At 44.0% G+C, this 142,622-nt stretch overlaps 10 protein-coding genes and 2 pseudogenes across 13 annotated transcripts; 4 read left to right on the forward strand and 8 right to left on the reverse strand.

The window, feature by feature from the left end:
* The first annotated feature begins 6,866 nt into the window (after nt 1-6,866).
* Nucleotides 6,867-8,655, forward strand: LOC133921201 (transcription factor MYB93-like). The gene is made up of 3 exons (XM_062365988.1): nt 6,867-7,084; nt 7,169-7,298; nt 7,548-8,655. Exons 1-3 carry the CDS (start codon nt 6,952-6,954, stop codon nt 8,263-8,265), a joined length of 981 nt encoding a protein of 326 aa, XP_062221972.1. The 5' UTR covers nt 6,867-6,951; the 3' UTR covers nt 8,266-8,655.
* A 19,703-nt stretch (nt 8,656-28,358) lies between these two features.
* Nucleotides 28,359-31,402, reverse strand: LOC133921202 (large ribosomal subunit protein uL29c-like). Its single transcript, XM_062365989.1, has 2 exons — nt 30,985-31,402; nt 28,359-28,774 (listed from the first exon to the last, which is right to left on the reverse strand). The coding sequence occupies exons 1-2, from the start codon at nt 31,330-31,332 to the stop codon at nt 28,631-28,633; spliced, it is 492 nt and encodes a 163-aa protein (XP_062221973.1). The 5' UTR covers nt 31,333-31,402; the 3' UTR covers nt 28,359-28,630.
* A 10,635-nt stretch (nt 31,403-42,037) lies between these two features.
* Nucleotides 42,038-47,339, forward strand: LOC133921203 (DIS3-like exonuclease 2). The gene is made up of 6 exons (XM_062365990.1): nt 42,038-42,771; nt 42,860-42,913; nt 43,001-43,066; nt 44,078-46,291; nt 46,383-46,454; nt 46,538-47,339. The coding sequence occupies exons 1-6, from the start codon at nt 42,376-42,378 to the stop codon at nt 46,937-46,939; spliced, it is 3,204 nt and encodes a 1,067-aa protein (XP_062221974.1). The 5' UTR covers nt 42,038-42,375; the 3' UTR covers nt 46,940-47,339.
* A 739-nt stretch (nt 47,340-48,078) lies between these two features.
* LOC133921205 (uncharacterized) lies at nt 48,079-51,661 on the reverse strand. Of its 2 annotated transcripts, XR_009910235.1 has the most exons (9): nt 51,234-51,661; nt 49,980-50,488; nt 49,822-49,894; nt 49,430-49,510; nt 49,289-49,352; nt 48,896-48,983; nt 48,698-48,782; nt 48,465-48,606; nt 48,079-48,366 (listed from the first exon to the last, which is right to left on the reverse strand). XR_009910235.1 is itself a non-coding variant. In XM_062365991.1 (8 exons), exons 1-8 carry the CDS (start codon nt 51,336-51,338, stop codon nt 48,283-48,285), a joined length of 1,089 nt encoding a protein of 362 aa, XP_062221975.1. In that variant the 5' UTR covers nt 51,339-51,658; the 3' UTR covers nt 48,079-48,282. The 2 variants fall into 2 exon arrangements, 1 of the variants encoding a protein (XP_062221975.1); XM_062365991.1 differs by lacking the exon at nt 48,465-48,606 and having other exon boundaries at nt 51,234-51,658.
* Nucleotides 51,662-62,933: 11,272 nt separating this feature from the next.
* On the reverse strand, nt 62,934-65,420 carry LOC133920360 (protein LNK1-like). The gene is made up of 6 exons (XM_062364978.1): nt 65,192-65,420; nt 64,641-64,898; nt 64,339-64,513; nt 63,469-64,113; nt 63,236-63,348; nt 62,934-63,147 (listed from the first exon to the last, which is right to left on the reverse strand). Exons 1-6 carry the CDS (start codon nt 65,332-65,334, stop codon nt 62,967-62,969), a joined length of 1,515 nt encoding a protein of 504 aa, XP_062220962.1. The 5' UTR covers nt 65,335-65,420; the 3' UTR covers nt 62,934-62,966.
* Nucleotides 65,421-69,885: 4,465 nt separating this feature from the next.
* On the forward strand, nt 69,886-72,315 carry LOC133921206 (annexin Gh1-like; annotated as a pseudogene).
* A 588-nt stretch (nt 72,316-72,903) lies between these two features.
* On the reverse strand, nt 72,904-74,091 carry LOC133920361 (uncharacterized). Its single transcript, XM_062364979.1, has one exon. It carries the CDS (start codon nt 73,842-73,844, stop codon nt 73,305-73,307), a length of 540 nt encoding a protein of 179 aa, XP_062220963.1. The 5' UTR covers nt 73,845-74,091; the 3' UTR covers nt 72,904-73,304.
* A 9,980-nt stretch (nt 74,092-84,071) lies between these two features.
* On the forward strand, nt 84,072-88,049 carry LOC133920362 (TPR repeat-containing thioredoxin TTL4-like). 2 transcript variants are annotated; one of them, XM_062364981.1, is made up of 6 exons: nt 84,072-85,002; nt 86,301-86,496; nt 86,613-86,785; nt 86,895-87,228; nt 87,356-87,511; nt 87,925-88,049. In XM_062364981.1, the coding sequence occupies exons 1-5, from the start codon at nt 84,134-84,136 to the stop codon at nt 87,503-87,505; spliced, it is 1,722 nt and encodes a 573-aa protein (XP_062220965.1). In that variant the 5' UTR covers nt 84,072-84,133; the 3' UTR covers nt 87,506-87,511; nt 87,925-88,049. The 2 variants fall into 2 exon arrangements, with proteins under 2 accessions (XP_062220965.1, XP_062220964.1); XM_062364980.1 differs by lacking the exon at nt 87,925-88,049 and having other exon boundaries at nt 87,356-87,896.
* Nucleotides 88,050-90,585: 2,536 nt separating this feature from the next.
* Nucleotides 90,586-92,209, reverse strand: LOC133921207 (uncharacterized). The gene has a single exon (XM_062365992.1). It carries the CDS (start codon nt 91,834-91,836, stop codon nt 90,889-90,891), a length of 948 nt encoding a protein of 315 aa, XP_062221976.1. The 5' UTR covers nt 91,837-92,209; the 3' UTR covers nt 90,586-90,888.
* A 5,202-nt stretch (nt 92,210-97,411) lies between these two features.
* On the reverse strand, nt 97,412-98,865 carry LOC133920793 (PLAT domain-containing protein 1-like; annotated as a pseudogene).
* Nucleotides 98,866-99,263: 398 nt separating this feature from the next.
* LOC133921208 (uncharacterized) lies at nt 99,264-101,782 on the reverse strand. Its single transcript, XM_062365994.1, has 3 exons — nt 101,381-101,782; nt 99,864-100,023; nt 99,264-99,707 (listed from the first exon to the last, which is right to left on the reverse strand). Exons 1-3 carry the CDS (start codon nt 101,733-101,735, stop codon nt 99,491-99,493), a joined length of 732 nt encoding a protein of 243 aa, XP_062221978.1. The 5' UTR covers nt 101,736-101,782; the 3' UTR covers nt 99,264-99,490.
* Nucleotides 101,783-127,476: 25,694 nt separating this feature from the next.
* Nucleotides 127,477-130,262, reverse strand: LOC133920363 (probable trehalose-phosphate phosphatase 4). Of its 2 annotated transcripts, none has more exons than XM_062364984.1 (10): nt 129,871-130,262; nt 129,623-129,763; nt 129,443-129,514; nt 129,268-129,345; nt 129,122-129,175; nt 128,883-128,984; nt 128,611-128,758; nt 128,356-128,426; nt 128,157-128,249; nt 127,477-128,064 (listed from the first exon to the last, which is right to left on the reverse strand). In XM_062364984.1, the coding sequence occupies exons 1-10, from the start codon at nt 130,117-130,119 to the stop codon at nt 127,990-127,992; spliced, it is 1,083 nt and encodes a 360-aa protein (XP_062220968.1). In that variant the 5' UTR covers nt 130,120-130,262; the 3' UTR covers nt 127,477-127,989. The 2 variants fall into 2 exon arrangements, with proteins under 2 accessions (XP_062220968.1, XP_062220967.1); XM_062364983.1 differs by having other exon boundaries at nt 129,623-129,766.
* Nucleotides 130,263-142,622: the final 12,360 nt, after the last annotated feature.

Consider the following 142,622-nt stretch of genomic DNA (forward strand, 5'->3'; position numbering starts at 1 on the left):
TTAATTTACGTATTGATCATTAGACGTTTCAAATGGTCGTAAGATTAAGAGCTGTTCATATAAATACTTCAGATGACGATGTTGTGCTTCGTCGAAGTATAACCATAAGCGAAGTTCAAAATGATGCAGTAAATAAAAGAATTATCCTTTTCCCTAAAAAAAGAATTGTTTTGAGCAACAGAATAAACCAACAGTTGATCTGTTCCTGCATTTCACTAACCTGATTGCATCAACAGACCGTACTAAGACATATGGTTTACTGAAATAATATTCTATGGCACAGTTAGAAACCCATGTCCATAAGGAAACATCCTTATGGACAATCACTGAAGATTGGTGACATAAGATTACCATCAAGTGGACACAGGTAAATATTTTTCTACATTTGTTACCATCAAGTTGGACTTAACAATCACTGAAGATTGGTGACATAAGATTACCATCAAGTGGACACAGTTAAATATTTTTCTACATTTGTTAACAGTTTCTTGCATGGGGGTAGCAGTTTCAATCATCAAAAAGGAAGGCTGCTGCCTCTAAAGAGGAGGAGGAAAAAAGGTATCAGAAGCTGAATTTAATTTCAGAGAGAAAGAGCAGCTTTGCCCTATTGCTTAACTTGTTGTCAATGGCAAGTGACGCAACTGTACAGTGAGCAAAGGAGATGACAAGTCGCACATGACATCAGTTGAGGAAAAGTAAGGACCAAGAATCCTCCATCTCATTGTGTTTGTCCCCTTGTGATGTTCCATCTGGCTCTGTTGTGATGCCTGCCCTGCATCTTCTTCATACTCATGTAGGACTACATGCTGTGCAAACAATTGTGGATTTTTTTCTTTTCAATTATATGTCTCCAAGCTTGCAAATAATTTGAATTATTTCTACTTATTACTAGTAAATTAGCGCCCCTTCATAATGCAGGTCACTTGATCAAAATACTTGGCAAGTCTGATGTGTAAATAGTCAGTAATCAGATGGAAAAAAGTTATGCAGAATTCATCCCTGAGATAAGCAGAAATAGGCGACACAAGGCTCAAAGCTTTAATAAAGGAAGGTAGGTACATATGTCTCTAACTATCAATAACCAAGGCATTTCGATACCTATTTGGGTGCACACGCACGCAGGCACTCATTGTGGTTTGACCTCAAAATGAGCATGGTTTCAGGCTTCAAGAGTGTCGAGGTGGGCAAAGCTCGTCGTCAGCAAAAGGATGTTCCGGATGGAAGCTAATAAAATGCTTCGAGGTTGTTGTTGGTCGCTGCCTGCACCAACTCCCCCTACATATGTCAAAGAGGGTGTCATCACTTGCTTGTTCCAGTTTGCATGGTGAAAAACTGCCCTTTCTACCGCCATGAAACAGGTGTGCGTTGGAAGCCTCGTGTCTACACATCAGTTACCCATTTGTGGCTTGTACACAGCTATAGTATTGATGTTTCTGAGTCTGATATACATGCTAGAAGTTAGCACTACGATGGTGCCTTGTGGTATCTTGAAGTTTGGATTTCCATTTCTGAATTTGGCTATGACATTGTCTGAAACTCTAAACTTCAGGTCCTGAAATTTGGCTATGACATGATCTGAAACTCTGAACTTCCACTTTCGAAGTCTGACAATGCCTTGATCTGAAACTCTGAACTTTCATTTTTGATTTTGGCGATGCCATGATCTGCAACTCTGAACTTCCATTTCTGAATTTTGGCGATGCCATGATCTGCAACTCTGAACTTCCATTTCTGAATTTTGGCGATGCCATGATCTGAAACTCTGAACAATAGATACTCTCAGTCTGTATCCACTGAATTCAGTATTTCTCAGAATCAGGTCCCGACTCTCATCTAACTGCTTCTAGCCTAGATCCTAGCTAGTTCGATTGCAGCAGAGTCCTACAATTTCAGTACATGCATGAAAACTCCTCAGAGTGTCGGCTTTGGTTTTCCTAGTTTTTTTAGCACTTCATTGTTGAATTCATCTACCGATAGCAGTCGATCCAGCGTCAGCGAAGATCTCATCAGATCACGGATTAAACATGCGCCCTATAAGAGAACGAGTTGGTGAGAATTAGAGTCTATCTTTTCTGTGATGGACCATGCATGACTCATGCAAGATTTAAGAATCTTTAGCGTATATATGAGCTTACATAGCTGCTATCATTTTGGTTAATCCTGGCTGCCCTAATGCTTCTCGAAAACCTTGGCTGCACTAATGCTAATGGCTGTTCCGCTGCGTGCTGCAAAAATATTCAGAATAGGTACTTGTCTTCTGTAGCATCTCTAGTAATTAGATTAATTAACCCTTCAAAATTTTTAGAAATTGCTAGGTATATACATTTGCCAACTTATTAAGCTCCTTTAAACGAGAATACTTGTACCAGTATTTTGAATATTTATTGGGTATTGACAAGATCTCTATTATGTATCTAGGGATGGCAACAGGGCTAATCCCCGTGGGGAATGCTTCCCCATCCCCGTCCCCATTTAGCTATCGGGGGGAAGATTTCTCCCATCCCCATCCCCGCGGGGAATTTGCGGGGATCAGGTCCCCAACGGGAATATAAAATTGAATGATATTTGATTATTTTTATATATTAATAATATGTATGTTGTATAAATAAGTAATTTATTGATGTATATGAGGGTAATTAATATAAGATTGATTAAATATTATAGGTTAGACAAAAAAGAATAAGAGTAATTTATTATTTACTCTACGTAATGTAATATTTGTACATTTATATAATAAGAAAAATATGTATATATGTGATATCGAGGATATAGCGGGGAGCGGGGACGGGGAGCGTCTTCCCGTCCCCGTCCCCATATGAGTTCGCGGGGGATAAAATCTCCCCATTCCCGTCCCCTAATAGAGGAATTCCCCACGGGGAATCGGGGATCGGGTCCCTATTAACATCCCTATATGTATCGGATTGGTTGTCGTCACATCAGTTCCAACTCAGAAACGTCAAGTAGAAGCATGAATGCATGGATGAGTAGATCGAAGCACGGAGTACGGACAGACGACTGGCATACGCATGTACGTAGGTGACTGACTTACGATGACATGCAAAGTGCGAACACGTACGTACGAATAAAATAGAGATTAACAACCATCTCATTGAAGAACTGAAAAGTAAAATTATTCATCAGACGACTAGATGGCCTTTGACAACGACAGATTGAAAAAGGTGTCAAGGATCAAACAACCTCGACTGGGATTCGCTGCATTTAAAAATCAGTTAACCCACACAAAGAAAATCGTCAGAATCGAGCCCCGCTCTACATGTCTCTCTAGAAAACAAATCAAACCTAGCAGATCATACCACAAAATATTAATCCTATGGAAAGTTTCTGAAGCCTGGAAACTGGTAATTCCCCGCTCGATCGCCAGGCAAAAATTTCACACATTCATTTTTTTTAACAATAACATACATACCGTAAATCAGAGCTATTGTTTCAGCGAAATTCTACGGCAGTTTACGAGGAGCTAGCTGAGCTGAAAGCTGATATGATAGAGAACGGCGCTGTCACGAGCTCGAAGGACGACCCTGAAAGCAACGTGGAAACGCTAATCAAGTAATCAACCCGTAGCGAGCAGCTGTTTATGGGCCATGGGGAGCAGGCAGGATGAGGAAGGTGGAGAGAGGTGTCGACCGCGGAGACGACGACGAGCGCGCTTTTCCACTCCCATGCTAACGTCGCTCACGTTGCGTGCATGGGGAGGCATCGTCCCGGACCCCACGTCGCCGATCACGTGGAATTCATCCCCTCAAGCCTGCGTGCAAACCATAGACAGAAGAGGGGAGAAAAAAATAATCTCCATGTCGTTGGAAGCTAGGCCTAGGGGTGACGATGGCGGCAGGGATTTCAATTTCATTTTTAGAATTTTTTTGGTTGAAATTTTTCATAGGTTAAAAGACCAAAATTTGCAAAGATTTCATCAAAATTTTGGTCATTTTTTGTTCTATGCTACGTGAGTCTCATGTATCAGCGAAAGAAAATTCTAAAATTAGATATTTCGCTTCCTCCAATTTTTTCAAAATTCGTGAAATTTCAACGAAATTTTAATCCTGCTTGTGGCCTGAGGAGCAGGAGACATCACACTAGATGATTGTCAGCAGTACTGCCAAAGGCACTTTTTTTTTTGGCTAAAGATATAGGTGCTGTCTTCAAATCCCAGTTGCGGAGTATTCTGCTCACCCTCCGTGCAGTTGTTATAGGTTAGAACGACGAGAGAGAATCTATGGCAAGATCTGGGGTTCACCGTTCACCTCGTGTTGGATGGATAGAGAATGCAGTTCAGCGACCCGTCTAGTCAATCATATTCATTTCAGCGAGTGGATATAATTAAGTTACCATGCGGCAGACTATCTTTCAACCAACTCCGCAGTTGATACAAGTTTCGTAGCTGCTACTTGTCGAAACCTTTTGGTTGTAATTGAGCTTGTCCGACTGATTTCTACCTCCTTAATGCAATGACTCGAAGCAGTTCTCAAAAAAACACTTGCAGAAGCTAGATCATACGTCTACTTCCTTAAGACGCCGCCTCATGCACGTTGTGAATTGGAAGATATAAGTTGCAGAAATAGGGAAATTAACACACCAAGCAAAAGCAATCTGATGTTTGTTTCTTCACTAACCTTCTTCACTCATGGGCAGAAGCTGATCGAGCCATGCGTATTTTGCATTTTCCCTTTTCTCTGAGCTCTGTTCCATTCCCATTAGAACCAAGAAATGCAGCAATCAGAAAACAGTACCTGACTAATCTATGAAGCATTTACTTTTTTCTTGTCTGTGTGTGAGGGGGGGGGGGGGGGGCAGGGCATGAACAAGACTTTGAAGTGAAATTTCTGCACACGCAATTCCCGCTGTTAACTCTGTTACTCTGTCATTGGTATACTCCCCAATATTTTTCTCAGAGGCTCTTGGTTCAGATACAATGTACATATAGGCAGGCTACTCAATGCAGGTCCCATTACTTGAGAAAAGAACATATGTTTTGTACGGCGATATCCTAGGAATCTATATGTTGGGATGCAAATGGTATATTTCCTGTGATAGTATAACTTTGGTGTGCTACCAAGTACCAAAGCTGTTTCAAGTACAATCTGTACGAATTTTCGAAGCAGATATAGCAACTCCCAAAGAATTTTGGTGTGCTACTTGAGTAACTATAGCAAAACAAAAACTACCTAAGAGCAACTTTAAGAAAATATCCAAATCACACTATCTATATCTCTATATAGGGAGTCATTCAAAATTTTCTATTTCTATATCTCTTTGTACTTTAACAACCATCTATATTTTACCATCCATATTTTAATGTTAACCTTAACCAGCATTTTGACCAGTTCAAAATCGATAGAGGGGAGGAGACCACGCTGTTGACTGGCCTACTAGCGGTGAACGATGGTGCTCCTGTGGTTGAGACCTATGCCAGGAGCTTTAGTGTGCGATGGTGAGTCCCACAAAGGGTTTCTTGGTCGGCGGAGATGTCTGGAGCCAAGCTAGCCGCTACCATAGTGGCGGTGGCGCTTGGCTCACAGCAGCGGTCGGGGCTAGAGGTCGAGGAAGGGAGAACGGTTGCGTGCGTCGACACCAACGAGGTGGGGCAAGGACCTTCGGAGCTGAAGCTAGGTTGGATCTACCCTGGCCTAGCCTGGAGTAGCTTAGCCACGGTGGCCATCCTCAATGGTGACTATTGGCGGAGAGGAGATGGGCTCGACGATGCTTTTACAGATGAAGGAGGACCCTCACAATGGAGCTCTAGACAGTGGGGAGGCCTGCAAATTGGTGACGATAGCAAGGAGCTAATGCTCGGCTGGCACAGAGAGGAGTAAAGGAGGTGCGGTCAGCGAGGATAGACGGCGGCGTACGATGTCTCGTGCGTAGTAGGCGACCACTGTTGTGGTTAGAGGATGCCATGGGGGAGAGAGGGACATCAAGTTTGGCGTGAGGGAGGAGCCGAATGGCAAGGCCGGCAAAATAGCGTGCGCGTTGGCTAGTCTGTTGGAGACGGAAAATCTATGATTTTGACGTTTCGGTCGGATGGAGGGTGTGATGGCTAGTTTCTTGGAGTTGCTCTAATACTTGTATAATCTAATATTCCCATTTAAGTATATGCACTAAGAATTGCTAAAATTGCACCGTAATTATTTTTTATTTGGAACAGCGTAGCACTTCCCAGTAATCTTTGTGCTCATCTTATCTGGAATAACACCCCCAACAAGTACTAATGAGAAACTGTTTGAGGCGTTTTTATAGTTCCCTATGTAACCGGAACCATTGTAATATTTAACTTCCCTATTCCTACTTAAATGAAAGAGCAGCGCTCCTCATTGTTTTGAAAAAAACACCCCCAGCAAGTATGTCTGCCAAGACAGAGATCTCAAGGCATGCTGTAACTGAACTGTGTCAATATTAGAAGCAATGACCAAATGAATTTTTGGAAGTGCAAAAAAAATCCAATATTACAAGAGAAGAATCACAAAGAAAAAGGAACACAAGATATAACAAAACTAATAAGGCTAAAAGGTGAGAAGAGCTTGACTGCCCAAAGGAAACACAAGAGATTTCTACGAGGCTGTGTAGCTGCTTGCCCACAAAACTAGTACATGCTAACAGCCTTGTAAGGACCTCCAGGACAAGTCGACAACAAGCCAACAAGCATCAAGGGCCCTTATTTTCGTGTGGACACAAAGACCCCTGCCCTTCTACGATGGACATGTGTACGTTGGCATACCCAAATGATCAAAGGGTAGACTAGTCATTTCCACTCAATTAATTAAATTATGTCGAGCCTGGGCTCAGGAAACGGGGATTTCCGGGGCTTTATATAGAGGAAGTTGTGTTCTGGTGACTACCCATCTCAGGAACCGAAGCTTCAAGGGCCAAGGGAAGCAGGTTGTCTCCCTCCTTCCCACCTGTATCACCCTACCTCAGGTCCCATCTCACCTATCAATGGGGAGGTCTCCTTGCTGTGATGAGAATGGCCTCAAGAAGGGCCCTTGGACCACTGAAGAAGACCAGAAGCTCATGGAATACATCGAGAAGCACGGCCATGGAAGCTGGAGAGCGCTGCCTAAGCTTGCCGGTATGCGACACAAACCTCCCTTTCTCTCGGCACAAAAGAGGCAGCTTTCATGTGAAATGTAGCTCATCTGATTTCTTCTTGCAGGGCTGAACAGGTGTGGCAAGAGCTGCAGGCTCAGATGGACTAACTACCTGAGGCCAGATATCAAGAGAGGAAAGTTCACCCATGAGGAAGAACAGACCATCCTCCAGCTCCACTCCGTCCTTGGCAACAAGTACTGCACACCACCAGCTCTTTTTTTTAACGACTGCACCGGCTAACATCTCTTGCATATGCCTGGCATCAACTAGCCTAGTCTAGTCTACCTTCTAAGATCTCTTGCATATGCCTGGCATCAACTACTCTACCTAGTAAAATCTCTTGCATATGCCTAGCATCAACTAGTCTATGCCAGTCTAATCTTCAACAACTCATATTTGTCACGTAGTGCTCTTGCTAATCTACGCAAACTTGATCGAACCAGGTGGTCAGCCATTGCGAAGCATCTCCCCGGGCGGACTGACAACGAGATCAAGAACTTTTGGAACACCCACCTGAAGAAGAAGCTAATCCAGATGGGTTTCGACCCGATGACGCACCGGCCAAGAACAGACTTCTTTGCTGCCCTGCCTCAACTCATTGCGCTCGCCAACCTCCGCCAGCTTGTAGAGCAGCGGCCATGGGACGACCACGCCGCCAGGCTGCAAGCTGAGGCGGTCCAGGCTGCAAAGCTTCGGTACCTGCAGAGCCTGCTTCAGTCTGCAGCGTCCATTGCCAACAGTCCCAGCTCCAGCAGCATCAACGCCGTCCCCAGTGACTTGGAGCAAATTGGCCTCCTGAGCCCTCCTCAGATGTCTTCGTGGTCTCCGTTGCCTTCTTCAAGTCTCCTGGAAAGTATTAGTGGCCAAGACATAGTAGCTGGACAAGTGCCTGACATTCAAATGCCTAGCTCTTTCTTCGACCAGCCCATCAGCAACGACGCCAACCAGAGCTCGGGTTACACTGCAAAGGGTATCGGTGAAGGGGAGAATGGAACCCCTAAGACGATGCTGCTGTCAGAAAACTCCCTTCCGCCGCTCACTGACTTCCCCATTTCCAACCTCGGCGACGATTGCAGCACCTCAAGCTGTGACGGCAGCAACACTCAGTTCACAAATTGGATTGAGTTATTTGATGAACAGTTCTTGAGCATCTTTCCATGAATTCTGATCTGGAGTGTATGCGTGTTACTCTCTGGTTTGCTTTTTCAGTTTTAGTTTTCTTCCCTTTTTCTGGTTTTTGTGCCATATTTTGGGGAAGCAAATTTTATATAATCCTGTACAAAAAGATTCTCGTAAGATCCTATCCATCCTGTGATCAAGACTAGGTTAAAGAGAAGAGAGATGAAATATATATGTGTTATCATAGAGGAGAGAGTCTTTCATAGAACATAATTCTATAGAATTTGCTTCCATATTCTGATGTGAGTTTCATTTTAGAGCTACAGTTTCTGCATGCATTGGTAAGTCATAGAATGCAAATGCATGCTCCTATGCTTGTACAGTATACACCAAACACTTATAAATAGACGACTTCTCCTATATAAATTTTCCAGGCTTGGATTCTCCATGCCTTTTTTAGTGTTGCAATGTCCTAATTGTGCTCTCGAACCCGCTCAAGTGCTTGGTAAATCCTAAACAATATATTATGTCAAATTGTGTCTTATGAGTGGTAGGCATGAGGATAGTATATAATTGCAGGTGGCATGGTGATCATTTTCAGAATGTTCAACGCATATTAGTTGAAGATGTGTGCACCTACATATTTTAAAAAGTCAGAATAAACGGAATTTAAATAATATTAAACTCAGCAATCATATTCTAGAACAGACTAAAAAATCATTAAGATTTTGCCTGTAATTACCAGCAAACAACAGACTAGCAGATCATTGTTATATATATATATATTTGGAGGGGTTTTCTGCATATGTACCTTGTATGTTGGGGGAATCGTCATTAAGGACCCTTTACGCCCTTGGCTCCGGAAGCCGGGACTGAATACGGTCAGGCTCTGGCCCCCTCCGAAGCCGAAGGCTTCGAGGCAGTCCCGGAGGTCGTGCCTCCGGAGACCCTGAGCCTTCCAAGCCTTCGAAAGATCAATCAAGGGGGCTCGCAGGCCGCCCCCACGTGTAGTGAGGTGAACAACATTTAATGCTGGTGCAGTGGTGGCCGCCTGGCACAATGGCGTAGGTGGTGGGTGCCTGACACACTGGTACAGTGTGATGCCGAAATAGATGACTCATCGCTAGGACAACCGCCTTGCTAGTCATATGGATAATTACCGGGCTAGCCTGCTCTCTGGTTGTACAGTATAAGACATATACCTTTGACTACCTTCTATGGGCACATTTGTATTTTCATCCTCTGAATATCAGTATAAATATAGACCCTTGGTCATCGAGCCAAAGGGAAAAAAAAGATTATCCAGACAACTTTGGTGTCTCCTTATTTTTCGCCTCTCCTTCAAGCTTGAGCCATTCGTGTGACTTGGCTCTCGCTGCACTTTGTTTGCGGAAGACAAATTGTTTCACCAACAGTGGCGCCGTCCGTGGGGAGAGAATAAGTGTAAAAACACTAGGAGAGGTAGGATGCCATCAAAGAAGAAGATTGCCGGGGTGACAGCCCAGGCGGCCAATTCCTTGGCCACGCCCGTGCGGAGGTTCATGCGACCATCGCACCCAAACTCACACTTCGCCGACATCAGCCCTCCACAGGCCAAAACAAGAACCTCGGGGCCAGCGGCGGTCCGAACGCGACCCTGGTCCTGGTTGACACCAGGGACCCCGCCGATCCAGAGGCCCTGCGATGGCAACAAAGTGCTAACCTCAGGGCATCCTGAGGGGCTACGGCTGAGGCCACGACCACACAAGTAGCCGCACCTGACTAGTAGGCACACATAGCGGCTCTCCTAGACCAACTGGAGGAGCTGCAGGCGGCCCTGCGGGTAGCCCAACCACCTATTCGTCTGGCCATTGTGGCACCCATAGCAGCCAACGCTGCGCCGGCCTAGGCTCCGGGTGCCAATGAAGGCCTTGTCGTCATGATGCATCATCACCAAACGTTGTGCATGGTCGACCAGCAGGCGGCAAGGCTTCCAACCTGTTGATGTGAGGCATTGCTTGTCTACTCCGACTCTCCCCTTCTGGTGGACCTGCAAGCCGTACCCTTCCCAGACAGGTTTTGGACCCCCAAGCTACCTAAATCCAAGGGTGATTCGGACCCAGAGGAGTTCACTCGCGCATACGCCCTCGCCATTGAGGCCAATGGAGGCGAGCACACCACCATGGCTAAGTGTTTTCCTCTCACTCTGGAGGACGTAGCCCTCTGGTGGTTCTGGGTGCTTGATCCTGGGTCAATCTATACCTGGGCCCAACTCAAAGACTCCTACTACAACAACTTCTAGGATACCTTCGTCGAGCCGGTGACCTCGGGGTGCCTATACGCGATCAAGCAATAGCCCGACTAGACCCTCAGGCAATACTTCCAGAGGTTCGCCCAAATCAAGGCCCATGTAAAGGGCCTTTCAGAATCGTTAGTCATCGATACCGCAATCCAAGGCCTAGCCTCTGGACTTCTCTTCGATCGGCTATATCGACTCCCGGTGCACTCAGTGAGCACCCTCATGTGCAAATTCGAGGAATACGCAGGAGCGGAGGAAGAGCAGCTCCGTCAGGAGGTTGCGCTTCTTATCACAACCCCCAATACCGAGCACGAAGAGTTAGCCTCGTAGGCAGGCTCCTCACATGCCTCATTGCCTTCATCGGCAAAAAGGGGCTTCGAGGAAGCTGAAGGATCCGGGGTGCAAGGGCCTCAGCAACGACAACAACGTGGCGTTCACAATGTCGCTTAAACCCAAGGGGCTCCGAACCCGTTTCATCCCAGGTGGCGCGGTCGGGGACGCTTTGGAGCCTTCCCAGAGCAGCAACATGAACCGGACCAATAGCCAAATGAGGTATACTGGTGGACTATACACGAGGTAGTTCCCACCACACCGAAGATTGCTGGACCCTCATCATCTTTCGAGAAGAATACCTTGAGAGACAGGCAGCACACGCGGCGCGGGACAGGGTTGGCAACGAGCAGCGCTGGGGTCATAGGCTAGTAGTAGGCCACCAGATTGACCATCCGACCTTGCAAAACCATTCCCCGTTGGCTCTACCTTCACCACCGCTGCTACACATGGTGCAACACATCAACGAGGGGGTCATGCTAGACATGTAGTCCTCACCACAACGAGAGGAGGACCTTCCGGTGGCTCCTCAAAGCGGCAATGATGAGACTATGCTGGGGGGGGGGGGTCAACCATGTCAGGGCCACCAGCATCCACCGCCAAATCTTTGTATGGGCTGAAGCCCTCATGACTTTCACCCATAATGATGCTATGAGGGTAAACTTCCCACATACCGACACATTGGTCATCACTACTAACATCGCCAAGGTTGAAGTCCAGAGGGTGCTGGTCGATGGGGGAAGCTCCACGGATATCCTCTTCGCACATGCCTTCGATCAGCTTCGCATTCCATGGAGCCGACTCTCCCCAGCCTGAAGGCCTCTCTAAGGATTCAACGGGGCTTCCCTCGATGCTCTGGGTCGAATAGAATTACCATTCGCCTTCGGCGAAGGCCCCACCATGCAGACCAAGATGACCACCTTCGACATCGTAGACACGCCTTACACCTACAATGTCATCCTAGGCCGGGGTACCCCTAACCAATTCGGAGCAGTCCCCCATCACAACTACCTCTGCGTGAAGATGTTGTAGCCCAAGGGTTGATCACCATCCATGCCGATCAACACCTAGCTAGGCACATCGAATACGGGCACCCAACCCCACTCGACAGCCGCCATGTGCACAACGTGGCCCAAGGCCCCATCGAAGACCTCCCTCCGACATGCCCTGAGCACCGGGCCCTTCTAAAGCCCTGACCGGAGGGGGATGTCAAGCACGTTCCGTTGAGTATGAGGAACCTTGATCGTATGTTCCAAATCGGGGCAAACCTCGCTCTAAAGCAAGGAGCCCACCGGGTAGCCTTTCTAAAGGACAACTCCGATGTATTCACGTGGTCCTTGCATGACCTTCCTGCATCATTGAGCATACCCTCCGGGTCGACCCGCAGGCTAGGTCAGTACAACAGGGGCTCCGTAAGCTGTCAACCGAGCAAGCGAAGGTCGCAAAGGAGGAGGTCTAGAAGTTGCTGAAGGTCGGCGTCATCTAGGAGGTCATCCACTCAGAGTGGCTCTCAAATCCTATCCTGGTCAAGAAGCCTAATGGAAAATGGCGCATGTCCATCGACTTCACAGTGCTCAATAAAGCCTACCCTCAAGACCCATCCCTGCTCCCTCGCATAGACTAGCTGGTGGACTCCACCACCGGCTGTGAGTTACCGAGCTTCCTAGATGCACACTCTGGGTACCACCAGGTGTGAATGGCCACTAAAGATGAGGGTAAGACCAGCTTTAGCACCCCATTGGGGTGTATTGTTACGTTCGGATGCCTTTCAATCTCTAGAATACTGGAGTCACCTTCTCCCGCCTAGTACAATAATTGGGTCACAATATGGAGGCCTACGTTGATGATATAGTCATGAAGAGCAAGTTTGAAGCAGACCACATTGCGTACCTTCAAGAAACCTTTAATAGCCTCCGGGCCACCGGTGTACGACTCAATATGGAGAAATGCGTCTTCAACGCCAAATCTAGAAGGTTGCTGAGGTACCTCATTTCCATGCGCGGCATCAAAAAATAACCCCAGCAAAATCCATGCCATTATTGATATGGCACCCCCACCAATCTGAAGGACGTCCAACACCTAATCGGTCGCCTGGTGTCCCTCAGCCATTTCTTTACCAAATCCGTCGAGCACAACCTTCCATTTTTTAAAACATTGAGGGACTCTGTACCATTCACATGGACGGCAGAGTGCCATGAGCCCTTCAAGGCCCTCAAAGCTCACATCTATAACCTCCAGATGCTCACCATACCCCTTGCGGACGAGGGGCTCCTCTTGTACGTATCCACCTCTACCTTAGCTGTGAGCGGCGTACTTATACGAGAGGAGAAGATGGAAGGTCACTCTATTCAAAGGGCGGTTTACTACATTTTAGAGGCCCTAGCCAATGCTAAAACATGTTACGCATAGCTTGAAAAAGTGGCATATGTCCTCCTGATGGCCTCCCGCAAGCTCCGGCACTACTTCCTCACCCATAACATCATTGTACCAAGTTCATACCCCCTAGGTGACATGTTTCAAAATTGGGAGGCAATGAGACACATAGTAAAATGGGCTATAGAATTGGCACCCTTCGCGGTGAGGTTCATGGTTAGCACAGCCATTAAGTCACAAATCCTAGCAGACTTCATCACCGAGTGGACTTCCGTAGCCAGAGGACCCCCGAAGGCCCTTCCAGAAGACATATGGACAATATATGCTAACAGAGCCTATGGATCCAATGGCACATGGGCCGGAGGCGTCCTCATCTCCCCCATAGGTCAGTAGGCGGCATTCGCAGCTCGCTTGGAGTTCAAGGCCACCAACAACATCATCGAGTATGAGTCCGTCCTCCTCGGGCTCAACAAGGCTCGGGCCTTAGGGGCCGCTCGGGTCATTATCAAAAATAGATTCACAGGTTGTTGCCGAGCGTGTTGATAAAAGCTTCTAAGTCCGGTATCCTGAGTTGGTAAGGTACCTCGACGCCATCCACAAGACCGAAGGATTCTTTCAGGGCATTTTAGTGCAAATTATACCCCACACTAACAACCATCAGGCAGACGCTTTGGCAAAGGCTAAAACCAGAGGCGAGGTCCTCCCTGCGGGGGCCCTCTTCGAAGTCCTCAACAAGACAGCAGCAGGTGGCTCCTACGAAGCCACTGTCATCGTCCTACCCATTGGGCCTCTAGACAGGAGGGCATCCCTCTTGTCTTTCCTAAAAGGAACCAAAGAACCTGATGACCCGGTTGAACTCTAACGTATCCAATAGTGTGCTAGGGGCTACATCTTGGTAGATGGAGCCCTTTACAAAGTCGAAGTTTGCAACCCCTCCTCTGATGTGTCAAAAAGGAGCAGGGGGCCGACCTCCTAAGAGATATTCATGAAGGGCTATGTGGCAACCACCTCGCACCCCATGCCCTTGTAGGCAAAGAACTCTGCAAAGGGATGTATTGACCCACTATCATGGCTGACGTAGAGGAACTCATTCATACCTGCCAAGGGTGCTAGTGGATGGGACACCAGAGCCACCATCCTCCAACCCTGCTACAACCAATCACTCCCGTCTGGCCCTTGACGTGCTGGGGGATGGACTTAATTGGGTCATGCCCTTGCGTCAAAGGAAACTTTCGGTATGTAGTGTGGCCTTGGATTACTTCTCCAAATGGATTGAGGCAAAATCCCTTACAACAATCACATCCAAGAATGTTCAGAAGTTATTATAGAAAACTTCATATGCCGCTTTGGCGTCCCAAGACACCTCACTATCGACAATGGGACACAGTTTGATTCTAGCCTGTTTCGAGAATTCTGCGTTGACCTCAGCATTGAGATGTGCTTCGCTGCGGTTTGTCACCCGCAGTCCAACAAGGCGGTCGAGCGCGCCAACAACAACATCCTCGTTGGACTAAACTGATGCCTCGTTGGCCTTGTTAAAGGCCTATGGGTCGAAAAGCTTCCAAAGGTTGTCACATCCCAAATTTTGTAATCACATCATTAAGAATAATTTAGCATCTTGTTTAAATGTTAAGCATTATGGTTTGCTTATTATCTCATTTGGTGGTTTGATAATTGCTTTGCATTTGAAAAACAACCGATGTGAGGATTTTCGTTAGTTTAAGTCTCACTTAGAAGTTATAATCTTTGTGCTTGTTTTATAATAGTTACGCGGCTGAAATTAGCTTCTCTCTAGCTCGTGGAACCCACCTTGGGCTGGCTCCACCCCTCCTCTCTTCTCCCACTCAGCTACCACCACAGCAGTCCCTCTCCCTCACTCTCTCACCCTCCCACGCCCTCACTCCCCCTCCAAATCGAACAGCAACAAGGCTGCTACTCTCTCTCCTCTCCTTCTCTCATTCCCCACCCAAAATCCCACTCAAAGAGCAAGAAGTAAGGTATGCATGTCACTCCATGATGTTCCCCACCTCTCTAGCTCTCCACCCATCTAATCCTTGCTCACATGCATGAAGATTTGGAGGAGTTCAATCAATTTTTGTCACCCCTCTTTTTCTGAATTTTCAGTAGCATGGTCTCCTCTTCTCCAACCTTTTCCCCTTGATTCTTCCCCAAATCAATGGACACAAGCCTTGGCAAAGATCTTGGGTAAGTTCCCTAGGATCTCGTAGCAACAATGCACATTTAAGGATGAATGAATTCGAGTTTTGGAGCTGCAAATTGAAGAATGGTGATGCATGTTGTTCTTGATGAAATGGAGCATTTGTGAGATGTTTGGATGAATTGAGATAGAGAATCGAGTTTGTAGAGTGAGTAAATGAGGCCTACAACCAATGTTTTAGTGCCAATACATATTTATAGGGGTTAGGATTCAACATGCAAATCAAAACGACCTAAGTTATTAGCAAAACTTTGTATTCTGGAAGATATCGGAAGTTCTAATTATCATATCATAAGTTCCGGTTTTAACTCGAGTTAACCCAACCAAAAAGCCTCGTCTAAGCCAGAGTTTTTGACCCGATGAGAAGTTCCAACCTTGGGATTGGAACTTCCAACTGAATAGAGTTGCAACTTGAGAGCCCAATTTTTTAGAGTGCTGGATGTTGCAGCCAACACCGAAAGTTCTAACCTTAGTACCAGAACTTTTGATTAAACCTTTTTCTAGCCAAGAACACCATTTTCGTAAAGTATCGAATGTTCTGACCTGATTGGAAGTTCCGACCCTAGTACCGGAACTTCCGATTAAACATTTTTCTAATCGAGCACTCATAATATCAAAGGCTTGGAAGGTCCGATGGACCGGAAGTTCCGACTTCCAGACCGGAAGTTCTGATCTAAGTCGAAAGTTCTAACATTAAGTCGGAAGTTTCGATGTTACCCAGATTGCAAAACTTCTTTGTTCGTTCGTGTGTCATTGTATTCTTAACTTTTTGTATTGCATCCTCATTCATTGTGCATCTTGTAGCATACATCTTAACACCTCATTCATGCTCATCACATTGCATGCGTTCTTCTTTAGTGAACGAAGGACCAGAGGGTAATGTGGGCATGATCGAGGGCGATCCAGATTTCGTTGTTATGGATTATGATCAAGTTGAGCACTAAGGCAAGCATCTAAGCATTTTTATCTTATTATTTTGGACCATATATTGTGTCAAGTGATAAATTATACTTTATGTATGTTACATTGCCAATAAGTCGTACGTCAGTTTTGGGAGTAAATCCTATTTTTTGTATTGCTTTTCCTTGGTATTGTTATCCCTTGATCTTTTGTAACCTTAGGTATAGCTCTAATGGTCTAACATAAAATGAACACGTTATGCTTAGCAAGGCTTAAGTCATCGGTAGAAGTTGAGCTGTAGTTTAGCCATCGTTCGCGATCTTAGGGCTTACTTCTATTGCACAATGATGATGATGGGATGTGTGACTCAGCGAGGATGAGACGAGATTCGAGCGGGCGATAGGGATGGCTCGAGAAGGGAGTTTCCGATGCTTTAAGCTCGCTTGAGTTGATTAAGCACCGTCCGTTGTTGCCGTTGTTTTTAACACTTTCCATACTGACCACATGTCGATATAATGGTAGATAAGTCGAATACCTTTTGCAGCTGTGACCTTTTGGCTTATGGGCCTATGGTGTTGTGGGCATAATAGGCTTGCAGAGATAACGTCGTAAAGGTGGTGTGGGCATAATAGGCTTGTAGAGATATCTAGTTTGCTCAGAGAGTAGTTCTAGTTACCTCCACATTTTTAGGCATAACTGGGATGCTCTGGAAGTAGCTCTAGTGGACCTCCGCACCTATAGATGCATGTTCAAACAGTCGGGGCTCAATTGGGAAAGGTTGTCACGAGTACCCTCTTGTGTGCACTTTAGCAGGTGACGCAATCTGAATGGATCTCGTGCCGTGTGGGTAAAGAGGTACCCCATGCAGGGTGTAAGATCAATTCAAATTACCGTGCTCTCAGTCATGAGCAAGCTATTGTCCATCCGCATCAATCGTAAAGATTCGATATTGGGATGTTATTGTGGTATGATGGTTAGTGAATGGAGATGTTGATGATGAGTTGCCACGATTCAAGTACAACTATGTTATGTTGATGATCTCGTGGTACAAGGATGTTAAGTTAGGTGTAGGTGCTTACACTTGAGTCCAAATCGCTTTCGCATGGTAAATGCCATTTAACCCTTTGTGGCCGAGTCCTTGCTACTTTACCCAAAAATACATTCTCCTTAGAGTCGGGCTATTTATAAGTGCCCACTATGGATTAAGTCTTGCGAGTATCTTCATACTCACGTGCTTATTTTGCTTTCCAGGTGAGAAAGAACTTGTATTTGGCTACTTTACACCCGCCAATGTTGGCAACGGGCAAGAGTAGTACCTAATACTCATATGTGGATATTTTGGGGTGGCACCTTAGGGCAATCGGTGCTACCTATCTTTTGTAGTTGTGTACTTTCCATTGCGTTATTACTCTACATATGTTCGAATCATGTATTTTGTAGTAAAGCTTGAATTACCTAAAGACTTGTAACTTATTTTTAATTACTCGCTCTTTATTATATCTCGTTATAATATGCTTGTTGTAAAGGTGTGTGTTCCGATCCTGGAAGAAACCACATAGCGGGACTATCGTGGTGATATTCCAGTTAGTCATGAGAGTCATGATTCCACAAATAATCGACTTAGTGACTAATTGGAATATTATCTAGACGGTTCCTTACAGCGTGACATCAGAGCTCGGTTTAATAAAGTAGCCTAAAAATGCTTAGGATGGGTTAATAAAATATGTCAACCTTATTAAGACTAAGACTCAAAGATAAACTTAAGTTATTAATAGTTGGTTCTGTTTTATTCCTCATCTTATCTTAGAGCTAATCGTATCCTCTTCTTGTTGTTAACTAGCCTAAAATTGATCTCTAACTCATCTCTTTCTTAGTGGGTTCAGGATGGCCGCTATGACATTGGTGATGGCTACTCGCGCCAAGGGTGTGAAAGGTTTTCTCGCACTCCTCCATGAAATGCTTTGGCGCGCTAATTTCACATAGGTCCCGGAGTATGCCTGAGGAGTTGGACCCGCTTTGGTGGACTTTTTGGTGACCGTGGACATTCGGGTGCAGATCATTGAAGGCAGGGCCAATCCCCATTACTTTGAAGCAGTTGGGACTTATGAAGAAATGGCAGTCCAGGCGGTGGCGTACAAGGCAATGGCGACCCTGCGTGGTGAACTGCCAGTCCTGCATGGATGGCCGTTCATCTACTTTCCAAGTCGGGGCAACAACACCTACGTGTTTGAAGATGTCCCGGATGTGGCCCCTCTTAATCGCATGGTGGAGTTGGTTCTCTCCTTGGACCACTCTTACCGTTGTATGGACGCCGAGCTTTGGGAAACACGAAGGCGCTACAATCAGCTGTAGCCCACAATGGAGTACCAAGTGCGTTGTGATTTGGTGAACCGCAAGGTGTTGTATCGACATGGCCATATGACACCGTATGGCATGGCACCCTCGACTCATCGTTTTTCGACGGTGACCGGCACACGGGTACCTCATCCCCGTGGCCGCGGTGCGAGAGCATCTAATGCTTTGCAAGTGCCGCAGTTCTACAATGAGGGCTACACTAGGGAAATGCTGTTAGACGAGTCGTTGCACCTCACGCACCCCGATGCCATTGACGATACAGGTTCTACGCAAGCTCATCTCTTAGATAAATTTCCGGAGGACTTTGTTCGGGATCCGTATCGTGGATAGTTTTAAGTCGGTGGAAGTAAGAAAGATGTAATAGGGCGTAGCTTCTTTCGCAAACTCTTGGACGATTAAGTTTAGCCATATTATGCCCTGTGTATGAGACTTGTATGTGTACCTTAATGTTGTATGTGTATTATGACTATTTATGTGTTATTTTTTTTATGTCAAATGGTTTGTATACAATCTATGTGATTTTCTAGAGAAATTGAGCCCTTTTTTTTTCAAATTTTGTTTGAATTTTTTTGTTTATCATTGATAGAATTATGATAAATTTGATAATCCTATTTATCGCTAACCTCTGATAAATTTTTGTTACCAACAAATTTTTCATTGAGTGTGACTACTTTACCGCTCATAAGGATTGCAACCTACTCTTAGCAAGGTAAATTGTAAGTATGTAAATGCGAAAACATAAATAAGGTAAAGAGACAAACTCGGCATAAGCGATTTTTATCCCGTGGTATCAGTGGCACGCAAGCCATCCCTAGTCCACGTTGGAGCTCCACAAAGGATATGCTCCTAGTCGCCAAGTCTCTTTCGGTCACGGCTCTTGAGCTACCAAGTCACCAAGACAAGACCCCAAGCACAATAAGCTACTAAGGTGAGGTCTTATCACTAACCTCTCTTTCGATCACTTGTACGCCGTCTTCACTTCGGAGCTTTAGTCACAAAGACAAGGGCCTCTGTGTCTCTGCATAATCTTCTTACCGTCACTCCACATCAAGTCAGATGGTCAATAAGTTACCGACGAGTCACTAAGACTTTAAGGTGCCGATATACCTCCCGGTTCTAGGCTTTCCACTCTGGTGGACAGTGGTGTCTTAGGTCATGTTTCTGGTGATACTGCTCTTCATTATACGGGTTGCAAGCTTGACAAATAGCTACAACTCCCTTATCCTTTTAGTAATTCTGTGTTTTAGAGCCCCTTTGATCTTGTTCACTCTAATGTAGGGGGACGTGCTCCCTTCATATTGAAATGGGGTCACTCTTATTATGTGATTTTTATCGATGATTATTTGAGATTTACTTGGCTTTACATTTGGTCAGTTTATTTTCATTTATCAACAGTTTACCACTATGATTCATACTCAATTTTACTCTCCCGTTCAACCTTTTCATGCTGACTTTGCTGGTGAGTACATTTGAGATGCGCACCATCACTATCTCACTGACCGGGGTATTCTTTCTCAGTTCTCCTGCCCTGGTGCCTATGCTCAGAATGGTGTTGCTGAGCACAAGCATCACCACATTCTTGACACTGCTCGTGCTCTTCTGATCTCTTCTGACCTTTCGCCTCACTTCTAGGCTGAGGCTGTCTCTATGGCTATCTTTCTTATTAATAGAAATCATCCTCTGTTCTTCAGGGATCTACTCCTTATGAGCTCTTGTTGATAGCAAAAAATGACATGGCCAAATTTTTTGTACATGCTGGATAGTCTGGTGTTTAAGGTCGCGTCATCGCTGGACTATTCGGCATGTGGAATGATGGACTTCTGCAAAATGTTTTGCTCTTTGGAAAAAAATAGTCCGACGGTGCATCTGGTGAAATGCTGGATCATCCGGTGAGTATAAGGGTGATTTATTGCAAAGAATTTTGTTCTTTGGAAAAAATTTGTCCAGTGATGGTTCCAGTGCAAAGGTGAATTTTACATAAAGTTTTGCTCTCTGAAAAAATTTATTCAGTGAGGTGTCTAATGAACGCCGGACTATCCGATGTGCATAGATATGATTTGTTTCAGAGAGTATCGAGGTTTGGGAATTGGTCCGGCAGAAGCCTCCGGCAAGTTCATAGTCTACATCGGGTTATGTAGCGCACATTAGGAAATTGTTTAGGGTTCCAGCCGAATTGAACTCGCCGGATGGTCCGATGTTCACATTTTTATTCTCACTGGACCATCCGGAATTTGAGTCCGAGTCAACTTGAAATTTTAGATCTGTACAGATTCTTTTCATGTTTTCGGCCAAACAGGGCGTGTGTAGGCTAGGGTTAGAGTCGTATTCCACAAGGGTCAAGTCCAAAGCTGCCCCTATAAATAGTTGAGGGGGTGGAGACCGACTGCAACACATCACATCAGTCAATTGCAAAATTGCATCTACTCTCATTTTTCTGTTCTTTCCTACACATTAGGGTAGTTTATGGTTGTTTCCTCGCTACTACTTCAAATTCCCGTGATTTGGGTGGCAATTCTTTGTTGATTTGCTTGTAAATCGTCTGGGCGGCAGCTCTCATAGTTGCCAGTTGAAATTCTTTGCTTATTTGCTCATAAACAAGTTATGTGTTCGCTACAAAAAGCGATAGTTATCAAGGGCGTATTTGTGTGTTGCACGGGATTACTAAATTCCACGCCAACATTGCCTCTATGCCACACCACCTGGCTACAACCATCTTCAGTGCTTTGGATGTGTCTGTTGTGTTCTTCTTCCACCTAGTGAATGCACTAAGCTGTCTGGTTAGTTAGTTGAGTGTGTTTCTGTTGGGTACACTACGAAGCACAAGGGTTGTCGTTGTTATGACCCTGTTGCTGGTCGGATGAGGATATCTCTGGATGTCACCTTTGACGAATCCTGTTCTTACTACCCTCGCACTTCCACCAGTACTCCATCCACTTCAGCAGAGTCTCTCTCTTTCCTGATCCTTCCTAATTTATATTTTCCACTGTCATTATGCTCCACACCGCTACCACTATCCCCAACTCCTTTGCCACCACTGCCATCATCTCCATGCTCACCACCTTCCACTCCACCTTCAGTTGGTTCACCACCTCCTTTGATGGTTCCTCCTTCTCATGATATCACTCACTTCTACACCTGTTGTTCACAACATCCTCCACCACATGACTCCTCTCTGTCCCTTCTCAGACCTGCTTTAGAGTCTCCACCTCGGTATAATCTACGTGATCGTCGTACTGTTCGGCCACCTAAGCGATATAGCTTCACAGCTATTTCTCTTGTCGAGCCCGTGACCTACCGAGAGGCCATTGTTCACTAGGAGTGGCAACATGCTATGGCTAAGGAGATTGCTGCTTTGGAACGCACTGGCACTTGGGATCTTGTTCCTTTGCTATCTCATGTCACTCCCATCACTTGCAAGTGAGTCTATATAAGGTCAAGACTCGCTCTGATGCCTCTCTTGAGCACTACAAGGCTCGTCTTGTGGCTCATGATTTTCAGCAGGAACACGGTCATGACTATGATGAGACTTTTGCTCCAGTTGCTCACATGACCATTGTTCAGACTCTTTTGGCTATTGCCTCTGTTCGCCAATGGTCCATCTCTCAACTAGATGTCAAGAATGTTTTTTTCAATGGCGAGCTGCATGATGTGGTCTACATGTAGCCACCTGCAGGATACCCTGTTCCTAATGGCATGGTCTGTCATATGTGTCGCTCTCTATATGGTCTCAAATAGGCTCTTTGGGCTTGGTTTGAGCGCTTCTCTTATGTTGTTACTAATGCTGGCTTTCAGCCTAGTGACCATGGCTCAGCTCTCTTTATTCACACTTATCCTCATGGTCGCACGCTTCTTCTTCTCTATGTTGATAACATGATCATCACAGGTGATGACTCTCAGTTCATTGACTTTGTGAAGAAGCGTCTCAGTGACAAAATCTTGATGTCTGACTTGGGCCCCATTCACTACTTCGTTGGGATCAAGGTCTCTTCCACGCCTAACAATACCTACCTCTCTCGGGAGAAGTACATTTAGGACCTTCTTGCTCGTGTTGCTCTCACCGATCACCGCATAGCTGAGACACCTATGGAGCTTGGTGTTCACTTGCGGCTCACTAACAGTGAGCCTCTTGAAGACCCACTCAATATCACCACCTAGTCGGGAGTCTTGTCTATCTTGGGATCACTCTGTCCACATCCTCGGTCAGTTTGTTTCTACTCCCACTGAGCTACACTACACCCACCTTCTCCATGTTCTACGCTACCTTCATGGCACCGCTTCTTGTCGTCTTTTCTTTCCTCGCTCCAACTCACTCTAGCTTCAGGCGTACTCTGATGCAACCTGGGCTAGTGATCACTCAAATTGCCATCCATTCTCTACCTATTGTGTTTCCTTGGATCCTCTTTGGGTGTCTAGAAAAGCAAAAAGCAAACAGCTATTTCTTGTTCGAGTGCTAAGGCTGAGTTGCAGGCCATGGCGGCGTTGACAGCTGAGGTCACCTGTCTACGATGGCTCCTTGAGGAGTTTGGTGTGGTGGTTACTGCACCAACTCCTCTCTCTCCTCTAACAACACTGGTGCGATCAGTATTGCTCGGGATCCCGTGAACTTACCAAACACATCGGCGATGATATATGAGATCGCAGGTGCAGGTTGAGGTTGTCTCTCTTCGCTACGTGCGTTCAGAGCTTTAGTTAGCCAATTTCTTCATGAAGGCACATACGAGAGCACAACAAAGCTATTTCCTTTCCAAACTCTGTGTTATAGATCCACCATGAGTTTGAGGAGGGAGGGTTAGATATATGTATGTGTAGCTTGATTTTTCCCTCTAATTGGGGGGTTTTCTACATATATACCTTGTCAATTCTAGTCCTTTTGGGCATGGAATAGAGTTGGGTTGCTTAATTCCAATAGAGTGAAGTTTATGTGCTATGCCACAACATATAGAATAGAAAGCTGTGTGGCCTTCTTTTCCGAAGAAAAGCTTGCGTTCTATCCAAGTTGTGAATGTTTTCTTGAAGAAATGCTATGAGGTGATCCACAATAAAAGAAACGTTTATATGCTACTATAAGAAAGAAACTTGTCTTCTCAGGCAGTTACAGGAGTTGACTGATCTGTTTTATCAAAAGCGTGACAGAAAGCAAGTTGCATTAATAGGAAGAATAGATCCAAACAGCTAAAATATATGCTGCTGTCACTGATAATATTTAATTATAGTAATCATGCATCAATCATGAGCTTTTCTGAAGCACTACTAGTGTTTTTCCTTAGTCAGTTGTAACTATGTCCTTGTCTTGTAGCTTGAAACTTTTTACATATTAGCTTTCTTTTCAAATGCTATGCTTTCTTGTGAGCAGGTAAGAGTTTATGCCTTTTCCTCAAGACATTGATGGCTAGCATTAATAAACTCAATTTAAATCTCTAACAATAACAGCACAGCTTTATGTGACACCGACAAGTACCAATTTATAGGCTTTTTTCCAATAAAAAACCAAAGCTTAAGCTTTTCTTACACGAAGTTGTGAAAAGAATGTGGTCCAATCTTGGTATAGTTGAATGAATACATTTGGAACAAGAAAACAAATCAAGGCGCTAACTAATTTACGATGCTATATAGGTTGGACACTGTATGAAGCTTCCTATGTCACTAAAGAAAAAAAAAACATGGAGGTACAAGATCATATTACAGAGTAGTTGAAACTGGGAAAGAAAAATGCACAAAAGACAAACCCATCCTAGTCAGTCCGTAGTACTATGCTTCAATATTTCAAACAGCCCTGCTGTTAGTATTCCTACGATCTTCATGTTTGATATAATATCTCACCTATGTTGAATTTAGTCACAAAATAATGAAAATGGATTTTGTGCCCCTAGGGTCAGATGCACCCTCACACCATTGGAGATGCATCGGGATACGTGATATGCCATGTTTTTGTTCAAAAATAAATTTCAAATGCTGTAGCCTTCATCCCAGTGCATACTGACGGTACGGTGCAATGTGCTCCTAGAGGGTTCCTTCGCTTTTTCTCAGGATCATGATTTAAATAGAGATGATTTATGTATAACAGTAACCTCCTACCCTGATGTGAATTCTCAACAGGTGCTAACATAATTTAGATATAAAATGATTATGGAATGTGAAAGTAGTATTGTAGTAGTAATCTGATTCTGATCATGTGCCATACGAACATTTTCCTACTTAACCTTTAATTAGGAATTTGAAATTTGCTAACTGTGAATCTGGAATCAATGTAAAGAAATATATAACAGGAGATGGGTAAAACCCTAATGCCAACCAGAGGGTTGCATGGCTCTAGCAACTTGCACTGGATATTGGTTTTGACACCAGGGCCAAATTTCTATCAGAGAAGAAACTGAACAGTGAACAAAGCTTTTGCTTTGCATCAGTCAGGAGGTATTGGAGTTGTTTTGTGCTATTGATCTGACATTCAACCACCTCTAAACCTGTCTTTTTAGTACTACCATATTACTAAAACTAGTTCGATATAAATATGTCCAAAGTTTTGATGTTACCTATGAAAATCTGTGTAGCATAAGACAGAGAAGACATTGACAAGCTTTCTGCATATGTCTATCCTTAATTATAGCTGGTTTGTACAGAACAAACTTTTTTTTCTGCATGAATAATCAAACTATGTATGTGGTGATCATACAAGGACAAATTAATTAGACCCTTCATTTCTCATATACCCAAGCAATGCATTACTAGCACATCGCTACTGAAATATGATGACGTGGAACTTTTCTCAAAAGACTTGAATGGATGTTACCTTCAGTTATCAGCATCTCAAATAATCAAGGTCCTAACACTCCAACCACAGGACTAGTACTGGGTAGGCACCCACTGGAAAATAGGAAAAGGCATGTGCCTACTCATAAAACTGGCGATAGATCCAGCCTGGTAGCTCTATCCAGCAACAACTGCCTCGCACTCTGGAGTCTAGAGAGGCCTATATGAGCATCTCCAATAATAAAAAAAATAGCTGCTATCTCTTATTTTTTAGCACATTTTTCAAAAGATCTTATTCTTAATTTTTCATACTTTATCATGCTTAGAACTATCACTTATTTTCCCTACTTCAAGAACTAGCTCTATAAGATTTCTCTCTATGTCAACAAGATTCTTCTTTACGTTAATTTTATCTTCACCCCACTCACTTCTCTCCTCTTTGCATGCAACAATAATAAGACCTAACTACTATCTACAACCACTAGAGCTACCCTAAATGTCTGCTCTCAGAGCAAGTCCCCAAGTGAAATCAAGGGAACTCTGCTAAACAGCACTTTTCAGTTTTTAATTTATCGAATGAAATTCATGAAAGTGATTCACCAAAATGAACTAGATGCTACAAGCTAAAAAAATTAGATTCGCTTAATTTATTTTCCATATAGAATCATTTTCTCCATAAAGTTTACCTAGAGAATCACTTTCAACCATATAATCATTTTTCTCAGAGAATTACTCACCTCAAAGAAATTAGATCAAAGAGAGCTCTACCAAACGACGCCTGAATCCAGCATACTTTAGGGTGATTATAACAGGACACATAGGTGCACAAGGAGGCACAAGAACATAAATCTAAGGGTGTGTTTGGTTGTCCGCATGAGGTTTTGTAGAGCTGCATCGTATATCCTGGATGAGTGGAAGCAGGCTGAGGGGATCCGTATTCTGGAAAAGAAGTATGTTTGGTTGGTTGGATAAGCGGATGCAGGTAGATTTTGAGTTTGTGTTTGGTAGGTTGAATCTCAGACTGCATGTGGGGATTCGTTGTCACTGACGAGTGGGCCCCGCGTCGGCCAGGCTGCATCCCGCCAGCCAGGACGGCACCTACGGTCGATTCGGCCTGCTCCCGGCATGCAGCACGCGCGCGTATTCGCTGCACCCGCGGCTGCAGCGCGCTCCGTCGCTGCACCCATCCAAACGCGCTGCTCCCTCGTCGTATACTGCTGTGGCTGCACGCGCGGCTGCATGCACGCACGGCTGCGCCCATCCGAACACGCTCTAAGTGGCCAGGGCGGCGCAGGGAGACACAAGAACACCATTTTCAAATGTTCGATAAGATACTGAAATTTGGTGGATAAGGTACTGCAATTCCAACAAAATTGTTGTATTAAGTTAGTTACCATGTTTAATGCTTCAGATTCAATTATACTCTTCATTTGGGTTAACAATTTTCCCTAGCATCAGGAAAAGAGTCCAAATAAGGTGCGCAATCTGGACAGTGTCTGGATATGATCATGTTTACAAAGGTGCTTCGGCAGCTTCTTAACTAGTAAGAGCATCCTCTCGCAAAAACTTGTTATCAGTGAACGAATTAAGCAATTTGGATGTTTAAGCAGACTGAATAGCAAACAAAATACCTCCTTAAAAGGTTAAGATACCAATTTAGAGAAAACTATACATGGTATTTTCTCTCCTTTCTTTTATTAACATCCTTTTCTTATTTTGATGGTGTTAGGTAAGCATCAACACAATTATTTCTTTATGTTTTGTTGTCACTTCTTTGGCAATAGGAATGCTTATGAATCACTGCTATAATTCATCTCTATTACTGGTCAACAACATTTGATGGTAAAGGCGAACTTCTCACTTCCTACGTTGCTCATTCGCAATCTCTAAGCAAAAATAAAAAATAACCAACATATGTTGTCATATTTACTAAAATAGATAATATGTTCCCGTATTTACAAATTTAGCATGTGTATTCGGTACCTCGTTTGCCAAAAATGTGTTTTTAGCACCTGAGGTGCCGAAACATGTTTGAATTTTTTTATTCAAATTGAATTAAAAAGAGAATATCACATAAAATGATAAAAATGCATACAAATAGAGCATCTATGAACTCACTTTTTCACTAAATAACCTAGGGTTGAAAATATTTTTATAAATTAGTACATCACATGAGAAGAATATTAATAAAAATTTTTTAGATTTTTGATAATTTATTTGAGACATTAAAATTGCTAGAATTTATAAAAGTAAGCTTATTTGAAAATTTTAATTAAATATTGGCTCATGATTTTTGATGAAACCAATTAAAAACGGGTTGCTAGTGAGCTATAGTTTGCACACAAAAACATTTAGAATTTTTTAACTATTTTTTACTTTCAAATAAAATCGAGAGTTAAATAAAAAAAACTTAAATATGTGTGTACAACTGTTTGCTAGCTTCTTCTAGCACGCGAGAGCGCACAAGAACGGAAGAGTTATATTCGGCAGGTGAAGAGCCAAATATTGTATTGTATTCGGCAGGTGAGATACTAAATACGGTGCACAATACCGTATTCGGTACCTCTACACGTTTTTATGAGCAAAGTGCCGAAAACTCATACTAAATTTGTAAATACAATAACATGCTGTTTATTTTAGTAAATAAGGTCACATATGTTGGCTATTTTTAGATTTTGTCCCAATCTCTAGTGTCTGAAGCTTCACTGATCGTACTGTACCACTAATGGTCTTATGGCCAGTCTCACCAACTGATGTTCTAGGATGTTGGAGGTTGGCAAGAGTATTATTGTAGTCCAGCAATATGTTACATAACAATGGTATAAACTACTGATAAAATACATAATTTATCTTGGCAACTACTTTTTCTACCTACTAAAATCGAGGTAAGAAAGCCCTCAGATGACATTGATTTGATTATGACAAGAAAGTGCGTATGTTCGGGCGCAAATAGCTGCCCATTCTCGATTACTGGATAGCATACACTTCTAAAGTGCAGTGTCATATGACAAGCATAGATTTTAAGGAAACTGAAATTTACAAAAGAGATTAACAACTGAACTTCAGGTTTAGATAGAAATACTTAATAAAATGTTAATCTGGATATAAAACAAAATGAAATAAGGGTTGAAACTACAGGCAGAAAGAAACCTTCCTGCAACACTCGCATGAAACGACTTCTGCAGATTGCCATCTTTTGCTGCTTTCTACTCCTCCTTGTTCTCCCTTAGAGATGGTGGTGGTCTAACCACAATGCTCTGCTTCCATTTCCTATCAAGCTTCCGGGACAGTCTCTTGTTGATTCCTTGTTCAATTTCCCGCTCTCTTTTCACAGTCAGCATTCGAGCAATCTGATGTAAAGATGACAATATCAGTAAACAAACAATTCTGAAGATATGTTCCCGTTGGAAAAAAGAATAGTAAGGAAGTGCAAAAACAATATTAAGTTGATAAATTCCTTTCTGAAAATGCTAACTCCACTGATCAGGCCACATTAGAGGAACAAAGGTTTGGATTAATCTGCAACATACTGTTTGTTCTAGTTCTAGTAGTGTCTAGTGCAGTGATGAAGATTTGAAGCAGGTGATAAGCATGATTCCTATTCATCTTATTGTGGGTTCTTTTCTTATATAATGGAATAAACAGCGTCCCAGTCTCTGCATCTAGAGATGCACACAGCCAAACAAGTTCTTATTCTAAGCTCTTAAGCACAACATTGTTTTCTCTTCTTCTTTTTTTTGAAAAATAAGCAGGAGAATTGTTCTTTCATTTAAGCAGGGGAAGCATGCCAAGGTTTACATGCATGTGTTACACAAGAAAGATAAAAACTGCCTCAGGGTAAACATCGGTAAACAGACCCCCGCACACCATCCTTCGCAACCCAATTTCCGCCTTGATGTAGCTGAAGACCTGCTCTGGTTGTTGCATCTTGCCTTCGAAAACTCTTCTGTTGCGCTCTTTCCATAAATTTCAAACGTGTATATCAGAATTGCTGCAGCATTGCACTTTTGATCAGCCATGAGGTGAAGCAAGGCCTCAAGCCACCATTGTGCAATTGAGTGATCATCTGTCGGTATTGGGATCACATTGCCCGACCAGTTGCTGAGAATATTGTTTCTATGCCATGCAAGTATTTCTCGTATACAGTGAACTATGTTCATCATGTTCTGGCTTGCAAAATTCTTAATCTGCATTTGGCTGTTCTCAGAAACAAAGTTCTGGCCCATTTTCAATGCAGATTGTAGTGTCATTTGCGAAAGCTATATGACTATATATGTGTTTTACATTCACTGAAATCCAAATAAAGGTGCATAAATGTAAGCCTATAGAGATTAACCTCTGATATGTGAAATATGTCCGTGAAATCAACTTATTAAAAAAAAGAGAGCAAATTTCGCTTTGAACCATGTATTAGTACTCTTGTGCACTTTGAACTATCTTGAATAACAAGTGCCACTTTGAACCATACAGTTTGCACAAATCTTTCAACTTACACCATGTCTAAGCAATGGGCCTTTGACCATGTTCGCGTGGCTAGAAGATCCATCTATCTCAGCACCACGTGTTTAACTGGAAAGGCATCCTACGTGTCTAGGGCATTGTTGCATACTCGTTCCTCCTGCCTCATGGTGTTCGCTCATTGCCGTCGCTAGAAGATAGGGAACAGAATGCGGCGAACAGATTAAGGTAACGGAGAGTGCCAAGAGATTGCCGGAAGAGGATCGCACTAGGATCATCCGAACTTGTCTAGATTGGATCCCACTACTCATGAGGTAATAGATCACTTAAAATTGGTTGTTTCAGTGTTCTCATGTTGAACCTGAGATCTCTATTCTTCTTGGTCAATTTGGTTTGACAAGGTTGTGATTTTTAGGGAAGGAGATTTCAATTTCATGGTACGTGAGAATGCAGGTGCATGATTGGGGGTAATGTAATATTGTAGTTGATGCGATGAAATAAGAGTTTAGTTCAGGTGAAAGAAGAACACATAGGATGGCTTTCCAATGAATACGTGGCGTTGAGATGGATGGATCTGCTAGCCATGTGAACATGGTCAAAGGACCATTGCTTAGACATGGTGCAAGTTGAAAGATTTGTTTAAATTGTATGGTTCAAAGTGCCACTTGTTATTCAACGTGGTTCAAAGTGCACCAAGTGCACTAATACATGGTCCAAAATGAAATTTGCTCTAAAAAAAGGTGTTTTGCAGTTGTCAAACCATCAGTATAAACCACTGGTAAAAACGAGTACAATTTCAACTTATGATTCAAATTCGACGAACAAATCGGCAAGTAACTGCAAGTCCGCTCTATCTACTTGATATCAGAGCCACTGTTCCGGTCACCAATCAATTTATTTTTAGCTCTTTAGCAGTGAAGCACATATTAGAATTCGATGAAAACTACTGCGAAGTGAGCATATCGGACCATATCACCATACGACTCTCCAAGTACCCATGGTTTGGCAAAACAAAAGTTCATAAATTAACACATTCCACAAAAATATGCTACTTTACCAAATGAACTCGACAACATCATAACCAAGGGAGTAAGAGGTATACCCTCTTGCGCATGCGGCAGAACTCGCTGTTCTTGAACTCCTGGCGCGCGGAGCGCTTGAGGCGGAGCAGGAAGAGCTCCCCCTTGAGGTCCACGACCTCCTCCTCCAGCTGCTCCGTCGTCATGCCCCGGATCTCCTCCAGATCCTGCTCCCTCTTCGCCATCGGCGCCACCGCGGCCGCGGGGCCCCTTCCCGCCGGCTGCGGCGCCGCCGCCAGTCCAGGGAAGAAACGTGTCGCCGGCGTGCCACCTGTGCGGGGCCCGAGGAAGGCCGTGCGAGGCGCGGAGGTCGCGACGCCGCGTGGAATGGAGGCGAGGGGTGACGCCGCGGCGAGAGACATCGTCGCCATAGTTCTTCCGCTGCGCTCGCGCTGTGGCAGTTTGGGCTCGAGGTCGAGGATAAGGGGATGATGGGGAGGTTTATCCGGTTGTCTTGGTGGGCTTGTCGGCTCGAAGCTTAAAGCATAATCCTCGGATCATAGTTACGTGTTGATAGCGAAAAATGATATAGTTAAATTTTGGGGTATTTGTAAATATCTCTCTGATTTTTTATTTTTTTAAAGAATGTCACTCGAATGACAGTTTTAATTGTATTTTTACAATTTTTTAGTGGTAAGCTTACAATAACACCAGGAGTAATAGTTTCTTTGTAATTATTCTTTAAATTTTTTTACATGCTAAATATTTTGGTGTTTAAAGTTATATCATTGGTTAACTATCCGGTGTGTGAAATGATGGAATTCTATACAAAAGTTTGCTCTCTAGAAAAATTGCTCCAGTAATATCTTTGGTGAAACACTCGATTATTCGGTGAGTATAGCTCAAATCTTATAAAAAGTTTTGCTCTCTAGCAATATTAGTCTGGCAAGTTATTCGACGATCGTTGGATTATCCAGCATGTTCAAAGGAAATTCTTGCAGAGAAATTGCTCTCTGGAAAAATCTGTCCAGCGAAGTATAAGATGATCGTCGGATCACCCAGCGCGTTCAAAGGAAATTCGTGCAGAGAAGGTGCTCTCAGGAAAAATTGTTCCGATGGAAGCCTCTGGTGAGTTCATTTATTGCGTCAGATCATTTGATGTTCATTAAATAGAATTTAGGTTTTTTGCCTGATTAAACCTGAGGATGGTCCATTGTTCATATTTTTGTTCTTGTTGGACCATTCGGTGTTCAGTCTGAGTTGACTTGGAATTTTAGATTGATTCAGATTCTTTTCATGTTTTTGGCCAAACAGAACGCGCGTAGGCTAGGGTTAGAGTTATATTCCATAATGGTCAAGTCCAAGTCATCCCTATGAATAGTTGAGAGAGTTGAGGCGATTGTAACACATCAGTCAATCGTCAAGTTTCACATCTAGTTTCGTTTTTCTTTCCTACATATTAGGGTTAGCTCTGCTGCTCCAAATCCCCACGGTTTGGACAGTTTTTCTTTGTTGATTTGCTTGTAAATCAATCGGGCAACGACTCTCACAGTTATTGTTTGAAATCTTTTGCTTGTTTGCTCATAAATAAGTCGTGATTTTCCTGCGAAATTGGGATAGTTGTCCAGGATTTAAGAATTTGTGTGTTGCACAGGTTGCAAAATCTTGTGCCAACACAAATTGGCGACTTCACTGGAAACGACAGTTCTCCATCGACTTCAACACCTATGGTTTCTGCGTCAATCCCCTCCCTAACTATTGTGCCATGGCTAATGAGGAAGCCGAAATCAAACCTAATAACATCATCGCACCGACGTTTGAAGAGATTCTTGAGGATGATTGCCAAGCCATTGAAGCTCAAAAGCCAAGATAAGGGGTGATCAAGAAGAGCGATTCAATGTTGATCATCTATGCAAAAACTGAGGTAAACTCAATATAAGTGTGAAAGGACCGAATGACCTAAGAGGGAGGGTGAATTGGGTAATTAAAAACTTCTATCAAAAACTAAAACAAATAACAACATTAACCTATAAGAAAGGAAATACGACTACACGAACAAACTAGGAGAAGGCAACAAAAACAAGCAAACAAAGACACTTAGAAAAAGCGGAAAGGAAAGCTTAAAAAAAGTAAATGCCCAAATTAATTGTGAAATAGTAAAGGGATGGACAAGAGAACACCGGATTTTTTTTAGGTATTGAGGAGTTGACACTCCCCCAAGTCCTCGTTGGAGCATCCACAAAGGATATCGCTCCCTCTTGAGTCACGAAGTCTCGAGTGCTCACTCATGATTATCACTTCTTCATCTTCGGATTGACGAGCATTAAACCAAGAACATAGCTCTTTCCGGAGCTCCTACAAGAACTCCAAGAGCTCACCAAGACACATCTAATCACCAAAGACTGGCTAGATGTTGCCAACCACCAAGAGTAATAAGCTAATAGCTTCACTTGACCAAGATCAAAACTAGACTACAGCTAGGTACACACTTGCTACTCTTCAAGCACTAAAGATGTCATTAACCTTCAATTAAGAACTTTGGAATTCACTCAAGTGCACTCTCTTGCTTCTTGATGACACACATAACGTATGAGCTCTTCTGGGGTCACAAGAGTACCAACTGAAACAAGTGAGGGAGTACTGTTAACACAGGATAATCCGGTAAAAATCTCCTCACAATCACCGGACAATCCAGTAAGTACAAAATTCAAAGTCCCACTGTGCTAGCTGTCATTAGCCATTACTGTTGAGGAAAGTTTGGTGTATGCATCCGGTGAGCATACCTTTAGCACAGGACCATCCGGTTCGTTAACCTTTATTTTTCAAACAGCTGCAAACTTCTCTGTAAAAATTAGTCCGGTGATTCCACTTGACATCACTAGACCATCAGATGAGTATAGCTTCTTCTGGAACCAATAAACCTTCTCTTCAAGAATTGCTCCAGTGTAAGAGTCCAGTGTACATACCATGATCACTGGACCATCCAGTGAACTGAGCTTCATACTTCATCACTTGGAATCGCCTTTGGAATAAATAGTCTGGTGCTTTCATCATTACATCATCGGATAATCCGGTGAGTTGAACTTCATTTTTCCTGGATAATTCCACTCTGCTAAAATTAGTCCCGTGCTCTTTCCAAACTAACACCAGACTATTCGGTGAAACACTTATTTCTATCTTGATTAACAAATCATGCTCCGATGAGAGCAAGCTTCACAAGACCGGACCATCTGGTGAAGCTAAATTCACTGAGCTTGTCCAATTTAACCTTTTCTTGAGCTCTAACTTCACGACATCTCAATCATAGGCTTCTATGAGCTACCTAATGCTAGAGATTCAGAAGTGTGCATCAAATAAAGTCTAGACTCAACTATGCCAAGCTACTACTCTTAACCTCTTTTTATAGTACGATCGAAAGAAGACATATACCACTCTAAGTGTCCTTCATCTCCTTTTCGACACTTAGAACTAAAAGATCCTTAATCTTCTTGCAAATGTCATTTGATCATTCATATAATCCACTTAGGGACCAAGAATACTCAATCATTATGAACTCAATTTTTTATTCCCTTCAAAATAAATTATTAGTCATAATGATATGATTGTCATTAATCACCAAAATACTTACCACTTACCTAGTGGCCTAGATGCTACAATCTCCCTCTTTTGGTGATTGATGACAACACATATAAGAAGATAAAGATATGAAATGAAGAACACCTTATCATGCTAGGCAATTTACATTATCTAACAATAAAGCAAGAGAAAGCCTATCACTAGAATAATCTATCATGCTAGTACAAATAGAATTAAGCATGCATGAACTAAAACCCAATGTGATGACAAGCTAAACACATCGATTAAGAAACAAATAGTCTGTCATTACATCAAAATTCATAATATCCAACAAGCCAAACCTAACTACCTAAAAACCTAAACTCCCCCTGAAACAAAAGCTCTCTAGCCACTCAAGCTAAGACTTTCTCTCCAACTCCCCTAACACTAGACTCTCTCCTCCAATGGCATCTAAGCACCAAAAAGAGAACCCTACTAAGTACCCAAGGCCGTAGGAGACGAAGGAGCCGACGCTGTCGAAGAAAGTTGCACCACGAACTGAGAAGCATCGAACTCGGAGTCGGAAGAGTCGTGCTCGGCTGCAACGATGGCAATGACAGGAGAGAGGGACCCTGCTGAAGGCTGAACAGATGTAGAAGGAGCAGGAACCTCTATCAACATTGTTTCGGGATGTGGGTCAAAGCTGGAAGTATCGACACCCTGAGCTGTTGTCTACTAAAGAGTGGTCTCAAGCTCATCAAAAACTAACTACACAACAGAAGGAGGCACGACTGAGGGGTGCTAAATAGGGACGGTCAGTTGCGGAGAGTCCTCAAAGATGAGAGGCCTAGTGGTCAGAGGTGATATCAACGAAGGGAACACTGACCTCTGAGAAGCACCAGCAGGTAGAGAGAGGACTTCGGTGGTGACAAGTGCTGAAAGAGGGAAGCTTGACGTCTGAGTACTCAAGAGACCACCAACACTATATGGGAGAGAACTCGAGGCTAGAGCTGGTGCTGGAGGTGCAGCTGGCAACTGAAGACCTGTATGCTGAAAAAGGAATGAGAACATCCTAGCGTTGTTCTCTCGCTCTGTCTAAAGCACTACAAACATGGCATGCTGCTACTACTGCTACTGCTGGAGTGACTACATGAGCACTGTCTGATGCTCCTACTAGCGAAGCATATTAGCTTGAAGCTTCGCCTGCATCTCTGCCTGGTTGCCATCTGCTGCTACATCATCATCTGCTGTTGTTGCATCTGTTGGAAAAAGAGGGTAAACTCTGAAGGTGATGCAGCAGGAGGTACAGAAGGTGTCATCTTAGGTACTGAAGAGAGTGGAACTGAGGTATGCAGTGTAGCCTGAGAAGAACCTCCTGTCTCAGCATCGTGAGACCTAGCGACTAGAGGGAAGTACTTGACGTCCTCTAAGTCTCAGTCACTGCTGTTGTCTATGTCAAAGATGGCATAAGGGAGCTCTTCTTCGACCTCTGTTAGGGCCAAGTCCTTAGCTACTGTTCTCTCCCTCTCCCCAACTGGGATCTGCTCCTGAGCATGAACCATGACACGCTGACCATAGCGTCTGTCTATAGGAGCATCGAGGATACTGTCACATCCTGAAATCGTAATCACATAATTAAGCATAATCATGCATCATAAGCATCGCGTTTAACTTTGAGCAATTTTATTTTGGAACTCTAGAGTACCTTGTTTTGGATTATAAAAAGAGAGAAAAAATAGATTTTTTCAGTTAAAATGAACTAGTTTCCCTAACATGTGGGACCCACCTAGCTGGCCCCACCGCCTCACACACTCTTTTCCACTCCCACCAGCAGCCCTCTCTCTCACCCACCCACTCCCTCTCCCTCCCGTGCTCTCTCTTACTCTCTTGCTCTCCCAATCGACCAAGAGAAAAAGGAGAAGGGGAGGAGAAGAAAGGAGAGGGGGAGAAGCAAGGGGAGGCCAAGGAGGGGTCCCCGGTAAGCTCCCCCACTGCAGCCGGCCGAAGGTCGTCCTCCCCCATCGAGCTCAAGCACATCGGCCACCTCTTCTTCCTCCTTAAGCTGGCCACCACCTCCCTAGCTTCATCTTGAGCTCTGACCCTTCCCTAACCCCGAAGGCCAAGCCATAAGCTTGCTAGAACGTGGTGAGCACCCCAACCCCCTCCCAATTCATTCCCATGGTTAGATCTACCGACATCGAGCACAAAAGAGCTCAACAATGGCCGCCACCACCATTGGAGGTAATAGCTGAGTTTCGGTCATTTTTTGCTTATACATGTTATCCTACGCTGTCGGTGAATCAAGAACCGGGGGTCCCCGAACCCCGAGGCCAGGCCAGCAATCCACCACGTGGCGCCATCCCGCGGAGTTTTCTCCGCTAGGTAAAAAAGATTAAGTCCCGAGAGAGGGCGCTTGGGGCCACAGTCAGTGGTCCCCGAGTACCCAAGTTCCCCGATAATCTGCGAAGTCTAAGTGCCGGGAAGAAAGTGCTCGAGGAGGTATATGGTGACCCCCGAGCACCCGAGTCCCCCGACGATCAGGAAAGCTAAGTACCGGGAGAAGTGTGCCCGGGGCCGCGAGCGGTGGCCCCCTGGGCACCCAAGTACCCCGAGGACCCACTGAAGGAAGTTCCGGGAGAGAGTGCTCGGGGCTGCGAGCAGCGGCCCCCGAGCACTCGGTCCCCCGAAGGCCCGTACAAGTGTGCCCGGGAGAGAGTGCTCGAGGAGGTGAATAGTACCCCCGAGCGCTCGGTTCTCCGAGGACCAAGGAAGGGCATTCTCGGGAGAGAGTGCTCGGGGAGGTGAACAGTGACCCCCGAGCACTCGGTTCCCCGACGACTCGGAGAGCCCCCTGACAGTGGCCCCCGCAGGGGCCAACTGATGAGGTGTCAGCCAGTCAAAGGCCCAAGGCCGTATTTAAAGAGCGCGCGTGGCCTGTCACCCCCAACTGCTCCCGCCACGCTCGGTGTCAGTTCTTGCCACATTCTGGCAGAAGAGCGTGGGGTCATTAAATGCACGGGTCCCATCCCGTGCCATCCGGCCCGTCTCGGGATAGCGTCGTAAGGGCCGAGGCGTTCCGCCTGTCGCGCTGCTGTGGCAGGAGAACAAGACAGGGTGGGCACGCTGGGCCGCTCTGCGGTTGCCCGGTGGGCACTCTCCACGGCGCCCGTTGCCAGTGCATTTATGGTGACGGATGACCGGACGTGGGGCGCATTTTCCACCCCCGGTCACTTCGCACAGAGGCTATGATGACGCCATTTCCATTTATGGTACCTTGGAACTCGTGCCCTCTCGTTCGGGGCACGCTACTGCCGGTGGGTATTTAAAGCAACCGGCAGCAGCGGACAAGAAAAGGCTAAGAAGACCAGAACAGGCAAAAGCTTTGAAATCTCTGAGCAAGCTCGACAAGTTAGACAATCTCTAAAAGGTTGGAAAATCCCAGAGGAAGTCAGTAGCGAAGAGAAGAGAAGAGAAGATCGAGAGCACCTAAAACCAACAGATACACACAAACCGAAGAACAAGGAGCGTCAGACTCTAGGATAGACAAACATTCTTGTAACCAGCAACATCCTTAAGGGACATTCTCGAGGCATTTATAGTATCCATACAGGAGTAGGGTGTTACGCCTCCGTGCGGCCCGAACCTGTGTAAACACCAGCGCATTTACTCCGTTTTGCACTAGATCGTTCCACCCCACTGGCCATCGCATTTATACCCATTTGTTTCTCCAGCGAACATATTCAGGATCATCCCCCCGGCCGAATCTCTAAAAAGGGGTCCATCAGGATCCCTGCGACAGGATTTAACCCTCCGACAGCTGGCGCGCCAGGTAGGGGGAAGCATCCCTGAATTTGTTTGTTTGTTTTCTTCTGCAGAAAAAAATGGCCGGTGGTCATCGTCTCCAGCGCTCCGGCTCCAGCTCCAGTGGGGAAATGGAGCCCCTCGCTCAGGAGGCCCCAGTCGCTGCTGCGTCCCAGCAGCAGCCACGATCTGCACGCACGGCGTTTCCCTCTCAAGGGGACCAGGGCGCTGGGCCCAGCAGGGCCGCCACCGCCGTCGCCGGTGCACCACCCAACCCCCAACAGGTGGTCGAAGCTCCTGCCGCCAGGTTCGCGTCTCAACAGCGCCGGGCGCCGCTCTAGCGTAGGCTCGCCTTTGGCGAGGCCAGTCCCGGGAGCACGCTGCTTGTGGCGCATGCTCTCCTCAGGCACCCGCCAGTCCAGGCGGCAGGGGAAACCCCGGAGGGCCGCTGGCTCCAGGAAGTAGCCGCCCTAGTCGGCACGGCCCACCGCCAGGTGCTGGCCGAAAGTTCCCGCACCACCTCCCAGCGCGGCGCCGCTAGGACCGGCCCATCATCAGGTGGCGGTCGCGCAGGCGAAGCGCTGCCCCCCTGGCCACTTCCGGAGCCCAGGACCTCCGCTTACACCTCAACGAGTGGAGGGGCATCGAAGACGCGCGCGTCACTCTCGAGCGCCAGCGGGAGACCCGGCAGGAGGCTGAAGCCGAGGACCAGGCCTCCTCTTTGCCGGCCCATGATCACCAAGGGCGCTGCCCGCGCCGCAAGGTACGGCACCGGTTGTCGTGCCTTCACCAGTGAGCTCCGCCGGGTCAAATGGCCCACTAAGTTCCGCCCCGAGCTGTCAGAGAAGTACGACGGGTCCATCGACCCCGCCGAGTTCCTCTAAATATACACCACCGCCGTCCAGGCGGCTGGTGGTAGCGAAAAGGTGATGGCTAACTACTTTCATGTTGCCTTGAGGGGCTCTGCCCGCTCTTAGCTTATGAACTTACCCCCAGGATCTATCAGCTCCTAGGATGATCTTTGCCACCAGTTCGTGGCTAATTTTCAGGGCACATTCACCCGCCCCGGCCTGGAGTGCGACCTCCACGCCGTCAAGCAGCAAGAGGGGGAGACGCTACGGTGCTTTATTCAGCGCTTCAGCCAGGTCCGCAACACCATCCCGCGGATAACCCCCCACGCTGTCATTGTCGCATTCCGGCAGGGCGTCTGCGACGAGCGGATGCTCGAGAAGTTAGGCACGCACGAGGTTGAAACCACCGCGAAACTTTTCGCACTGGCCGACAAGTGCGCCAAGGCGGCGGAAGCTCGGGCGTGGCACGTTCCGCGCCCTGAGCACCCCGCCGCCGATCAACCAGGTCTTCCCGGCTCCGACAGGCGGGAAAAGAAAAAGAGAAGGAGGCGCGAGGCTGTCCCCGTCGAGCCAGCCCAGGGCCCCGCCCGTGGGCCGACCCAGGAGCCCGACCGCCGGCAAGCATGCCGGGCGGCCGCCGACAGACGGCCAGCGCCCGCAAGGGCTCCGGCCCGAACCCCTCCTAGGGCTCCGGCTCCCGCAAGGGCTCCCCCATCGAGCTCAAGCACCTCGGCCACCTCTTCTTCCTCCTTAAGCTGGCCACCACCTCCCTAGCTTCATCTTGAGCTCTGACCCTTCCCTAACCCCGAAGGCCAAGTCATAAGCTTGCTAGAACGTGGTGAGCACCTTAACCCCCTCCCATTTCATTCCCATGGTTAGATCTACCGACAACGAGCACAAAAGAGCTCAACAATGGCCGCCACCACCATTGGAGGTAATAGCCGAGTTTCAGTCATTTTTTGCTTATACATGTTATCCTACGCGGTAGAGGAGATCAAGATGATACTCTAGGTCTAAAATCTATACCCTAAAAGTCGCCAAAATCATTGCTGGAGAGATCCCTGACGAAAATCAGTATTTCTGATCTCACCCGGAGGTTCCAGGTGATCCTAGCCAAAAATACTCGAGGAACCCCACCCAAAAGTTCACCCGGAGACTCCGGAACCCAAAGGGTCTGAGTTCAACCCGGAGTATCATGATTATATTGTTCATTAGACATTTTTCTTTTTTTATTTTCTTTGTTGAAACTTGTAAAATTCGTACTAAATTCTCTCTAGCTCCAATATGTGAGGAATCATCCAAACAGTATTCTAATTAATTATCAGGAAGATCATTATTCAAAATCACAACTTTAAAGATTACTCAGAATACCATTCCAGTAGTCCCGACATGTGTTTTATACCCAAGATTGAAGTATATGCTTTTCCAACATAAGCAATCATAACCGAGCTTAATATAGAGCAAGTAATCAAATCATATTACAAGTTTAACAATTTACAGCAAAAGAGATCTAGAAGGATATAAAAAACTGATTAACTCCCAACTAAAAGAGAAACTATACAGCAGAAACAAAAGCTAAAGATAACAAAAGATAGGTGAAGCCATATGCACTTAAACTTCACCAAAAGCACGACTTCCAAATAGTTACCTACTTATTCCGACGCTAGCATCCATGCAACAATGCAACAATGCCACCACATCATAAAATACCTAAAAATGTATCAACCGTCATTGGCATATTCAGACCCACCACAGCTAAGGCAAGCCCTAGGCGTCCATGAACTCATGCAAAACTAATTGAAAAAATACAAAAAAATTTACTCCAGAACATACAATATTGACCCATGCATGTCATTTTTCTGGCTCGGCCACATTACTGTTATAATCTATTCACATGTGCCCGATGCAGGAGTACATTTCACTGGGGCATGCGGTATCAGTTGGTACGACAATCGAAAGTTAGACGATACAAAGGAAATAAGAACGTACATTGTACTGTGTTAAACAACTCTACGTGCTCAATGGCAAACATTTTCAGAGACGTCACGCGCGCGTATCAACATTGTGATATCATCCGTGTTGTACGACGCAGCACATAAATCTACAAGGTGTTAAAGTCCGGTGTGCACTGGCAGGTGCTCGAGCTCGAGGTGCTAAAAGAGTAGTTGTATTTTTTTTTTTTTAAACAAAGCTAGGTGCTCCGGAGTTCTTTTAAAGAAGAGGTGGACATCTAGGTTCAAGCCCGAACGAGGTGGTGCATGACGGTACTCTCTATAAACCGACTAAGCGCTCGGTTCCTGGCCACTCATGCATATCACGAGCTACTTTTTTTTCGCCCATGTCAAAAGAGAGGAGCGATTGGAGCAGCTGTAGGGTGTGCAAATAGGTGTTGTAAGAAAAATAATATGGTCTTAATGTCCGACCTTATATATTATAGGATGAAACTTTAAGTCTATATTGATATGTCAAATTTTTAAGTTTGTAATCAGACATGAAACAATAAAATATTATTTCTATATTGATTCTCCTTTCTTCTCTACCACCTACCAATTACTATCAACAGAAGCCCTCATGAAGATTTTTTTATTTTTTAGTAAAATCTACTTTAAAGTTCGGCCTAGATTTCAAACATAACACAAACAAATATTAAATCATCCTCTCTCTATATATATGATATATCTTAAGCCTAGTTGAGACCTTAAATATTAGAGATGCACTTAGTGATGAGCCCATTCGGTGCGCGCACATGGGCACCCGTGTAGCGCACCATAGCCCATCGGCACCACGCTACCACCGTAAGAAAGCAAAGGATCAACCAGGACAATAGGCACGCACACCTGAAAAGCCCATGGGTGAAAGCGACGGCCCTTTGGAAAAGCCGGAAAGCAAGGCGATAGTCGCCGCGCTGGCAACCCCACCCGCCGCCGACCACCCCCTCCCGCTGCCGTCCTCGCCCCGCAAGCGCCGGCCCTGGCGCCAACACGTATCCCCCTCTCTTTCTCCCTCCTCGTCATCCTCCTCCACCCCCCAGCGCTTCGCGAAGCAACATCTCGCCCCCCTCCTCGTCATCCTCCTCGGCCTCTCTATCCCCCTCTCTATCCCTTCCTTCCACTTCCCTTCTCCTCTCCCCGCCCCACGACACCTCATTTTTTTCCCATTGGTGTCGTCGAGGAGAGCGACGAAGCGAAGGACGCCGCCAGATCTAGGGTTCCGCGGCGGAGCTCTACCTTCTAGAACCCCCGCCATCCCCGAGCGCGAGTCACCGCCATGAGGGCCACCGGGGAGCACACCGCCGCCGTGCCTATCCCCGCCCCGCCGCTGCCGCCTCTGGCGTCCGCGGCCGAGGACGCAGAGAAGGAGAAGAGGAGGAACCGTCGCCGCCCCAAGCAGGGGGGCACGGCCCCCGTCGCCGCGCCACAGGGCCCGGACGCGGACGCGGCGGGGCCGAGGTCGTGCAGATCGATGACGCCCATGTACGTGGGCGGCACCCGGCTCGACGCCGCCGAGGTGGAGGCGTCCACAGCGGGGACGAGCCAGTCCTGCCCTCTGCTGCCTGCGCCGATCCGCCCGGAGGCTTCGGTGGCGAGAGTCGACTGCGGTGCTGCCGGGAGGCGGTACTTCCAGCCTCACTTGCCTGAGCAGGCTGTGGAGGAGGCCATCAAGGTATTTGCTGGTGCCATGGGAGGTTTCCAGCTTCGTGGTATTGATTTTGCGTTAACTTATGCACTGATTTGTTGCCTTTGCCACGCAGAGAGGGAATGTGTTTGTGGGGAAGTTCCGTGTGAATGCACACAACCGAAACGAGGCAAGCGCGGGCTGCTCTGTAGTTTGATTACTATTATACTGTTCTCCTCCAACTGTGTTGTAACGTTTGAATCGTATGATTTTGTAGGCGTACTGCACGATTGATGGCATCCCGGTGGATATTCTCATTACAGGGTTGGCACAAAACAGAGCGGTAAGTTCAGGTCTGCATGCACGCTGCAATAACTGATTGAGTGTATTACAAAGGTGCCCCATAAGGACATATTAGTAGTTACTGGATAATGCAAGGCTGTATGTCACGTTAAGCTCGTGTATGTGTCTCGTTAACTGACTAGGCATATAAAGAGCTGGAAACTGTGTGTTGTTAGTTACTTTGCAAGGAGTCAGGAAACACCAGTTATTGTCATTCTGGCATGAAAGGAGCCTCAGGACAAAATTATGTGCAACATTGTTATGGCTTTCTTTCTTGTGATGTAGCATTATTAACTCTCAAGTTTTTGCCGTGTCGCAGGATTGGGCATCTCAGTTAGTGCTGATAATCTATGACTTCTACGCAGTAGTCACAGAAAATATGACTAGCTTGCCCCCCTCATAATTTGTTGAAGCACATTTACCTTTTATGCTCTTGATGTGTCTTAAAATTGCTTTAGTACTTCATGTTGAACTTAGTCAGGACTGCAGCCAGCATGGTATTCCCTTGGAATAACATATGACGACCTGAATTTCTGAGTTTGTGGATTACCTCAATAGCTTTTGCTTTTGAAAATGATTCAAACAAAGCTGCATTATAATTTAAAAGTTAGTTTTACCTAATGATCATTTTTTGTTGGGTTTTAAAGTGTTCTGGTTAGATGCAGTGCTCTTGTTCATCCTTTCCTTCGGCAAATTTTATCTTTCGTCTTGTATGCAAGTGTCTTGTATGTTTCTTTGCCAATAATCCTAACAAAGCATCCTTGAAGTATGTGTTCTATAGTAGAAAAAACTAATGCTATAGATATTTTAGGTGATATGTATACCTCTCTCAGCATTTTTTTTTTTGGATCTTTATGTGTTTAACATATGATTTGGTATATGTGGTTGAGTTCTGCTCACCTCCGGTGCCTGTACCATTCTGCTCACTAGCTGTGCCTATAACATTTATGTATCCACGTTACATGGATTCTTGAACTTGCAACATCAAGTTATCTTATGAACTACATTGCAGGTTGAAGGTGATCTTGTTGCTATTACACTGGATCCTGTTGTTTACTGGACCAGAATGAAAGGACCGAATGTTGCATGCAACCCTCTGATGGGAGGAGATTCTGTGGTTCACGAGGTTGGTGAAACAAATGGGAATCATGGTTGGAAGAAAGGACAGGCAGATGTCAGCTGCAGGTTTGAAAATTGCAGTAATGGTGTGCCTGTTTTGGACAGGATGCATCTCCATCACAAGAACAGTGGTTTTAGTCAAGCTGTTAAGTGTGAAAATGGGAATGCTACTGTCCCAGAAAGTTACAAGAGAGACTTGAATGATGGAAAGAGTGAAGCTGCAAGAGCATTACAAAGGATCTGTGCCATGATATACTCTCGCCCAAGCAGACGTCCTACTGGGAAAGTATTATCAGTCATAAAGAAGTCCCCGCGCCGTGATGCTGTTGTAGGTTTCCTTGCTCCTTTCTCAGAGTTCCCAGATGGGGAGCAACAGAAAACTCAGATGAGTGTAAAGAGGATGAACCACAGAGCACAATCAGATTTTACAGGCTTGATTCTTCTCTTGCCTACTGACCCCAAATTCCCTCAGATGGTTGTTAGCGTTAGCGCTTTGCCAGATTGTGTTAGACAGAGCCTCAAAGAAGGTGATGCAGCTATAGAGAAGGAATTGGTTGCTGCACGAATTGATGAATGGAATGAGGAAAGTCCCTTTCCCTGTGCTCATATCATACAGTTCTTGGGGAAGGGTGGACATGTTAAAACACACATGGATGCTATATTATTTGAGAATGCAATACCTGATCCTGAGTTTTCTCCCGAGTCCATGGCATGCCTTCCTGACATTTGTTGGATGATTCCTCAGGAAGAACTTGATGCAAGAAAGGACTTGAGAAATGTCTTGACCTTTACAATAGACCCTCCTACTGCTTCTGATCTTGATGATGCTATATCAATTGAGACACTTCCAGGAGGAATTGTCCGTATTGGGGTTCACATTGCAGATGTTTCTTACTTTGTCCATCCAGAGACTGTGTTAGATGCTGAAGCTCAGAGTCGATCTACTAGTGTTTACACCTTGCGGCGTAAAATATCAATGTTGCCTTCGAGACTTTCAGAAGAGCTGGTTTCTCTTAATCCAGGTGTAGACAGGCTTGCCTTTTCAATTATTTGGGACATTGATCCTCATGGGAACATAATTAGTCGTTGGATTGGTCGAAGCATAATCTTTTCATGCTGCAAGCTGTCATATGACCTTGTGCAGGATTTGATTTGTAGTGACTCCAGTCAGTCTAGATCTGCTGTTTCTTCTCTTCAAGTACATGGTATATTTGAGCAAGAGGATGTTATTGAGTCCCTTGCATGCCTATACGAGGTCTCACAAAATCTGAAGGAAATTAGATTCAAGGGTGGAGCTCTTTCTCTTGACACTGCAAAGCTTATGGTCTTGTTTGATGAAGCTGGGGCACCATGTGATAGCTATCGCTCTGTGAGGAATGATGCATGCTTCATTGTCGAGGAGCTAATGTTGTTGGCGAATGTGTCAGCTGCAGAAGTTATATCTAATGCATACCCTGATTGCGCCCTACTTCGTAGGCACCCTGAACCTAATTTGCGGAAGTTCAGAGAGTTTGAGGCGTTTTGTGCTAAGAATGGTTTTGAATTGGATGCTTCATCATCTGGTCAACTTAACCTTTCACTTTCTCGAATAAAGGAAAAGTTGCAAGATGATCTTGTTCTGTTTGATATTCTCATGTTTTATGCGTCAAAGCAAATGCAGTCAGCAGAATACTTTTGCACAGGGGACCTGATAAGTAGGAAGGATGATTGGGCTCATTATGCGTTGTCTGTCCCTTTATACACACACTTCACTTCACCGCTTCGAAGATATCCTGATATAATTGTTCACAGGATGCTGAATGCGGTAATTGAGGCTGAACAAGTGTATCTGAAGCAAAAGAAATCTTCCACAGGCCAGAATGGAGTGAAAGCAGCATCTTGTGAAATGATGGACAGATGTTTTACAGGCCTCCAATTTAGTAAGGATGCCGCTGAATCTGAAGAAGGGAAAAAAGCACTTTCTGCTGCAGCTAAGAAGTTTAAGGTCCCTTCCTCTGAAAATCTTCGAGTGGTTGCTGAACACTGTAATGAAAGAAAGTGGGCTGGTCGTCGTGCAGAAGAAGCTGGACAGAAGCTCTACATGTGGGCTCTGATAAGGAACAAAGAGGTAAAACATGGCGCATCATCATTTCTAGCTTCCCAACAAGTTTTTTTAATGTAAGCTTTATTTTGAAGTAATGTTGTTTTTATTTTTGCAGATCGTGGTCTGCAATGCTAGAGTTCTGGGGCTTGGACCAAGATTCATGTCAGTTTATGTGCCCAAGCTTGCGGTATGAATTTTCTGACCTCCTTTAATTGAAGCACCTGCTTCATTTTGCTTCTTCACTCACCTTAATGTGATTTTATGATGCAGATGGAACGGAGGATATATTATGATGAAGTTGAGGGCTTATCTGTTGAGTGGTTGGAAGCGACTGGAACGTTGGTGCTTGATGCATGCAGGAACAAGCCTTCTCAAAGGAGAGGAACTCAGGTGAAGTGCAGGGCAATCGAGGAAGTCGTGATGCTGGTGAACCCTTCAGAGTCAATGTTATCTGAAGAAGATGAAGAATCAGGAGCAACAGAAGCTGGCGGCCACACTGCCAAGTCAGTTTTGCTGAGTGACGGCGCAGTGAAAGCTCAGGCTGCCCCAGCTATCCTGCCCCTGGTGATGCATTACCTGAGCGACATTCCTGTGGTTCTTCATGCAACTGGTGGTGAGGATTGTGCGGTGGACATTGGAGTAAGGCTGTACATGGCGTCATACTTCAAGTGATAGGAAACATCCCATTATGACAGGAAATAATCGGTTAATTTTAGCATTTTCTCAGTTGAACAAAAGCAATAAAATGACGGTAGGCAGACGCCAACTTAGTGCTGTAGATATTTCTTTCTTGTATAGGTAATTAGCTACTCTTCTCCGTTACTTACCACCCTGTGAGATTTGAGGGTTTGCGCTGAGTCAAGTGGCTTTCGTTTTTATTCCCAGGCTGCTTGATCACCAGGTACTACCAGACTGGCCGAAGAGTGACTCTATATCAGTGATGTATTTGATTAGTCTCTTTAATATTTTTGTTCTAGTTTGCGAAACCACTTGCAGCTTTTTAACTGGTGGGTTCACTAGGCTGTTCGATCTGTCGATTTGCTACTTTGAAATAAAAGCTTTGTTAATGACTGTCCATTGGTGCCGTTTATGTTCTTCACTTATTTCGTGAGGACAACCAGTGCCTCATTTTGTACTATGATCAAGTTGTCCTTCAATGCAGTTGCAGTTTTACATGTGCGGATCATGCGAGCAACTCTGATCAAACGATACTACTGCAGGATTTGTCATTTGTCCATTTGGTTATAGACTACTGCGGTTTGGTTATGTTAAATGATATAATTTGTTCGATTTTCCGCTTCATGTTGGTTTAACAACTAAATGTCAGCTTTAGAATGGTTAATAAATGCACTATATTTTAGTTTTATATGTGATTTTGCATTGGAATCCATAAAAAATGGATATGCAGGTCAGGTGGTCCTGAGCATTGTATTGGCCACCTGGTGAGCAAAACCGGAACATGGCCAGTTTCCAACCCCCCAAACCGGTCCAGATTCATTTGCTAAATTTGAATTTGAATCTGAATTTGGTAGTTGACAGCTAGGCACATATGCACGTTTCTACTGAACTGGTGATAGAAGCGTAAGGGAGTGAACCAGGAGGGGTGCATAACCACTTCAGAATTTCCGATACGCACCGGTTTGACCTAAACTGGCAATAGCCGACAGTGTGAATTAGGACTTTAGAAGGGGCTCGACCAATTCATTTTTTCCCAATACCCGTGGTGTTCAGAAAACCGGTCGAACCTAGTTCTATAAGCCCTGCCTTAAGTCATGATATGCCTTTGACAGTTTACCTTGGAATGACAACAATGAAGCAACAACCAGTACGTCCATGTTTCGCTAACTGGTAGCAAGAAAATTACAGTATTTACAAATCTGAGCAAACTCGCTTGAGAAAAGCAAGTCCCCAGTACTCCTACTTGGGTCCTGCGCACAAAATATCTTGCAAAGCCTACTAAAACTGTACAGATGTAACATGTGTATGTTTGGCAGCTCAAACTGACTAACGAACGATCACCATCGACAAATTCCTGGTTTGTCGGTCTGGCATAGTGTGAGCATCTCCTCGTACTTCGAAGGATAGACGAAGCCCCACAGCTGCATTACACAAGAAAACAACAGTCAAATATCTCTCTAACTAATTTGCTGAACATGTGGATGTCCACACAAATGACAATCTTTATGGACTTGCAAACCTCTGTTTCAATTTGTTGATGGATCTTACAATGCTAAGAAATCCCAACTAAACTGATATTATTTCAGTTGCAAGACCCCCAAACCCAGATACTCCAATTTCTTGAGTTAAGCAGTTAAGATACCAATTACAGTTGCAAGTTGCTACATTCAACATGAAGCTTCGTGATCATATGGCTGTAATAACGTACACCAGTGAAAAAGACAGAACACACTGCTTCAGTATTTTAAATACCTCAACTTCTTTCACTGCAAAGTCTGGGGAATGCGATAGACACTGGTTGTTAAATGTCTCCGAATTGGAACTTGAACCACTCAAACTGCAGAGTAATGCAGATAAAAGGTGAGGTTGTGAAGGCCATTAACAGTAACTTAGCTACAGCGGTCAAAGGTACGAAATAGATATAAGAAAGAGGAGGGCGAAAGATATTACAGGTCTGCATCTAGATAAAGTGCAAAATGACCTCCTCCTCCCAGTGCCAAATAGTCAGTGGAGCACACCGTGAAATAGTTATTAGCACCTACAATAAGCAATTTTTCAATAGCTTAGAAGCGTAAGACAATACAAACAAAATGTAGTACGAATGCACATTTGGGAGCCAATCCTTTTGCTGCCTGTAGGTATAAGGCAAATAGATCCTAATAATAACATATGCAGCAAACGGATTCATCAGAACCCACATAAAATATGCTAATGGCACAAAAAAAAGTCGCTGCAGTGCTGGTTGCCATGTAGCTAGGAAGCATGGAATATATCGCGAAAGATTTTGTTCTTTTTTCGTCATATTTTGATTTTCTCGTGCAAAGATCGTAAAGTGAATATTACCGGTTGGCCGATATATAGCAAGGTGGTTGTGCAAATTAGTGAAAACAAAGCAATTATTGGTCCCCTGCAAGATTAATTTCAAAATAATAAGTATAAGGTAAATAGGTAACAAAAGAAATTATTAGAATATGTAGTCGGAACCTGATACTTCTTTGCACTGGTTGGTTGCAATGGAGCCTCAACTAAACCACCAAAAACTGCCCCATTTTGATCCCCAACTGCCTATAACATAATGCATCAACAAATGAATAATGGAAAATTGACAATTTGAAACTGTAGGCAAAAAAAAAAACTAAGATCATACGAGACCTAAGATCATATGAGATGATAGTATGGAGAGACATAAAAATCCACATTGCCAAGAATATAGCAACTTACTGGAGTAAAATAAGACCTATCATTTAAGTATGAACACACCGTTTGGATCAACATAATAATAATACTGATCACTACAACAGGCTGCCGTCTTTCAAGGAATGGTGGAGTGATAACAAACAGAACAGCATTGAGCTGCTTAGGAAACATTAACATACCAAAAGTGAGTAACCAGGGCAAAGCATGCTCCTCCTATATAAAGTAGATAAAGATATGCCATGCCTCCATGTGCTGCACAGTTGTGAACATAAACATGAGATAGCAGTGGACACACATGATCTTAAGTCACAACAGCAGAAACAGACATGTTTTGAACCTGTATAGCAAGACCCAGTTCCTTCCCTGGGCAAGAACAGGGAGAGAGGTGTAAAGAATTGATCGCATCATTTCTGACAAAAGAACAGATGGCTCTGACATAGTTGGCAAATTACTGACGGAAGCAACTTCCGTTGATTCCTCAAGCTCCAATACAGGTGCTACTGATTCAGTATGATTTACTGTCTCCCTGCCCATTTTAGGCTCAGCAGTTTGTTTGAAACCACCAATCCTAACCGCCTTGTTAATGATTTTTCCAATGGAATGCTTTCCTCTACTCAGCAGCCCTGTCCTTCCCTTGTTTCCCTTCCCCACTGGTGTTAAAGTTGGGTATCCAATATTCCCATTCTGCTCAGGAATTATCTCCATTGAATCGTTATTAGAGCTAGATGACGACAAAAATGAGATCAAGAATGCTCTAAAGGAAGATGTGTCAGGGCCATCAAGAACGTCAGAACTGTGCTCAGAATCTTTATCATTCTCTGAATTTTCCACCACTTCTTCTACCTCCTGCAAAATCCAAAGAAATTGAAATGTAAACTTTCCAGAACACAGGCTGGTGGTTGGAATGAATCGCAGTAAGTGCTGGTACTAACTGGAACCAAACATACGTATAGAAACCACCCTTAAAATTTAGCTGAATGCAACAGGTTACAACATGAAAGACAAAGAATGTAGCACTGAAAAGCTTTCAAACGATCGCCCGAATAACTTCACCATTGCAGCTACAACTATCAGTCGATCACTGCAGTTGACAACCAACACTGCATAGAACTCAGGTTCCATCAGAAGTTTCCAGCGTGACATGAACACAGGAAACGCAAGACACATTGACGAAATCAACCTAGTTCACTGTGCTCTCGAAACAAAAAGGGCATCCGAACACTAAGAATAAACCTAACACAAAATTGCCCAACCAAGTAAAGAGCCCTATTTGTCATGGACCTCCCAGTTCCGCCCAAACTCATCCCCGAAAAGGCAAATCCTCTGCATGAACTAAACAGGCTACCTACAGTTTCCACCAATCAAAGCAGGTCCTAATTAGCAGCACGCAACAGCGAACAGCCTTAAAAAACCCAGGAATTGCACACCAGACCCTAACAATAGCACGCCCCAGCTGCGAAATCACTCCAAACCATGCAAATATCTCTGCCAGACTCGCCCAATCGCGAGAATCGAGAACGCGAGCGACACCCAAATTCAAAACCGGACCAGATCGTCCACACGAGGGAGGGAGGGGGATCCGGGGTCTCACGGGGAGGTGGGAGGTCTCGCGCTCGGAGATGGGGTTGAGGATGACGGTGGTGAGGTCGGACACGAAGTGCGCCGCCTTGCTGCCCAGGGACGGCAGGTAACCCATCGATCCTTCCAACGCCACACCACGCGCGTCCGCTCCCGGGGGGCGCGCTCCGCGTGCGTCCGTCTCCACGTCCTGCGCCGCGCGGCTTCTATATTCGGGAGGAGCCGCGAGCTCGCCCGTCCCTGACGCTTCTGGAGCCGCTCGCGCTCGGGGGAGTTCCTGCTCGGTTGTGGGGAGGGATGCGGAGACGGCGGAGTGGCTTCAACCTCAAGAGGAGACGAGCGGATTTGGACTTGGTTTTCCTCGCAGCTGCTGTTCGGTGGTGAGTCTGGATCGGATTTTTTTTTTCTCTCCCTCTTTCCCGGTAGCGTTGTGGCGTTGTCCGCGGCGTTAGAGCAACTCTAACCGAGTTACTATTTTTCCCTCCCTAGGTTTCTGATTACAGAGCTCACTACTTATATTCTCCTTTCTACTGTTTATTTCAATTGAGTTACTATTTTCCCTCCCAATTTATCTGAGTAGGGAGCTCACTACTTATATTCTCCTTTCTACTACTTATCGTGTTTCAATCGATATCTTAAATTCACATCCCTATATATCAATCAGCTGTATTTTATTATTATCTTATAACTAACTAATAATCGTATATTTTAAATAGTGTTATTTTGAACGGCTATTTTTTCAACGGCTATTTGTTGAACGATTATATTCTAATGGCTAATTTTCAATGGCTATATTCCAACAGCTAAATTTCTAACGACTATATTTTAATAGCTAGTTTTCCACCTCTATATATACATGTTCATTCATCTAGTTGCTACATCAAGTTATTGCTCTTGCTCTTTCTTCTTTGTAACTCCAAAAAGAATCATCGATTTCCCTTAGACGATAACGACGACGAACTCATGCTTGCTATACTATACCAAGCACACACACAATATCAGCTTATGAATGCTCCATGACCTGACGGTTCTGTGCCTAGACGTCAATACATTCACCGCGGCAGAGAAGCAGGGTATTAGAGGTTGTACAACGACTATTTTCGGATGCTCCTACCTACGGTCCAACTTTCTTTCGGCGCAAGTTTGCAGTTAACCTTTTTTTTTTGTCTTTTCTGTTAATTCATACTCTTTCTTCATGCATGTTTATTCATTGTTCTTTCTTCGGTCAGGTTTAGAATGGGTTGTTCTCTATTTCTTCACATTGTTCAAGCTGTCGAGCAACATGATGATTATTTTATGAAAAAAGAGATAGAAGTGGATTCCTTGGATTATCTGCTTTGCAGAAGATTACTGCAGCATTCATCATGATAGCTTATGGAGTAACAACAGACCATACTGATCAGTATGTTCGTATTGGTGAAAGTACTGCTATAGAGAGTCTGAAAATGTGTGTCAGAGCTATTATTGAAGTCTTTGGAGATGAGTATCTGAGATCTCCAAATGAGAATGACAATGTTAGGATAATTGCAATTGGAGAGCAAATAGGTTTCTCCGGAATGCTTGGTAGCATAGATTGTATGTATTGGAAGTGGAAAAACTGTCCTGCAACATGGCAAGGTCAGTATACCGGCTATGTACACGAGCCCACAATCATTCTAGAAGTTGTTGCTTCTAAACATCTTTGGATTTGGCATGTTTTTTTTTTTGGTTTATCAGGGTCTCAAAATGATATCAAAGTTTTTCACCGTTCGCATTTTTTTTGCAAAGTTAGCCGAAGGAGAAGCTCCGGAAGTTAATTACACCATCAATAGTTATAATTATACAATACGGTATTACCTTGTAAACGAAATCTATCCTCAATGGGCCATATTTACGAAGCATATCATCACCAAGAGTTAATAAGAGAAAATATTTTGTCAAGGCACAGGAAGCAGTTAGAAAGGATATGGAACGAGTCTTTGGTGTTCTAAAATCTCGTTTTGCCATAGTTTGTGGACCAGCCCGTTTCTGGGATAAACATACTCATCTTGTTTTGCTGCCAGATATTCCAACAATGCAACAAACCGAACGATCTGCCATCCTTATCTTTTGCTTTGTACAATTCACATGCCTAAAATACCTGCACAAGTAAATATGTGTTGTCAAACATACTAGCAACATATACGGTTACAACTAAACTAAAGAAACAACATTTATATCTTATCTTACTTGAACACCTCGCTCTGCCTCCTATTTTGAATCTGAGCATACCATACACAAAATCTGTTAACACTCTCTTATATGGTGGACCAACGGTGTATCATAGAGTTGGAAGAATGATCTGATTCAAAGTCCTTATGCTCATAGAAATACTCATGAATCCTTTACCAATATGTACTACAAGATTGTCCATTGCCGTGAACAACATCCATACCAATTTCTAGCCATGCTGACACCAAAAGAACATCCTCCTTTTCACTATTTTTTTTTCTTTTCTTGCTTGGTTTCACAGGTGGTATAGGTTCCATAACTTGCACTTCCTCACATCCTTGTTTCTCAGGTGGACTTGCAAGTTGGCTGTCACCTCAAAATTGGCTGTCACCAACATTTTGACCACTCAACAGCTGCATATAGGTTCCTCGGGCGACGGGGCTCACGGTGGCAGGAAGGGGGCAACTTCCTACGGTCGTTGGTCGATGGCGAGAGGTAGTCCTTCTATGGCATAGGGGAGAGACGAGATAGCGAGAACGACAAAAGTAGCGATAGGAGTAGCAAATCGGTTAGATGCGTTTTTCTGCGTCTCTTCGCTAAATAATAGGGTAGAGAGGCAAATAGCAATTCAGTTGAAGTTGCTCTTAGTGGGTGTGACTGGGTCGGGAAGCACTGTGCGAGGGGAGGTGACATGGAGAAGTCAGATCTTTTGTAGGGCAGCCCTGCTTGTCAGGGGCTTTCTGCTGACCCAACTATTTCATGAGTTTTTTTTAAAAGTAATATTAATTTAATAAAAATTGTAATTTTGGAGTTTATTTTTAATCTACCATCAATTGGAAGGGTAACCATTTTATTTATTTTTTAAAAAAATTTAAATTTTTTATTTTCGAAATATAAATATAGAAAAGCCCTCACCATTTTGTTCTTCAACGGACATGGAAAACTAAGAGTTTTTTATTTTTATATTTTTTACCATAAAAATTAAATAAATAGATATTAGATGAAAAAATTTATATAAATAGACGCCTACCGTCCACTCATAGAACGATTAGACCCGGTAAGCTACCCCCCGTTACCGCCCTACTCGCAAGAAGTACTGTTCATGGCTCCAATTTTCATCTCGTATTTTCTATTTAAAATAGTTATCTTCTGTTGCACTAAAAATTCTAAAAAAAATTGTACGTGTTTCATAATCCATATACAACCCATTTTAATTAGATTCACACCAAAAGCCTATATAAAATTTAAACAAAAATTCTAAAAATGGCTATTTTTATAACTTGTAACAACTGTTAGGGTCTCAAACAAAATTTTAAAAATCTGACAAAATTCACTAATATTCTTATTATGTGATGTACTAATTTCTAAAGTTATTTTCAGCCCTAAATTATATGGTGAAAATGTGAGTTTATTTGTAATGCTCTATTTATATGTATTTTTATCATTTCATGTGATATTCTTCTTTTAATTAAATTTGAATTCAAACAAAATTCAAACATATACACAATTTAGCCATTGAAAATATAGCAACTGTATTTTTTTTATAGGATGGAAATATTTTTTATTTATAGGATGGAAATAATTTTACAAAAATTCATATGTTAACATTGTCACCATATAATCTAGGGATAGAAATAATTTTAAAAATCAGTACATCACATAAGAAGTATATTAGTGAATTTTCTCAGATTTTTGGAAGTTTATTTGAGGCCCTAATAATTGTTAGAAGTTATAAAAATAACTTTTTTTAGAATTTTAGTTTAAATTTTACATAGGCTTTTTGAGTGAATACAATTAAAATAGGTTGTACATGAATTATGAAACAAGTAAAAAAAATAAGAATTTTTGGAGCAACAGAAGATAACTATTTTAAATAGAGAATACGAGATTGAAAATTGGAGCCGTAAACACTACTTCTTGCTAGTACTGTTCCCCTGGGGCTAACCTCCAGATCACAGGGTGGCCACCATGGCAGCTTACCGCCCTCAGTCTAACTGTTCAATGAGAGAGCTGTAGTCATGTATTTTTTAAATATTTTCATCTGATATATATTTAATTAATTTTTTATGTTAAAAAATATAAAAATAAAAAACTCGAAAACTAACGCTCGGCTGGGCTTCGATCTCATCCGCCGGCTTGCTCACGCTCCCCCGTGCCGCTTGGACTCCGGCCTGCCTCAACGCGCGAACCGCGCAGATTTTTTTATTATTTTATTTTTTTATTAAAAAAATAAATAAATAAATAGATTCTCCGCAGGAGAAATTGCAAAACTAGGTGTCTGCAGCTCTCTGAGAGGGTGGTTAGGAGGGCGGCAAGGGGGCTAACCGTCCTCTCAGGAGGCAGTTAGGGTATTTTCTTCTCTAAAAATGTAATTTTTGTGTAATTCAAGAAATAAAAAAGGGCTTTAAGAAAAATTGAAATTTAAATTTGGAGTAGGCTATGTAATAGTTGGAGAATAAAAAATCAGTAATTAGCACTCGCAGCATTTTACGTGAGTATGGGGTGCGAACGACGACAAACATAGTATTAAATATAGTGTGAAAACATTACAATACACTGTAAGCGCGATGACACGATGAGAAAACAAATGTGGCATATACGGTTCGCACTAAGACCTACTTATTAGTGCGCCGATCCTAATCATAACATGCCTTAAGGAGGAAAAATATGTCGGGTTACATTAGATACTTTCTACTGAGTGCATCTAGGATACTTTCCCTTTCGGAGGACATCGGGACCTGCCGCCTTAGCACGGCGGGCTCTCTCCCGCTTCCTTTCCCTCTCAGCCTTCCTTGTACGCTCTTCTTCCTCCCGCTTGAGGCGGAGTTCCTCTTGCTGTTGCTCGTACTCCTGACATGCGTACGCTTCACTTCTCCACCTCATGTTCATGTCGACCCACTGCTTCTGTGCGTCATTTTGCTCATTGTCGAGCCATTGAATAAAATCACAGAGCGGTGGAGGGGACTGAACAAATGGAACAAGATGAGAAGTTAGTAAAACAGGGTGCAAAATCGAAAGAGATGAGGCTGATATCTGTTGTCGTATCGGTCGATAACCAGTTGTTGCATGTTGAGGCTTGTCATACTCGTAGTTGGCACACATGAAGAAGCGCAGCCCATAAATGTATGAGATTGAAAGTGCCTAGAGGGGGGATGAATAGGATTTTTTGAAAATTAAAACTAAAACAGCGGATTAAATCTGCCGGATACTCCGGTGAAGGTCAGATACTCCAGTCTCGTCCGGAGTATCCGGTCTAGTCCGGAGTCTCCGATCTATAAAGAAAATCTAGAACAATTACGAATTAAAGCAAGTAGCTAGAATCTATAGCTGAAGCTAGGTCTACTGGATATCACAGAGCTAAAATATCAATTAACACTAGCTAGATGATCACTAGGGCAATTTGTATGAAGAATCACAAATTCACACGATTAGACAAATTGCACAAATAAGAACGCGAGAGATTATCCCGGAGTTCGGCCACCTCACAAAGAAGTGTCTACGTCTCCGTTGAGGAGCTCACAAAGAGCCGGGTATTTTCCAACCCTATCCTCTTCTAGCGACCACAAAGATCAAGATAGAATTTCCTTACTCAATTCGAAGATGATTACAAACTTCCCGTGGCACTCCACAAAGTTTGGGTGCTCTACGGGCGACGCCTTGTCGTCTAGAAGCACGAAGCTTCAAGAGTAATGATCACAACGAATGCTCGAGGAAGAACTCAATGCTCAAGTGGCTTAAACCCTCTCCAAACACAACCTCATTAAATTTTGCAAACTTTGCACTAGAGGTGGTTGGAGGGTCTTTGAATGCTCTTAAAGTGCTCAAAGAGTCTAGAGTTCACCAGCAACAGCAAGCCTTAAATGTCATGGGGTGTACGAGTATTTATAGGCCTCTCTCAAAAACTAGCCGTTACTGTTCTGTCAGACCTGACCAGAGTATCCGGTGAACACCGGAGTATCCGGCCCCAAATCCAAAAACGGCATCAAAACGGTCACAAAACGTGTCAGAACTAGCCGTTACAATTCTGTTAAGTTACCGGAGTCTCCGGTGAACACCGGAGTCTCCAGTCCTGACAGGGCTTTCAAAAAAGACTAAGTCCGGAGACTAGCCGGACCCTCCAGCCTCTCCAGGTACCGGAGTATCCGGTGAACACTGGAGACTTCAGTCTTTTTTAATTAAAATAAAGACTTAACCAAGACTCTCTGGCGGAGTCTCCCTCGGAGACTCCAGCCTCAAAACCCATAAACTACCGGAGTATCCGGTCAACACCGGAGACTCTGGTCTTTTTTCAATGAAAATAAATCAGAACCGAGACTCTCTGCCGGAGTCTACCTCGGAGACTCCGGACTAAACACTGAGTACCAGAGTATCCGGTGAACACCGGAGTATCCGGACTCAGTGAACTTTTGCAGAATTAACTCGGTGTCCGTGGGTGAGTCTATCTCTCAACTTGTTGGTTCTAAAAGATATCTTGAGCATTGAGACACTAACCAAGCAATCAAATGCAACCCTCTTAATAGAGCGGCTATCCTAGACTCAATTTCAAAAATAAAAGAATTTAAATCCTATTGAGTACTCTTAGTTGCTTCTCCTTTCGTTTTGATGGGCGTCAAACGTCATATGTCTTCTCAACTAATACTTAAACATGTTCATAACTTAGATAAACATATTAGTTCCTTAATCGTTTTATCATCAATAAGCCAAAACCCACTTAGGGGGCCTAGATGCACTTTCAGAGATGTCTTGCAACTCGCGGAGCTTACAAAGGTCACCACAGAAGCACATTGGTGGTTCGAGACCTTCAGGTATGGTAGTCCTCCAATATTTCTTTGGTGGATTTGATGGAGCTGAGAAAGACATTGCACTTGAGAGATCTGAGAAATGAATGGTGCATCAACGTAAGGAGGTTCAGCTATTTATAGTTGGGGGAGGCAAGAGCATTGGATTCGCTCTTGAAGAAAGGAGTGAGTGCAGGGGCGTAGCTGGTGGCAGGAGCATCGGATTCCATCTTGAAGAATAGGAAAGTTGTGTCATTGATCATGGTCAGAGATTACACATTTATTGGTACCCGTGTTGTCATTTATTGTTTAGAAAAAGCTGGGTAATATTGTCACTTCTTGTTTAAAGCCTGCGCCAACCTACAAGTATTGCAATATATCAATAATATGGAATTACATCAGTGATATGGCAATTTCGTATGAAATTATCGAAGTACCTGTGCTTTCATCACTCTTCTATCGTGAGTAGCTCTCCAGAGCCCCGTGGTCGAAACACTCCTAGCTCCGTCTGGTGCTCGACGGATAAAAAGTTGCGATGCTTCTTGTCCACTGCAGGGTCTAGAAGCTCGGGGGTCGCAGGGTCGGCCATATCTGCATTTGAAAGACATGTACATTAATGCATTGTTAAATATAGACAGTAACAATATACTTTGAATGCAAATTAACTATATCACTATATACAACATTAACACACTGCGATAGTGACCTACAAACGAAGGTTCAAATGGTACAAATTGAGCACAAAGCACCATAAAACTCACCTAGACAACAGGTGCATCACCAGGTGCATTTTTGGGATAATACTTGTACGTGTGACCTATTTCATTGCACTGACTGCATCGCTTGACCTTAGGGCCAGCCTCGGATTCATCCATATCGTTGCAAATCCGACGAGTTTGTCTTCGGCCAGGCCCTAGATTACTTGTAAAAGTGTCAACAATGTTGTAACCATACAGCTCATGATTCCAGGTGTTGAGTATTTAATCTTTCATAAAATACTTTGAAACATATTGCCTGGGAAGCATATGGTGCTCCGCACACGCAGCTATGATGTGTATACAAGGTTTGTGGAGTAACTGTGGCTTCTGGCAACTACAGATGCATGTCCCACTCCTTAGCACACACTCTTGAACATACCGCTCACGTCTACCCCCCCCCCCCTCTAACCCTTATCCTGGCACAGGACACTGAATCTGTGCTCCGCAGTCCCTTCTTGATTTGCGCGATGCATGTGGGCCTTCTTATTGGCCTTCTCCATGTACTCACATAGTATCCATCCGTAAAGCATACGATTGTCCTTCATTACAATCTTAGCAGCTGCATACCGATCAATAAAGTACTTACAAGTCCCATGCAAAATACCTTCTACAATTCCAACTAGTGGTAGAGACCTCATTCCACGCATGATCCAGTTATAAACCTCTGCAAGATTTGTAGTCATTACTCCATACCTTGCACCACCACTGTCGTACAACAGAGCCCATTTTTCATTTGGCTTATTACGTATCCACTGTGAGAAGTTCCGAATAGATGAGCCTGATCTCCTTACTATCTGCGGAGTATCGGTTGGAAGAGGTCCGAGAGCTATTGATTCATCACCGTTAGGTGCAGCCTCCGCAGTTTGTTTTAGAGTCAGTTCATCAAGTCTTGCCCATAGTGCATTGAACTTCCGTTGCTGGTTTTGACTGCACAACTTTTTGAAAAGCTTCATCAACTCTTTGTTTTTAAATTGTATGTAGAAGTTCGCACCCATATGGCGCATGCACCACCTGCTTTTGAGATCGGGCCACTGTGCTGCTACATCGCGTCGAACGCTACCATGTTGTATATCCAACAAAACCTGCAACAATCGTGCATGTCTATCATGAATGAGACATACATCTAGTCAGTCAAGAATAATTGCATGTTTGACCCGCTCTAGGAACCAATACCAGCTATCCCCATTCTCACTCTCCACGAAAGCAAACCCTAGTGGCAGGACTTGGTTGTTACCGTCGACCTCAATTACAGACAATATCTGCCATTTGTACTTCCTAGTCAGGAATGTTCCATCTAGGCATATGATGGGTCAGCAATATCGAAATGTTTTGATAGTTACGGCGAATGCAAAAAAAGCACGCTGCAACACTCTTTTTTCGTTGTACTCCACATCAGTAGAGGGGTAATGCTTGATATCATAGTAGCTTCCTGGGTTCCTTCCACAAATTGTGGCTAATTGACGAGGTAGATTGTGATATGAATCTTCATATGTTCTGAACCTCATCTCAATAGTCTTTTGTTTCGCCCTCCATGCATTCGCATAGTTTATTGTGTACTGGAACCTTTGCTCAATAGCACGGATTATTGATCTTGGCTCATACCTTAGGTTGTCCACAATCTCCCCGTACATAACATTTACAATGAAGGCAGATGATAGGTTCCGATGGGTGAACTCTATTTCCTCAATGTGACAATTATGTTCCTTAACTATTAAGCACTGCCAGTAGTCTACCCATTTTTCTCTGAATGCGTGCACCCGCCAAGGACACTGCGGCATCAAACACTTCACATCGTACTCCCTTTTACTAGATTTAACAACCTTGAATTGCCTCCGAAGAGACAACGATCAGAATTTCACTGCATCAATAACTGCCTCCTTTGTAGGGTACATAGCACCCTGTGACACCTCGTTCTCATGGTACTGCCACGGTGTCCGATCAGCCTCACTAACCACCAGCTTCGAAAATTCATGATCCCTCCATTCTGCAGAAACTGGAGTATTACCCTCCTCGTTAGCCGAATCCCCATTGGCAAGGCCTTTCTCCAACTCTTCATCCTCCAAATCCATATCTTCAATGATGCTAGGAATGTGCTCTCCTTCATCAGCTACACCCATCGGTTGCAGCTCTGGAATATCACTAACATCCTCCCTGGACCCAACATTAGCCGTCTCTCATTCATCTTCCATTGCCTCACTTGGTCCTGCTACTGCTTCTGCAGAGTTCTCCTCAGTTTGATCTTTCAGGTACGCCTTAGCTAACAAAATCAGCAGCAGGCCACGTTCACAACATATATCTATATACTGCCTCCAAGTTGATGTGGCTTCGATGGGAACAAGCTCACCAAAGTATCCATGACTAGCACGGCTGAGGACAGCTTTCAACTTCAGCTCATGTTGCTGCGGATACAGTTGGAAAAACCGCATGAGCTATTTGCACACACCCATAATGGTCCTCTTATTAGCTTTACTAAGACCCTTCATGACATGACGAAATTCAGACATATCTACACTGTTAGGACCGTACCTAATTTCACCCTCACCATAATATATCTGAAAATTTAATTTATCTATCATCCCTGAAAACACCCGTAAACATAACCAATGTTAAGACCAACAATTATATTTCTAATTATCGGATAAAATAATTTCTAAATGCTATATCCTAAGTTCGCAAATTATCCTATACTGCTACCTCCTATGTCTCACATTATAACCCTAATATAGTAAAATAATATAGTAAAAATAATATTCTATATTTCACTGCTATCGTACAATTTTCTAAATAAATTTGATAATTTTTTAAACCCTAAGTCATACATGTCTAAAACCTATGTCATATACTACTACTGCACTAATTAACAACAATAAAAGGAAAAAAAAAACTTACCCGAAAATAATCTTCAAATCCGCGGCTCAAATACAGCAGGGCTTCATCGGGCTCTCTTCCTCCCCTCTCCTCTCCTCTCTTCTCCTCCCTCTTCTCAACTTTTTTTTTCTAAATAAAATGATATTTTAGTCTAATTTTAGCCACTTTTATAGAAGAGGCTGGGTGGGGGGGGGGGCAACCAAGCGGCGCGGGCGGGAAGGGCCCTTACCGCCCCCTGAGAGGACGGTAAGGGAGGTGGCTCGGGCGGGCAGGCCGTACCCGCCCTTTGAGGGGGCGGTTAGGCCTCTCGCCCTCTCACTAACCGCCCTCTCAAAGAGCTGCAGACGCCTAATTTTGCAATTTCTCCTGCGAAGAATCTATTTATTTAAATTTTTAATATTATATATATATATATATAAAACTCGACCGCGCGCCACCTTTGGGCCGCTCCACTGAGCCGCGCCCGCCCACATGGGCTGACGGCCTCGCAGCTTGGCCGTCTCGTTCCACCTCGGCCGCCACGCGAGCACTCCCGCGCGCCTCGCATGGGCCGAGCCGGCCTGCACGCCTGTCCTAGGCCGCGATCTCATGTGCGCCATCGATCCGCTTCTGGACCGTTGCCAGGCCAGCCGGGCCATCCGCCCCGGGCTGCTGCCAGGCCGCCTCACCGCAACTCCCTCCTGGGCCGCTAAGCAAACAGGCTGTAAGGGCTCGCCAGCGCCAGCACACAGTACAAGGCCGACCTCAGTACTGTGCTTTGAAATTATTCTCTCTTTATTTCATAGCATACACGCATGTATGCTCAATAAAACAATCTTTTCACGCTATACTCCACTTGACGTTCGGCATCATGAAGATTACAACTCTAGTATTTTTCTCATAGTGCAACATGTTTATGTACATTGCTCTCTAATCTAAACGTCTTATATAACTTCCTAATCAACTTAACAGTATCTATCATCAACCATATCCACCCTCAGGGTATATCTGCATATGAAAAAAACTAACATATAATTTCGAGCACAATTTCTTGCAAACTTGACACACGTCAATCCATACAACACCACTCACACGATTATGCTACCCTAAGCATATCAACATATACATATCATTTAAATTATAATGTTAAATCACTTTGCGTTTTTACCAATTTCATAATAAAGCTAACTTTTTAGCACATATGATATCAGGGGTTACATGATTAACACGGTTTGCCTGGCACGGCTGATGCGACAAGACAGTCTTTCGGTACAGCGGTTTCTGTAGAAGCAGCTGTGCTACCGACTGATCCATGGGGTTCGTCTGCGTTTCGGTCCATCCGCCTGTTTTGAACCTGAGAAACAAGCACAGAGACGTTGAGAACTTCGAGTGGCGGATCCGAGTACATCGAAGAAAATAGGCAAAAGTTGTCATGCTTTTACCTCTTTGAACCTGATGATCCCGCTGCTCCACTCGTAGCATAATGCTTTTGTTCGACGCAGTTGGCCAACCGGTACAAGGCGTCCCTTATGCGTCCTTTGGTTGCCACATCCATCTGCAAGGCACGTAAAAGGATACAAAAAGGTAAGTACTTATCGAATGGATAAATGATAGAAGAGTGTTAGTGCATCACGAGAATGATTACGATGTGTTATGCCAATTACTGTAAGTCTACCTGGTTCATGCTTTCCTGAAGCTTCTGAAAGCCAAGATCCTTTACCGGCACGGCTTCCAGGATCAATGGTGAGGAAGATTGCTCGCTGGACTCTGCAGAAGTCGTTCCCTTTGAACCAAATTGCAAGCCTGCAGAGTTCAGGACACCGTTGCCGGCAGAATCTACAGGGAACTGATGCGGCGTTTGTGTTGAAGTGCCATTCATCACCACTTCAGGCTCTTCATACGTTGTCAGTGGAGGGAAGTATATCTCCAGTGGATTTTCAGCCATTCCCTCGAGGATCATATCTGGATTCCCATTCAATCGATCGTGCGGCTTCTTCGTAGAACGAGGAACGTGAGCAGCAGCAAGATCCGGCCCTGAGCAAGAAGATGGAGGCACAGTTTCATCAGTGCACATAGTACTAGATGCCGTTGGGGCTAGCATTTCCTGATTTGAGCAAAAAAAATCCTCCAGTCCCTGACAGCCACCGATTTGCTTCATGCTTGCAACGTCATCGAAGGGGCAGAAAAGTTCAGCATCTGAATGCTGTGAGAATGTCTCCATTCCCCCAGAAGAACTCGCATGTCCCTCACAACTCAAAGGTGTATCCCTCCCTTCCTTCATGGATTGTTGTTGCGTGGTGGTGGGATGTGTCAGATTAACCTGCAGAAGGTGAAAGAAAATAAAATAAAATATTTTCCTCAATGAAACCTATATTCTTTTCAGGAAAAATATGGTCTGGGCTGTGGTGATATGTTGCATATTCAAAAGGGCAAATATCTTGACTCTTGGCATGACAAGAGAAGCTACCCTCGGAAGGAAATCCTTGCAGCATATGACCTTCGAAAAGGAGAGAGAAGTAATCAGGAAGATAGATTTTGGAAGTACCTGATCAGGAACTGAAACTGATGACTGTAATACAGGATCAGTCGTGCTCTCATTCGACAAATTGATATTGTCAAAGCAGCTGCTTGGTACAAGCTGAGCATATGGTGAGCAAATTGAAGACCATAGTGGATCCTCGAAATAATTGCTCCCTATATCAAACGTGTGATCCAAATTTCTTCAAAAAAATAAAAAAGGAAAAATGTTAAACCTCAAAAAGAAAGAGGGAAAAAATCTGTTGAAAAAACACAAAAAGGTGGCGTTGCTGATGCTAGAGACACATGCTCAAGGTAGCAAGGGGTTACCTCAGGTTTGTTTCGAGATCATTGAAGCCACCGAGTTCAGGCAAATCGCAGAAAAATAAATCTTTTCCCTTGTTCTTGCGTTCGTCTTGCATCCGCATAGCATTGCTTTCTGATGAAGAATTGGCAATACCAGCGTATCCATCAGCAGCGAACATGCTTGCCTCAAACCCTGCACCGAACATGCCGCGGCCTTGAAATAGCACACTATGGTCGCTGATCAGAGGAAACTCATCCATCGCAATTCGCGATGCTTGAAACCTGCGAAGGAAAAAAAAAATAACATCCTAGACAAAAAAAAAGAAAAAAAACGGTGACATAGAGTTCAACAGTGAAGCAAAAACATATGTATTCTTTTTCTATGTAAGAATCAAAAGACTAGTTCGCATATCATTCCATGATGGCATTAATTTCTTCTTAGATGCAGTAGTAGATCAAAGAACAAACCATGATCAACATCCCAGTAATCAGCGACAGACCAACTACAGCTTGGACTGAACTAGTGTAGAGAAAACAACAATAAGATATCAGCAAGCCAACAACCGGAGCGATACCTCGTTGCGAGATGCTCCCAGTCGCAGGGACGGACTCCAAGTGCAGCGTGGGGGTTCGGCGCGGAGCTGGACTTAGAAGAGCTGGGAATTTTGATGGTACAGTGAGGCATAAATAGGAGGGTGGACGCCGGAGGCCGAACCATTCGGTGGACGAGAGTTAGGCGTGCCGAAGTGCCGGGGCGCCTGTCTAGATGCGATCAATGACGAGGAGGTGGACTGTGGTACTCTTCCCCTCCTCCCCGGCGTCCCAGAATGGCCGTTCGGCACAGCTGGGCCGCGCCTCAACGCCGACGTGACGCGCGGGGGAGCGCCAGAAACGGAAGGGGGCGGACGACCCGGTTTCGGCGTGCATGCGGACAGCGACGCGCCCCGGGCTAACGTGCTCGGGTCGGCCGATATGGCGTCAAATCGGCTCGGGATCGGATCAGCTTTCGCGTACGGCGCGCGGCCTAGCGTATCCACGGAACCACTCGCTCACTTCCGCCTTTTGCCCTGTGTGCTTTCCGACGCCCAACGGGCTCCCGCGCCTTTCGTGAGAACGGCAAGCGGTGAGGCGGTGACGACTCGGCGGGGTGGTGGTCTTGACGCTTGGATGCCTCCTCGTTCCGAACTTTCGAGGGCGGACGTGTCGGCGTGCTCCGTCCGGGCGGTTTGGTGATGCTTTTGACGTGCGAATTGGCATTTCACATGGCGATTGGAGCGAGCTGCGGCGACGTGTAAATCTGCTTGCCACTAGCGTGGATCGGACGTGACTCGTAATACTTGGTGTGTTGTGTTTTTTTTTTCGTGAGCAAAAAGGACTTGGTAAAGTGACTGTACGACGCGTCTGCCCTGACACCGTGAGAATCAGTCACATGAATGGATGCGGTGATACAGCTTTTGAGTTGCGTTTTCTTTTAATTGTTTATTGCATCGAAGCTTTGCTCTCTGAATTCTACAATTTCTACCTGCGACATCGGCATCAAAAGTGAGCCGTTCGTTTTTCGAGTCCAACTATACGCAACATGCATGCATGAACACGAAACCGAATCGTATGGTAGCCATGAGTCCGTGCATGACGTCGATACCGTGACGTACATGTGCAAAAAGTTCGTATGCGATGCCATTGGCATGTCGTGCAAAGTTTCGGCACGAGTTCAGTACGTTCAACCGGAAGGAGGAGGGCCCCAAGGTTCCAACAGCAATACACGAGCATTTGAATTCTCTTTTGGGAAGCCAACAGCAATACACCGGTGTACGTTTACGTTCAGGGCTTCAGGCACAAGCCGATATTGTATATCGAGATGAGATGTTTGTGCCGGGAGTTGGCCGCGGTTATTTTCCTTTTAGCTCTGCCTAACTGCTTGCCACTTTGGTATAGTAGCTAGTAGGACTTAGTCATATAGACGAGCCACTTGTTGGAAGAGGTTTGTATTTGGATCGCTGGAACTGACAAACCTAAAGATGACCTAGATAGCAGTCTCTTTTACCTGCACCCCACAACTTGGTTTCCACGAGGTCATAGGCTCACAGCGCGTGTTGCGTGCGGTGCGCCACGGGTGATCCGTTAGTGCGTGCGTTAAGCTTCTCGGCCTGACCATGTGGGCATGGCTAGCACCGTGCCTTTTTTAAGTTCTGAAGGCGTGCGCGTCCTCGTGGCATTGACACTTTACGAGTTGGTACTGGTACTGCTGGGCGATCCAGGTGGTGCTAGCTGCCGGGTAGGTGAACGAGAGGCGAGCACACGTATATATGAGCCTTTGCGTTACGTGGCTGAGTGGCTCGTCTGTTCTTCTTTCGGAGTTGCGTCTCTTGCATTCTTCAGACTTCATTTTTTTTTTGGGAGTAGTCTCAGTAGCATGGAGTGTTGATCGTGCTGTCATGGACCAAGACTATACCATCATATCGTCACACGTGGTGCTGCCTATCCACGAATCCTAGTCGAGATGTCTGTAATTATGGATTTGTGTTCATCACCCTGGCCCTGCTCAAAGTCACACCATCACTGCATGCGCCAACGAGCATGAGGCGACTCTTCTCCCCCATACGTCCGAGAATGTCGAGTCGGCGCAGCTGGGCCGCGCCCCGACGCCGACGTGACGCGCCTGAAACGGGAAGGGGGCGGACGCCCGGTTTCGGCATGCGGACAGCGACGCGCGCAAGCTAACGTGCTCGTGCCGAGCGATAATGCGGCGTCAAATCCATCGGTACGCACGTCGAGCTAGCCTGCTGCATTGCCTTTGTGAATTGTGACTGCTGCCTAATCCGAACCGGTTCGGCGAGTGATGGGGCGGCGAGGGAGTGATGACTCGGCGGGGTGCGTGGTCTTGATGCTTGGGCGCCTAGTCGTTCCGAGCTTTCGGAGGCGGATCAGACGTGTCGACGTGCTCTGTTTGGGCGGTGTTCGGCACTGCTTTTTGACGTGCAAAACTGCAAATGACATTTCACATGGCGTTTCCGGCTATTCGGAAGGCGGTGAGCAGCTGCTTAGAGCTGAGCGCATATGCGTGTAATTCTGCTCGCCACTAGCGTGGTGTGTGGATGTCACTCATAAGGGCTTGGTAATATGTCTTTGGTTTTCTGAGCAAAAGGATTTGGTCAATTGACTGTACGCGTCTGCCTCATTGGTTCCTTAGTTCATATTTTAATCTCAAATAAACTTACATTGCTGAGATTAATGCAGGTTCATGTGCATAGCACAGGTTCAGTGCATAACAGCATCACTGATGCCATTGTCCAGTTCTTGATCTGTTAGTGCATAGCACAGTGTTTACTATGCTTGCAGATTCACTATATTCAAACAACAAACAGAATGGCATTTGCACGTTTAGTACTACATATAGTGGTCTTGCAGACTAAAAATTAGTGTCAATGTTTGCATATTTACATACACCATCATCGCATTAAAGATAAAAAAATTGATAGTTAGCATTGTTTCCAGGAGAGAAATATAGCTATGAATGATCGCTTCAGTTATTTGTTATGGGTGCATCATGACCAGCAAAAAATATGATTTTTTGTTTGGGAAAATGTGATGACGTATCAGCAATTGCTTACATTCCTCCAAAAGACAGATATATTCATGCCTGTGTGCAATTTTTTTTTTAGAACGGCAGGAGCTATACCGGAATCATTTAAGAGAGCGAACAGAGAGTGTTTACAAAAATATTTACATGAATTAGTATGGCCTAGGCCTAAAAAAGAAAAAGGAGATAATAGTCGCTAAACGAAACTATAAGCAACTAAGACAATAGAGCGTTAGACCCTGAGGACAAGATTGTCAGCCCATTAAAAAAACTACACGCCTCATTTGGAGGATATATTCTACCGTTTAGTTTGCAACTTGATTAAGTGTTCTTGTTAAATTTTGAAAGGTGTGATAGTTTTTTTTCCTTCTATACATTCCATAAAATATAGATGGGGACGTCATTTATCGCATGTTGCTGTTTCTTTGGTGTGGTCGTTGGGTTCTTTTGGTATGGTCGTCGAAACCTCGTGCCACCATGACCGGTGTGCAAATCAGATAAAAAACCAAGTGAATAAATATTTTGGTTGATAAGTGTGATGAGTCATTGATAATGCTTGAGTTGAGTTGGCCTTTGTTAGCATGTGTGTATTGATGTTTGTTCTTGTTTATGACTAACTCGAGTTGTAGGAGAATGGAATTAGAATGATTTTCTCTGAATCAAGTTGATTTGTTCTCATTGGATTACCTGGTGTCTGCGAAATTGGTTTCACCAGATGATCCAGTGTGGTGCTGATACTGACGCCAGAGGTTTTCAGTTTGGTGGCAAAATTTGAAATGAGCACGGGATGGTCCGGTGTTGGCTACTTATGTGCACTGGACTATTTCCAATAAAGAATGATGAAAACTGGGTTTTGATGAGTGATACTTACCGGACAGTTCGGTGATGAACTGTATGAGTAATAGAGAGTACACCAGAGCTTTTTTTGCAAAGAGGGTGAAATTGTGAAGTCTGGTGCAGTGGTACTCACCAGAAAGTCTTGTGTGCAGGGTTGAACACCGGACTAATCACCGGACCATTTCTTACAGAGGGATTGGAATATTGTGTTCTGTTAGAGATGAAGGTACCGGATGTTCCGGTGACTAGACAGTGAACACTGGAGCAATGCACTAGACTTTTTCTTGTAAATGCGAGATTCTCCAGTGCACAAAGAAGTTGGACTTACCGGATGGTCTAGTGTTCAGAGGTAGAATACACTGGAACATCCGATGTTCACGATTTCTACAGAATGTTCTTTCATTTAATGATTTTTGTTTTGAGCTAATCTGAAGATGGTTTAGAATAGGAAAACATGTTTGCTTATTTTATGATGTGCAGGTAGTGGAGGCGACTTGACAATTGATGATGAGATGATCGGGGCCAAGTAAAAGGCTTGATGCTAACGATAAGGAGGTCAAGTAAAGTAAATAGGTGTCATTAGAGAGATATGTTTCTCTAATAGACACAATAAAATAGCATAAAATCTCTTAATCAAAAGATATATCTTTTAATAAAAACACCCTATTACTAATTGATTGGTAATTGTAATCAAATTCTACCACATGCGTCGTGGACACGTACGCGTGCTGACTGACCTCACCACGGGTCCCAAATGCCAACCAGGCCGCGAAAACTGTTGTCGGTGCGTGTGTTGTCCGACGCCCCGATCGAGCGAGCGAACCGCGTGCCTCGCGTATCGCACCTCACAGCGCCTGCTCCCCGCGCGCGCGCGCGCCTCGGCCCACACTACACTCTACACATCTCCCCACCCGGTCCTGAATCGGCGAATCCCACCGAGGCAAACAGAGAACGAGCCTAGCCGAACAGAAGCAATGGCGACGCTGGCCGTCCCGCTCGTCGCCGAGGACTGCGAGCAGCTCCGCAAGGCCTTCCAAGGTCCCGCTCCCACCGACCATGACATGATCACTCGCACGAGCGCGCATTTCTTTGCACGGGCTGACAACTGACGCGGCCTGCTTCTCTCTCTTTCTCTTGCTGGATCGCAGGATGGGGCACGAACGAGAAGCTGATCATCTCCATCCTGGCCCACCGCGACGCCGCGCAGCGCCGCGCCATCCGCCGGGGCTACGCCGAGGCGTACGGGGAGGAGCTGCTCCGCGCCCTCAACGACGAGATCCACGGCAAGTTCGAGGTAACCAGTCGATAGATCGAAGCACGCGCGCTGATCGATTACGATTGGGACTCTGTCTGATTCGCAATTAATTGACCCCTGCCACCAGAGGGCGGTTATCCTGTGGACGCTAGACGCCGCGGAGAGGGACGCGGTGCTGGCGAACGAAGAGGCCAGGAAGTGGCACCCCGGGGGCCGCACGCTGGTCGAGATCGCGTGCGCGCGCACGCCCGCGCAGCTCTTCGCGGCCAAGCAGGCATACCACGACCGCTTCAAGCGCTCGCTCGAGGAGGACGTCGCCGGCTCGCCGCGCACGTCACCGGCGACTTCCGCAAGGTGACGACTCCAGATCTCTTCTCACTTATCACGACGTGGTGCTGTTTTCATATGTAGAGATCCCATCAGCCGATCTGCGCTTGTCATTGTCGAAATGTGATCTTGAGCTGTTTTTTTTTTCCATCTCAAAGTTATACAAATCGCTAAATGCAGTGCTTGCACTGTGATACGGTATAAACTCTTTATGCTCTTGGTCCCATGACTAGAATAGTGCATTCTGAAGATGAGATGTTAGATGTCACAAACCCGATGATCCTGTTGATACATTTTAACTAGCCTAGTGTGTTTTTTTCCTGGACCTTGATACAGCCGATTTAGAAGCATGAGTGCAATGATGATCCCATATGAGAAATATATGCGATACTGGTTTCCTTGATATCCTTCTTTCACTGAAAACTGGACCATTTAGTGGTTGTGAACATGTTACCCTTGAATTAAGTTGGATGTGCTTTCTGTTATAATTATTTTTTTGAACAAGAAGATAGAGGATTCTCTAGCTTATATATTCATTGACAATCGCCAAGCGATTCTGTCATCATCATCATCATTATCATCATCATCATCATCATCATCATTATTGGATAGCTACTGATTCAGAACCCTCTTGTTTTGAGTGGATTAAAACAACTGAGCGTTGGTAAAGGGAGTTCTGAATACCGCTATGATGGCCCAGAAGCGAACACTTCATTGACTCATTCTGAAGCCAAAATACTTCATGAGAAGATCCATAAGAAGGCTTACAGTGATGATGAGATCATCAGGATCCTCACCACACGGAGCAAAGCTCGGCTACTTACAACATTCAATAACTACAATGATCAGTTCAGTCATCCAATCACTACGGTAAATAATAATAAGTGACCTATTGTTAGTAAAGTTTATTTTCCATTCAAATTATGAAGGCACACCACAAAACATCTGTACTGTTACCTATGCCCCTCCTTTCATGGTTGAAATTTTTTTGTGCCACTCATTTGAGTTGCACTATATAGTTCTAGAGAATTCGGTCAGTCAATAACTGAGGTAAAAATAATTACATGTTGCACAACTTCGGTTCATTCATTGACACTATTACTGTTATTGTTTGCCCTGCATTCATTTATTTGTCAGAATTCAAGTGCCTATTCAAGTGCTCATAGATTGCTAGAAGAGGAACTGTTTACAATTTTGCGAGAAATTGTTTGATTGTTCATAATGTTGTCTGTTGCTCGCTGCTAAAAGGATGTGAAAGCTGATCCCAAGGATGAGTTCCCTGCAGCACTGCGGGCGATCATCCGATGGTTCACTTGCCCTGACAGTTACTTCGAGAAAGTCAATCGACTGGCTCTTGGAGGAGTGGGCACAGATGAGAACTCTCTCACCAGGGTCATAACTACTCGTGCCGAGGTCGACCTGAAGCTGATAAAGGAGGCCTACCAGAAGAGGAACAGTGTGCCGTTGGATCGCGCTGTTGCGAAAGATACAACTAGGGACTATGAGTCTATGAGGATATACTCCTTGCCCTCCTAGGGGCAGAGTGATGCCCATCTCTGTTCCTTCTAGTTTTTGGGATGGGAAAATAAAACTGCATAGAACTGCAAAATGCTTGCTTGTTTTTGAACAATAATAACTTGTAACCTAGCCTGCACAGCTGTGCTCGTCAAATAAAATTTTCTATTGGTTTTTCATTTTTAGCTACACTCAACACTGTTCTTTCAGGTGTGCAATCAACATTGTTGGTTCGTTATGATTGTTTTTTCCTGATGACTAATAAGGATATTAAAATCAGATGATCATTTTTTCGTAAATGATCAATATATGGGACAACCATTTTTCCCTGGTAATTTAGGGCAATCATGAAAAACAGCAGTTTTCGCTTAGCTAAAGCATTGAGAAGGCACGAAATAATTTGGTGGTCAGCCAAAAAAACATTTTTTATCAAGTACTGACAATCTGAGAACCAAATTGACTGTTCTGCCAACACGATTTCACGAATTGTGTTAGAGGATGTCTGTCAGAGTTCGATTCAGAAAAAAAAAATGAATAAACAAACAAGCTTTTTTTAGATAAAGAAAATACAGCTTCCGATCTCTATTCTAACAGGACGTCAAGTCATTTGTAAATGTAAGCACCCGTGCCGATTCTGGGATCCGATTCTGGGATTCGATTCTAGCCAACTGAGCTCAGTAAGCACAACAGTTCTAGTTTGACGGTAGGATCAGCGGGAAAAAAAAACTCTTAGTAGGAAGTAAAAAACTAGAATCTCATGACGCGATCTGGTGACGAAAAACTTGAGTGGTGCTTTTCATTTTCAACCAAACTTGTCAAGTTTCATGACTCATGACCAAGACTTACTACAGTGCAACCTGTTACTTGCGAGATACGTCTCTTACATGGCACTTGCAGGTTTGCATCAAGAGATCACGGGGAGCTGGCAACCTGAGAAAAAAAGGTAAAAAAGAAAAGGAATAAACACTGACACGGTGGTTCTAAGAGGCGGTAGAACATTTATGAAAATCAAGTTAATATATTTGATATTACACGAGCATGAGTGCATATTTTGTTAAAACAATAAACACAACTTCCATCGTTTAGCTGCCTATACATGCACATAAACATGAACAGAACGAAATTACCAAGCCAGTTACCATGCTCTGATTGCATTAATCTGGCTGATAAGTACTCATTCAATGGACAAATCGGCCCACGGGTCGAACTCCGGCGACCCGAGGTCCGACAGCCCGTCAAACACGCTCGCCGGCGCGCACTGCGGCGGCTGCGCCATCACAGGCTGCACGGCCGGCGCGTCAGGGCTGTTGTAGCCGCCGGTAGTACTATTGGTCGCCTCCGAACTGTGTCCATGCCGTTCACCGCTACACCCTTGTCCCGCGGCGACGGCAAAGGGGTTGGCCGCGTGCACCCTGCGCGGCAGCGGCCGGAAGATGGCGGCAGCTGGGAAGCCTGTGAGCTCTTGTACCATGGTCCGGAAGTTGGCAACGTCGGTTGCCACAACGGTGGTTGACGAGCGGCGCGATGACGGCCGCGCCGCGTGCTTCTTCTTGGCGCGCCGTGGCTGCACGCTGGCCGCGGATCCGTCTGCCGCCGGGAGTACTTGGCCGGGCTGATGCGCGGAGAGCTGGAGCGAGGGGCCCGTGGCACACGGCTGGTAGCTCGCGTTGAACGTGGTACGAGCAGGCGTGTGGTCTTGCTCGCAGGAGTACATCGGTGTGAGTTGAGCAGGGAGGTCGTGTTAGGATGACACGATCACACGAAGCAGTGCGGCGGGTCGCAATGGGAATTTGATGTGTATATATAAACTTGGCTGGAAACTGGAATCGTGTCATTCAGGATTCTACGGTGTCAGTGATGGCGATGCCAGCTCCTGGGAGGACCAGCTCAATTGCCTATCAGATGGGTAGCTGATACTCGCAATAATCAATACTACTAGTTTAGTACTTTAGCTTAGCCTGCAGGTATGCATCTCAGCCAGAGTACGTGGTGGTTTTGAACTTTTGACTTATGCAGTGAGCGACGACACCTTTAACCTTATCTAGATGTGAACCAAGTAGTGTAAATTGAAATGTGCGGGTGAGCAGAACAGTAAGGTTACAAGTTGTGTTCAGGAAGCTGTCCTGGAGAAGGTTCGGCCCTAATGGACCAAGTTGCAAGAGCCAATAGGACAGATCAAACAGTTGAGGAGCGTTGCGAAACGGCATGGTGTGCGCACCGGTTTGGCGAGACATGGCTAGTGGTTCCGCCGCGTCGGATAGCTTTCCGTTCAAGTAGGACGGACCGAAAGCGCTGGGTGGCCTGGGGTCCTAGATTTCGACAAACTCGCCACAGCTCTGCTTGTGCTGGCTATGGCACGAATGGAGATCCCCAAATAAGACTTGTGTTGGCAAGGAAACACCATGCACAAATACAGACATACTACTTTTCGCCGTTTGCACCCAGATAATCATTGTTGGTGAATAAATATCTTATACGAATAAAATACGACGAGAGTCAATTTATAGGGGTGGCTTAAGTTTGGAAGAGAAATAGAGACAAACAGAACACCATCAATGATTTTTTGGACAAGGTCCTCTTTCACCATATACACACGGTCTGTATTTATAGTGTCTTACAGAGTGCAAGTGTACATACATACTCCTATGAAAAAGGTTGAGATACAAGTTGTCGCTATACAACTAGGACATAAGGCCAGCCTGGTAAAATATTGCTCAGACTCAAGTAATTTTGTACTTACTCTGATGACATTATCTAAATGTAGCACTATAGTGGCATCATGTGGTTGCTGCTCATGACCGGTTGCCGATTGCCGCGCCCACCCTATATAAGGTGTTAGATCGGTCATCTATTAGAATGACATTAAACATCGATCACTTTATGGGAGACAGATGATGACTGATGGGCTCCCTTTCTGATGATCTTTCTGAGGGGCTCAACCGTCTCACCAAGCCCTCCAGGAGTTAGTGCCCTCTGGGGGTTCCTAACCCTCTGAAGGCTTGGGGCTCCGTAGAGAGTTTAGAGCCCATAGGCTCCAAAAGGATTTGAAGCTAGGCGACTTTCAGATCCAGGCGAGTGGAGTCTAGGCGTGTCGGGGGTATCTGATGGTGACCCTCTCTAGGCGACATCATTGTTCTTTCAGTGTCAGCCACAATCAAGATCGGGGTCAACTCAGTGGTGGTCATAGGGCCCTCATTACGTACAGCTATGGGGCTGAAGTCGGCATAGCGCACACTTGGTCGCAATTACCGTGTGGATTTTCGCATAGGTGTGGCTGTGGAGCTAGCCACCTTGGTGGTTTTCTTCTTTGGTGGCATCATACATCTCCTAGTGCTTCTACACGTATTTTATCCCCTCGGACGACGCTAGCTGTTAGTGAAAGAAAATACGTCTTCCACGAGCAAAGTGCGGCGAGAGCCAACCCACAGGGATGGCTCAAGCTTGGAGGAGAAGTGGAGAATAACAGAACATCATGAATGATTTTTTGGGCCAAGACCCCCGTCACCGTGCACCCACGGTTTGTATTTATAATGTCTTACATAAGGCAAGTGCATGCATACCCCTATGAGAGGGGTTGAGATACAAGTTGTCGCTATACAACCAGGACCTAGAGCTGATCTGGTAAAACATTGCTCAAGTCCAGGTAATTTTGTACTTACTCTGATGACATCATCTAACCGTGGTAGTATAGTGGCATCAAGTGGCTGTCGCGCGCAATCGGTTGCCGATTACGGCGCCCGCCCTACACAGGGTGTCACAGCAGCCATCAATTAGACCGACATTAAATGCCAGTTACTTCATGACAGGTAGATGATGGCTTATGGGCCCTCTTTCTACTGATCTTTCTAGGGGGGGGGGGGGGGGGCTCAAGCCCCTCACCAAGACCTTCTGGAGTTAGTGCCATTCGAGGGTTCCCAACCCTCCGAAGGCTTAGGGATCCGTAGAGAGTGCAGAGCCTGTAGGCCCCGGAATGGCTTCGAAGCCAGGCAACTTTCAGACCCAGGTAGGTATAGCCTAGGCCCGTCGGGGGTCTTTGATGACGACTCCCCAGTAGTCATTGGTGATGGGAAGATAACCAAATTCTGGTGCTCAACCTAGCTAGTTGTACAGTGACCCAAATACGTGGCATTGGCCATTTACCAGCTATCAAAGGCAAAAGGAAAGATTGTGCAACAAGCACTGTAAGAAACTCTTGGATCTTGGACCTAAACTTCCCGGTGGCCCTAACGGTAACACATCCCATAGAATTCGTCAATCTATGGACCGCAATTGATGGACTAAGCCTTAACCCCGATGAGCCTGACAGTATACGGTGGAAGTTCACGCATGATAGAGAATACACATCTTCGTCCCTGTATTGGGCACAATTCTTTGGATCCGCCTATGTGCCCTACCAAACATTAATATAGAATCCCTGGACACCACCCAAGTACAAATTCTTTGCATGGCTGGTAATACAAAATCGGGTCTGGACAGCTGACAGACTAGCGGCCAGAGGATGAGACCATGATCCGCCCTGCTCACTTTGTCGTTGGAACCCAGAGACAGCCTTACGCATCCTGGGTGATTGCAAATACATTAGAAGGATCTAGTACTGTATTGCATATTATATGGGGTGCTACGCTTTAAAGCTACATATGTGGCAACAAGTACAAATGATACATGGCTGGTGGACCAATATCACGATATTAAAAGATATGCCATGGAAGGCCATCTGCATCCTGACTATGGTTGTGAGTTTGGAGGTTTACAAGGAGGGGAATACACGGATTTTCCAGCGCCAAGAATCCCCTACCTAAACTCTCGTCGCAAAGATAAAAGAGAAGGCCCAAACTTGAATTCTTGCCGGAGCGTGCTGCTTGACTAACCTAGATATCTAGTCTGCTCCCGACTTGTATAGTTTTCCCCCTTCTTCGCTTTCCTTTCAATTTTTTTCTGACTTTCCATTTTTTTTGGCCAAGGTTGTTTTGGACCAGCCCCTTTTTTACTGTACTTTGTCAATGAAATAAGCACATCCAGTGCTTGTTCGTTCAAAAAAAAAAAAGTAGGACGGGCTCGATCCACATTCGTGCACTGCCTCTGCGACATGTCCGCCTGCTCTCCGCTGTGCGGACTGCAGAATGCAGGCCGGTGGATTGGTGTCTCGCTTCCTCGCCACAAGTAACTTCTGTGACTGAGTGACAAGGGAAAACAAAGGGGGTTCCGGGTTCCATGCTTCGCTTGTCTGATTTCTCTCCAAAATCCACGGTCAGGTACACCCGAAAAGCCATGTCGATGCCAAGAACTAGCGATCGGTCGCCTGCAGCCGCAGTCGCGGTCAGCCGGTCACCCAAACTTGAGAACTCCATCCATGTCAAAACTGAGCCAACTAATTACTACAGCTCTATTACAAGACGTCGACAAGTAGAAGAATCGTATCGGGATCTACCATCCACCCATAAACTACCTTTGACGTCTCGAGACTTCGCTGAAGCACATGCCATGACACTGCATAAGCCAGGAGCACGATAGGTAGGACTGGACGACCGGTGCAGCCGTGCGTCGTGTGATGCATGGTGTCACCGTGTATCTGGTGTTCAGGCGTCGAACTCTTGGCCTCGGGAGCACGGGATAAGCGTGGACCTGCGGAGATGCGATACTTAACTTGAAAAACTGGGCGCATATCCAGTGCGATTTCGGCTGTGGTGTCATCGCTGGCTGCAACTGCATGTTGGCTGCAGCCAGCAGCAGAGGAAGTCGTGCGCGTGCAGCTTGCAGTCGCTCTCTGAGAAAAAGGAAGCGTACAAGTACCTGGCAGGCGGGAGCATTTGCTTTACCACCAAGTAAATGGTCGCCGTCTCACTGAGATTCACAGATTTTATACCCGGTTCAGTGTAACCGAAGGATAAGAACAACCATGGCGAAGCGAGTCAGCAGACGGCTATGTAAAACTGTTTTTAATAGCAGCTGAATGATTCGACTGCTAAGAACCATACGACGTTACGACCTAATATCTGTGTTCTTGTATTCGAGGAGAAGAAGAAAAAAGACAAGAAAGTGAGGGCCGCTGTTCTGGGTTTAAGCCTTCCATGCCCGCAGCCGCAGCGTTCCGTGCTGAAAACACACGAGAAAGCACGCGTATTGCTGAGGCGGCGGCGCGGCGGTCACTCCTGATTACGCGGCCCTGTCGTGTGCCGCTAGGCCTCCGCGTGAATCGACACGCATCCCAGACGGTGCATCAATCTGAGCTCGAACGCAGGTGGGCTCCGTCGCTCGCTTGGCGACTTGCCAATCCAGCTAAGGCTCGATCTCAACCTCGGCGTGCATCCGAGCAGCCGATTTGCCAGGCCGGGACCAGATTGGACGGTCCAGACGGACGGCCTACACGAGTTGAGCAGTCCAGAAGCAGCGGGGTGGAGGTGACGGCCTGCCAGCCCGCGAGAACCGGGTAGGCAAAGGCAGGCGACATGATTCGGGATAGTGTGGGCTTTGTTAAGGCCCTTTAGCCCAATCCCGCAAGGCTGTGTGCTATCTAGGGCACAGTGAAACACATTAGGTATGCTTGTTTTCGTTGTAAATTGTGAAAAATAATATGGAGAATTTGAATTATAAAAAATTAAATTATAAAAAACTAAATTGTAAAAACTAGATAGCATAATCTGTATAAGCTGGTGGAATCTATATTGTTAAATTATTATAATCTGATGGTTAGATTGTTACAAACTGAATTGTGATAAAAATCTGTTTGACTTAGCTTGTAGATTATGAATAGTTACAGATTACAAACTAAAATAAATAGGACCTTAAACTCTGTTTATTACCTTGGACTATCCACTTCGAAGAAACTGGTCATGACTCCTTTCATAGTTATACTATCATTAGGGTTACAACTTGAACATCAATTTTTACTAAATAAACACTTTTACTTTGAAAATTGCACATTTTTACACTCACTCTTGTTACCGGTCTCATTCGAGTCACACGTCTGTACATCATTGTGCAGTCATGATCGCTGTACTTAATTAGACGTTAGTTGCACAGTACAGCAGGATATGGCGATTTGGATTCACAAACTACCGTCTGGCGCCATCACGTGCGACTTAGCATCGGCTTTGATCTCGAGGTCTCCAGCACACGACAGAGACTGCACATCGGAAGTCCTATTCAAACGGAAACAAGTTTTCAGGAACCAAAGCTCTGCAAACTTTGTTTCCTGAAAACCACACGAAGGTTGGATGTAGTCTGCGAGGATGCTGAGGGCATGCACAGTGCTCTAGATATCACTTATCTGTAACATTTATTCATGTTATTTTTAGATAGTAATGAAAACAATTTATATAATACTCCTATGCAATACTATAGATATTAATAACTATTTATACAATAGTTTAAAAGTAACAGATTATCTAATAACATGACTTCAGTACGTATCATCCAAAATCATGTGACATCTCTTATACTATTCAGTTGCCATCACTTCATTGCATATGCCCTTAGAAATTGTACAACAGCTGGTTAAAGCATTTATACGCATGGCTTACACGTGCATTTATCCGGGATCTGTTCGATCAGATGTCAATGTTTATACATCTTGCATTCGATCACGCCATTGCATGAAACCCTCTCCAGAACTGTTTATTCAGTCGACGACAGATAGAAACCGTGATGAACACGCTCGAACTTGCTGAAGCGACTGTTGGTTGTCCGAGATGTACCACAAAAATACTCGAGCCGGCGGCGAGCTGTGACGGACACGGACCCCGTCAGCGCAAAGCTCCGGACGGCTGATTTTTAGGTGTGCCGGTCGACGATGTTACACGGAAACGATTGCCATTGTTTAGAATAGCTACACATCATGCGAACCTGATTAGGAAAATCGAGCAGGGAGGGTTGACCATACATGCGAGTTCGTGTCACGTCATGTCACCAACGAGGCCGAGAAACGACGGGAGACCGGCATATAGAGTTGGATACAGATAAATATAGCTTATTTTATATTATTTTTTATAAAATTAGAGTCAAATATAAATAGTACCAAATAAATATTTTTTAATTATGTATCTTATCTGATTTTTTTAAGTTGCCATCGGAGCGAATGATGATATAAATTTTTAGTTAATTCGATAGATATAAATTTTTTACTTCATTTATATCCTTACGCAACACATTAGATAATATAGGAGTGCAATAAAAATGAGCACATAGAGAGTGATCACTAAGATGTAAAAACAAGAATATTTAATATTACCTATCTACGAATTTGTAGCAATCTACTTATATATTATCATATTTTTAAGAACAATAACAATAGATTTTCTCGTAACATCTCACGTTCGGATATTTCAGACGGATAACATTTATCATATATCATATCTTATTTTATTAAACCCGAAGTCGAACATGAATAGTATCAGATATATATTGTTGCATCATATATTTTACTTCGTAAGCCTGCATGTAGAAAATATCCATCTTATTTTCATCCCGGTATGTACAGTAAAATGAGTCTACTACGATAAAACAGTGCAAGGAGCGGCAAAATACTGTAGCAGCAACATTCATCTTTACTATGGAACAGACTTTGTCATCTACTGACGGTTGATATAGCAGTCAATCTTGGATCCAACGGTTCGCAACCCCTTCTAATACATTTTGCTATGCACATAATACCCCTCTGCAGTAATGCAGAGATTTGAGTAAAAAAAAAAAACTAAGAGGAGCATCATGCGTTCCTTGTTTAGCACGTCGTACACGTTTGGGGCGAGCTGACCGAGTCGGTGCATGCACGGTACAATAATGGAGCACATTGTGTCCCACGACCCGCACAACCGAAGGATCGTGTCGTGCGGTCGTGTTTGGTTTCATCTCTCGCGTGCGCGCCGCCCCCTACACGACCGAGGACTCCGGCCGTCCGGCGTCCCAACGCGCCGCCAAGTCAATGGCCCGCTGGCTGGCTTGTGGATGGCAGGGCAGGTCGCGACCCAATAGCAGCTGACGACCTGGCGTAACAACTTTGTTTACATTGGTATTAACAGCATTTTTTACTAAAACTCATGAATTGGACTAATACACGATAAGATCACCAGCAACCCCATCAATTATAAAAGTTGGGGAAAAAGCACGCTACATATCAGCATCTCACTCACCATGCATACCAATAGTAACTAACATATATGCTGCATTGTTACATAATCTAAGTTAAAAACAAACTCGATAAGAGATAGAATAAGCTCTTGATTTCCCTGAACGCTGCAGCATTCAAAGTCGAATCATACTTATTGCTTATAACTGTTGTAGAACTTGGATGTTAGTCTGACAACTCTTGCCACCCTAGAGATACAGCTTCTCTCACTGCATGAAGGAGAGCTTCTGCTTCTACATATAAAACATTCGCAATATATCGGATATGACCTGTAGCTGCTACTAGAATGCCACCGAAATTGTCCCGTGCGATGAAGTGCATACCTTCTTCAAGTACTACCGCTACCAGCTTGACAGGCAGGCGGCAAAGTCATCTTGTTACATAACCACGTTGCCTCACGTCGACATCGCCTCCAGCCACAACCGCGGGGCTCCGAACGACCCTGCCTCCGTTGAGCCTTACCGCCACGGGACTCCAGATTGCACTTCCTCCATTGAGCCTCACCGCAGCTACCGCTGAGGGGGTCACAGACCGTCTCCCTCAGCCTCCCCGTTGACTTCACCTCTGGCATTAACATGATGCTCTGGCCAGCCTCGCCTCCGTCAAACATCACCATGACTACATAATGAGGAGAACGTGGAACGCCTCCCTCAGTCTCATCATCGACTTCACCTCCGGCCTCGCCACGATGCTCCTGTTGGCCTCACCTCCGTCAAGCATCACTACAACTACATGTTGAGGAGGTCGCAGACCGCCTCCCTTAGCCTCGTTGTTGACTTCATCTCTGTCCTCGCAACGATTCTCCAGCTGACCTCACCTCCGTCGAACATCGTCGTGACTACTTGTTGATAGGGTCGTGGACTGCCTCCCTCGACCTCGTCGTCAACATCGCCTCTGGTCACCACCGTGGAGCTCCCTGCCTCCTTCGAGCCTTGCCGTCGTGAGACTCCGGACCGTAGTGCCTCCATCGAGGCTTGGCACGGCTACTGCTAAAGGGGTCGTGGACCACCTCCCTCAGTCATGCAGTCGACTTCACCTCCAGCCTCACTGCGATGCTCCGGCCGGCCTTGTCTCCGTTGAGTATCACCGTGACTACATGCTGAGGAGGTCGTGGACCGCCTCCCTCCGTCTCGCTGCAACATTCCAGCCGGCCTCGCCTCTGTTGAGCATCACCACGACTACTTGCTAAGGGGGCCACAGACTATCGTCCTTGGTCTCGCAATCGACATTGCCTCTGGCCACCACTGCGGGTCTCTGGACAGCCCTACCTCCATCAAGCCTCGCCGCCGCGGGACTATGGACCGTACTGCCTCCATTGAGCCTCACAGCGTCTACTGCTAAGGGGTAGCGGACTGCCTCCCTCAGCCTTGCTGTCAAATCCGCCTCTGGCTATCATTGCAAAGCTCTAGACGACCTTGCCTCGTCGAGCCCCACCGTGCCTACCGCTGAGCGGGTAGCGGACTAATCCATCAATCTCACCGATGACTCCGCCTCTGGCTACTGTCACGGGGCTCCGAACGGCCCCACCTCCATCAAGCCTCACCGCGTCTACCGCTGAGGGGGTAGTGGGCTGCCCCCTCAGTCTTGTGGTTGACTCCGCCTATGACTACCGCCATAGGGCTTCAGACGGTCTCACCTCCATCAAGCCTCACCGTGTCTATCACTAAGGGGGTAGTGGGCTTTCTTCGTGAGCCTCACCGCTGACTCTGCCTCTGGTCACCACCTTCGCTCCTTGCTAAAGACGTCTCGCTACAACGACAGGGAACGATCCAGGAGAGTCAGGCTTTAGAAATGCTGGAACTAGTTTTCTGTGCATCCGCTTGCCCCTTGGGACCTCGGAACTGGTAGATGAGGGGTGTTGTTGGGAGAACGCCCCGGCCGTGAGATATTTAGACATTGTACTAGAATATTACTATAGCGATCATAGTATCCTAGTTACCACACAATATGTAAAAAGGGTGAAAGGCTTAAAATACCCTCATATTCTTATAATTATAACATAATATTTTAGAGGCATGGTAGTAATTTCTGTTGCATCTTCTCTTTATAAAATAAACCCTCAAAAACCAAAAAAGGGGAACTCCAAGATTTCCCCGTGACACCGACTTTCTCTCCCTTCACCCTCTGTAAAAAAAGCTCTCACACCATCTTCAAACTTAAGTCCTTTTTAGTGAACATGACTCTCGTTATGTTATGTCTTGTATATGTTTTCTGCCCCCAACAAAACCTATGGTGAGTAGTAATCAAGTAAGGGGAAACATAAACGAACAAACCTTCTGAAACAAGAACCTTCGTACACATTTCCTTTTATACTCACATTATTATTGGGTACATCTTCCTGCTTTGCTTAGTACTTTGTTTTATGTTAAATCAGATTGCTCATTGCGCGCGTGATTCTGTTTTCACACAAAACAACGTTTAAAATACAGTCCAAAATACAATACCGCAATAACTTAAACACAAAGACGTTTGACCTAACCAAGCACTTGACAACATGAATGCACTAACCAACCCATGGTCCATGACCATGAAGAACTGAAGACTACTACTCAAGGAAAAAAAATGGAAAAGAAAAAATAAAAGAAAAGAAAGAAGAATATGAGAAGTTGCACAAAAGGGCCCACAATACCAGCTCCAAAAACACAAGGGTGCTCCTGTGATATTCTCCATTTAAATTCTCCGTGCTCCCCACATTCCCACGGACCCCAACTCCGCAGCGCAACCCGTCATTCGTTGCGAACCAGGAGCCAACGGCCACGTACCCTGCCTCTTCTTCGTTGGCAGTTGGCCCAGATCGTCCTCCCCCCCCCCCCCCCCCCCTTACGCGCACGACGCACGACGCGACCCCGTGGCGCGCGGCCACGAACGTCGCCACGGTCGCCATGACGGAGTCGCGCCACCCGCCGTCCGGCTGCGCGATGTTCGGCATCTACAGCAGCATGTTCCGCCGCCGCCGCTCCGCCTCCATGACCTCCTTGCACCGGATCAACGGTTCCCCCGACGCATCTTCCGACGCCGAGGCCGAGGCCGCTCCCGCGCCCGTGCAGGTGAACCCGGCGCATCGGAAGGCCGGCGTCAACGAGGACTCCTCCCTGATGCGCCGCCCGAACGCCCTGCCCATGCCGGTGGCGAATGGCGCCGTTGCCCGCGCCGCTCCACCGGGCAGAGATAGGAGCAGGCCGGCCAAGATGGCGAACGGCACGAATCCCGCGGCGGAGTACACCGGCATGGCCGCGGAGCTCGACAAGATGCTCCTCGACCACCAGAAGGTCAAGGGCACCACGCAGCTGGTGCGTGCCACCTCCGGCAACATGATGCTGCACCGCAACCTCGGCAACCTCAACGCCGGGGCCTCGGGCGCGTCGGCGCGCAACTCAGTGGACCGCAACGCGAAGGCGGCGAACGAGAGAAAGGCGCCGAACGGGTACGCGTTCTCGGGTATGGGGAACATTGTCAAGGAGGCCAAGCCGGAGGGCGAGCTGTGCCGGGCGCTGTCGCACCGGACGGACCCCGAGAAGCTCAAGGAGATGGGCAACGAGGAATACCGCCAGGGGCATTACGCGGAGGCAGTGGCGCTCTACGACCAGGCCATCATGATGGACGCGAGGCGGCCGGCCTACTGGAGCAACAAGGCGGCCGCGCTCGCCGCGCTGGGGCGGCTCATCGAGGCCGTCGGTGACTGCAAGGAGGCTGTCCGGATCGATCCGTCGTATGACCGCGCGCACCACCGGCTTGGCGGCTTGTACCTCAGGTACGCGGGACAGCTCGTCAATTTTTTGGTGGAATGCATTAGAAATCTCGGCATTCCCCTCCCTGGTTCTTGAAATGGGTGAATTTGGCATTGAGTTGTTGATCATTACCAATTGTGTCTTGATACTGCATGCATCCATGCCTATTTTTATCTGCTAATTATTTCATAAAATTTGCTATATTGTCAGTTGTTTCCACTTAAGGATGTCTAATGCTGTGACATAACTGGGGAATCTGATTTTAAGTAATAGACTTATATGATCTTAGTCTCGGTGGAGTAGGTGCTTAGATTTTTTTTCTCTTTCCTTTTCTTCCCGTGAGCATTGGTTGTTGAACTCATGCACGCACGTTCCATTCAGGGCCATTTACATGGTACTCCCTCAAATAACTTTTGTATTGCACAGTTTGACTTTGTGCGGTATCCAAAATCGAAACTTGGTTGTTAATTTCCTTCAGAGTAAATTCTTCATGACTACAAAATCAGAATACCACGAAATTTTATGTGTTTAAATACGAATTTACGTTATTGCTTTTCTGTCACAAAATTTAATTTGCTCAAAAATATATTAAATGTGAATGTTTAAATGCCTATGCATCTTATAAAAATCAACGGATGGGGGTAGTTATTAACCAGATGTCAATGCTTAACCAACAGATTGGACAATTAGATAATGAAGTGGCTGCTTTGCATCACCATTGCCCTTGGTTTTATGATGATGTATTCAATATGTTGTAGGAATAGAGTTATCCCTTCTTGGATGCCTCCAACTTCCCCCATAATAAATGCAATAACCCCATGATGATTAAAGCACGTCTAAATTTTTAGTATTCTACATGTGCTCCTTTGAAGCGTTTGGTCATTGGATTAGCAGGTCAAGCACAATCATCTTCCTTAAATTACGGCAGCCATTTTGTGAGCTTCACGCTGATGATTGGTGCTTTGGATAGCTAATCACTTCCTCAATTTTTTTACCCCCTCCTTTTCAAGTTAATGATCGCACCAATTGAAAGCTGTTAGAGAACAAGTCATACGTTCAGTTTTCTACACTCTACTCTACACAGCAAAATTTTTGGATGCCACTAGGCATCAGATGCAAAGCATTGCAAGATTTTTGCTTTAGTTCATATGGAATTATGGTAGTCAGTTACATATAAATTCATTACTAGTATACATAATGAATTTCATATGGAATAGTATTATTGAAAACTTGAAATTTCTACGTGTTGCTCAGATTATGTGTTGCTCATATGGAATAATAATAGTTAATGATACTCGTTAACACATTACGTGTTGCTCAGATTAGGAGAACCTGACAAAGCCATCCACCACTTCAAGCAATCGCCCAAGGAGTCCACGGGCGCAGACGTTTCGCGCGCGCAGTCGGTGAAGAGCCGCATCGCGAAATGCAACGACGCGCGCAAGCTCAAGAACTGGATCACGGTGCTCCAGGAATCGCAGGCCGCCGTGTCCGACGGCACGGACTGCGCTCCACAGGTCAGCGCGCGCGTCCGCCACGACGTATTGCCATAGCGCCATGAACGATGCTCGTACGGCTAGCATTGACGCCACGATCTGATACTCGTCTTGTCTGTCACGATGAACGATGCTAGATGATGGCGCTGCAAGCCGAGGCGCTGCTGAGGCTTCAACGGCACGACGAGGCGGACGCGGTGTTCGGCGGGGCGGTGCGGTTCGGCGTCGATGAGTCAACCAAGCTCTTCGGCACGATCGGCCACGCCTACGTGCTCATCGTCCGCGCACAGGTCGACATGGCAGCAGGAAGGTTTGTTCCACGCAAAGCGCATGAGTGCTCGCAGCAAAATGTTGTGCCCCGAATGGGAGCTCGCAGCAAAAATGGCATATCTGATGGATGAATGCGTGTGAACTCGAAGGTTCGAGGAAGCGGTGGCGACGGCGCAGACGGCGTGCCAGCTGGACCCGAGCAACAGGGAGGTCGCGAACGTGCACCGGAGGGCCAAGGCGGCTGCGGCGGCGCGGCTGCGCGGCAACGACCTCTTCAAGGCCTCCAAGTTTGCCGAGGCGTGCGCCGCGTACGGCGAGGGCCTCGACAGGGAGCCAAGCAACGCCGTGCTGCTCTGCAACCGCGCGGCCTGCCACGCGAAGCTCGGGCGGCACGAGAAGGCTGTCGAGGACTGCAGCGGTGCGCTCGCCGTGCGGCCGGCGTACAGCAAGGCGCGGCTCAGGAGGGCCGACTGCAACGTCAAGGTGTGCTGTTCGGCAGCTCGGCATGCATCTGCAGCCTCCTGTGCAGAAATCTTTTTCAACATTTTTGTGTTAACCAACGGCAAGAGTCTAACGCCTTCATATTTTCTGGTGTTCTTGTCTGTTTCAGTTGGAGAGGTGGGAAGCGTCGTTGAGAGATTACCAGGTGCTGATCCAAGAGCTCCCGGAGAATGAGGACGTGAAGAAGGCTCTCTCTGAGGTCGAAGCCAAGCTCAAGAACCAAAGGAATGGAGCCGCTTCAGGCAGATATCAGAATTGACATTATGTAACTATAAACCACTTCTCTAATTTTTGCAGCTCGTATTCTACATTCAAACAGGGAAAACATTCAAAATAATCTGCCGAACAGGAGTGTCGGATTGAACAGAGTTGGCCAATTACCTATTGAACAGACTTCTGTAGATTGTTTACATACTGAAACAGAACAATTATGAATCAGAGTGTATACTTTTAAGTCTTGGCCTAATGATACAAGTGTCGGTTCTAACCAACTTCAGTGCTCTTTATCTACTTTAATTTTAACTAGTTAGGTGCTAACAACATTATATGGGCATGCGCAGATAAAGAAATCAACAGTTGTTTTGAAAATTAGGCAGATTCCCTTGTCTGCGCATCATCCTTTTAATTAAAACAAAGCACTGGCATGTTGATCATAACACAATCTGTTCTCCTTTCTAGGTTTCTTTATTCTGCCGGCTACCAGAGAACTCAACCGCATGTTCTGACGAGGACAAGGTTTTCGACAAAACAACTCCGCACGCGCAATTGCATAGTTTGTTATACCAAATCAGTATACTTTTTTGTTACACCAAACTACAAAGAGAGTTAAGTAATGGAACTGTACATAATATTTGCTCCATTGTGATGTGTAGTTAGTTGATTTGTTTGATTCCTCGCAACGAGAAAGTTGATTGTGGGGATGCCGATGAGGCGGCGACGGGCCCCAGGATTTGTGAATATCTAAGTTTGAATCTCATACTGAACAAACAGATGAATTGTGCTCTAAAATGAATGAACATCTCGGATAAAATGGGTGGATTTCCATTTGAGCAGGTCAATCTTTTGCTGCAGCTATAAGAGAAGAGGACTTTTATAAGTACACCTAAACGAGTGCATGCTGTTTATTTTTCTCATCCGGTGGTTTAGATTGGTCCAATGATACTCTATCGCCCATCAGTATCATGAGTATCATTAAAGAGTATCATGGGTATCATAAGGGTAGGATTGGAAACAAAAACTATGATAAACTTGTAAATTATATATTTAATTAGGAAAGGTCAAAATATTAGTTTATTCTTCGGATAAGCTTTCACTTATTCTGTTCATTTCATTTATTAGGGTTTCCACCCTCCGTCGATCGGTCGATGATGAATGGTGAAGGTCCGAAGTTCGGTCAGTCAATGACGTAATTACCCCTAAGAGTATCAAGATAATTATAATAATACCTACTAAAATGGACGGTTGGATCATAACAATGATACTTCCCACCATCTAGTATCATGGTGCACTGTAAACGTTCTCGCTCCCGCTCCCGCTCCGCTTCTACCCGCTGGTTCCGCGTTGGTGTGCCTGTGCGCCGACGCATACGCCTCGTCGTCCTCCCGGCCTCCCTCCACACCACCGATCCTCTCCTCAATCTGAGCCGCACACTTCTGATCCAATGGCGAGAGATTCCCCGTCCAAAGGTATACCATGGTCAACCAATTTTGCATTTAGGCCCCTCATTCGGATCGATATATTTACATAAAACCCTCTAAAATGATCGCGGTTATTAACCAAGATCCAAAACTTTGCATAGAACCCCTGAAATGAATCGCGATCCAATACTTTTCAAAAAAACCCTAACTTGGACCGCGATTTTTACCGCGACGCTGGCCGGCGCCGCGAAGAAGCCTCGACGCCGGTGGAAGGGCATGCAGCTTCGAGCCAAAGGCCGTCGGTTGAGCCCCCAATGGAGACTATGCTGGTCCTCAATGGTGTCGGAGACCTTGTCGGAGAAGTGGGGTGGTGGGGATTAAATCGGAGTGCGGCGGGACGGCACCGTCCGAGTGCGCCGCACGTTGCCGCTGAGAAGTTCGGAGAGAAGAGATCGGAGGCCGGGGATTCTTTGTCCACGGGCACGGCGGCGGCCGAGACGCGGGTGGTGGTTCGCTACCGCACCCTCGCAGAGGTTCGTGGCGGCCATCGAGTAGAATTCTGTCAATGTGGCCGAAGCCGGCAACCAAATCGTGCCTCAAAACCCAAAGTTTGATTCAAATTGATGCAGAAATTTATTATTTGTCACTCCAATACTCTTGTTTCCGCTTGATTTGCTTCCTTCTTTCTCAGAGACGGTGTGCCACTCCAACAGCGTGATTGCTATCAGCATCGTTGTCGACTTGGAGATCAAAGTCATCATTGGCTGTGCGCTACAACCTGCAAGCTGGATAACTATTCGCTTGGAATGAGAAGCTCTACGAGGTGTTCAAGGTAATTTTGTTCTCCTGTTGATGATTACTTGGCCGTTGGTGACTTCAGTTATGCTTAACGGTTGAGTACTGACACAGCCGCTCAAACCGAGATGTTTGTTCGCTACATACATACATACATGTATGTATGTATGTGTGTGTGTGTGTCATGTATGTATGTATGTATGTATGTATGTATGTATGTATGTATGTATGTAGCGAACAAACATCTCAGTTTGAGCGGCTGTGTCAGTACAGATGCCTGTCTCAGTCATTAGGTAGTTGTCAGTAATCGTCCTGAGACTATTCAGCTTGGTCGCACTTGCTAATGATCCAACTGTATCACCTAAAGGATAGTAGCAGATTATCTCAGTCCACAGGCTCTAGGAGCAATGCAAGCTTAGTGAACTATCACGTTCTACTGTTCTAATTATTAAGAAAAATGTCAAAATTCACTGAACTTGGATTTCACGCCAAAAATCATCCGTTAATCAACCTGTCTTTTGGACCCATCAGATGATAATTGTGACAGCGATTGCCTTTAAGCAAATGCAAGTACAGTTCTTGTTGGAACATGGCCTTCGTCTTTTTTTCTTTTTGGGAAACAGTTATTGGTCCAAAAATGAAAACTCCAGTGAAATCCGACAGACCGACACCTCTGTTCGAAAAAAGGAACCGATCTTGCCTTTCCTCACAGCTAATATGAGCTGAATAGAGGCAAACCATGCCAACAAATTATTCAGAGTAGTCAAAAAGAAAAAAAAAAAGAGATATTCTGAAAAGTTCATCGTAGAGATTCCTGTCCATCATTAAGCCAAGAGTAAAACAGAAGAGAATTATATCTCAAATCCAAAGAGAATTATACTAGCACAAAAGGAGCTGGAAAGCTCATCATATATTACTTGATACAATCTCACATATGATCGGTGAGGTATTCACCATCTACTGGGGAGTAACATTTAGAAAGGGACATTACAGCACTATTTACAGAGCAGAAATGTTTGGCAGAGAGGCCAATACGTTGGCCTCGGCGAAACCAATCTGCTGCATGCTGATCGAACCCTTCACACGAGCTTTAGGTGAAAGGGCAATATATTTTTCAAAAGGAGAAAGGGGAAAAGGGCAAGCAATAGCTGAAAAATTGAAAATAAATAAATAAAAGACATATACATGCCTCGCAGAACGATCCTTGTGATCATCTCTTCCAGCTCCGGCAGCGCAAGATAGCATCATCACCGCCGACGATCCACGTCTCCTTGGCGATGTCAAGGGACACCTTGAAGAAGTCCGGTGAGTAGGTCATGAGCACCAGGCTCTCCTCCTTTTCTTCCTCTGGAGTCTTCTTGGCGCTCTTCACATCCTCACACTCCTCTGCCTCACCTCCTAACCTCCTCGCTAACCCTTTCGCCGGCGCCGACCGGCACCGCATCAGCATCAGCGCGTTCGCCGGCGGAGCCGCGTCTTCCTCCTCCCGATGCTGCTGCTGTTCTTGTTCCTGCTTCTTGCTGGACACCTTCTTGCCTTCCTCCAACACCATGAACCACCTGGCCAATGCCGCACCGTGCTCTGCTTCCTTCTCCCTGCACTCCTCATTCTCCTCGTCGTCGTCCTCCCCGGAAGTGTACTCCATGGCGCCGGGGAAGCTGCCGAAGCAGCCGCGAACGTTGAACCGGAAGGCACCGTGCAGGGCGTCCAAGAACGGCATGGCGTCCCTCTTGAGTCCCAGCGCATGCAGCCACGAGGCCTTCTTTGGCTTCACGACGCCGCCGGGGCCCTTGGGCTTGGCTGGACGGGCCTTGATCTGCCCGACGCACGTCACCTTTGGCGACGACGGCTCGTCATCCACGGGGACATCCGCGGCACGGCGGCTCGGATTCCGGGTCGATGACTTGTAAAGCGCGCTGGACGGCAGCGGCCCGGCGCGGCTCGTGCTGTGCCGGCGCTTGACCGGCTCGGAGGCGGACGGCCGCGACGGGCTGCAGATGGCCTTGGGCGGCATGAGGGCGAGGTGCGCCCGCGACGGGAAGCAAACGAGCAGGTCGGTGGCCGCGCCGTTGCTCCCCCGCCCACCTCTCATCGCGACAGCTCGGCGAGCTCGATCAGAGCTCCCTCCCAGCGAGTGTCCTCTCCTGTGAAGCATCATGCTGGGAGTGATGATCTGTATATAGGGGTTAGTTAAAAAGGAGGATGTTTCCAGCTTTCAGTTGGTGCTAGCGCTTAAAAAAACAAGCATCATCATGCAGAAAAGCTTAATCCAGCACGCCCGCACAGCTGCATGGCATCGTCGCATAGCAGCAACGTGATGCTGACATGTCAAGAAAAATGCTGTCCGTGCTAGTTGTCATGGTGGTGGTAACAGTACAATGCTGCTTGGCCACGTCTGTAGTGACGTCAGCGTGTTGTTCTGTTTCATGGGTTGATGTAGTGATTAGGCTAAATTATTTAGGATTTGAGAGGACTAATCGAGGTAGTTGATCACGGGCATGAGTGTCCTCCATGTGGTCCTTGCCTTTTTATGTGTGTGGTAATCTGCTACTGGGTTTTGATGCTATGCAGTTTATATAGTAGTATCATCCATCACCTTTGGATTAGCTTGTTCCAACAAAAACGACTATTTATATACTGTTTCATATTTAGGACTGGATCACTATTTTGTGTCCAAGTGCATGATTCTGAAAGAGGCCCAGTTCTTTTGTACTCCACTAGTGTATTATTTTGAAGAGTTCGGCGTAGTATTATATGCCCATGTGAAAAGACCAGGTCTTAAGAGGGTATTTAGACCAGATCTCAAGAGATGTAATGGGATGACTTAATCTAGTCTGTAGCAGGGAGCTACAAATGCAAACTCAAATGCTAGGCTGGCAGGGACACATCTAGGCTTGTAAATTCCATCCTTTTGCCTTGATCTCCCCTAGATTTGTTCAATCAGTTTTGTGCTGTACTAGTACTTGTTATCATCTTCTCTCGGACAAGCATCCATACCGCTTGTACAAATTCCATCCTTTTGCCATGTTCGCTTGTTGAAATGATTTTGGGATTTCTCCTAGGGCGAAATTCGACGGTACAGATAGTGTATGTGGTCACTTGTGCAAGTGAGAAAACTGCATTTTGGACGAATACCTTCTCTCTAATCGTATTGTCACTACAGGCATATGATACTAGCTAGTATTAATTGTACCTAGATCCTGATAAGGACCATCACTCTTCCTCAATATCTGCCATTTCTGGATGAGTTGTATTTCTCAATGCATGTAAGCCTCCCAGCTTCTATACTGTGGCAGTGCTGTATGCAGTGCACTCATACAATTCTACTACACCCCATGCTGTGGTCCAATGGATGAATTGCGTACAGCACCATAACATCAGAGATGCAGTACCTCGTGACAGTCACGGTCTTTCCGAGTGCAAGGAGGTGGCACGGCGTCAAACTACATAATTGCCATGCGGCGAAACATTTTTCTTTCATAAAGAAACAAGAGATGATTGCTGCATCACAGGCTCTTTATTGCCCTGAACCTTCAAAGCCAAACTAACCGATCAAGAGCAAGATACTCGTCCGAAAGCCACCATGTTCTATTGTTTTGTTTGTTAATCTCTCTGCTCCTAATGATGATTGCTCTGTATGATTAGCGCCAACAAACCTTGCTAAGAGGGTCTCCAACAATCATATCAGCTAGCTATAAAGATGTTCACATCATAAATCGTTAATATAAGAAAAGAGAAAAGCTAGCTATTAACGTGTAGTCAGTCTGTAACATATTGCAAGACGCATGACAGTTTTTAATATCCTATTACATGTGGACTCACATTAAATTAGAAAAAAATGATACAGTTAGTTTGATAAATCGGCTACTTATAAGCTTTTTCTTAATGAAGAGAGATAAAATTCAACTATTAATCGGTAGACAGGCTACTCACGCCTCCTATTATGCACGCCATCTATCAAACTCTACGACTTATGATCATATTACTATAAGAGATAATGCTATAATTAATCTATTAAAATGTTATCTATTACTATAGTATCTATAGGACATGTATATTTCTTCTAGATAGCAGTTAGCTAAGATGCTCGGATGGGGCTGCTGTAATTGTTTAGCCGCGTGCCAATGATAAGGGATGGGTTGGTGTGCTTGATGAATGAATGAGGCTGGTGATGCGTAAAGGAGTTAAGTTTCATTAAAGAAAAACAGGTGCCATTATGAAAAGGAATGCACTTGAGAGTTCGGATGGGAGGGGACGGGGGTGGCTGGCCCATACCAGTCACAAAGATTCGAAGCCGTGGAATTCATTGCGAGGTTGCTTTGCTCCGCACGCTGGCCGTTTCTTGTCAGCTGCTTGCGCTCATGTTTTAGGGCCTGCAGAAATGCTGAAAGATTTTGTAGGGAATTCGTAGAACCAGATCGATTTCATATAAAATCTGAAAAAGCTCTTACAGTCCAGATCGTTGGATGCTTTTTCCTATTTTTACATACTTGTTTGATATGCTGAATATGAGGAATAAAGAGGGAGCTCCTGCTCATGGTTAAAAATTTTTAAAGAGCGAGATCCTAAAAATTGCAAAAAATAAAAATATCTTCCAATGAATGATAGGTTAAAAAATAAAAAAAAAATATTGCATTCTATTACTCTCAAAATTAAAAACACTATTGATATAGTTATAAAAAATCTGAAAAAATATACGTTGTAGAGGATATTAGGATCTAGTTTTAAATAAAAATTCAGAAAAAATATGATTTGTACAATAAGAAATAAAAAAGATAAATTTTATTGTACATAGTTTGATAGAATGTGTATAATGAAATTTATCTTTTTCGTTTTTTTATTGTAAAAGTAATTGTTTGAGTTGAATTTTTGGATATATAGATTATAGCATCCTCTACCACATACATTTTTCAGATTTTTTCATAACTATTTTAATAGTGTTTTGAATTTTAAGATTAATGAAACTTAGTTTATTTTTTTAACCTATCACCTGTTGGATGTCGCCCTTCCAACGGGCAATAGAATGGATGATTTTTTTTTGTTTTTATATTTCATAAATAAAACAATTACAAAAGTAAATGTTTGTTTAAAAAAATTGCAAAAATAGGAGTTTGTCACAAGCTGGAAGGGCGATAGGTGCATGTCGCCTTTTCAACAGACGATAAGTTTAAAAAAGTAAACATGTCGTCCTTCCAACAGGCGACATGTTTAAAAATAAAAAAATATTTCTTTCTCTTGCTCTAAAAATACGAAACACTATTGAATTTATCGTGAAAACATTCTTTTTTTATGTGGAGTATAGTGTGATCTAGCCTAAAAAATTACAGTAAACTGTGTATAATGATTTTTTTTCTCATTGTAAAAGTAATTATTTGAGTTGAACTTTTTGAGCACTAGATTATATGATCCTCTACACCATATATTTTTCCTTAATTTTTCATTATTATTTCAATAATATTTTGAATTTTGAGAGCATCGGAATGCTATTTTTTTTTATCGTATTGCCCGTGGGAAGGCGACATTTTTATTTTTTAACGTCTGTTTTTACAATTTTTTCAAATGAACTTCTATTTTTGTAATTTTTTGATTTTCGAAATATAAAAACAAAAAAATCGCCTGGGAATCATCCACCGGGTTGTATCTTTATTGAGTCCATGGGCTTTTGTGTTGCTGTACGAACTGCAGGCTTTCTCACCTACTCTCCCTGTCCGCTTGCCCAAGGTGCTTGCCAAATCCGTTTATTAGGCGCAACTTGTTTGATAGATCTCGCATCATTGGAGTGCCCAATCAGGGAGGAGCATCAAGGGTGATGCCGGCGTTGGAAGATGGGAGGAACACTTATGATAACGCGGATTACCATCTCTCACAGATCAAAGCATGGATCATCGTCCAACACAACCCCTAAAAAAGCACCAAAACTAGTCACAAACGGGGAGAGATCCTAGTTCTAGCTGCATGAGGTGACATCGCGGCTGCCACGCGAGGCCAACATCCGCCACAAACAAGTCTCCCGATTATTCGACAAGCAGCACGGGCTGCACGACTCTAGCGGCACATCCATCGTACATCGCGGCCTACGGAAATGACGAGGCATCGGGGCCCACGGCCTATTACCACTCGTCGCCAACTGCGCCCCACGTGGATTTTTTTTATTTTTTCAATAATTATAAAATTATACAACAGTTTCAATAAATTACAAAATAGACAACCGACACATGTTCATCGAGCAAGATCAGAGTTTCGCCCGTTCAGACCTTATGAATTCCACCAATCAAAAAATTAAAAAGTACGAGAAAAATACGATAAGATCACATTTCGCTCATTCAGCATGCGAGACTTTCACCGACTGAACAGGTGAGCTGACACATTTGTGCCTCCTACCTTTCTTTTGTTTATACGTGTGTAGTTTTTTCATTTAACTCTCAATTTTATTTGAGAGTACATCAGTGGTTCAAAAATCCTAAATATTGTTATGAGCAAACTAGAGTTCACAATCAAATCATTTTAATTAGCTTAATAAAAAAAGTCTAAGCTAATATTTAATTAAAATTCTCCAAATAAACATACTTTTATAACTTCTATTAATTTTTATTACTCTAATAAATTTCTAAAAATCAGAAAAAAAATTACTAATATTCTTCTCATGTTATGTACTAATTTATAAAATATTTTAAATCTTAGATTATTTGGTGAAAAAATGAGTTCCTTTGCAATGCTCTATTTATATATATTTTATCATTTCATGTGATATTCTTTTAGTGAACTTAGCCTAGGTTATTTGATCATTATAAAAAACATCATCACTACCTTGATCTCTCCCTCTGAAAAAAATAACAACAGCATGTGCCCTCATTGGTATAATAATAGTTCGCACAAGTTTTAAGTTATTAGTTAAACTTTGACTATGATTTGAACATAGCTTTTTTAGTTAGTGAGATTGCTCTGCACAATAGGAAGAAGTTTATTTGTTATTCATATAATTATATTTGCAGTTTATCATATGCTATATATCTGTCTCAGTTATTTTAGTTCAACTATAAATTAGATATTGAATCTAAATCATTTCAGTTATTTTATTGTTATTTTGTTTAGCTTCATGTAAATTATATGTATAAGTTACTCTTATCCTACACTTCAAACTTATGATTTATCAAGCTATACCAGTTATCTTTCATGATTATACTTTCTACATGTATGTATATTAAGTATTTACCTCAACTGTCTATCAGTTTATGTCACGTTACACTGATGATCTTTTAGTGAACTTTGATTTATTTAGTACAATTTTTATTATAATCTTTTAGTAAACTTATCCCTTAATTATGCCTCATTTTGATGAATTTATACATGTTTGAATTCAAATTGAACTAAAAAGATAATATCATATGAAATGATAAAAATACATATAAATAAGCATTATAAAGAAACTTATTTTTTATCAAATAACAGTGTTGAAACATTTTTTATGAATTAGTACATCGCACTAAAAGAATATTAGTGTTTTTTTCTTCTGATTTTTAGAATTAGTTTGAGGCACTAAAATTACTAAAAGTTATAAAAATATACTTATTTAGAGAATTTTAATTAAATATTGACTTAGATTTTTTAATCAAACTAAATAAAATAGATTGCTACTCATAAAAATACTTAAATTTTTTAAATCACATATGTACTCTAAGATAAAATAAAAAATTAAATAAAAAATACACACGAGCTAAGCAAGATCTTCCCACCGTAGTCTGACCACGTTTTTCATATTTTTTAATCTTTTAATCTGTAAGATCTACAAGTTATCGCTTGACAGATGAGCGAGATATTAATCTAGCTCGATGAACGGACAAGCTTAGCATATACTCTATAATTTTACAAATACTGAAAAAAAAAAGAATATATAAAACATAAAAATTCCCCCACGTGTCCACACGCTCCTCGACCAGCCACGTCACGCGGTCACGCCGCGGCGGCGCAGTAGTCGCGGACGGTCTCGAGCTTATACGGCGCGGCGTCGGTGGCGAGCCACTGCTCGACGGTGAACAGCTGCTGCGCGCACCCACTGTGCGGGCCCGTGACGGTGACCTCGACGTAGTTGCAATACCACCCGTGGTGCGGGCCCGTGCCGTCCGACTTCACCCGCATCTTCGCCATGGACGGCCCGCGACCGCCGAAGATGTCGAGGTTGCCGCGCTCGAAGTAGGAGTGGCTTTGCCCCATCTGCCCGCCCCACGACGGCAGGTCCGAGATCCCCACGCCATTGCCGTCCGGGCCGGCCAGCTCCAGCGCGATTTTCGAGCCCATCCCGGCCTTCAGATCGACCCCGTCCGGATGTTCACCGTGTACACGCACTCCATGCTGTCGCCGACCACGCCGCTGGCGTCCGCTCCTCTAATCAGCTGCGATGAGAAATAGAGATAATCAAAGATCCACGGACAGCTCGTGCATGTCAAGAAACCGTGAGGTGAGAAGACGGGAGGTTACCTTGATCCGAGTCGGGAGCTCGCGGCCGTGCGCCAGCACGGTGGCGGAGGAGAACGGCGAGCCTGGCCATGGATCCGAATGGACCGAATCCGATAGAGTTGATGGTGTTGGAGCGGCTGGGTGAGCTTAAGCTGCGGAGAATCGGGGAGTGGATGTGGATCGTAAAGAACGGGAGTAGTCGATGTATCCTGGGGCCTAGCTGTCGAAACGAAATTTTACGAGGCTTCACCGAAAGATTTATATTATTTTTTTCTAGTTTAACAGCCAACACGTACAGTTGAAAGAAAAAAAAAACATAATATACATAAAAAAAAACCTTTCTACAATATCAGATCTCATATAATGAAACGCTGATCTTATCTGAGAGTAATTTTTTTTCTGCCCATTTGTCATGTACCGATCGATTGAGACCGTGGTCGTGCATTAATCAAAGGAAAAAATGATGGCAGATTGGGCCATTTCGCCTGCTGCACTAGTCTTACATCTGGCAGCAATCTAGCTTTCACACCTGTGGAACGATGTGCCTACTGTCCAGTACGAACTACAGTACCAATTGCAATTGTCGAGACATTAATCGATGAATGCAAAAGGGAATCCGAGAAAACACGGGAAAGTAAACAAAACAACAAATGGTACAAGAGCCATAATAATCGAACTTACATCTGGCAGCAATCTGGCTTTCGCACCTCTTCACGTTGCGTTTATCTCTCATTGCTTTCCGGTGGGCATTCTTTACCAGCTTATCTGTACTTAAAAAAAGTGACTGCAGTAACCTGCTTGCACAACTGGAAGCTGCATGAGTTGACCCAGCACATATGACTAGCCTACCATAACAAGTAGACCAATGGAACGTCAAGCGCTCAGGCTGAACCGAACCTTCCATTCTTCCCTCGCCGACACAGCCCCACGGTATCACGCCGGCATGGGAAATCACTGCGAAGCGGCGAACGGCCACCAAATCAATCCCGATGTGGCGCCTGCAGCACCCGGACGTTGGTTTGTCAGGTGCATCCACTAGGGACGCAGCTCCTGAGCTCCAGGCCGGTGCTCCGACCAGCGACGCGGTAACCAGTGACCGTGAACCGCCTTTCACAACTTGCACTGACCGCCTTCAGCAAACCTCAATTTGATTTGTAACATTTAAATTTGACAGATTAGCAAACAAAACCGTTCCTGGCAGAAAATTGCTGATACAACTAACACAACGATGGTTCCGGCTATCTAGAACCGAGTGTGAGGCACAGGGACATCACAAGGTACACTACACAGGGCTACAAAGGTTTCCCCAGCGTATGGTTTACCCAACGTTCCGGCTAAGTGGTCATGCTAATTGGTTATCAGTCGAACTGTTGCCGAAGGGCCATCTCGGTTTCGCTCTTCCAGGAAGCGTGCGACGACTGCCCCCTCATCCTCTTGATCTTCTCCTTGTCTTTAACAGTGGAACCATGCTTCTTCTCTGGCTCTTTTGTTTGTGATGGTCTATCGCCGCAAAGAGGGCAAACCATACCACGGGCATGTGAATAGGTCTTTGGTACACCACATTGGAGACACATCCTAAACATTGAAAATAATTCATAGTTAAGAGCACTACAGGCTAGCAGAATTCAGAAGGAATTCTGATAGATAATATAAAAGTTCAGGCAAGATGTACACAAGCTGCTTTCGTCTACTTATTTCATTGCGGCATTGATGAAAATCGACAATTATTACCTCAGAAGGTCAGCTGCATCTTCTGGCCCAGGATTCGCAGCACCTATTATTCTTTTACCATCAATAGAACTAGATGTCACAGAAGCAGGAGGGTTGGCACCATTTGTAGTAACTCGCTTGCAAATGGCAACTAACTGTGGTTTCGCCACCACAACAGCACCTGAAGATAATTTCTAGTTAGATCACCAGAGGTGTAATATATATATGAAATGGCACAATTGGCATGTGAAAACACACACTTGAAATATCGTTAGATGCAGGCACATATAATCAGATCTGCTTTATTATCGCCATGTCGCCATTTGCCAAGCATACCAAAAAGCTCAGAAATATCGCGATCCTTAAGTCCATAACAAAACACTTGATAGGAACAAAGGATGATGGATGTATTTACTGGCACGTTGCATTTTGAGAATATCAGCTTTTACAAATATTTTCACGCCAAACTACAAAGAAAAGGTAAAACTAGATACCAAATGTAACATTCTCTTTAAGCAGCTTGGTAAGCATAACTAAATATTTTATATAGAAGTTACAACACAAAGACCATCTATGTACCATTTATCGCCTTGTCCTGCGATATTAGAATGGGTGCCATTAGATAATTTAATACTAGCCCTAGTAAGTACATCAGATGAATAAGTACAACTTGTAAGCCTCAGAGCTATCAACGAAGTAGTGTATGCCCAACCAGTAGGAGATATCACGCTGAAGAAAGCACTGAACTGATACGCAGTGTCTCTTGTCAGTTAACCGCATACTGCCTTCTCATTCTTTAACAACCATGTTTTCTTGGCTAATTGCTACTTGTGAATGAAAGAACCACTATGACAGTAAAACAAAACAAACAGAAAAAATACATTCAAACAACTTTGCTCCATGAACACCCAAACTTAACTATAAACTAGGCATTTTATTTCATCCAAAATACAGACAAACACTATGTAAATTACACTATAACTGAACAACCAATTCTAGAAGTACATCACCTAACACACAAAATATTTACACCATGCAATTGACAAAAAATGAACACAAAACTGATCCTATAGCACTACATTATCAAATATCTCCAATGACGGAGCTTCCTGGTGGCCAAGATGGATCCTTACACCCTCGTTCCAACTTCAAAACCCTTGATGACATATTGATATTTCAGTTCATAAATACTTATCAGCTAATAAAGTAGCGGTCTATACAAAATACTGTTGCACAAGCAATTTCATTGACCCCTTCTTAAATTCTGTTCAAGCTCTACCACCGAATATCTCGTCAAGTCTAAAGTAACATAACACGTTATAATGATAACTGCAAAGCTTTACATCCAATGCCCTACCATTGCTAGATCTGAAACAACATTGCTAATCGATCTCTCGCCTTACCAACACGAAAACAGGGATGGTGGACTCCTACCACGCTAATTGCTCGACTCGAATCTCCAAAGCACGCACACTTAAACTAATCCGAAGATTACAGAACATTAATACCAACTTCAATTAGTAGTTAAAGCGGCTTACCGGGAGGCGGCTTCTTGCTCCCCTCCTTCGAGCGGCGATCGAGCACGCCAAGCGCCTCCGTCGCCTCCTCGGGCTCGGCGACCCTGTGCCTCAGAAAATCCGGAGGGCCCGAGACATCCGCGAATGCCTCCAGCGCAGACGGCAGCGAGGAATCCCCACCACCGCCGGCATCTTCCCCCTTAGGGTTTTGGCGGCGGCGGGGCTTGGAGGCCGGCTTCGGAGGAGCATACTTCTCGTCTCCGTCCGATCCGGCTTCCTCCGCAGATGAGTTGCCCAAGTCGCTCAGCTCGGAGGCCGCGGCGGCCGGATCGTCGTCCTCGGCGGAGGAGTAGCCTTCCAGAAGCGCTAAGCTCATCGCCGTGTTCGTGTGTTTCCCCGGTCCCTTGCTCCGTACTAGTTACAGCGCGGCGTGCTGATCACCGCTAAAATAAAAATCAACGCTCCGGATTGGCTGCCATGGATTGAAACAGCGATGTTTTTCACTTTTTTGGGCGTCATCTTGTACCTTGTTGGGCCATTATTGGGCTGAACAAAACACAAACAGAGAATTCACTATTGCTGGGCTTTTAGGCTTTAGTCCGTCGGCTCATTTTTAAGGGCACTATTTATCTCAAAAACGTATGTGGGCCCACTAATCCAAACACAACATTTTTTATTTTTAAAATTTTGGAAGTCATTTTGATGGGCACTCATTTTGATGAGAGTAATATAGAATTGTAAATTTTAAAAACGGATGCATATATTTGTAATATTTGGATTTAAAAATATAAAAATTTCCAAACACAACTGTGTTAAAAAAGGATAGGCATGGGCTCAGTATTGGGCCTAAAATAGCTTTTCTGTCGGAGGCCCATAACTCGCATGACGCCTTCCACTAAAAAACAACTCGCATGACGCCGAGTTCTAAGACTTGCTTTGGTCAAGGCCAATAGAACAGTGAAACAGCTGCAGCCAGCAGCTACCAAAGAAGAAAGTGAATTCGCCAAGATACTCCCGAAGTCCAGCAAAAAGCAAAACAAATGCATTCCCAAAACGACCATGCTCTTTGGTTTGGTAGTAAAACTTGCCTAAATTTCGCATGTGCGTGCGGTTGCTATCTTTCTTGCCAACCTAACACTGTACACCAGTAATCATATATGATTGATTAGCAGAAATCAGTGACTAATTACCCACATATTCCATAGCGTTTCGGTTGGGAACAAGTAAACTAGACAGTTCCAACGACTTGTCACCGATCGTTTGGTGGTTTTTTGAGATATTTCCCAGGCGGCGCCAGGTCGGACAGTTGACCCGCCGAGAAGGACAAGGGTTGATGCCAAACACAGTCAGCACCGTGATGCTCGTGCGATCTCATTGCTCGCCGCGATCTTATTCTGTAGCGGCGTCATTGTCATGCAGAGGCAGACTTGCCTTTAATTACCTTCAAATTCTTTGTGATTTCCAGTTTTTGAGGTGAATGTGCATAACAAAAGCACGGTATCTCATGCTATATTTTTTCCAGATTTACAACATTTCAGATACTGAAATCTCCAAACTCTCCTGTTCACACGAGTTCACACGGTCTGTGTTCTTTGCGAGCTTTAGGGTTTTAGGATTGGAGGCTTCCATCTCTGCCGATTTTAGAGAGAGACATTGGATAACAAGGCCGACCAGTGGTTGTTGGTGAATGCGGGAACGGAGCGGCAAGACGGGTCAGACCACCAGATGGGCAAAGAGGGGACGAGTTGAGAAGAAGCACACCAACAAATCCAGTTTATTGTGGCGGGGGCAGTGGCGGTGTGCCTGCCATCAGAGATGTCCGAAGGAGAACGTGGTGGGAGAGCGAGGCCAGTTACGGTGCATGGACACAAAGCAGTCACAAGGAAGAAAAAACATCAAAGGATGAAGAAAGAATATAATCTGTACGGTTCAAATCATGTGTGTTGATGGAAAAAAAATGGTCAATTCCGCACCAATAATGTGGTTGTGTACATCAAGTGAAAAGTGACGTGTTTTTAGTGTATTAACAGTAGCACCACCCATATTTTTTCTCATATTATGTCACTTTCGTTGATGTTAATAAATGCCCGGCCTGGAAATGCATGGACTCGGAAAGTCGGAATATGAACTGGTGAAGATGCAACAACCGTCACTCTGAAAGTGCGACTCTGGCAGCGATGGTTTAACCACTCCGATCCGAAAGATGCCACATCGATAGTTGTTTAATCAATCGAGTAAATTAAAGGTGATTTTAGTTTGAGCAGGTCGCGAGTGCCAATCAGGTCTTAGCTAGTCACTTGAAAACAAATCATAGGAAGCTAAGAAATTGACCCAGTTATTTCGCTATCGTAGTTAACTATTTCTTCAGAGTAAATATATATTATTTTAAATAAGACATGATCTTAAATACATAGTTTTGATCATAAATTTTTTATTAGAATATATTTATAAAATATATTAATTTTACAATATTATGAAAGTATTTTTTAAGATAAATGCACACATATGATTTTAATATTTTCAAATTAAATATTTTAAAGTTACTATTAATTAAACTTTTAAAAATTTGATCAAAACTTTTTTTCAAAAATGACATGTATTTATAACAGAGTAGGTATATGTTTCTCTTAAGCCTAATCTTGCTTCCGGCTGCTTTGATTGGACCTTTGGGCTGTCGTTCGTATATCACAATTGAGTCTGAGAGCAAGTTCCTGTGCTCTCGTAATTGTTCTGTCTGTCTTGTTGTCATCACGTAGATCTGCCACGATTTATTTTCTGAATACCAAATTAAGCGAAAGAAATGTCGGGGTCTGTGGATAAATATATGCTGGTCAAGGCACTGTGGGCATCACTGCAAAGCATTTAAACTGCCTTGGTTTCAAACTGACGTACGCATGCTGCGTGCATGATCTTGCAGGGTGAAAATTGGGAACTAAAAGGATATCAATAATGTAAGCAAAGGTGTATGCATGATGAACATCTACCATTAGTTTGGGCGTTACTAGTTCGAATCAAGTACGACATTAGTTTTTTTTAGAGGGATACACATGTGGCATGGTGGTTAGCCCCTATAGAAAATTGATCTGTCTAAGAGCATCTCTAATAGATCCTTAAAAACTCACTTTTTATATTTGCATATAAGAAGCCTTTTCAATAATATTTTCTCCTTAAATTATTTTTTTCTCTAACAGACTTCAAATATCATATTTTCTATATTTCCTCATATGTATCACCGATATGTGAACCTCACCCTACCTTTTTTTCTTTCTCTCTCCCCTTTTACTCTTCACGAGCAAACAGAACAACACTCGACGGGGTAGAGGCTGAGCTCCTGGCAGGGCGGAGGTTGAGCTCCCAGCGGCCGCTCGTCCTACGGACCAGTCGGCAGCTGTACCACCACTACGCTTGGCGCCACAGCGAGCAAAACGACATGGGCTGCCCCTTCTATCGGAGCCCCACCCCCGCCAGATGCTGGCGAGGGTGGCACCAGATCCCACCCCCATCATACTTCCTCAGTAGCGCCCACGCCGTCTCCACCGCCTCGCCCCCGAATATCGCCTCCTCGAACCCCACTGCCACCATATATGCCCGCCACACCTCCTGCCGGCCCATGGCGGCTCCCCGCCGCACTGTGCCTAATGCCATCCCACCTCTGCTTCCATCACACGCCTCTCGTCAGCGTCCCTTCGCTTGAACGCCGCCTCCATCGAGCCCAAGAACCTCCAGAGAAGCTCTAGCCTCGCAACAAACTCGCTTGCTGCGTTGCCGTCGCTACGACTGCCATCGTCCAACTCAGCGAGGACCACTAGCTCCGTGTTAAGGTACTTGACCTTTCGGAGTATGGCTGCTTGCTCGTCGATGATGGCATGGCTGAGCCTGAATTGAAGACAGACATCGAGGGTCTCAGGGTGGTGATGCCATGTAGTGTGTGAAGTAGGAGCAGGAGGCGCGGGTGGGTGGGAGCAGTAGCTGAGTTTAGATGGAATTGGGAGTCTGGCTGGTTCTCTACTTCTAGCTAGGATAGAGGGGATATTAGGAACATGTAAGGTACTACCTCTGTTTTTAAATAACTAACACCGTTGACTTTACGTATCAATATTTGACCATCAATTTTTCACAAATACACACGCAAAACATTCTAAGTATACAACATCCTTAAATTACTTTTGATGGCAAATCTTACAATACTATTTTAATTTTACTTGTTTAAATATTTTAAAAATTATTATTGGTCAAAGTTAAAGTTATAACAATATCGGTGTCAGTTATTTAAAAACAGAGATAGTATCTGTTAAAAGATATTTTGAAGATAAAATCTCTAAATTTAACTATAAAGAATTATATTAGGTTTCTCTTCAAGATGCTCTAAGCACGCTAGACTTATCCGTCGCACAGCGCGTGCTCGCATAAACAAGTTACCCCCAAATCTGTCCGCATGGGCACACGATCTCGTTGGAGGCGAGGCGACACAGCAAGATCATGCGTGCAGGTGCAGCCCGTGTACCGACTCGATCGATCGTTCTCAAGTCAAACACGGTGCACTGGCCGCTGATCGCGCGGTTAACAAAGTAACAATACCATGCCGAGGCCACGCCTCTCGTAAACCCGTCCCGTCCCGTCTCGAGGGGAGAACGAGTGAACGACGACGCCGATCCGACCACAAAAGAACCGCGCAAGCGTGCAACCATCTCGTAGCTTGCAACTGCCACATGCGCATCAACCAGACGGTGGCCGGGACCATCCCTCCCGCGCTGGAGCAGCCGTTCGATCGAGCTAGCTGCCTGCCCCGCCTGCCCCCAGTGCCGCGAGCCTTTTGGACCGCGAGCCGCGCGCCGGGGCCGGGGCCGGGGCTGGGAAGGGGCACGGGCACGCCCGGGCCTGACTGACCTAACCTAACTGATGGATGGATAGATCCGGGCACGCCGAGGGGGAACCAAACTATTGGCAGTAATTCTATACTCGTCCACTTGCTGGGCGTATCCTATCTGGGCTGAATTTTCTAGCTTGTTTATGAAATATTTGAGCTACGACGATCTATGCTGCTGCAGTGTGCCCATGGCCGGGTCAGGTGGTAGGAAAAGGATGGATGAATTTGTGCGATCGATAAGGTCATGTGCATGACCTACGAAAAGATCTCGCATTGGCGTGACAGCCAGTTATTCTTCCCCTCACACCTGGCTTTCCAAGGTAGATTGGGTCCATGATTGGCAGGCATTAGATTCTCGGGAGTCGGGCTGCTGCGGGCTGGTTGCACTTGCATGCATTTATTCTCTTTATTTCGTTTTCTTCTCAATTCTTCTCTTTATTTTTTCTCATTTTTAATAATTTCTTTTTAAACGATTCGTGAAAGAAAATGAGAGAGTATTTCATCTTAAAGGGAATGATCTTGAAAATCTCTTTGTAACAAGAACTGTAAAAAAACCCCGTTAAAACGCTGAAATAAAAAAAAATCTCTTTCGTGAAGGAATTTTGATCCTGAAAGAAATCAGTTGAAAATGCTCTTAGCACTCAACCAGATTCAGAGAGTCCCCTGCTCTCCACGTAGGAAATGGGTGGCAAATTTAGGCAGTGTGCGCGGGCCGGGGGGGGGGGGGGGGGGACACTTGTCGAATGTCAAAGCCTTTTTCTGGACACTTGAGCGTCTCGACCCAGGTGGTGCTGCACCTTCACTCGAAAATCATCACGGCTTTATAGTGGATTCCAACTCCCATCTCAATCATCAGATTCCTTTACACATATTTGTGCCTCGGCCGCCCGTCCATCCCCTTCCTTTTTCTGCATCGATGATCGATCGATCGATCTCCTACCTAAAAGCACATGTACACGCACATTAGTAGTAGCAAGAACAGCAGTGTCCCTCAAACATGCACAAATGCTCATCGATCCCTTGTGCTGTCTGATCGACATGATGGTCCTTCATCTGACCTTCAATTTCTCTGTTGCTAAGAATATGTGAGTAAGCACTGTTAGCTGATTTAACAAGTTCAACTAGTTCATGTTAGAAGCAGACAGGGACGAATCTAGAGCTTCAAAATCTGAATACACACTTTAACCTATCTAAATTTAGATGGTGGGCGCATGTTTGTGATTAAATTGGGTACAAGAGCTGACATTGAATTGCTAATAATCGAGATTTATTTTTTCCTCCGATGTCAGTGCACTCTGGTGGGCTATTGTATCTTCGCCCTATAGGAAGGTGTACCGCATTGAGGGTGTAAATTAAACTATATATGTTTGCGATCGATGAGCCCTAGCTACTAGATTGTTTAGGGTGAATAATGGATACCGGATAGATCTCTCCACCTGGGAGCCATGTGGGGGTCACGCACTCGCCCGCCCTAAAAATATGCATCCGCGCAAATGCAAAGCAGCTTGATCTGTATAAACTAGCCATTCCTCCCTGCGCCCTATAATGGTTGCACCGGGTATTCTATTCCGCTGATCCCCAGCCCCTTTCTTTTTAATCCCTTCTTGTGTTTATCTAGTCGCCGGTTGAGTTGGGGGATCATCTCAATGCCAGATTAGAGGCAATAAACTATTGGCAGCTAAGGGACGGAGACCCCCCCCCCCCCGGGGGGAGGCTCCCCCCCCTAACGAGACTTAATTTCCAAGGACCCGCTAATGATCTTGGCTAATCAGCACGAATCGTCTGCACATTTTGCCCTCATGAAATATTCTCGTTCGTTCAGTCGTTCCAGGCTCAAGAAGTTGAAGCCCAATCCATCCAGTCTTTTGCCTTTTTACCCACCGTATGTCCATACCAATACATGAATTGAATCGTGAGTTATGACTTCGTCACTTCGTCTAGGAGCTATACCGGAGTCTGCATATAATCATAGTTTTATGGTATTTCTTCTTTCCCTACCCGTTGGAGACGGTGCCTAGCAGCCAGTTGGTAATTAGATAGCTAATTGTGAATCACTAGTCCATCAACTCATGCACCTGCAGGTGCTAGCATTTTATAAGACACATAAATAAAGTTCATAGGAAAGGGTTTTTGTGTTTTTAATAATTAGAACTTGAAGCATATAGCGATATTTTAGAATTACACCTCTTTTATATACTATAAATAAAAGTATAATTTTTAATCTCCAATATTGGTCATTTAAAAAAGAATTTACCCTATAATAATTTAGGTAACTGCTTTTATCTATTCATGTCTCACTTATATCAAGATTGTGGTAAGCCTTACTTTCATTATCATATTTTTTTCTATGGCTGTCTAATTTAAAATGGATGGTTGTGATCTTCTCGCTTCTCCTGCTAACGTGAATATCAGCCCAAATGGCCAAGTCCAACCGAACACATCTTCATCACTCCTCCGTTTCTCTGGTCCTCCGAATCTCCTTCAGAATTCACCATTACTACCGCCCAACCCAATGTTTATTACCACCGCCCAAGTTCACCGCCCCATCCTCCCACGTTGAGGCCACACTCCTACCTCCATCCCATGCCCTCTCGCCAAGTTTTGTGCCCCCACCGCCGCTCCTCGTTTTTCTGTCGTCCACTCGAGGTTGCCCTAGGCGAGTTCTGAGGCCTCTAGGACACGCTAACACCACTAAAGGTATTTTGCATCGAGCAAGAACTCTGCTTTGCTATTCACACGCCTGCTCTGTGGCCATGTCCACAAGCTTCGTGTTGCCTGAGGCACCTCCTCGTCTCCCTTGCACGCTCCAGCAGCTGCTTGGATTTTATTTGTTCACCAGTGCCTGCACAAAACTTCTCTCTTGATTTGATGTAAACTTATACATGATATTATATAGAGTCCTTGCAAGGAAAATTTGGAGAATGTTTGGCATATATCATGATCTACCCTGCTAGAGCATGCGAGAGTTGAAACACCATCCGGACTCCAATGCAATATGTATACGTGACTAAATTGATTACCGCAAGGAAAGTTTGGAAAAGGTTTAAAGCATATCTTGATCTACCCTACTAGAGCATGCAAGAGTTGAAAAACTTTGAGGACTCCAATATGTATACGTGCCTAAATTGATGACCAAGTTTACTCTCTTTTTTTTTTTTTGATGTGTACATGATTGGAGTCCTGTTTCCTTATGTACGTGACTTGTTGCGTTGTATTCCGAACAATATCTTCCATCTAATTTGTTACATGTTTTTTAAGGTACTTGTTGTCTAGTAGATCCATTGGCTACGGATTATTAAGCAGCCAAATCAACGACAAGATGTTTTGCTTTTTTGTGAGAATTTTTAGGATTTCTCTATATTTCTAGTATGTCTCTGCCTAGGATTAACGTGAGGGTCTCAAAAAGGGCCTCTAATTAGTTAATATAAAGATACATTGCTATGGATTTCTCCTTCCACAATGGATTGCTACTATCTACTATCTGTGCTATACCGGAGTCTGCATATAATCAAAATTTTATGGTATTTCTTCTTCTCTTAGCCGCTAGCAATTGTGCCTAGCAGCTAATCGGTGATTAGAGGCCAGGCGGGACGGAAAGGTACATAGGGTAGTCAGGATGGTGTCATCCAACTCTTAGGCATGATAGGCGGCTGCAAGGGGGAACACTGCTACTTGCACTCTATGTTCAAATCCTGATTCTGCCCCTGACAACTACTGTGTTTGAGTGTGTGTGCTCAATGCACGCTCCCAGCCGGCCGAATAATGTCATGTGGCATGCTTGCATGGGTTCGTGTGTGCAAACATAGGAAATAATGTGCACAGATAGGTAGCTATTGTAGGATCGAGAATGACGACTAGAGGAGATGAATAGGTGCCTTACTAACTTCTTGGATGCCATTTTATTAATCTTTCACCCAATATGTCTTAAAACAATATGTGGAAGTAGAAACCCAAGACAAACAAGTTGCGCAAAAAAAAAAAAAAACTCTAAGGAAGCATGTCTCTTATAGATGGAATTGAACACTAGCTTCCACTTAAAACAAATCCATACGTCATCGTACTCAAAAGCATGCAATTTGAGAAAGAAACACTTAAATTCAAGGAGATAGTCACTGGGTGAGAAACTCTTCAAATTGATGATTTTGAGACAAGTGAATTCAAGACTAATTCTGAATGTGAATTTTATACCTCTAGCAACTAGAAGAACTAGTTCACCATGGTGAAAAATTTCAGCTCTTAAACCAAAACGAAAATCGCAAAGAAAAATAAAAAACTCACAACAAAACAACAGAGCCAATAGATGGAAAAGTAGAATGAGATGAACATAAGTATAAGAGGCAACATGAACTTCATTACTTACAAAGAACATTCCTATTTTCAGCTACAAAGTATGATGTATAAAAAAGCTCTCACATAATATATAGGCTAAGCACTCATCTATCTATCCTAAAACCCTACCACATAACTCTCAAATGACTAGCTCAATCTCCTCCCATAGCCCTAACCCCTCTATTTATAGGTCTAGAGAGGTTCTTTAGCCCTTAATTTTTCTTATTCCCAAAATATCCCTCACTTTCAATATACTCCTACCTACCATTAGGGGCATTTTGGTCCAAACTTTCCTCCATCCTTCGAATGGCCATGATACCTTCACGACTTAGCTTCGCTTCAGCGTAAGCTTCGTGATGATGCCACATGCACTTCATCCTTTAACGATTTTGAGGTCAAACTGCGAAACTGTCTTGCATGCTTCTCAAAACGTGACTTACCGCCACTTACTTACACCTTAAGCTAGCATCCGGATATTGACATGTCTACTCCATCTTGCGATCTTGATTGTTGGCAAGTCTCTTCCGCTCCTGATCCCTCGGATCACCTTGTCACTTGCACCGGTATTCTTTTCGCTTGACTTTATCAACATGCTATCTTCATTAACCTTCTCACGCTTTGCTTAATCTCCACGTGTACATCTAGGATCATTCTTGACTCCACTCTTCCTCCTTGATCGTTTGACACTAAGCACCCCGCTTAGCCTCTATCATCCCGCTATTGGCAGCCAAATTGCATCAATTAAGATAAGCAAACACGTATCTCCAACTCCATAGTTAAGCACAAAGTCTATTAGCCATAATCAAAATCCCTATTGAAACACATCACACAAAAATCGTGTACACTGGATGATCCAGTGTCACCCTCAGTACAAGCACCGGTCCATCCGGTGTGTACATCTCTTCCTGTTTTGTAAACCTCCTAGAAAATGCTCTGATGAAGCCTCCGATGCTCACCCTACTCTTCACCGGACCATCCGATGAGTACAATCTCACTAGAAGTCATTTTGCAACCTCTCTGGAACAAATTCTTCGTTGAAGCATCCGATGCTCACAAATCCAATCGCCGGACTATGCGGTATGTACATCCTTACCAGACACACTTTGTAACATCTCTGAAAAATTAGTCCAGCGTGCCTAGCTTTCTATCACTGGACCATTCGATGTACACTTCAAATCTCGCTTCTGCACTGAAATACTCCAGCGTGAAACCTTTTGAGTGCCAAACCATCTGGTGAGTTCATTTTTCTGAACGCCAGATCATCCGGTGAGGCAAATTTTCCTGAACTCAGAGACAAAATACCAACTCTATTTTTTCTGCAACTTTGGTTAGTTATAATTATAATTGCAATATATAAACATGCTCATGCAATCCCAAAATTATCAAACTAAAGTATCAACCTTGTCAATCACTCATCACGTATAAACCAAGGTACATTTCATTTTGGTTTGTCAGTCTCCCCCTTGATGAGTGTATTGACAACTCTCAAAGTACAAAGATTTTGGTTTAAAAAATTCAACAAGGGAAGCTCATTCAAGTGACCAAAAACTCAAAAAAGAGTAAAATATGTCACTTGGCATAAGAAAGTTTGCATTAGCCTGAAGAGAAGCAAAGACAAGCCAAAAACCACAAGAACACAATAAAAGCTCAAATCCTCAAGATTCTTCTTTCATTATGCAAGATGATTCTTCTTTGTGGCTTAGTGCATATTTTATTATTCCCCCCTTTAGTAATGTAAACATCAAGGACAAAAGACCAATCAATGCATGAACATGCAATCCTAACGAGCTTCCGTAAGTATATCACAAAGTATTTGTAAAAGCTAGAAAGATCAAAGGGTTATGGAGAGTAGACTGTGGAGCTCACAATCATATAAATGTTCAAAAAGAGACAATGACATAAGAGCATGAAGCTTTACAAGATAAGCCTGAAAAATTATTTGCGTATTTAAGTTCATATAGTAGAATCATGTTAAAATTGACCACCACATAATCATCAACTCGTGCCGAGACAATACAAGCATTAAGAACTAGCAAACTTCAATCTCGAACTAGGCATACAAGTATTCATAACAATAGGCTTTGCAAATATTCATATATGAAACCAAGATTTAGTTAAATCAAGTGATTAAAAATAGAACATTTAGGCACATTTCTTTGTAATTTATTTTATCCTCAAGTTGTCTCTTATACAAGCGAAGCGTCGCACAACTGGATATGACAAACACCTCGAGACTTCAGGAAACTTGATTGTTCAAGATTATTTAATTGACACAAATTATCAAGATTTCACGAGATCATGTCAAGTAGTGTCTTTGCGACACAAGTAACATATGTTCCCCTAATATTCTATCATGAGCTAAACATTTAATAAAGACAAAAAATATATTGCAATGTTCTCCAATCCACTATCTTGAACTAAGAAGCCTATTGTAAGATATTCATCAAACTAGCTTTAACACAAGTATTAACTAAGCGAAAGCAATTACGAACATGGTGATCAAGAATGTAGAATTTTATAATCTACATGATTCATAAAATTACCAAATGTCATCTTTAGGAAAGCTAGCTTGCTTGAAATGTTTTATATCAAAGCATCAAGAGAAGCATTAGATTAAAAATTTGCTCCGCACAACTACTTAACTTAGTCCAAATTCAAGACTAGCAATTGAAAATGCTAAATATATAGAAGTTAAAGCTCAACTACTATGATTATCTTACAAGATGATACATAATGCAAATGCAACAATAATAAGATAAAGTATGTACAAAGATAACTCTTCCTCACACAATACCACATAGAAGACACACCCTAAGTTCTCCCCTCAGGAAAGCAAGCTTGTATGTATCTAGAGGTTTGTTGAAGATGTATCTCACATCAATATCTCCCTTCTCATTGTGGTCTCACAAAATGTGGAATTTCACATCGATGTGTTTGGTCCTGTAGTGCTGGACTAGGTTATTGGCTAAGCTTATGATACTAGTGTTGTCATACAAAAATGGCACACTCTTGAAGTCTAACTCAAAATATCTCAAAGTAGTAACCATCCACAAAATCCGAGAACAACAGCTAGCGGCAGCAACATATTCAGCTTCAGCAATTGACTGTGCAACACTAGACTGCTTGCGAGAAGAACAATAAACAAGAGAGATACCCTAGAAATGACAAGTATATGAAGTATTCTTCATATCAATTCCACAAACAGCAAAGTCCGCATCCAAAAAACCTCAAAGGAAAAGCAAAGAAGATGCAGAAAATCAAAAACAATACTCAAAGGTGTGTTTGAGATACCTCAAGATGCGCTTCATCGCTTGACGGTGAGAGGTCCTTGGTGATACTTGGAAGCCAGCACACAAGAAAATGGTGAAGTGGATGTTAAGTCTTTTCACCATCAGATATAGGAGGGAGCCAATCATACTCCTGTATTCCCGTTAGTCTACCGCCTCGCCATATTCATTTGAATCAAGCGCAATTGAGGTAGTCATTGGTGTCGCTAAGGGCTTTACATCGCTCATGTCGAACATTTCCAGCAAATCCTTTGTGTACTTTGCTTGATGGACGAATATACCTTATTTGCATTGCTTAATTTGAAGCCCAAGGAAGTGAAGGGTTGCGGGTAGGCTACGCTAGCACAAAATAAATTTTCTCTACCGCATTCAACCAGGAAGCCATGCGAGTAGGGGATCATAAATCGTTACCACTTGACGAGCAGTGCAGCGGAAGAAGAGTTGGAGCAGACCAATCCAACGTCGTGCGCGTCAAGTAGTCGATCGTCAACCTCGTCCCGAGCACGTCCCGAGCACCTTCCGAGTACTCGCGGGTACGTCCCGAGTACTTCCGAGCAGATCAGCACCGCAATAGTAGCAGCGCCTCCACGGTATCCACATGTACAAGGATGAAATCGCCGTGCGCCGGTGTGCTAGCACCGCGCGCCCGGCTAGGGTTTCGAAGGGAGTTCGGGAATAGGAAGCGGCTAGGGTTTCTAAGGAACACCATGCGCCTTGGCCCCTGCCTATTCTTATATAGAGCACGCTAATGGGCCTTTAATCAACATTAAAGCCCATTATGACTCTAAACCCTAATGGTCCTTTAATCAACATTAAAGCCCATTAGCAGATCCAATCCGCAAACTCGATCGCCTCTAGGGCATATTACCAACAGGAAGAAGTTGAGCTCACCTATTATCGACATCTCAAATCCTTACTTATAGTTTCTGCAAATTTGACCACAAGGGCACAAGAAGAGCAAAAAAAAAATAAAAATAAAAAAAAATCATATGCTCCATGTATTTCTGAACAAATAGAAAATTGTTGCCATACTTGAAGGTAAATAAAGTTTTATCCACTGGCCCCATCACAAACTCATGGACTAACAAGATAGACTTGAGCCTATCATACCAAGCCCTAGATGCCTGCTTAAATCCATAACAAAGCATTCTGAAGCTTATATACTCTATGTGGGTATTTGGGGTGGTCGCAGGGGTTGCTTGACATAGACCTGTTCCTATATGAACATATTCAGGAAAGCATTCTTCACATTCATTTGGTACAACTTGAAACCCTAGGATGCCACAAATGCAAGGAGAATCATAATGACTTCTAGTCTAGTTACTGGTGCAAAGGTCTCTCCAAAGTTTATCCCCTCTATTTGAGTGCAACCTTGTGGCACAAGTCTAACTTTGTTTCTAACTATAGACACATCCTCCCCATGCATGTTTTTGAAAACCCATTTTGTACCCATAGTGTGGATATTTGGGGGTAGTCTACAAGAATCCAAACTTGATTTCTCTCAAAGTTTTTAGTTCTTTATGCATGGCATTAATCTAATTTGAATACGAAAGAGTGTGCCCAACATCATAGGGTTTAAAAGAAGCAACAAATACAGAATTTATCAAATGAGCATGTTGAGCAGATTTGAATCTTGTTACCCTTTCACCAAGGTTACCGATCATCAACTATGAGGGATGTCTCCGTTGAATGTGTTAAGAAGCCTTGTGTTATGAGACGATCTTCCCCTCAAACGATGCCGGTGCAGGCTCGAAAGCAGCTGAAGTGAAAGTAGAGGCTGCAAGACCCTCTGCCGGTGTTGAAGAGGCAGGAGCCAACTTGAAAGTATGTGTGATAGCAGGAAGTAGTGGATCACTCTCATCATCACCGAGAGCTGGAAGGTTGTCATCTACAAAAATGGTTTCGCTCATCTCGTGATCACCTGCACACTCAAGAACAGGGCTAGTACAAGGGGTTGATTCACCAAAGATCACATCATAGGACTCTATGATGGTGTTAGTGTCAAGATTATAAACTATGTAAGAATGACCTTGAAGAGGATAACCTAAGAAAATCCCATCGAAAGAACATGACTCAAACTTATCAAGATTGCCACGATTTAGGATGAAGCAACAACATCCAAAAACTCTCAAATGAGAAACCTTTGATTTCCTCCCAAAGCACAACTCATAAGAAGCCCCATTCAAAATCGAGCATAATAAAATCTGATTGGAGATATAGCAAGTTTTGCTAATAGCCACAACCTAAAACTTCATAAGAGTCCTATGCTCATCAAGCATCATCCTAATCACCTCAACCAAAGTTCAATTCTTTATTTCAACCATGCCATTCCGCTAAGAAACATATTAGGCTAAAAATTGACGCTCAATGCTATATTTAGGACAGAAAGCATCAAAGAGATAGCTCTTGAGCTTGGTGTCATTATCACTTCAAATTGCTTTACATGAACTAGGGAGTTACTTGAATAATCTCAAAGCTAAGCTCCAAAAGTGTGAAAACACTTCATCCTTGCTCACAAGAAAAAACACCCGAGAGTAGCGAGAGTAGCCATCAACAATGACAAGTGCATACTACTTCCCAACCATTGAACAAATTTGAGATGGACCAACTGTGTCCATATGAAGAAATTTTTCCGGTCGTTCAGTTCTCACCAGATTAACTGGTGGGTGAGAGGCGGCAACCATCTTGTCATGCCTACAAGGAGCGCAAATAAGATTCTTCTCAAAGTTGAGTTTGGGCAATCCTCGGATCAAGCCAAGGGCACTCAAACAAGAAAGCAAATCAAAGCTCATGTGCCATAGCCTCACTACATGAAATCTACTCAAACAAGAAGGCAAATCAAAGCTCATGTGCCCTAGCCTCACTACATGAAATATGACTATCGATGATGATAGGGTATCATCACGGTATAATAATTTTTTTGTCACAGAATAATAAAAGTGATGTATTGTCTTAGCACAAGTCCCAAAATCTTTCACAAAAAGACATCACATGTCAAGTTTTCTCAGCACGGTTGCAAAATATAAGCATGTCTACATTTCCATGCTTGTATTCACATCATTGCACCAAGTCACAGAATCTCACAAAAATATGTAAAACACATGTCAAGTTGCTTCACCACAACTACAAAATATAAGCATGTCTACATTGCCATGCATGCAGTCATTACAAACTTCAAAAGGTAACTAAATATTCTATTGAAACCATGAGTAACAACCTGAACCATGCATATTCATCAAGTACTTCAAAAGCAGCTACCTTATACCATGTAGTACTAGAAAGAAGATTAACGTGAACCTATGTTTGAAGACTGGCTCATGAGGCGCAGAAGAATCTCATCAGTTCGATGTTACTTGCTTATGAAAAGTGCCATATGATGTTCATGCTTTTTGTTTGACTCCTTTGCTTCCTCGACTCGTTTCTTCAATCCCTCAATTTCTTCTTGCTGAGAACCAACAATTGCACACAACTCTTCCGCATTTCTACTAGAAATTTGCATTTGCAGCATTTGTTCTTGGACTATTTCTTCAAGCTCTCTTATTCGTGCGGTAGATGAACTAGTGACAGCTTTGCTTGAACCACTTGAATGAATACCCATGTTCACCAAAAACTTCATCTCTAAATTTTTTTGTGCTCTAAAACAAAATAGATAAGTAGCTGATGAACTAAACTACATCCTACTTAATAGCGACAAAGTGTGTATGTTCAGAATTCTAAAGGTTGGTAAAAACTTTTCACATTTGAATCCATACGGACAGACCAATAATCTTTGTCACATTGTTTGCAGAAGTTCTTTCAATCAAACTTCCCTAAAAAGATGTACTTTCATACAGACAAACCAAGAACCAACCTACATCATGAAAAATTCAAAATCGATAGAAACAAAGTGAAGCCAGTTGAGAGCTTGAGACGGGATGGGATATTGTTACTCTGGCCTGAATCGAACAACTATTCCTCATACTTGGAGCAGCACGGGGGGCGATGCTGATGGCGAGAGCCATGATCTGTGTGTTGATTTGTTGCCTTGCCGCACCAATCCATTAGATTTGTAGATCAACTGTCACCATTCAGAAAAAGGAAAAACTTGTCAAATATCACATAGAATTGGTGGCAACATGCATGATGAACCAAAATCAATTCATCTATCAAAATCCATTCACCTATCAGAATAAAGAAGGAGATAATACCCCAGGCAGGCTAGTTCTTGCTGGAGATGTGCAAGATAGCAGGGACATGGGACGGGGAGACGCGCATCACAGCTGAGCTGCCAGATCCGGACGGTCGTTAGGCCTCGCAGTGAAGACGTGGGCCTAGGAGCTGGTGCTGACACCGTGTATGATTGCGGAGAAGTGCAAAGCGTAGGAAGGAGCCACTGACGTGATGGTGCGCAAGCGTGGGTGTGAGGTTGCTAACAACCACGCGTGAGGGAGGGCATGACGATAGTGGTGATGTGTCATGTGCGGCAGAGGAGGTGTGATGGCACTACAGTTTGAGGATAGTAGGACCTCCATGTGCTGCCTCATCTCACCTAGTGCTACACCGTGGATGTGGCGACTAGCGATGCAGTGGTGTCGTGGAGGCAGAAGAGTGTGGAAGGAAAGCAAAAGGATAAAGGTCTAAAAGGGAAAGGGTCCGGAGGGAGTTTGGTTTTCACGAGTGGGAGTTTGGCCGCCAAAATTTTCATCTTTGCCGCCAGCAAGACAGTGCCAAGCCGCTGGAGTGCTCCCCAGACTCTTCTCTCCCTTTCCGCAGTTGCCATCTCAATCTTTTGACTTGAGTCGAAGTGCCCCTCGTAGGTCCACTTAAGTGCATTAAGGAACATGGTGAAAGCTAGCTAATGAGATTCACGTTTAACGAATGCATTCCGAAGTTTGTAAAATTCATAGAAAAAGGTTGGTAGATCCAAAAATTATGAAACTTGTTATATTGCCTTGCGATGTCAAGATTTTCAATCTAAAAATATGAAAAATCATATTAGAGTTAATTTCATGCCCAGAATTAAATATATTATGTAAGCTTCATTAATTCATAATAAATTGATTAGGCACCCATAATTGATGGAATCACTTCTGAGCATCTTCTTAAGTTCTAGCCTATCTAAAATACCGGTTAGAATGTTTTGAGTTGCAACATAATGTTAATTGTATGTTTGGGGAACACACAACATGTTGTGACCATTTAAATATATAAATTTCACATGTGTAGTAAGTTGATGTAAAGAACTTCCATGACTTAGTGACGATATAGACATTGGTGTGGTCCTATATTTTGACTTTGGTCTAATTTGATTGCAAAAGATTTGTGTTTCCGGCATGTTTGTGATATCTAGATGCTTTCTCTATTTAATTGATTTATATGGGTCTAAATACATTGGAATGATCATGCTGTAAAAAAATATAACAAACTTTCCCTACACAAGCAGTTAGGCAAAAAGAAAATGTAGGGAATTTTCCTTTTGTAAAACTATTTTTAGAGTAAACTATGAACTCAAGTTCAAGTTTAAATTCCCAAACAAAAATCCAATGAAACTACATAAGCAACCAATTAAGCACATGAACAAGGTTATGCAAACTTTGTTTTTATGAAGTTTTATATTCAAGTTGAATTTAAGTGTCTTGATGTCCAATTAGCTCCTGGATGATGGTCTTTCACCATACAATAACGTGCCTTGGCCTGTCTTTATTTCAGAAATTAAAATAAATTTTGTGTTGGTAAATTCAAAGAAAGTCAAATGAACTTTGAAAAATATCAAATAACCATTTTGTGACCAAACCACATTCGTCATGGATTTGTAGTAGGGTTGTCACACAAAATTTTATGATGATAGTGTTCTATAACATTACAAATCATATAATGTTTTATGATTAATGTAGCATATCATCATTAACTATTCACTCTTTTGTGATAAATAATTTTCTTCTTCACAGACTTACATAACGATACCGCCCCACCCCTTTCTAATGATGAAAATCCTTAAATCGTCATCAAATAATACTTATTTGTGACATTTTCAGTTTCATCATGAGCACTTTTGTCATAGATAAGAGAATTTCTTGTAGTGCCTCCTATGCCACATCCAAAGCTCAGAAGAAGGTTGTGCAATTAAACACCGAGAAGCACCATGAGACTCAGAAAATTGGCTCCAAAAACTCTCCCAACCCGAGAAATCCAACAAACCAAAGCGCATGAGGAATTAAGAACTCGAGAAGCATTGTATTTGAAACACACTTCCAAGTCCTCATCCAACAACTGAGATACAGAAAGCAAATGGTATCCCAGATGCTTCGTTAAAGCCACATCTTTGAGAGTGAAACTCTCATTTACCTTTACCATACATTTGCTCTTCACTCTTCCCTTTCTATCATCTTCGAATGTGATGTACTCATGTCGCTTCATCGAGGTGAGGTTAGAGAACCATGATGCATCTCCGGTCATATGGCGCGAACAATAGGAGTTAATGTGCCACTTATCCTCCAGGCCTCTGTTTATCACCTACATATCAGACGAATAATAGGTGGATGACTGTGTACTAGTTTTAGACAGAAACTTCTTCGGGATCCAGTACTAGGTCATCTGCCTTGAAGTAGTAAAAGCAAGTGCATGCAAATCAACACTAGCACGATGAGGACGAGTACCACGATGAGGTAAAAGCGGTCCACCAAAGCGTTGCGACTCAAAACCTCTGACACATGAATCAAAACCATATGAATTATGGTAAGATTCACACTGGGAACCATCTCTAGGAGAAAACTGAAGAGCGCTAGAACCTCGTAAGTAGGAGCGAAGAAAAGACTCATATACACCAAAAGAGGGGCGGTATATGTCCTAAGTATTCCACTCTCACTCACACCATTCATCCCTCCTACAGTGAAAGCAAAACCCAACTAGGTGACTCTCTCTCTAGCAGTAGGTGCAGTGGTAGCGTCTCTCACGTACTTAACTGTCAGTCACTCTAGACTCTCTCACAGGGGGCTTTAATGTTAGACTGTAGAGCTCTTTTGCGTTGTGGTGTGAATTTCTTCTTAGAGGGTTGTGGTGTGACATTGATCTTAGATTTTTCAGCCTCAAGGGTAGTAGATGTGGTGAAAACAATCTTACCATTCCCATTGTGAGCCACTCTCTCAAAGCCCAACCCCAAAGCTAAATCCGCATTATCTGTGCATATTTTGGTATTGGTCAAAATTAGATTCATTTTGCTCTTGCATTTTGAGCATTTCTCCACAAGATAAAAGAGATACTCATTCTCGGTCACAAGCTTTTGAACTTGCTCTCTAACCCAACTGAGTTTGTCCTTAAAGATAATGCATATAGAATAGTTTGGCTACACATCTCTAGAATACTCAACACCCTCCAATCTAGACTTTAACTCCTTAGTGCGCTTAACTTTCACTTCAACATCATTTATGAGCAAAGGACAATTCTTGCAAGCACATAAGAGAGTAGGTCTAGACTCTTCCTTAAGGAGCTTCTTCTCAACGGTCTCAAGCCGACTGCCGACTTGAGTACACAAAGTCTGAAGCTTAGCAAGTTCACTCATGCCCACAGGGAAACTATCACACTCCTCATCCTTGGCTCTAAACCTAAGCAACTCAATGTCAGATAAAGAACATTCCAGTTTAGACTTGGGTTCCTTAACCTCACAAACCACTTTATTAAACAATCTATCTTGACTAACAAGAGCATCATTCTAGGTATCAACTTGGATAAAAAGCTGGTCGTAGGGAGGCAATACCTTAGAGGGATCAAGCTCGAGGACGTGATCATTGTCGTCTGCCATGAAGCAAAGGCTGATGAAGTCTTTATTCTTCTTATTGCTCTTCAAGGGTTCCTCCTCCTCCTCCGAGCTTTCATCCTCGCTTGAGGAAGTGTCGACATCGCTGAGCGCTGCCACAAAAGCTCATGAAGCCGCCTTGGCCGCCTTCTTAGCCATCTTGTCGTGGTTCTTGAAAAAGAACTTCTTGTCCTTCTTGTGCTTATCGTGGTCGTGATTGCGGTCTTCCTTTTTCTTGATCTTGAGGCAATCTACTTTGAAATTAGTAGTATCACCACACTCATAACAAGCATGAGAACCATCCCTCATTCGATCTTGACGGTTGTTGTAGAAATGAGCGAACTTCTTCATAATTAATGTCAAATCTTCATCCTTAAGTGCGTCCACCTGCTCTTCTACGATCGAGACTAAGGAAGACAAAGCAAAGCCAACTCTAGCCTGACTACCATCACTAGGTCCTAAAACCAATATTATGTTCCGAGACAGAGAATTTCCTAGACCTATTCTAGCCACCTTGGTAATTTTTTATGGATTTTAGCTTGCTGAAGAGTTCATCAGAAGTCAATGTGTCATAACTGGATGACTTCTCAATGCTAGAGATCTTTACCTCCCATATGCTACAATCAAGAACATAGAGAAGCTCGATCGCCCTCTCATGATCAGAGTAAGGCAAAACCCCAGTGGATCTAAGAATCCCATCAAATCGAGCAAATATGGCATCCAAAGACTCTCCAGGGCTTTGCATGAATATCTGATATTCCTGATTGTACGTGCTCTAGCGCCGAGCATTGATCTGGTTGATGCCATCATGAAAGACACTAAGAGTGGACCATATCTCTCTACCAGTACATAGATGCTGAAGTCTATCAAACTCATTACGACTCAGATTGGTGAACAATATATTTCTAGCCTTGTTGTTGGTATCATATTATTCAATCTGGGCCTGAGAAGTTGAGCGATAGGAATTTTATAATTGGAGTCTACAATCTCCCATATAACACTTCCTTGGCTTAAGAGATAAACCTCCACGTGCACCTTTTAGTACGAAAAATCACGACCTTCAAAGAAAGAGATCTTACCATGTCTCTATATTGTTGTCTACGGATCACAAAGTCAGTTAAGGTCAATAAGTGATCAAACTCGACTCTGGTACCAATTGCAGGACCAAGAATGATGACTAGAGGGGGGTGAATAAACGTTTTACCAACTTCTTGGATGGTCTTTTCCTAATCTTTCACCCAATGCAACTCAAAATAATATGTGAAAGCAAAAACTAAAGAGTAACATGTTGCAAAAAAAAACCTCTAAAAAAGCATGACTCTCATGGATGGAATTAAACACTAGGTTCTATTAAAAATCAGTCCAGGCATCATCGCTCACAAAAGCTTGCAATATGAGAAAGAAACATTTAATTCCAATGAGATAGTCACCGGGTGAATAAACTCTTCAAGTTGATGATTTTGAGGCAAGATAATTCAAGACCAATTCTTAATGCTAATTTTATTCATCTAGCAACAAGAATAACCACTTCAATATGGTGAAAAGTTTCAGCTCTCAAACCAAAACAAAAATCACAGACTGAAAAACTCACAACAAAACAAGAGAGCCATTAGAGGAAAACTAGAATAAGATGAACACAGGGATAAGAGGCAATATGAACTTCATTACTTGCAAAGTATAACCATATTTTTGTCAGATTACAAATTATTTTGCATAAAAAACTCTCACCTAATATATATGCTAAGCACTCATCTCTTTCTCCTAAAATCTTACCATATAACTCTCAAATGACTGGCTCACCCTCCTCCCATAGTCATACCCCTCTATTTATAGGCATAAGGAGGTCCTTAGCCCTTAAGTTTTCTTGCTCCTAAAATACTCATCACTTCTAATGCACAACCTACCATTAGGGGCATTTTGGTCTATACTTTTCTTCATCCATCGATGGTCTTGATGCCTTCATGACTTAGCTCTAGCTTGACGCAAGCTTCACGATGATGCCATGCACACTTCATCCTTCCACAGTTTTGAATCCAAACCGCGAAACCGCATCCCACGCTTCTCAAAGTATGACTCACTGCCACTTGCTTACACCTTAAGCAAGCATTCCAATATCGACACGTGTACTCCACCTTGTGATCTTGACCTCCGTCAAGTCTCTCCCGCTCCCGATCTCTCAGGCCACCTTGTCACTTGCACCGACATCCCTTTCATTTGACTTTGTCAACACACCGTCTTCATCAACTTTTTCACGCTTTGCTTGATCTTCATGGGTACATCTAGGATGATCCTTGACTCCACCCAACCTCCTTGATCATTCGGTACCAAACGCCCCACTTAGCCCCGATCATCCCTCCGTCAACAATCAAGTTACATCTGTTGCCTACACATCATGAGACAAGCAAACACGTATCTACAACTCCATAGTTAAGTACAAAGTCCGGTTAGCCATCATCGAAATCCCTATTGAAACACATCACAGAGAAAATGTGAACACCGGATGATTCGATGTCATTCTCAGTTAAAGCACCGGACTATCCATTATGTACGTCTCTTCATGCTATGTAAACCTCCTAGAAAATACTCCGATAAAACCTCCAGTGCTCATCCTGCTCATCATCGGACCATCTGGTTAGTACAATCTCCCCAGAAGCCGTTTTGCAACCTCTTTGGAGCAAATGCTTTGGGGAAGAATCCGATGCTCACAAATCCAATTGCCGGACCATCCGATGTGTACATTCTTATCGGACACGCTTTGCAACCTTTCTAGAAAAATTAGTCCGACGTGCCCAGTTTTCCATCGCTAGACCATCCGTTATACATTTCAAATCTTGCTTCTGCACTAAAATCCTCCGGCATGAAACCTTCTGAACATCGGACCATCTAGCAAGTTTACTTCTCTGAACGTCGAATCATCCGGTGAGACATAATTTCATAGACTCAGAGATAAAAATGCCAACTCTGTTATCTTTGTAACTTTAGTTAATCATGATTATAATTACAATACACAAACATATTCATACAATTCCAAAATCATCAAACTAAAATATTAATCTTATTAATCACTCATCACATATAAATAAAGACACATTTTAACTTAAATTCTCAGCTTCTGAAACATAGAGCTTGCAATTTCTTCCCCCAATTAATAGAGTGCAGTTAGCTAGCAGCTGGGAAATGAGATGGTGACACGCACAGTGCAGTACAGCAGCTTACCTCGTTGTCGTTGCTGCATGATATCGGCGTTTCATCAGATCCTGACTGGATTGCAGCAAATAACACTTGAATCGCGCCGAAGGGGGTTGTTTACAGGTGGCATCCCAATTAAAGGCAAAAAGACATAAAGTACGAGTGATGTCCAAGCCGCTCTGAGTCGCCCCTAAGCATCGATCGATCCATTGATCGCATCATCTCATGCCACCTTTCATGGTATCAATGGGTCCAAACCATACCCGCCCGCTGTAACCATCAGACACTACAACAAATAATAAAATCACAGTCGGTTTAAAATCCTCCATTACAATTGAATAGAAAACCGTATATGAAAATAGTTATTCCAGTCGTTTTTTTTTTACTCATCGAGCCTGCAGATTATCACAATCGGTTGAAAAAGTATTATCTCGATCAATTGGTGTAAACAAATGACTAGGATAATTACCTTTTCCCATTCGCTTTCACTTACAAACCGATGAAAATAATGTCTTATCTCAGTTGGTTTTGCTTATAAACTGTCAATAATAACATTTTCACTACTAATAATTTTGATAAAAATATTTTTAAATATTGTAATGAAAATATTTTCATAATAACTAGTATGCATATGGTTTGTAAGTTGTAACACGTATAATTCCAATAAAATATACAGGAAAAATAATGGTCAAAAGGAACATTTATCCTACTACAAACACAAACTAAGGGATCATTCTAATATAATCACAAGTACCATTTTGATGAAAATACTTTTTGAATTAATATTTTTGATGAAAATATTCTGTCAATTAATACTTTTGATCATAATTATTTTTCACAATAATATTTTGTATGTTTGTAACACTATAGCCCCAATATAGAGAAAAGAATGGTAAAAAGGATAATATTTATCCTTATACACACAAACTAAAAAGATTATACTAATATTTTCTTATAATTTTTTTTAATGAAATGATGAGGATGAGTAATATTGGTTGTAGTAAAGAGACTAGTAAAATGAAAAAGAGAAATTAGTGTGGGTTCTAAGTCTGTACTGAAATATTTGATAGTTCATAATATATATTCATGCAAAATCGGATGAAAAAATGTTTATTTGAGATTGTATCTCCGGTTGGTCGGAGTGAATGCACTGCAGGCTTGATGGCAATGATAATGTTAGGAGTGTGTATATTCAATTTAAAGTTGTTGCGGTTGGTGGATGTACATGTTTCTAGTCTCAGATGTAAGCCCAATCATAAACTTCATCAGGGAATGTGTAACTATTAGTAGCCTGCATGCTGTTTCCAGTGCTGTATGCATAGTGTACACTTATGGTAGCTATATGTGCATGCAGGACAAACAGCCAAACAGGCAGTCAAGAAGCCACTAATATCAGTCCAAGGGAAGCGCATTATTGTGTGTGATTTGCCAGTGTTTCCATTTGCAGCAGCAGTGAGCCAGTTACTCCTTTCACATCATAGGAAATAAGCCTTCTTTGGGGCAGATAAAAAGGAGTCCGCATGGTTATGATCATCCTATCCATATATATATATATATATATATATAGAAAAACTAGTATGTACTTTCAGAAATTCATACTCCTAGTATGATATTAAACATAAGTAAACTGGATATAGTTATTTATCCTATAAGTATACTTATATACTTATAGTTGGAGTATGTACTACTATATATATAACACAGGTAGGTAGCAATGATAATTGGTGGTCCCAACAGTCAACTCGATCTCTCTGGGTTCTTGGCCTGCATATGGTCTCTGATAAAGATGCACATTTTAAGTAGTACTGACCTTGTAAGCACTGCTAGAACATGCGCTAGTGCTCTAAAACTGCACTGTACTACACAATGCAACCACATGAGAATATGCATCGAATAATTGCATTGTGAGGAATCATATATCTGGACAGGGGGTAGGGGGTGGGAGAAGAAGGCTTCAGCTGTCACTTACTCACTTAATGTATATAGATATGCATCTACTGGTGATTAAAAATAGGGCTGCCTAATGACTGTTAAGAGGATGTTGCGGCCTGATTAAGGCCACAAACCACAGATATTGTTAATTGACAGATGCGTCTAATTCCGTGTACTTCTTTTACATGCCAGCAAATCTGATCATATCTCAAGAACTTACTCGTGTACTGTTCAAAGATTGATGCACCATAAAATACTTGCGTTCACATTGATCGGTAAGGACCACAGCATGGTTGGACGATCCTATTGTATGTCTCAAGGAATCATGGGATCCACAGCGTGAGTTCGTATAGGCCGGCTCTTGTTTGTAGATCTGGTATGCTTAGCCATCTCGTAATGAGATGCTCCCATCGTACAGTACACTCTGAAAAATAATGCATGAGCTCGCCGTATAATACGCACTAATCACAGCTGCATGACACGAATCAGCTGTCCAGACACGTCTGATTGTATACTTATTGGTATTCCATGGAGAGATAGCTTGTCATGGTAAGAACTGGCAGCTGGCAGGTGAGGCTGCGGCAGGGAGATCATGCAGCAAGCTGCTCACATGCCTCCGGCAAGTTATTGTACGGTGTTGCCGCCTTTTTACGGTTCACGCTTGCATCAGTGGATATATATTTATTGTCGTGAGATCATCAAAAGAACAAACAAAGTTGCATGGCATCTAGGATGTACGCATGCAATAATTCCATTACTTGTTTTACTACATTTTACAGAGAGGGTGCAAGAGGACGAACTGAAGCCTAGCTAGAGTTACATGGGGTGAAGTGAACCTTCTTTCCTTGGCAAGGTTCTAGGACGGCAGGTAGCTTTGCAGATGCCTTCCAAACCCATGGGACGACCACAAAAATAACGAGAAGGGGTAGTACTAGTACATGGACACGATTACTGTATTAGACAGTAGCACCAACATGCGTTGCTGCTGCTCAAACATTTTCAGAGACGGGGGCAGGCGACGAGTTGAGTTGTGTGGCCTCCTTTTCCTCGGGGGCACAGCGAGCGATCAGGGAAGGAATCGAAAAACATGTAACAACCACCACGAGTCCGGTTTGGAGGCCACCACAAGAATCGTCAGAAAAAGAATTGGTGGTGGGGTATGTTCGTATGATTGGACACCGATTCGATCGATCGATTGACCAGTCGACCAACCGACCGACCGATGCCTCGTCCTAGCTCTTCCGCTACTGCTCAACTACACTCTCGGGCGGACCATCGGCGGCGACGATTTCCGCTTCCATTCCACCAGCCGGAGCAAGAAGTCCATGACCTGCAAAAGGTGACATTTTTACTGAGCTGATGCAACAAAAGATGTCAGAAATTTGATGGTGCCTGGCTCCTGGTCAGGTATGCGAAGTTGACCTCGCTTGGATCTTGGAGAGAGTAGGAGGCGTTGGTCTCCTTGGGGCTCTTGGAAACAAGAATTCCGAGGCCTTGACCCCTCTTCCTCAACACCTGTCATGGTTTTCGAAACAAGAAGATTAGTTATCAAATTGAGCAAGACGAATGGAACAGTCGAAATCACCGAGAGATAGGAGAGCTTATTGTTGACGCGCTGTACCTTGAAAGCATCCTCGTCGGTGCTGTCGTCACCGATGTACACCGGGAGGACGTCGCTGCAGTTGCCGAATCCTGGAGAGGAATAGCAAATAGCGAGGTGTCATCAGCCGATTTTTTTAGACAGTGGTGTGATACGCAAGTACTGAGTAAAAACCGAAACCAGAAAGATTGTGATGATACTGACATGCACGAATATAAAGATATCGGCAGCGAAAAACAAAAACGGAGGGGAGTGAGTTTGGCGTAACGCACGTACCGAGCGATTCAAGCAGGAACTCCAAGGCCTTGCCCTTGTCCCACATAATGCTCGGACGGATCTCCAAAACCTTCCTCCCTTGAGTGAGCTTTAGCTTGGGGTAGTCCTTGATCACAGCCTTTACTTGCTCAGCCAAAGCATTCCATCTCTGCAGGGAGAGGGAAGTAGTTAAGAGAGATGATGAGGATAAATTAACCACGCGTGATGCGGCTGCTGTGCGGTTCTTGCGTTGAAGTGGTTGACATCCCAAGATGGAGTAAGGCTTTGCCTACCTTTTCATCTACACATCTGAAGTGGACGGACAGGCAGAACTTGTTGTTCTCCACCTTGGCTCCAGGTGTGGATTTCGTCTTTTCCACCAGTGCCTTGTACACCTGACAAAAATGTGATTTGCCGCATGCGACCATGTTAATCTCCTTGTGCATCAACTGAAGCAGAAATGGACAAGTGTTCTTCTTCTAATTAATCCTCATTAGCAAGGCGAGTTGATTGATTTTAGTAGCATACATACCTCGTCGATCACGGGGAGGAACTCGCTTGCAGGTTGGCACAGGACCGACTCGGGCTGCAGATTGGCATGGGAGGGACAGATTCATCAGCGAAAGTAGTGGGGAGGATTGAGGATGATACGAGACGTCGTGGAGAGAGCGAGCGTACATTGGAGCTTGGTCCCTTGATGTCCATGCCGTGGCTGCCGGCGTAGTAGAGCTCCGAGAGGCCGACGAAGTTGCGCACCTGCACCGCGCAAGAAGAAAGCCAAATCAGCATATGCACACGCGCGCGAGCTTGTCGAGTGTCCGCGGTATCAAGACAAATGGCGCAGTCAATGTACCTTGTCGCGGCACCGCCCGCTCACGATCGCCGTCGGGAAGTGTTTCGCGACGTCGCGCACCGCCGCCCTCATCTGTGCACGTACACCGCCAAGTTGAGGAAACGTCAGTCAAGGAAGAACTCTTTAGGCCAGCGGTCATGAAAGGATGTGGCCTCGGCGCAGTACAGTACGATCCCTCACCGCGTCGCTCATGTAGGCCGTGTCGGGGTCGGCGACGATGGGTGATAGCGTGCCGTCGTAGTCAAGGAACACGACGATCTTCTTCCCCGTGGACGCGCTGGCAATCTGCTCGAACTTTCCAAGCGCCGACGGGTGCTTCCTCTGCTAGAACCAAGAGACACGAGAGGTTAGGCACCTGAAGGCAACAGCCCATGCACCATACCAGCCAGCGACGCGTGTCAAGAAGACGAGCGCATCAAAGAACTCACCATCCAGCCCGTGAACTCGTCGACATCGGCAGCGGAGCGGGTGCGGGTGGGCGACGAGGCGCGCATGGCGTCGACCCAGGTGCAGCTAGCCGAGCGCGCGGCGGCCGCGGCGAGGTCGAGGTACGTCTGCCGCAGAGACATGGCGCCGGCGGCCGCACCTCGGCAGGCCAAGAGGGTCGCGCTGGGGCCCGGCAGCGCCGCGCCGGCTGCAATGCCCATCTCGGAAACGACCATGTCTTGGTTCGTCATGTGCACCACCAACGGGCCGGGCAACTAGCTCGTGGAACGCAGCGCCGCCACCTTCTCGATCGTCTCGTCCGAACGCGAAGCACTTGGACGAGACGAACAGCTAGCCTCACGGCTGGGATCGAGTCTGTGCGCTTGCTTCTCGGAGCTTGAGGTGGGTGGAGGGCGAAGTGGGAGAAGTGCGGGTACTTATAGGCTATAGCCGAGGAGTGGGGCCAGATGGGCCATCCCAAGTGGAGCCGACGTGTGGGGCGGAGTGGTCGCCACCCGTCCTGCTTCGCTGGGCTGCCGCAGTGGCATTGGTGCACGCTTGCCCTGCCGCCTTGTTTGTTTTGTAGCGCATGCAGGGCAAGGGAAAAAGCAGCTCCACATGTGCATGCGGCCGCATACACAATCTCCATCCATTCTTACTCTAGAGTGAAAGATGAATGTTTTTCCGGTTGCCATTTCATATTACCGCGGATCTCGAAGCTACTGGCAATCGCACGCACACATTGGGGAAACTGCTATCAAGGGTAAGCAGTAACGTGCTTCGGTGTAGGGAAGACGTTCTTAGTTTATGCGTCCGAAGTACAAGAAAAATTATTGGTGCAAATAAGTAAATAGATGTAAATGTGTAAATAGCGAATGATATCCTCCGATCTCTATTAGTAGGCTACGATCGATTCTACTATCCCACCAGTGGAGTGACTGATTTGTAGAAAACCCTGTGCGGCCACGAAATATCTCGAAATATATACGATATATGTGCGACTGACTTTTATATACGATTTATGATTATGATATCATAATTATTGTATTATGCGTATTAGCTACTTGATTTAGTAACTGATACAGGAGACATAAAAGATCTTGAGAATGGAGTCCTATAAATAGTCAACTTGACGATCTTGGCTCTCTATGACACAACCAAGAAGGTTAAGGGGCATGTATTAAACCGTGTATTGGACTTGTGTTCAACCCTATACTTGGTCTACAAGTCCTAGCTACATATCTAGCTAGAACATGGGAATGCCATTGTGATAATCTTTCTTCTTTATAAGGTTAATTAGTATTATAATCTCATCCTCTTCGGTGTTGAGCCATGGACATACTGTGATATAGGCTGACATCCATCGGCTTAGGGAGTGTGTAACTTGACGTCTGTGCGAGAGGGAAGTGATTTGTCGGATGAAACTAAATATGGTATCCACGTTAGATGTTCTTGGTCTGACATCTATCTAACAAAATTTGATGAAAAAAAGAGTTACAATATGTATACATGTAGTCCATTTCACATGACTAAGGGATGTTATATGTGAGCGTGGAGTATTGATGTAATTGACCGCGTCATAATCACCTTAAACTTTTTTAAAAAAAAGAGGGTAGTAGCTCTGTCATTTATTAAAGAAGAAAAGAGTTTTTATAATAAAGCACATTACTTGGTCAATACGAAGGGGATGAGAAACTATAGAAAATAAAACAATAGAGGCCTTAGCACACAATAGCACCAAACACCTCTATTATGCACACAAAAGAGAGCTAAACAGATGCCCAAAATGCTTCTATTTTCGTGATGATGTCTTCCTTTGCCAAGTGTTTGGACGTGAGAAATCCATCTAGAATTTCTCAGTCTAGGGTGTAAGGGTGCGGACGTGCCAGTGTACCTAAGTACACAAAATAAATAGACGAAAGACAAAAGATAGGGAATACATTTTATTCATATTAGATAATACAAATATAGGTCCCGATGTGTGTGCACTCCATAGGCTGTTGGCGGCAATCTAACTTGGGCAACGTGGTCTTCTAGTTCCCAGGGTCTTGAAAGGCTTCTAGTTAATTACATCCGCGAGTCAAACTCACAGAACACCTCCGATTAAATAGCGTATGTGGTCATCTTCTTCATTCTTCGCTTCGCGTTCTCCATGCATGTGATGATGTGGTTGGTGTAGATGGGGTGTCAACATCATTCATGGCCTCGTCGGTCCATGAGCTGGTGGTAGCGTAGCTGATACATTGGTTGCACCCGCCCTTGTCGTTCGACTGTAGCGAAAATGGCTCTATTAGGCTGTGATTGTGATTTTGATGATTAATGACAATATAGTTAATGTAACTAACATGTTTGTTAAGAATATATGTTAGTAGGTCTCATAGATGCAATACATGAAGAAGCCACCGCAGCTGGGACAAAGTTAGACTGAATTGGAGAAGTCCCAGGAAGATTTACCTCACTGGATGGTCAGGTGCTCTGGGTGTTTGAACTCACCGGAGTATATTTGTCAAATAGGAGAGAGGCTTGAAGACCTCAGTGGAAGGTTCGGTGTTTGAGCAGAGTGCTCACCGGAGCAACTCTTCCAGAGAAGGTGTTGTGATGAAGAATGAAAGCTAATCCTCACCGGATAGTCCGGTGATTAGTGGGAGTTGCATCCAAGCATTTTCAGAGAAAAGAAGAGAATGCTTAACCCACCAGATAGTCCTGTGTTGAGAAGGATGAATGCACCGGAGCATTATTACCAGAGAAGGATGCAACCGCTGAAGATTGAAGGTTCAACCCATAGGATGGTCCGTTGTGAATGAAATGAACAATACACCGGATAATGAACAGTGCAAAGAGGCAGAATGAAGTTCAACAGATGGTCCAGTGATGAAGGTTGTGTAACATCAAAGAATTATTTTCAGAGATGGTTGCATTGGCTCGGTTGGCTGAAGTCAATGCACCGGATAGTCCGGTGATGAAGTGATGTGTACCGGATGCATACACCAAAGCAATTTACACAAAGAAGTAGGAAAGACTATGATGGCTTAGGATAACTCAAAGTATACACCAGTGTGTTCGGTGTTCACAGAGGCTTGAGTGAGGTTCCAACGGCTAGTTTGTGAGAGTGTACTCACCGGATGATCTGGTGTTAGTACTATTATTCTCACCGGATCATCTGGTGTTAACAACTTTCAGAGCCGTTGGGTTAACGGCTAGTGCGCGGGTTTGAGGCTATAAATACTACTCCACTCAATCATTTGAAGGTGTGGCGTGCTGCTAGAGTCTAAAGAAGTTCATGTACACCTGAAAAGATATCCAAGCCACGAAAGTGCTTAATGTGATTATCCAAGGCGATCAAGCACAAGATTAGTGAGTGATTAATGCTTATAGGCCTAGAGAGAGTGTTGCTAGTGATTGCTACCTAGAGAGTGGATCAAGGAGTGATCCAACCTTGTACCAAGTGGTACGTCGACACCTTGGAGTCTTGGTGACTCATCGGCAAGCTTGTTGACCCTCCGACTTAGTGTGGAGCGACGACAAGACGATTGTGCGGGGACACATAGACTCTTGCCTTGGTGGCTCAAGCTCTGAAGTCATCACGGCGGCAAGGAACCGGAAGAGAAGCTAGTGGTGAGACCTTGCCTTGGTGGCTTATCTGGGTGGAGGTCTTATCTTTGTGACTTGTTGGCTTAAGAGCTGTGACTGGGTGCCTACCGGGAGTATATCCTTTGTGGAGCTCCAATGTAGATTAGGGGTGACATTCATGCCATCGATACCACAGGAAAAAAATACTTGTGCCGAGTTTGCTTTCTCTATCTTATTTACGTTTCCGCATTTACTTTCTTGCAATTTACCTTCTTAGATAGGTAGCAAGCGTTTTGATCAGTAGAGTAGACACACTAGATAAACTTAGAACACATTTATATAGAAAATTATATAGGTTTATCTTGTGTTATTTTTGGAGCCGAAAGAGTTCTAAGTACCCTAATTTACCCCATCTTAGGATGTCACCGATCCCTTCAATTGGTATCAGAGCTAGGGCTCATATCTGGCTCTACAATTTGTGTCAGAGCTTCATATCTTTCACAAGGTTTCGCCAATTCAAGTGGCATTTGAGCCTTAGTCTTATTGTGATCGGTTAGGCTACACCGACTAGTGAGCAGTGACGTTCAGGGTTGGGATGGATTCCCATATTGCTTCACTTTTTGATAGAATAAACTTTCTTCGGTGGAAAATTCTAATGACTTGTTATTTGTAAGCCCGAGGGTTGAATGTTTGGAGAGTCACCGAGGAAGGGATGAGATCTCACATCACCAATAAGGAGAGGCAGTTAGATGCATTAGCTAAGAGTATTCTTTTATCATCTATATATGTTGATGAATTTAATCATGTGCACAATGATAAATATCATATGCTTGTTACTAAGCTTAATGATATTAAGCAACTACCCCATAAAAGTGCTAATGATATGTATTCTTGTTTGAACATTCTTGTTAATGAGAACAATGAGTTAGGTTTGATGCAAATTGAAGATGGTCAAGTGGTGAGAAGAATACTTCAAGCTCTTCTTTCAAAGTACAAGTTGATAGTCTCCATTATCTACAACAACAATGACACCAATAAAATGACTCCAAGTCAAGTAGCCAGCAAGATCACCACCCATAAGATGACAATAAATATGGGGGTGAAAACTTCTTCCTCATTCAATACCAAGAATCTTGCTCTCACAAGCAAACAAGCTCAATATCAACACATGAAGGCAAGGATGAGGAGATAAGATCAAGAGTTATGCTCAAGCGAAGATGATGGTGATCAAGATAAAGAGAGCTATGAAGAGGATGATCAAAGTATATCAAGTGATGAAGAAATTGATTCTAGGATGTCCAAGCTCTTCTCAAAGATATAGAAGAATATGAAGATGATCAATACCAAGGTTGATTATCCTATCTCTATTAAAGACTTGATCAACACAATTGATTACATCAAGAAGGAGAAGGAGACCAAGGAGAAGAAGAAGATGATTAACCTCTCCAACAAGACCTCTAACCTCTACACTAAGCTCAACTACAAGATCAAGAGCAAGAGCAACCACTATAAGTTCTAAAAAAGGACAATTGTAAGGTGGTTGCACACATAGTTGGAAAAAAGGACCGGAGGTGGAACCAACCCATTTGGGTGGCTAAGGAAGTCATCACCAATATGAAGTAGCCTCAATCAGTTTATGTTCGAAAGAAGACTTGAAGCACAAGTTCGGCTTGGGGATTTGGATGTTTGTCTTACAAAATGAAGTAACTATTCAATCAAAGAAGCCAACTATACAAGATAGGCATATTGATGAAGATCATGATCATCTCATACCCAAATTCCCATCCAAAGTAAAAAGAGGTAAGTATAGCTAGACTTATGTTCATGTATTTTATTTAGCTTCTAGCTTATTTCCCTTATCTAGGATTGCATATGCTTATTTCAATTTATTGCAATATCTAATGTAGGTTTTTATATGGTAGGTTTCTTATGTTTATCTCTAACCCATGAGCAACCTATATGGTTTATTAGTTGTAGGTTTATTTCATGGTACTAGTTTTTACAATTCGTATCTTTTATGTGCTATGATCTAATCTATAGGATAAATCCCTATTGTTATCAATAACAAGAGCATATATATGTCTCACAAGTATTTAACACTTGTATGCACACATTTAAGAGAAGTATATCCTATAGGTTGTGATTTTGAGACTAACTTGTGTTTCTAGTGACATCTTTGTAGTCTCATGGAGCAATCAATATGTTCCCGGGGGTATGAAATACTTAAATGCTTCAATTGGTATCATTGTCAAATCTTTTATTTATTTAAGCTACCTCCATGCATAATATAGCTTAAACTTCCTATCTTGACATATTTTCTAGTTGTGCATATATTTCTTTCTCATCATATGTATGCACACACATAGGGGGAGTTTAGACTATATTATGTGAGTTTCATAAATTATAATCCATGTGCTTTCATAGCATATAATTGGTATCTTTCATGTGTAGTGATATCCATACTATTGGTATCCTTTTATTGGATCATGATTTGTGAAACTCTTTCTTATGTGCTCTAATGTTTTTTTCCGTGAGTTCAACATGTGTTTATAGTCCTTTTTTGGAGACTGTTGACAAAGGGAGAGAAGTTTGAAAGATGAAAGCAAGATGAACAATTCAAGGAGATTGTAGCAATAAGGAAAAATATCTAGGCATGCCGAAGTTGATAAAGGGGGAGAAGAAAAGATGCTAGACACCTAGATTGACAAAAGAGAAGCTCTTGCATAGGTCGTTCAAGGGAGATAGTGGTAATTGAGAAAAAGAGAGCCACAATAAAGGGGGACTAAGTGGTAAGAACATGCATCCAAACAATGTGGTAAGACTTTGTGCTTGCTTATGATCTTTACATTTGGTATCATTTATTATTTATCACTTGTTTTGGTTGTGTTATCATCAATCACCAAAAAGGGGAGATTGTGCCGAAAATGGCAAAAAGGACTATAAAGTGCTATGATTGTGATTTTGGTGATTAATGATAATATAGTTAATGAGACTAACATGTTTGTCAAGAATATTTGTTAGTAGGTCTCATGGATGCAATACATGAAGATTTGCATCACCGGATGATCCGGTGCTCTGGGTGTTTGAACTCATCGGAGTATGTTTGTCAAATGGGACAGAGACCAGAAGACCTCATCGGATGGTCCGGTGTTCGAGTAGAGTGCTCACCGGAGTAATTCTTCCAAAGAAGGTGTTGTTCTGAAGAATAAAGGTTAAGCCTCACCGGATAGTCCGGTGATCAGTGGGAGTTGCATCGGAGCAATTCTTTGAAAGAAGGTGATGTGATGAAGAATGAAGGTTAAGCCTCATCGGATAGTCCGGTGATCAGTGAGAGTTGCATCGGAGCATTTCCAAAGAAAAGAAGAAAAGACTCAGCCCACCAAATGGTCCGGTGTTGAGACGGATGAATGCACCGGATCATTATTACCAAAGAAGGATGCAACCGCTGAAGATCGAAGGTTCAACCCATAGGATGGTCCGGTGTAAATGGAATAAATACCGGACAATACACCAGACAATGAATAGTGCAAAGAGGTAGAACGAAGTTAAACGCAATGGATGATCCGATGATGAAGGCTGTGTAACACCAAAGCATTATTTTTTCTAGAGAGGGTTGCATTGGCTCGGTTGGCTGAAGTCAACACATCGGATAGTCCGGTGATGAAGTGATGTGCACCGGATGCATACACCGGAGCAATTTACACAGAGAAGAGAGAAATGCTCAGATGGCTAAAAATAACTCACCAGATAGTCCGGTGATGAAGATGAAGTATACACCGGTGTGTCCAGTGTTCACAGTAGCTTGAGTGGGGTTACAACGGCTAGTTTGTGAGAGTGTACTCACCATATGATCCGATGTTAGTACTATTGTTCTCATCGGATCATCCGGTGTTCACAACTTTTTAGAGCCTTTGGGTTAAAGGCTAGTGCACGGGTTTTAGCTATAAATACTGCTGGAGTTAGGGAGCATGTAACTTGACATTTGTGAGAGAGGGAAGTGATTTGTCGGATGAAACTGAATATGGTATCAACGTTAGATGTTCTTGGTCTAACATCTATCTAACAAAAATTGATGAAAAAAAGTTACAAGACGTACACATGTAGTCCAATTCATAGAATTAAGAAATGTTATATGTGAGGGTGGAGTATTGATGTAATTGGCCACTGTTATAATCACCTTAAACTTTTTTTTTTTTGAAAGAGGGCAGGAGCTCTGCCATTCCTTAAAGAAGAAAAGAGATTTTACAATAAAGCATACTACTTGGTCAACACAAAGAGGATGCGAAACTATAAAAATTCAAACAATAGAAGCCTTAGCACACAATAGCATCAAACACCTCTAATATGCACATAAAAGAGAGAGCTAAACAAATGTCAAAAACGCTTATATTTTCACCATGACGTCTTTATTTGCCAAGATTGAAACCTGACTTGGTTGGAGACTAGAATTCTGGAAGGTCTTCCTGTTTCTCTCCTTCCAAATATTCCAACTCACATTGAAAAAGATGTTGGTTGTCTTTCCTGACGGTTTCGGGGTTGCTGCTATTGTGGCTGCATCCAAACCTCCTTTGCATACACATTCACAAAATAAATAAATCATCGTCTCTGTTTGTTGATCGCAAAGAACACATACATTGTTACGAGGCCTTTCTTTTTTGCAAGGTTGTCCGAGGTGTTGAGCTTATCGTGTGCCAACAACCGTACGAAGAACTTGCATTTGTTTTCAACCTGGGCCTTCCATACTAACCGTATGTTGAAGCGACAAAACGAACCTTGGACTTGGATATCGTAGGCAGATTTGTCACTGTATGTTCTTCCGACGTCCACTTTTAAGAAATACTATCTGAAATGCCAGGTTGGTGCTCAATATCATGAACCTTAATTAGACCACAATGATATGAATTCTTGTAGCTATTCCTGAGTCGTTATGTTTCGGAATGTGAATCCAATTCCCGTCCTGGAGCTCATATGCTACCGAGCGATTTTTCCTAATAGCAATGAGGTACGGGTTCGGTGCTAGCTCCTTGGGTGCCTTACCATGCAGCCATCACTAATGGTTATCAAGGTGGAAGCAGCGAATAATTGATGGCCTCTGTCATCACAAGGAAGATTTGCTCCTAAACTTTAGGATGAACTAGTTTGTGCATGAAAACTCCAAAAAAAATAATAGAATCTTACGTTAGAGTAGTATTCCAGGCCACAAATGCATAGTGCCCCCCTAGCATATAATCAAGAAACGGTGAGAGCATTGACTTGTTGAATTGAGAATTTGTTTAGTTCAGTACTGACACCATTTTGGTTTTACTTGGTTGCTGTCCAAACTTATGGTAGATTTTGTGGGCCGCCACGTAGAAGCAGAAGGAAGGGAGAATGACAGTGCTTTGCGTGGTAATCAAGAAGAGTAAATCCATCGAACCGGGACATTTGTCCAACTATAAGGGAAGAGAGGCGTGGCATACGCACCTCGCCACATTTTGGCAGTAGTTAATTGTGCTGAGGGTTAAAAATTACAATGAGCTAACGTTATAAATTTGCTTTACTGGTCCACCTATAGGACAAAACAGAGTCTATTCGAGCTGGTACAGAACAATTTGTCATTGAGTTTTTTTATTTTTTTAGACTAAGGTCCTCCTTAGCCGATCTTTGTTAGAGACTACTATAGGGGTACGCGAGACGGGGCTTAAGCCCCTGCCCACAAGGCTTGCACGTAGAGCCTTAACCATCGTGTTGTCTTTGTTAGAGACCATTATAGGGGTACGCGAGACGGAGGAAAGCCCCCATCGACAAGTCTCATATCTAGAGTCTTAACCATTGTGTTGTCTTTATTAGAAACCACTATAGGGGTACACGAGATGGGAGCTCAAGCCCCCGCCGACAAGGCTCGCATCTAGAGCTTAACCATAGTGTTGTACGTACATCCACACTTGTCGTCGAGTTCTTCAGGGAAAGAAGTAAGAACTGATATAGCCTACAGCTCTACGTGTAGTCGAGTTCAGTTGGAACTTGGAATTGCAGCTCGTCCTTGTAATGTTCTATATTTTAATCCGGGAATAAAATTGGTTGCAACTGAGATAGTGATGTAAATTTAAACGTGCATATTTCTTTTAAAAATATAAAATGTGCATATGCTTGGCCGTACAATTATGCGTGAATCTGCTGCTACTTCACAGGGTTGGTTGTGATTCTTCTTGCTGTCAAGTGTTCTGACCTAGAAAGGAAACACCTTAAGAAAGAAGAGTCAACTAACATATAATTCTCTACAACCTAAGTCGGGCACTGAACCGCTTTCATTGGGGGATATATGTTCAACCTGTTACGCTGTAAATCGGTCAGATATTCTTCACTAAAAAGGTGAAAGGAAAAAAAAACTCCACTCAGTGTTAGTGATGGCAACAACCATGAACAACAAACGAATTAACTAGTATACTACTGCCAATCTCCCTAGAATTGTTTTCTGAGTCTGTGTGCGCACTTGCAAGCAAAACAGCTTGGTCAAGCTTGTCCAAAAATGGCTAGGGATGTCATCAACTGTACGCGCGCTTTGTTCAGAAGCTTCATTGGGCGCCATGCGTATTAGAGATGGAAAGATCGAAAGAAATTTTATCTGCGCGCGCACTTGGCGCTGGAGAACTAAGATTTTCAGGGCCACTATCGGCCAGGCTTGTTAGTGCGCAGAAAATGAAAGGGAAATTAAAGTTGAGACGGCAAAAACATGGTCGCGTTAAAGAACGCGATCGCTTTCCGCGTCCCACCACCTAAGTATCCATCGTTTTCTTACTTCTCCTCTTGCTGCTGTTGCTACTGCTTTTTGCCTTTTTCTTTCTTTAATCTGCAAGAAAAGGTGCTTTTGCAAAACCGGTCCCAATTTGGTCCGTTTCCTTAACAACCAGGACAAATGCATAATATATTTGAGATCTAGGTATGATACTTAGTCGGAGTGGTAATTGTCGAATTGGACCCGATTAGTTATTAGAAGCTCCCAGATCACTAGTTGTAACCTCTCGTATTCTCCGAGCCTCAAATGCAAAATTTAACTTTTTTTTAAGAAGAAGATGCAAAACTTAGCTAGATAGATTCATACTCTGGGTTCGGATTGTCCCAGCCAAAAGATGCGCACCAAAATAACTCAATCTTCCTTTCAGTAAGTGTGTAAGTTGTTTCTACGTTCTAATCTGTAGATCGTGTTTGTTTTTACCGTATAAACCACTAATGATGTGATTAACTGCTCTAATTCGCTTTGGTGTGGTCGTTTCTCTCCTCTTTTGAATGAAAAACGTGTCCAGACGCGTTCCTAAAAAAAAAAGTACGTGCATACGTTTCATTCGCTGTGAATTTTCTATTTGGAAGACTATATCGTATCAGATCGAGCAATGATCGAGCAAGCTTCGCAATGACTGGCAGCATAATTGTGTTTTGATGATACTGGCATATCGCATATGCTACCTTAACATGTACAATTGCGTTGCTTTTTTCCTTATGGAAACGAGGAAAGCTCGCGCGAACTTGTTCCCATGCAGGATCATCTTAGCCTAGAGAGAGAGGATGAGTGAGGGAGCGTCCTCTTCCCATCCAGCTTCGCCGGCGGTCATCCCAGTCCCCGCCACGCGAATTTCAAGTTTGAGCAGTTTTGGATCAAGTCCCAGGCTTCATAGATGTAGTGAAGGAGGCTTTGAATATACCAGTGGCTGGCCGTTCTGCTCTTATGATCCTCCACAATAAGTTGCGCAACACGGCATGGTCCCCCAGGAAATGGAGTGAAGCCATCTTCGGTGGCGCTCGGATGCAGCTCCACATGGTGCGAGAGGTGATACTTAGGCTGGACATTGCACAAGAGGCACGGCCTCTCTCCTCTGGCTGCAATTGAGCGAGCTCGAAGACGGCAGTGCTCGTGCATTACATGGCTCAAGTTGGGTAATGAAAGTTGAGAAACTAAGTTAATATATGTCTTTGTTTATTTATGATGAGTGATTGATATTGATATTTATTTGGTTTGATGATTTTTGATTTTGCTTGAGTTTTCATGTGATTTGAATTGATTTAGGATTTTATTTGAGCATATTGATTATAAACTAACTAGAATTGGAGTTGAGATATGTGTTTGCTTGTCTCATGTTGTGCAGATAATGGATGTAACTTGGCGGTCGATGGCAGGATGATCGGAGCTAAGCAGAGTAATTGGTGCCGGACGATCAAAGAGGCTGGGTGGAATCAAGGGTGATCTTAACTGAACACGTGGAGGTCAAGTAAAGTATGAAAGATGGATGGAGACGGCATGTTGATAAAGTCAAACGAAGGGGATACCAGTGCAAGTGATAAGGTGACTCGAGGAATCGGGAGCTGGAAAAACTCGCTAGCAGTCAGGATCGCAAGGCGGTGTATACGCGTCGACATCATAGCGCTTGCTTAATATATAAACAAGTAGGGAGTCACGCTTTGAGAAGCATGCTACGGTTTCGCGGTTTGGCCTCCAAACGTGGAAGGACTGAAGGAGTACGTTACATCAAAGCGAAGCTTACGTTGAGAGCTAAGTCGTGAAGACGCCACGGCCGTCCGATGAATTGAGAAGAAAATAGAACAAAATACTCTCGGTAGTATGTAGAAATGTATTACAAGAGAGGGATGTTTCGGGAAAAAAGTAGGAAACTTAGCGGTCAAATTTTTTAGGCTTATAAATAGAGGAGTAGGGCTATGGGAGGAGATGAACCAGCTATTTTGAGAGCCTTGTGCCTTCGATATGAAAGTCTTGTGTTAGAGTTTTATAGGAGAGGAATGTGAGTGCTTAGCCTTGTATTAGGTGAGAGTTTTGTGAGGAAAAATCTTTGTAATCTGTCTAAATTATGGCTGATCTCTGCTGCAATGAAGTTTAGTTTTCTTCAGGTTATTATGCTCACCTCCTTCTAGTTTCCTTCTATTAGTTTCCTTGTAATTTTGCAAGTTTTTTTGTTTTCGGGTTTGATTTTTTTTTTGGCTGAAATTTCAACACCTTGTGAGGTCATTCTTCTTATTGCTACAGGCATAAAATTCGTGCACACGCTTATGTGATGAGGTCTTGAATTTTCTTGCCTCTAGATAATCAACTTGGAGAGTTTTATTGCTCGGTGTTCATCTTTTCTTGTTTCTTTGCAAGTTGTGACCTTTCGAGTGCTAAGACATATGAATTAACCTTATATGCAACATATGATTC

Source organism: Phragmites australis, chromosome 6 (assembly GCF_958298935.1).
Source record: "Phragmites australis chromosome 6, lpPhrAust1.1, whole genome shotgun sequence".
Lineage (NCBI taxonomy): Eukaryota > Viridiplantae > Streptophyta > Magnoliopsida > Poales > Poaceae > Phragmites > Phragmites australis.

Bases quoted from the DNA above. Each gene is read 5' to 3' on its own strand.
- LOC133921201 (XM_062365988.1), top strand. From the start codon at position 6,952: ATGGGGAGGTCTCCTTGCTGTGATGAGAATGGCCTCAAGAAGGGCCCT. The intron at 7,085-7,168 runs GTATGCGACACA...TTCTTCTTGCAG, and splicing joins AGCGCTGCCTAAGCTTGCCG to GGCTGAACAGGTGTGGCAAG. The intron at 7,299-7,547 runs GTACTGCACACC...TGATCGAACCAG, and splicing joins CACTCCGTCCTTGGCAACAA to GTGGTCAGCCATTGCGAAGC.
- LOC133921202 (XM_062365989.1), bottom strand. From the start codon at position 31,332: ATGGCGACGATGTCTCTCGCCGCGGCGTCACCCCTCGCCTCCATTCCA. The intron at 28,775-30,984 runs GTATACCTCTTA...TCTTTACATCAG, and splicing joins TCTGCCGCATGCGCAAGAGG to ATTGCTCGAATGCTGACTGT.
- LOC133921203 (XM_062365990.1), top strand. From the start codon at position 42,376: ATGAGGGCCACCGGGGAGCACACCGCCGCCGTGCCTATCCCCGCCCCG. The intron at 43,067-44,077 runs GTAAGTTCAGGT...ACTACATTGCAG, and splicing joins GGTTGGCACAAAACAGAGCG to GTTGAAGGTGATCTTGTTGC. The intron at 46,455-46,537 runs GTATGAATTTTC...TTTATGATGCAG, and splicing joins TTTATGTGCCCAAGCTTGCG to ATGGAACGGAGGATATATTA.
- LOC133921205 (XM_062365991.1), bottom strand. From the start codon at position 51,338: ATGGGTTACCTGCCGTCCCTGGGCAGCAAGGCGGCGCACTTCGTGTCC. The intron at 50,489-51,233 runs GTGAGACCCCGG...TGGATTTTGCAG, and splicing joins GCGAGACCTCCCACCTCCCC to GAGGTAGAAGAAGTGGTGGA. The intron at 48,783-48,895 runs GTAATATCTTTC...ATTACTCTGCAG, and splicing joins CTTTATCTAGATGCAGACCT to TTTGAGTGGTTCAAGTTCCA.
- LOC133920360 (XM_062364978.1), bottom strand. From the start codon at position 65,334: ATGGTTCGGCCTCCGGCGTCCACCCTCCTATTTATGCCTCACTGTACC. The intron at 64,514-64,640 runs GTAACCCCTTGC...ATTTTTTTGAAG, and splicing joins GATCTCGAAACAAACCTGAG to AAATTTGGATCACACGTTTG. The intron at 63,349-63,468 runs GTAGACTTACAG...CGTGCCTTGCAG, and splicing joins TTCAGGAAAGCATGAACCAG to ATGGATGTGGCAACCAAAGG.
- LOC133920361 (XM_062364979.1), bottom strand. From the start codon at position 73,844: ATGTACTCCTGCGAGCAAGACCACACGCCTGCTCGTACCACGTTCAAC.
- LOC133920362 (XM_062364981.1), top strand. From the start codon at position 84,134: ATGACGGAGTCGCGCCACCCGCCGTCCGGCTGCGCGATGTTCGGCATC. The intron at 86,497-86,612 runs GTCAGCGCGCGC...GAACGATGCTAG, and splicing joins GCACGGACTGCGCTCCACAG to ATGATGGCGCTGCAAGCCGA. The intron at 86,786-86,894 runs GTTTGTTCCACG...GTGAACTCGAAG, and splicing joins GTCGACATGGCAGCAGGAAG to GTTCGAGGAAGCGGTGGCGA.
- LOC133921207 (XM_062365992.1), bottom strand. From the start codon at position 91,836: ATGATGCTTCACAGGAGAGGACACTCGCTGGGAGGGAGCTCTGATCGA.
- LOC133921208 (XM_062365994.1), bottom strand. From the start codon at position 101,735: ATGAGCTTAGCGCTTCTGGAAGGCTACTCCTCCGCCGAGGACGACGAT. The intron at 100,024-101,380 runs GTAAGCCGCTTT...AATTATCTTCAG, and splicing joins GAGCAAGAAGCCGCCTCCCG to GTGCTGTTGTGGTGGCGAAA. The intron at 99,708-99,863 runs GTAATAATTGTC...TTCAATGTTTAG, and splicing joins GATGCAGCTGACCTTCTGAG to GATGTGTCTCCAATGTGGTG.
- LOC133920363 (XM_062364983.1), bottom strand. From the start codon at position 130,119: ATGACGAACCAAGACATGGTCGTTTCCGAGATGGGCATTGCAGCCGGC. The intron at 129,767-129,870 runs GTGAGTTCTTTG...TCTTGGTTCTAG, and splicing joins ACGAGTTCACGGGCTGGATG to CAGAGGAAGCACCCGTCGGC. The intron at 129,515-129,622 runs GTGAGGGATCGT...GTACGTGCACAG, and splicing joins CGGCCTACATGAGCGACGCG to ATGAGGGCGGCGGTGCGCGA.